The 121,896-nt window shown below is 42.1% G+C and overlaps 4 protein-coding genes, 1 long non-coding RNA gene and 1 other non-coding gene across 9 annotated transcripts; 5 read left to right on the plus strand and 1 right to left on the minus strand.

Moving 5' to 3' along the window:
* The first annotated feature begins 15,692 nt into the window (after positions 1-15,692).
* Positions 15,693-44,527, plus strand: RFX8 (regulatory factor X8). The gene is made up of 15 exons (XM_075057411.1): positions 15,693-15,742; positions 19,188-19,311; positions 22,080-22,141; positions 23,618-23,704; positions 27,651-27,713; positions 29,227-29,290; positions 30,306-30,440; positions 30,526-30,603; positions 31,126-31,239; positions 31,894-32,044; positions 33,486-33,544; positions 37,767-37,923; positions 39,530-39,624; positions 40,808-40,922; positions 44,268-44,527. The coding sequence occupies exons 1-15, from the start codon at positions 15,693-15,695 to the stop codon at positions 44,525-44,527; spliced, it is 1,614 nt and encodes a 537-aa protein (XP_074913512.1).
* A 6,070-nt stretch (positions 44,528-50,597) lies between these two features.
* Positions 50,598-69,932, plus strand: CREG2 (cellular repressor of E1A stimulated genes 2). Of its 2 annotated transcripts, XR_012654380.1 has the most exons (5): positions 50,598-51,038; positions 52,951-53,120; positions 64,197-64,310; positions 66,081-66,649; positions 68,022-69,930. XR_012654380.1 is itself a non-coding variant. In XM_075057292.1 (4 exons), the coding sequence occupies exons 1-4, from the start codon at positions 50,598-50,600 to the stop codon at positions 66,226-66,228; spliced, it is 873 nt and encodes a 290-aa protein (XP_074913393.1). In that variant the 3' UTR covers positions 66,229-69,932. The 2 variants fall into 2 exon arrangements, 1 of the variants encoding a protein (XP_074913393.1); XM_075057292.1 differs by having other exon boundaries at positions 66,081-69,932.
* Positions 69,933-72,401: 2,469 nt separating this feature from the next.
* Positions 72,402-96,368, plus strand: RNF149 (ring finger protein 149). 3 transcript variants are annotated; one of them, XM_075057675.1, is made up of 9 exons: positions 72,402-73,002; positions 80,532-80,782; positions 83,736-83,804; positions 86,725-86,807; positions 87,272-87,368; positions 87,895-87,924; positions 90,064-90,259; positions 90,632-92,740; positions 95,062-96,368. In XM_075057675.1, the coding sequence occupies exons 1-8, from the start codon at positions 72,540-72,542 to the stop codon at positions 90,688-90,690; spliced, it is 1,248 nt and encodes a 415-aa protein (XP_074913776.1). In that variant the 5' UTR covers positions 72,402-72,539; the 3' UTR covers positions 90,691-92,740; positions 95,062-96,368. The 3 variants fall into 3 exon arrangements, with proteins under 3 accessions (XP_074913776.1, XP_074913778.1, XP_074913779.1); XM_075057677.1 differs by having other exon boundaries at positions 95,752-96,368; XM_075057678.1 differs by lacking the exon at positions 87,895-87,924.
* On the plus strand, positions 93,046-93,161 carry LOC142044814 (small nucleolar RNA SNORD89). The gene has a single exon (XR_012654435.1). It is a non-coding gene; the product is annotated as a small nucleolar RNA SNORD89 (small nucleolar RNA).
* A 2,329-nt stretch (positions 96,369-98,697) lies between the features above and the next one.
* On the minus strand, positions 98,698-111,193 carry CNOT11 (CCR4-NOT transcription complex subunit 11). Its single transcript, XM_075057291.1, has 7 exons — positions 110,745-111,193; positions 109,845-110,009; positions 105,362-105,514; positions 104,582-104,784; positions 103,620-103,822; positions 101,689-101,785; positions 98,698-99,045 (listed from the first exon to the last, which is right to left on the minus strand). The coding sequence occupies exons 1-7, from the start codon at positions 111,157-111,159 to the stop codon at positions 98,848-98,850; spliced, it is 1,434 nt and encodes a 477-aa protein (XP_074913392.1). The 5' UTR covers positions 111,160-111,193; the 3' UTR covers positions 98,698-98,847.
* A 285-nt stretch (positions 111,194-111,478) lies between these two features.
* LOC142044633 (uncharacterized) lies at positions 111,479-117,189 on the plus strand. Its single transcript, XR_012654379.1, has 3 exons — positions 111,479-111,581; positions 116,446-116,581; positions 116,926-117,189. It is a non-coding gene; the product is annotated as an uncharacterized LOC142044633 (long non-coding RNA).
* Positions 117,190-121,896: the final 4,707 nt, after the last annotated feature.

Genomic DNA, 121,896 nt, shown 5'->3' on the forward strand with positions numbered 1-121,896 from the left:
AGTGGAAGTTTTGACTTTTGATTGTAGCAACTTTAAACCCCCTTGACAAAGAAGTTACTTCTTTTTTGTTTACAGCAAAACAGTCTGATCACAAAGGTTCCATCCCAGAATCTTTTAGCCAGATTTGATCATGAATTATAGCAGTGCATTTCTTTCAAAACAGAACAAAATTGTAATAGAGTTTTTGTCCTGTGTTTTAATAGTAAATGCTATTTATGATAAGTATCAGAAAAAATAATGTCATTTAATGGTCACAGGACATCACTCAGCATCCTGCAGTGCTGCTATTAGTTGTCATCCCTTTGGGGAAGTAATAACAAGTTGAGACTAAGGTTGAAATCCCAGCCAAAAAAGCTCTCTCTGAAGATGGCTGTGTAGCAGTACCACCATTTGTACCCCTTTGATTACACCCTTGTGTTGTAACCACATGATCATTTGATTCCTTCAGAAAGCACAGCTTAACTAATACATTTTTCTGTATGCCACACAAGTTTTCATTGCTTATCCGTTATATTTCTGATGTGTGGGGAAGGGGAGGGACATGTTTGACAAGTAGTGCCACTTTACTTTATGGGTGCAGTGACAAATCCAGCTTGAAAATGTTCAATATAATGTGTGAATGCATTTTTTCCCTCAAGGATGGCTCCCAGGCACAAGAAGCCTGCTGAAGTTTGCTTTCACTTTGTAGTAGCAGTCATTGTGTGGCTCCTACTGATTTGCTCTCTTTGTGTGACTTCTTTTTAGGACCAGCTTTTCTCTTGCCCTGCTCCTCGGGGTACTGGAGCTACGGGAACCAATTCTGGCCAGCCTTGCACACCACCAGCACCACTGGAAGCAGTTAGTGAAGCCTGGTAGTTTTGCAAAGCTTTGGTCCTCCCTGTCTCTTCTTCCCACGGGTGAAGGAGAACTGACATTACCGACAACCAAGACTGGCAATGCAGTATTGGAGAAGAAATCTTGCCTTTGCCCTTCAAGCACATAGTAATGTAGTCAGCTCTGGGTACATCCTTTCTATCCAGCTAATGCAGAGCATCAAGGGTTTCACACCTGAAAGAATTAAAGAAGTTAGTCAGAAGCCATCTACAGGCTCATCTAATAGAAGTTGGATCCTAACTGTGTCCCAATCTGGATTCAGGACAAGACACAGGATAGAAACAGTTTAGATTTTAAGTCAGCATAACCTAAGAAGCCCCAGCTAGCAGCTTTCCTCCTGCTGAGGAGTCAATTACTCAGCAGCCTTACATCAAAGTCTGTCATATGATAGAGCCCAGCACTGGAACAGTGTCAGGCTGTTCACAAGAGTCACAGGCTGGCCACCACGGCTTAGATACTTCGGTTTCCATCAGTGCCTTTTAGGCAGACATCCATCCCCCTCCTCGAGGAGTCTGTGCTGATACTGTCAGCAATGAGATGCTGTTACTCAGGGAAGCAGCAAGAGTCCTGGTTGCACCAAAATAGTGTAAGCTGTTCCCTGAGAGATGCATCAACTGCGTATTGGTGTGAAACCACACTTCTGTCATTCGGCCCTCCATTTTCTTGCATTCTCCCCAAAGCCAGTGCACTTTACAGCTTTATCCAGCTCCATATGTGGATATTACCAAATTGGACTTGTATGTCAGCAGCGCATTTACATAAAATAATTCTAACTCACTACAACAGTATCATTGCCATCAGCTTATTCCCGAGTCTTGAGAAGAGCAGATGGAGATAGTTACAAGTGAGTCCTACAACAGAAAGATGTTCTGCTATTGTGTGAAGGGAAGAACTCCAGGGACTTGCCCGTAGACTTTGGTTGAAGTTACCAAACCACAACTGGCACACTGGGTCAGCCGCTTGCAAGAGCTCCAGGGGCTCCTGGCAGATGCCAAACTCTCGCTTCCTACCACATCCCACCGATTCCGTTTCCAGGGCACTTCCTCTTCTGACAGATGATGACCTGTTCCTCATTATACAAATTTTTGTCAACTCTTGTCTAAACTAGAGCAATGCCATGTATATGAGTAAGAAGTTATGAGCCCTTAGGAAATTCCAGCAAGTCCAGAAGGCTGTGACACTCCTCACCAGCACAGACCGGGACAAGCACCCTCTTTTAGTGTTTTCATACAATGCTGAGTCCAGCCCAAGTCTCTCATCTCCAAAGCGCTCAGTGGCCTGGGTCCCAAATTCACCTAAAATTCCTGTGTGAAGGCTGTGACAACCAGCTTTGCTCCTCACTTGAAAGAGAACTTCCCATAATGACAAACTTCATCTTAGGGGGAATGAGCTCCCCCAGAAACTATGAACAGTACAAGCCTGCATCATTTGTGCCAAGCACAAGACCTCTGCTTTAAGCTTTACTTTTTCTACTCTACGCAAACAGCAGCACGTGCGTTTAAAACAAAACTTCTGCCAAAACAAAGTAGTGCACTGCAGGTGTAACTCTCACCTTGGGGAAGGGACAGGAGAGAAAGCACGTCGCTCATGGTGCGGTTGTCACGATGTTCGGTGCGTGGCTGGAGACCCCACAACTACCTGTCGAGGTTTAACCCCAGCCGGCAGCTCAGCCCCACGCAGCCGCTTGCCCACTCCCCCCACGATGGGATGGGGGAGAGAGGTGGAAGGGTAAAAGTGAGAAAACTTGTGGATTGAGATAAAGACAGTTTAATAAGTGAAGTAAAGCAGAACAAGGAATTCATTCACCGCTTCCCACGGGCAGGCAGGTGTTCAGCCATCTCCAGGACAGCAGGGCTCCATCACGCCTAACGGTGGCTTGGGAAGACAAATGACATCACTCCAAACATCCCCCCCTTTCTTCTTCTTCCCCAGCTTTATACGCTGAGCATGTCATCATATGGTCTGGAATATCCCTTTGGTCACAGTCCCAGCTGGGTCCCCTCCCAATTTCTTGTGCATCCCCAGGCTACTTACTTGCTGGTGGGGTGGGCTGAGAAGCAGAAAAGGCCTTGACTCTGTGTAAGCACTGCTCAGCAGTGATGAAAACAACACTGTTTCCAGTACAAATCCCAAACACAGCCCCATACCAGCTCCTATGAAGAAAATTAACACTACCCCAGCCAAGACCAGCACACTACCAAACTGCCCTCTCAATAAAACACGCAGGAGAGCACAGCGGGTGCCCATGCAGCCTATGCTTTGCTGTTTATAAGAGCCTAGTTTTTGCTGTTTATAAGCATTCGTGGTTATCACGTTGTCTTTCGTGAGCTTGATATGAGAATGCTTGAAGGTCGAACAATTATTTTGATAAGCCAAGTAGGTCCTCCCTGCCTTCATCTGCTGTAGGTAAACGCACAGCAGCCTTATCTATATGGAAATCTAACCTTAGCAGTGGTCAGTGTTGTTCCAAGCAGGGCTCAGGCAGTCAGAAATCAGCAGACCCCCAGTATCCAGCAGCCTCTCCATGGATTAAAAGCAGATAAGAGCATGGTCTTAACTTCCTTTGTTCATAAGTGGTAGCAACCCTTCTGATTTAGACCCTGGTTATTCTGATCCATACTCAAATACTTGTAACGTTAAAGCGTGGTCACAAAGTTTTTTCGTGCGTGCTCCTGCATATGTCAATGCAGCTATGACCGAAAGGCACAAGCAAAGGTAAGCACTTACAATCTGAAAATTGTTTGCGGCAAGAAAGAGAACCCATTCAGGCATGTTAAAAGAGTTTTAGATTGTTACCTAAAAGGGAAGTGCTCTTTTCTCTTTCTAAAACCATGAATATATGGCCCAGTCCTATGGAGGCTCCCAAAATACATCCTCATATTATCCCTACTATTAAAGGAAGGGGCAGTTCTGAGAATTGATCATGACTCATCAGGGCCTTGTGTTTGCTGAATTAACTTCCCCTAGTCAAAGCTGTAGTATCATGTTCTATCGGTGGATGGGCTTTTAATATGTAGCAAAGGAATAAAGGTCAGCATAATTTTGATCAACGAAAAAAAATACTTCCTGCTCCTTGATTTTGTGTTTGTATTGTGTATTTTTCCTCCACAGTCTCAAAAGACAAACATTGACTGAAGCCGCGAGTGTAGCTGAAAGTACTGTTCTTAGGATGGGGTTCCTCCCTACTACTTACTTTAATCAGCCAATTTGATACATACATGTGTGTGTGAGAGACAAACAGAGCCAAAAAACCATAAATCTTTGCATTTTAAGAGCTTTATAGGCTTGAGCAAGCAAAATGGCAGTCAAGTGTCACTCCCTGCAAATAATCTTTGAACTATGAGCACCATGCAGGAAGATATATTTCATAATATAAAGATAAACAGTGATATAAAAGGCAGATAGGGACATGCAGAAGAGCAGCAGAAATGGCTTTTCCAGGGGTAGGTCTATCCACAAATTGTTATGCTCTCAGCTGTACAACCTGTGCTTCACAACATGATGTAGTATTTCATGACCAAGAGGGGCTAGATTTTATTCAGATCCCTCCCGTACCTCCGCTGAAAAAGAGGCCTTAACAGACAGAAGTTACATTATCCCATAACTAAAGCTGTTTAGTAAAGCTTGAATTCTGTTGATGAAGAAGGATTGGCAGGAAACGTCACCACGTGTCAGGCTCAAGTTTGCCAGTCTTATACCATCGTCGGTGGCTGGGGACAATCTCCTCCAGCACAGCAGGGGTTAACAGGCTCCTTCACTACTTAGCACAGGTTAGGAAAACAACCTAAGACTAAAGAAACCAGTTGACAAATAAATGCCCTGGTGGTAAGATACTGAAGGTCAAATTGTGAGCCTAGTCTACAATACTGATATTGTATTTGGATATCAAAGCAGATAGCTGAAGTATGTGTGAGTATGCTTTCATTCATTAAGAAGGGGTTACTGTAGTACATTTTCTCCTGATTGGTTTTTCTCCTCAGCTCAGTACTTTCACCCATGGCGAGGTTCTGAGAAAAGTTACGCTGATGTAGAATGATAAAGTCACACTTAGATAAGGATGATGAGGCTTTCCAAAGAGCTCAGTTTCCATACGGACTCACACATGAAACAATCCAAATTTTGCTGAGACCTCACCCAGAAACACTGGCTAAACCCAGTCTCTGAGAGTTGCCAAGTTCTGTGTACTAACAAAAGGACAACTAGAAGGGCCTGATTAAAAAAAACTTGGCAAGTCCCAGTTGTTTCAGACTACCAGAAGTTAGTGTAAGGCAACTGTGATTAAAAGCTGCGTAGGCTTTGCAGGATGACTAGCAGCACCACCGATGAGGCAAGCACTGAAACTGGTCACAGCACAGGCATTTTACCCTCTCTGCTTCAGAGGCATATGAACCATTGCTTTTGGGGAAACGCACAGATAGGTTGTTTTTGTCCGAGCTACAAAGCTTGTGGTTAAACCACACTGAGCTGAAAAGGTAAAAACCTCACAAGCCTGCAAAATGCTTTGCACTGTCACATGTAGAATTAGCAAGGGTGTTTATGAGGGGGCTGAACAGACGGAATCTGATGTTGTGTGCACTGGTTATTTCTGCCCTTGAACAAAACTTCCCAGGTCCTTATGCTTCAGGCATCTCTGCTAGAGTTGAGAGCAAGTCTTTTACATCTGAGTTAAGCTGCAGAAAAGTCTTTCTACTTTAAGAGCTCCAGCAGACTTTCCTGTTTTTAACCAAACCTGGATATTGCACCTAATAGGCACCACCACCTGTCTATTTATCCAGCTATTTTTAATTTATTAGAAGCAGCTATCCACATTATTGGGTGTTTTATAATTAAAATACACAAAGGAACAGGATTAACTGGCAGAACACGAGTGGCTACCTACCCAACAAAAACTGACAGGGCAAAATACCACATTTAATAATATTACTAATAATGAAAAATTACTTTAGATTTAACCATGCGCATCTTATTTCCCAACCTTTTATCAAAGGGCTAAGGGTTTTTAGCATGCACTAATAGTTAACAAATTGGGCTTCAGGAGACTGAAAAAGCTTTGTCATGCATACACTCAAATGATCTTCCTTTCTTTCAAACTAGCAGACAGTGAACACTAACCCCTCTGTCATTAATGCGTTCATCCATCCCTTATTTGAGGTTCTTCCTAATTCCTTTGATTTCTCCCTGAAGGTGATAATCCACTCTTTAATTTAAGAGTCCTGCCTTATTGCATTCATTTTTGCATGAGCAAGAAGAAAACTGAATCAATCAATCAAACCCGTGCAAAGCAACACTAAGCACAGTAACTCTGGATTAAACCTCATTTTCAGAGTAGAATTCGGCCCAAAGAAAGTTAGTATTTCAATAATAATTAATCACAGCATTAAAAAAAACAGCTTGTCTTTTTATGTAGCTCTGAGACTGCACTGAAAGGCTCACCTGAAATAAAAGCCGTAGATGTGGCTTTGTTTTTTGCCTGTTAAAATATGACATTACTCCAGCCACCGCTTGTACACTTTTAACCCAGCTAAGGAGGTGACGTACAAGGAATAACACTACAAAACTTTGCCAGTGGCTTCTGGTGTTTTTTGCTGTGATGTTTTAGTGTCTCGAGTGAGACGGGTAGCCCACCATTTATAGGAGTTGCTCAGGAGAACCCTTACTGGAGGTGCTTGGTAATTCCCAGCCAGGCTTCAGCAACCTGCGGGAAAGGAGGCTTCGTCTTGATATGGTTTTGTTGTGTCATACTGCTCGTGTGCTAGGACCTGTTAATGAAGGAGGGCAGCTGAAGGAAGCACCAAGATGGAATGGGAAAGACGGGGGAAAAAAGTCATTTGAATGGCAAAGGGTGGTTGAGGGTTTCAGAGACGAAGAGATTCCTTCAGAAAAAGTGGGCTGGATATCCCCCTTCACCCTGGCCTCCAATCAAAAGTAAAATTAAAGAACTTCCTTCACGTGAGTAAATATTAGCTGCATGGAAAGCAGCGTTTTGGGTATGAAATGGGTGTTGCATAGGCAAGGAATACCACAGTAAGGTTGGCTCTATGTATTGTGGATGTATTTCTACTCGGTCAAGCTACATTTCTACACAGACTGTGGTCATAACCGTGATGGTAACCCACCATTAAGATGCAACCTCTAAAAAGATGACGTTCTGTCCTTTCCAGAATTTGTTAAAAAATCACTGTGCATAGATCAGTACAGTACTTACTGCACTTTGTGCAGAAGTTTCTTAACTACTTGAATGCTTAAATACTCTAATGCGTATAAATGGTGTGAGTGATAAAATAATTCCAGGGTAACATCTACAAAATGTTTGAAATCTGTTTTAAAGCTAAGAAGTATGAAAAATAGAAAAAGACAAGATGAAAGCTGCAGAAACATAAAAAAGAATGCCATAAGATTATCTGAAGCCAGTCATACAGATTACTTGACTGTGATGGCAAATTAAATCATGCTGTTTTCCAAGAGTCACTCATATTAAAATTGTGTATCTTCCAAAACAAAACCTTTGTGCATCACCAACAATATTTTAGCATCTCTTTCAATTAAGAAAACAATTAAAGATTTGATTTAAAAATATTTTTCTCTGTGGCCCCTAAGGCTTCAAATGATGGAAATATTTCTGATTCTAACTTATTGTTGCACAGTTGAAAGGGAAAAAATCCATTGTCTTTTTGATTATTTTCAACACAGCAGTGAAAATCCATTATAAATATTTGAAAATTTCAAAGATATACTAAAACTGAACATTTGAATTTTTAAAATATAACATAGTTTATGAATTTTAATTTAGAGGCTATGCTATGCAATAATAGGAAGCTCTAATGGATGAGTAATTACCCAATTCACTGCATAACATAAAAAAGAACTTAACAGATAAATTATCATTTCATCTTGAAAGTTGTATAGCTGAGGTTTTTCAACTGATTTTCCTCATCTGTCAAAAACATTTTGGAATTACAAGAGAGATTTGATTTTATCATATTTGAAATTGTGAGGCATGTATCCGCAAGATACTGGCCTCTGTAGCTTAAAAGTGAAAAAATCTTTAAACATTGACTAGGTTGGGGTTTTTTTATGTACAGCATATTTGGAAAAAGAAGTTTCTTTTGTACAGCAGGTTAGATTCCCCACTTGAAATCTTAAACTTGTTAAAGGTGACAAATAGGAGGATGACGAAGAGGCATGACTTGCCCTGCACTGTATCCTAAAAGGTTGTTCTAATCAGTTCTAAAAGTTTCGAAACTTAAAAAGTTTCAAATTCAGAACCAAATTCTTTTGTATGGATTGAAGTTTACAACATTTCTTTATTCACAAAAAGGTAAATTATGACAAGTAATGAGAGAAATTATTTGGTCCTAAGTATAGTTGTGTAAAAACTCATTTCAGCAAAACAGAAAAAAAATTCATCAGTGGTACGCTTTTGCTCTTAAATATTTATCTCCACATTTTTATTTCAGCAAACATGATTCAATTATTTTCTCAAAAGAAAAAGGCTGCCTTTGGGGAAAACAGTAAGCATTACTGCAGGTTTTGAAACATGCTGCAAGGCTGAACATCTGTCACTTGCATGAGGAATACTGAAGACCGAGAAGTTCTGAAGAACCATCTCACATTCCCAGAAAGATTTTATTACGATTAATCTGACATCCCACCCTCACATACTAGCTGTTTCCCATTTTCACATCTTCTGGAAGTTACTAAGCCTGGTCTGAACTCGAAAGCAGCAGTAGAACATATATTTTCTTTTATAAGCAAATTTTGGCAAATTGCAGAAACTTGTTAAAAACTGTTTCTGTCAAGACTGAGCTTCAAAGGAAAATGAAGTTCAACTACTACAGGTTAATGATTTTATAATTTTTTATTTTAAAAATTTATAAAAATGTTATTAAAAAATAATCCAATGATATATTGAAAATATTAAAACAGATAACAAAGCACTGTGAATTGTCTATCTGAGGAGTGCATTTGAGAGAAAAATATATGAGGTACATACTCTAAGGTGCCTCTTAAAATGAAGTTTTGCCTATTATTTTTCCCATGGCTCTATCTTCTGGGATAGAAGGATGATCACACTGCCACTGGCTGCAGTTGCAATGAGGCTGCCAGAGCAGAGTGGCCGTTTACTAAATTTGCCTGGTTCCACATTTTAGATATTAACATTCAGCAGTAATGTCGTTGTAAAGGGCAAAACCCCTCTCCATACTCTGAAGTGCAGAGGTACTGTGCTTTCCGGGTGGACTCCTGCTTAGTAATTAAGCAACTACATCCTGCATCTCTAACTCACATGCACTAATCTTACCGGAGGATTTTCTGTGGCAGATTTTACGTTGAATCAGTTGTAGGTCTGCAGTTAATGTCTGGAATATGCTTGTTATAAAATTGTGAAAGAATTACTTCAGTGAATAATTGTAGGTCTGCAGATCATCTCATTTATGAATTTTGTAATCCAGATTGAAATTTTCAACTGGGAATGTATTTTCTGCAATAAATCAAGTAACATTAATTTATGCCCCATACATATTTTGATATATATTGGTACAGTTTTTTAAATTAACAAGTAGAATGTGAATATTAATTGTCCCACTGACTGTAATAATGCCAAGTTTTGCTTTGCTTTATCCGCAAGGTTCGTAACATTTAATTTGAATAAGTAATCAAAACAAAGTCAGTAGAAAATTCTGAACTGCCTTTTGGTGACCCAACACTTGAATTAAATGTTTGTTTCCCATGAGTAAGTCACATGGGAATTCTCACAGACGAGTATTATGCTAGTAATGCTCGCATGATCGCATATTCATAGAAAATAAGTATGAAAGGTTTACAACCAGAGTTAATTAGAAGTTCACTTTTGAATGCAAATTAATATTTAGGGTACGTATTCACTCAACTCTAGTCCTTGCTCGCGCAAAACTCCAACAGTACCAACCAGAGGGCCAGTCCCATGTTACAAACAGCACACAGTCGAAATAAGAAGTTTGCGGTAGTGGAAATGTTTTATGTAAGCCATCTGAGGAACGCTTAGCAATAAAGGAGTGTATTTGTAAGTGTCAGGAATGGTGGAGTGCAGCTCAAGATCAGGATCACGAATCAGGACCATAAATCGAGGACGTCGACCGGTCCAGAGACCCACCACGGCCGCTCGTACCCCCAACGCCCCCAGAGCCCCTTCATGTGGATGCAGAGCTATGGGGCCAGAGTATAAACAGGCAAGCTGCTCCGAGGGGGACTTCATATCAAAAGTTTCACAAAGGTTGATTTTGTAATGTATTCCAATGGAAACAGAGAGTCTAAATTAATATAGAAGACATCTTCTCATGCTCAACCATATCGGTCTAATCTAATTTGCTAAATCGGGAAAAAGAAACACACTCTCATTCTGCCAGAGGAATTGTTCCCAACCTTTATTCAGCTTCGTGTTTGCTGCTTGCTTCAGATCCAACACAATCTGTGTGAGCCCGCAATAGCTATATCTATTCTAGCTGCATCAGCTGGCTTAAGAAAAAGATACTATTACTCTTTATAAAGTTTGTCTTGACTATATCTTTATACTGCTGCAGCGACAGCAATGCTACTGCTAGCAATGTAAATGAATATTCTACTTATCTGAACAAAAGCCAAACATAGACAAGTCACAAATGCTTCAGATGAAATTAAGAAAGAGACCGTGCAGCAATCATGGAATCAATTACGTTGCCAGGGATGTCTGGAGGTTGTCTCGTCCACCTCCCTGCTCAAAGCGGGGTCCTGGTGAATCTGAACAACTCAGATGGGTCCTGGCACTTTCAGGATTTGTTGTTCCTACAGTGGTTATGTGGTCATGCTTATTAAGTCTGTTAGGGTGTTTTCTCTCTCTCTAATTTATTGGGAGTCTCAGATGCAAGTATGAAATGAAAATATCATTTATGTAACTATAAGCAAGGCATAAATCATGCTATCTCCTGCTACATTTTCTAGCCTGGAGGATAAAACAAGATTTGTAAAAGAATAATGGAATATAGGGCTTGCAAATATGAAATTTGGAGAACAGTTATACAACTGTATACAGTTTTAATCATATCACCTCTGACACTACATGCACACAATATTTCTTTGATGTGCCACTTTGGCCTAAGACATTCAAAAGGTGGGAAGATAAAACTACATCACTGATGTGATACATGCCTTACCTTCAAAGAACTATTGAGGCAGGATTTTTATTTGTTATAAAAATCATCATTCTCAGAGGAGATTAACTGTTAACTGCATCGTCATTTAATTATGTTAAACTTGTTATGCTGAAGCTTTCAACAAACACTTTCAAGAAAGTGATTGCTTAATCTAGCTATTTAAGTGAAACACTTTTACCTGTCATTTTTAGTTTAAAAAAAAAAAGAAAGCATCTGTTTTCACAGTGAAGTCTGTGTTTATTCTGGGGGAGGAGGGAGATGTTTTCTCTCTTTTCAAAACTTTTGTAGCTGGACTTTACCTTGAGCATATTTCAAAGCTGCCCTTAATGCCATTCCTTGCATCAAAACTAATTGATTCACTGTGTAAACATTCCTGATGCACAGTCAAGGGTCGTTTGCATGTGGTCTGCAAAGCAGGTACAGGAGCTAATGTCAGAGCTGCTGTTTGATCCACCAGCCTCTGAGACAGATTAAGCTTTTCTGTATGACTCACCACTGCTTTTATTGTAACTAAAAAATATTTTGTTTCTGTTCAAATTACTGTAATGTGCAAAACCAGCATCGCTATTTTGGAGTTTATAGCAGAGTCCTTAATAATAGATTGTCCTATTAAACAGAAAGTGAACGTCAGTATACATCCAGGATGTAGAAAACAAAACAAAAACCACAAAAAGAACGAATGGGGGAAGCACAATAAAATACTACTTAGACTCGGAGGAGCAAACACAGCATCTTCTGCCAAGTAGAAATGAAGCAGTTGCTTTCTCCTGCAAGCATTACCTCAGCCACTTCTGGACAGATAGGCTTTTTTCCATATCTCCATCTTCATGAGTCACCATATAAATTGTTTGGCTGCCCTGAGCGGGTCTAAAGAGGGAGAAATATAAAGAGCAGGTGTCATCAGCACGTCATGGAGACCACAGTCCTCAGGTCCATGGTCACCCTCCTAGAGACACTGCCTGTACAGGGAGCACCAAGGGCGACCGGCAGAGCCCTGTGGGACATGTTCAAGCCGCTCATGGCAGGACCAAAAGCAGTCAAAGAACATGGAGACACGTGGAAATGCTGTCATGGTACCCTCATTCTTCATCCTAGTCAAAAGGAGATCAGTAGCCAACACTGCTCCGGGCAACATCTAGGATTAAAGTTGTACCAGCAGAGACTTAGGTGTTCTACTTACAGTGTGGAAGAGATTTCCCCCCAGTCTCCCCACCAGACACTCCAAAACCAGGTGATTTGAGATGGTGCAAGGACTGGAGCAATTGTCAGTGATTGTCCCCCATCTCAGGTCACCAGACCCTGAGCCTTTCTAATGGCTTCACATCTTCCAGGAGATCTTAATCATGCAATGATTGCATTGTTTGAATCAGTTCATTCTAGTCCCGACACATCCCAATTTACATACTATTTTGTGTTCCCAGCTCTGTCATTAATGTTTAATGCCTTAATTCAGCCATCAATCCCCACTCAGCAAAAAGATTCAGCTAAGCACATATTTAAAGTTAAGCGCATTCTTACATGCTTTCCTGAAATGAAGCGGTCTTACACACATGCCAACATGCTTTGCTGAACTGGGTTTTCATGCACAAGAGAGTTCACTTGCCATAGGCAGTTAGGAGAGGAACCTTCCTCTTCCTCATGTGCATTCATGTTAAAGTGTGTGACTTGTGAAGGACAAAGAGTTTTCTATAAATGGCAAAGCCTTATATTCAAGGAGAAGTTTGTTGCAATCCTGTTTTGGTTTTGCTGCTCTAAATGTCATCACACAACCAAGTATGATCTTCTCTATTTTCTAAAGTATGTCAAGTGATTTATTTTAAACTAAAGTTTGAAAGATAGCTATTACTCTGAAGATCTGTGTTCACAGTAAACTGATCAGATCGAGGTAATGACTGATCATTGGTGTTATTCAAATCTCGAAGGAAGGAAAAATCAGTAAACCTTTGCACAGATGTCATTTCTTCCCTGTTAGGTCAACTAGTAGAGAAAAAAAAAAAAAAACCAACAAAAAAACCCAGACCAACAAAATGTACTGATTGATTTCTCAAAGCAGGACATTCACCTTTGCCCACCAGGACTCTTACTCCAACACTGACCAAATTCTTTTAACTTTTCGTATTGAAAATTTGATAGTGTGTTGCTCCAGGGCCTTGGTTTGGTGGCTGGCAGGGAGACATTTGGTTTTTTGCTTTTACTTTTCAACCTCTTTTACCCATTTCTTTCTACAGGAGTACGAATGAAAGAAATACCACAGAGGCCTTTTCAGCTCTAGGGGAACATACAATATATGACAGTCACATATTTTCATTGCTGCTGGTAGTGGTGGAAGCAGTAGCGGATTCACTTGCTTTCACTTTTATACATACTTTAGCTCAAGTGCTTAAAAATCTTACAAAGCACTTATGTTAAATATTTTAAGTATTTGAGAGATGTTAGCACTTTACTGTTCCTTTACAAGACAGCTGTCACCAGCAAGAGCTCTTACATGGTCTGTTTACCTCAGAAGGTAGACAAATCTCACAAGGTATCCAAATCTTCTCTTGAATGGGGGGGGGGTAAAGGGGAGATGTCTGTTACCTCAAAGTTTGATTTAAATTTGTCCTGCTTATGGGTGAAATTTGGAGGAAAGGAGCTTCTTTAGCATGCCTTTTAATTAGTTCAACCGTACTCCTAATTTTAGGTCAAAATTTTGTTCAGTCAAAGTGCACGTTCAATAAATACTCTTTCATTTTACGCAAGGAGGATGTCCGTGATGGCAATAAAGAGCTTTGCAACTTTCAGCTTATGCAAGACTAAAGACTTACTACAGTTTGACCTAGCATACATCCACCCAGCCCTATCTGACCGGATTAAATTGAAGAAGCAGATTTCAGGTTTTCAATCAAATTCTACTAGCAGCCTGGTGTTTAAAATCAGAATTCCCCTTCCCTCCCAGCCACCCAAAAGTATTAGATTTATTTGAAAGGTTAAAGAGACATTTTCTGAATAACTGGAAAAACCCTAATCAAATACTAGTAGTGTCAAGATTTGAACAGCACACAGATCCATCTATCTTGTTATTGTGATCCAGAAATTGGGCAAGAGAAATTCTGTGACCTACTTCATATCTCTCAAGCCATGGACAGTAACTGGACAGTTTCTTTGTGCAGCATTTGCTTCCTCTCATCAAAACTTTTCTGAGTATCAAGTGCTGTCCAGGGACTTTCTGATCTGTGTGACTCCCCTTGCTCCAGTCTGTTGCCACGGAAATAACCCATTTATCATTTTTCAGTTTTAGATAAGTCGTACATGGGGTTTTTTCCTGCTTTGGAAAAAAAAGTAACTTTTTCCCTTTGGGCCCAGGGAGCTTCACGAACTTTGTGGAGTTTGAGATATAGTCCCCAAAAGACAGTTGTTGGTCATGAACCTTGAGAACTACGACCAGGACTCAGGCAAACATGTAAGCAAGCCAGTTGTGGGCAACTGGAGATGAGGTTTCCTCTTCCTCAGGTACCTTAGTGGAAGGCACTGCTACACCTGCAGTGTGGACAGGCACACCTGAATCAGGAGCGAGCGTGCCAGGCAGCGTCTACCGCAAAACCCACTGCGGAAGCTCTACGAGTACTTACACGGCAAAACCACACAAGTCTTAGGGTTGCCGCAATATCACGGCTGCTGGTTCTTCAACTGCTAAAGTAACTTGAGAAAGTTTTCACTCTACAGTATTTGCAGGAGCATTTGCTGTGTAAGCTGAACGTCCCACAGAGAAGGTCAGGAGACTGCGGAGATGTTACAAAATCAAGACCAAGAACTGTACTGAGGGCAGCTTCCACAATAGGTTATTAAGTACAGTTGCTGATGACAGACTGTATTGGTTACAGCGTGAATATTAACCTGTGTTTTGGGCAGCCATCGTTTTCAGGGCTTTGGTTCGGGGGCCTGGCAGTGAATAGCTTCTTCCCATGGGGTTCTCAACCCAGCACGAGGCTTTACAGATTAAAAGCAACATGTATTATACATGACATCTGTGCGCACTGCTCCTCAAAAGCGAGCTACACCGAGGGACTAGAAAACCAGCAACCTTCCACCATAAATTCCCCTTTCCTGATCCCCTGTCCCCCCACTTTTAATATTGCTGTCTGCTGACAGGTTGGCTTTGGTCACTTCGTTGTAACAAAGCAATCAGGCCAGTCTGTGTCATACGTGGGCTCTGAGCAGCTAATTAACATGAGGCAGCCACGGGAGTTTCTGAGAAGCTGAGCTCTGATGTAACCCAATGCCATCCACTAGGAAGCTTTTAGACGCTCCAGCCATACATAATTTATTTTCACCAGTCACATGGCAGTAAAGCTCATTTTGCATAATGGAAAAGCGCTTACAGGGTTTCGGTGGAGCAGGCGGCCCTTTCATCTCTCTGTATCAAAGAGAAATTAAACAATTAGGGGAGTTGACAGCGTTCTTGCAGAAAAAACCTGAAAACAATGGTTTAAAGGCGTGCAAAACCTCCTCAGCCAGCACTTTTACGCCACCCCCGGGCCAGGAGGGCTCCCGGTTCCTCGGCAGGGCTGCCCGGGGGGGGGGGCAGGGGCCGGGCTGGATTCACCGACCCCCCCGTCCCGGTGACCGGGAACCGTCGCCCGGCGGCCGGTACCCAACGGCCCGGTGCGGTCCGGGATGGCGGAGGGCAGTCCCACCTCCCTCCTGCACCTCTCCGTTCTCCGCTGGTGTGTACTGGGGGGGACGGGACACCACCGAGGCGGCAGGGCAGGTCCTGGGTCGGGGGAGGGGGGGGGCGGTCTGCTCTCGCCCCTTTTTTGCGAGGGGGGGTCGTGGAACCTGCCCGGGGGGCTTGGTATAGGGAGGGCAGGAATCTGACTTGTAACGCTTACGGGCAGTTTCGTAGGAAAAAATCCTGGTTTGCTGTAACAGCCCCGGTGCATAAATGCTGCCATAAAAGCAGGGAAATTTCCCCAAAAGTCCATCTCCTACCACAAGTCTTACTGAGGTGGAGGTGGTTTGAGGTGGGGGAAAAGGGGGGGGTTTGTCTCAGCCTGCCCACTAGGCAGGGGTCTGGCCCCCCCGACTGCCCTCCGCTCCACGTGATGCTGCCGAGCGGCTGGTGAGGACCACCCGGTGAGGACCACCCAGTGAGGACCACCCGGTGAAGACCACCCGGTGATGACCACCCGGTGATGACCACCCGGTGAGGACCACCCGGTGAGGACCACCCCTGACTGGGGCACGCGTGGCTGGTGGGCTTTGGGCTTTCCCGGAGCGTCACGGGAGGCTGCGCGGCCGGTGGTACGCCGGCATTCGGGGGGATGCCGAGTGTTTGACGTTCTCCGAGGTGGCGTTTCCTCGAGGTGAAGCTCGTGGCTGAACTCCTCGGCGAGATGCTTTCTGAGGTGGAGTCAGGTTGTCACCGTCATTTTCTGTTCTTTGCAAAGGCTGTCGTCGTGTGACGGCCGAAGAGAAACCAGGGTTACTTTCCTTCTTTCCCCAAGCACAGATGAGTCCAGCTAGTAAACAGCGGCAAAGCTTTGTGCAAACCAGTAACAAGACGTACAAACTTTTAACCTGACAGCAAGTAACCTTAAATTTTTCCATTCCCCCTCACTACTACCTGAGCAGCAGGAGTTAGTCTGTGCTTTTGCTGTGATATAGATACGACTACTCCCATTTTAGAAGGACTGAAGGAAGACATTCATCCAATGTCATCCAACACGTCTGGGACAATGAATCGTAAATGATCCTTGAAAGGATGAACTGATGATATTTTTCCATCACAACAACCTTCTCAATCACCTTTTCATGTTTCGAAATTTTTAAATATTCAGCTTCATTTTCCAGTTGGTGCACTGACAATAGCAAGCCAGATTTTGGTCCAGAAATGGTTTAACAGCAGACTTGCAAACCTGGATCATGGCCTGGCTGCCAAGGGTTCACGTGTGACAGCTGGCAAACCCCAAACACCTGGCGCCCATGTGAGGTCCTAGAACCGCTCAGATAACAAACCCCACAGAATGTGTGGGTAGAAAGTGGGGGGGAAATGGAGGAGATGTTTCCCCATGTGCTTTATCTTTAACCTCCATCTTCCTCCCTTACCACTCTCTCCTGATTTTGTCATCTTTAGCAATAGTTTTGTTTTGATGCGTGCCATAAACACTCAGGTTTTGAGAACCTCGGGGCTGATAGGCAAGAAGATGAGCACCGTGCTCTTTTCTGTGTGGATTTTTTTTTTTCCTGGTAGACGGTATTTTTGTATTATGTGTCAGCACTAAGAATGTGTTTGACTTGTTATTTGAAAAAGGCTGGCAGTTTAATAGATGATAAATTCACAAAATGAAATTCCCAAATATTTTGTCACTAAATAGTTAATTGCTGTGGCAAAACTATTGCCAGAAACCAGCTACTGAAGCATGAATTAATTTCTGCTGCACTTCCAATGACTCTTGTGGTGTTATACGATGAATTTGGACTTAGGTTTAATCTCCTCTGGGACTGCTCAATTATGAAGGGTTTTGAGACGGTTGCTCTAGAAGAAACAAGCATTTCTGCCTGCTGGGAGGCAGAGCTCAGTCAGGACCCTTATCCAGAATAAATTTCGTTTACCTTTCAGCCCCGTGAGGGGAAATACCCCATTAGCGCAGCAGATCCCCTGTCTTCGGCGCAGGTTCCTGCTCGTGCCTAGCCGTGGAGCGTTTACTTTTGGGTGGTGGGGCTGGAGGTGGTGAGGAGCTGGCAGGGACCCCAGCCCCGGCGCTGGGGTTGGTGGGTGAGAAGGTGGGCTCCGAGAAGGTAAAAGCGAGGTATTTTGGGACCTTGTGCTCCGGAAAGGGAAACCTGGGGCGAGGCAGTCAGCCTTCTTCCCTGCAGAAAGGGGAGGGGGTGTGAATAAAAGGTGAGGTAAGACATCGTCCGTCTTCTTGCTCAGTCCGTTCTAGCAAGCCAGTTTGAAGACGTTACCCAGTATCTACTGCCAATACAGCTAATACGGACAGATAAACACTGGGTCGCCTGAAATCGGGCTACTAATAAAAGAGAGGATGCTGATTTAAAATCCAACTGGCTTATCTCACCTGGTGATTATGAAAGGCCTTGCTTTCTCAGCCAACTCGATTATCAGTAAAGACACAGTGAGTAACTGGCACTGTGCTGCAGTAACATTCAGCTGATAAATTAATTAAATATGCATAAATAATTTGGTATAACGGAAGCGGAGTCAGAGTAAGAAAACACTGTCATACGATCAGTGTGTCATGCTTTGAAAATTAATGTCTCTGCATCTTTGCTCCTGGATTTGTACTGCAGGAGACTGTTATCTTCTGACATCGAAACTGTTGGCACTATCTCCTAATTAAAGGTCTTCTTTTTCTGGTGAAGATAATATCTTAGGCTAATAAGTAACTAAGTTTATGTCTTCCTCACCTTATTCACACTAGTAGTTGCATTTACTTGACTATGGCCATGCTGATAAGCAGGATGAGTAAGGGATTTGGCCAAAAGATAAGTATTTAAAAACCTAAATTAGTTTCAGTCCTGGCAGTTCTGTTACGTAGTAACTGTAAATTAAAATTCTGCTCTCTTACTAAACTTGTGCTAAGATCAGTGAGGTTGTATGAGAACAGAATTTGGTCCTTCTTAGTTTGTGCACTCTCCATCCCAAAACACCATATTGCACATTTTAGATGGAAGAATGCTCATATTATTACCTTTGGTATAGTGGAGACCTTTCTAATTAGATCAACGTTACATCCTTTGATATAACAACAGTTACCATATGAGAGATGCTAATGCTTTCCATGTTGCTGTTATTGTTACAATGATATTACTAAGTTGTATTTTTTAATTAAAAGTGATGAGATGTAGTTAATTTCTTAGCAGAGTCTCACATGACCTCTCTTACACTTTGGAAACAAGGAAAGTGGAACTTTAGAAGTTAAAAACAAACTTAGAATATATATATATATGTATATTTGAAAATGTATAATTTTTTCCCAGAATACAGATTAACATAGAAATAGTAGCTCTCTTTTTGAGTCTACACTTCTATAAAATCAGAGTAACAATTACAGAGTTCGCTGTAAACCTGATGATCTATTAAAATCACAAGCTAACAATTCTTTCTTCTAATTCTGACATATATCAATTGATGTTTTTGTTTTAAAGGATAGCTGATAATTTCTATCTGTGTGAAGGATGCACTGTACCCCGTTGGCTACTATATGAATTGTATATGGAAAGCTGCAGTCCAAATTCCAAGTACCAAGTAAATTCAGCCACCTTTGGAAAGGTACAGAGTAGATAGAATATATAAGATAAGAAGCAGAGATACCTGAACAGAAAATCTGGTGGTCAAATATACACACTGCATATCAAAAGAGATTAAATAACAGAGAAGAATGAATAAGTAATGTATTATGCGTGTGTCTTTTCTAATATGTTTCTGGTAAGCTCTCATGTAGACACCGTTATACTAGAGAAAAGAGTATTGTCTGTGATGGAGTTCATTTTCTTCAGGGAACCAGTGTGTGTTACACTAGCAAAGATTTCTTTTGCCAATATATTTTAGAAAGCTTTACCAGGGTAAACAGCGGAAGGCTAATAAACTCGTCCTGAGGAGCGGGTTCTTCTGTCCTTAAAAGACCCCTTTGGTTGTTACATAATTTATACTATCCTTTTTAAGTATCCTTGGGGAGATTTTGCTCCAAACACACCCTAAAAATGTTGTTACAGAATCATCCAAGCAAAACAAATGCAGATGTAAAACCCAATCTCCTTTAAACAGTTCCACTCGTCTAATACATGGTGGCTGATACAACCCACAGAGCAATTACCACTTAGAAATCCCAATTGCAACAAACACTCATAGCTATTCAAGTTCATTTATCAAATTAAGGAAGATAGAATGCCTTGTGATTATTTGTCGCTCAAGACTTTCTTTTTCAGGATTTCCTATTTTTAGCACCAATATTATTCTGTTAGTGCCCATGGGAAGAGCTACTAAGCATCATTTTAACACAAAGCCAAAATAATATAAGTAAAACTTGTACCTGAAATCAATTTCATTTGTGCGGATAACCTCGTTTTAGGAATGACTTCTCTCAATTCAGTTGAATCTAATTTTTTTACTGGGTAAGTTAAATCACTTTTACTTAAAATTAGGATTTGAGTGAGTGATCCAGTGTGATTTATTACCATAGCTTAATGGATCACCACCCATCAGCCAAGCTCATGGGTAGAATTTGCCTGGCTCAGTGTATATGTCTGCCATGAGACTAGTCACCTTAAAATCTCTTGTTAGCCAACAGAGAGAAATAAGGAGTTACACATGATTCCTCTCACCCCAAATGAGTCGTCTCGGGCAGCTCAGGGGAATTGTGCCTCGGGACTGCCTGTTTTTCTCCATTGGCTACAGAGTTCTGCAGCGACTAGCTTAGACATCTCTACCTTGTAACCACGTAGGTAAGGTTAATCCCATCCTGTCTGTACACTTTCAGGTGCTCCAGCGTGATTGAGTTACCACCTGTAAGCTAAGCCTTCTTGTGGTTTAAGTTAATGCATTTTACTTTTAAGTTGGGACAGGCATGGATGAAGCATGAGTCTGGTCACGCAGAAGAGCTTAGCTGATGAGCCATAGCTGCTATAGGTTGGTGCTTGCAACTGTTTGCTCACAGCCTTAACCGACCCAGTGCGCTGCGGTGCAAGTTAACACCTCCCGAGCAAGCAAACCGGGGTGCAGCTCCCCAAAGGCTTGAAATGGTCCGTCCTTCTGCAGCAGGAGGTGGGACCGTGCAGCAAGAGGCTGAGGAGGGCAGGAACGGCAGCAGCCCTGGTTTAAACTAAAGATGCACATGTAATCAGTTACCACTGCCTAGCTAATGGGCTGAGCTATTAATAATTCATCAAGCTGTAGTAACCTGACTGCATTACACGCGTGTGGAGTGTAAAGGATTTTGCAGTCAAGCCCCGTCTGAATCAAACTGTGATGATTTAAGACACAACTAATCTCATCTGCCCTATCCCTCTGCCCAAATACACTGCCATCTCTGTAGAAGAGGCGGTGGGAAGAAGTATGTGCCTCATGCCACAGAAACCCTGGGTTCACAGGCTGTCCTTTTAGGAGAATGGGGTTATGCTAAAACACCAGCTTGGGAAAGGGATCAGCTGGGGTGGGTGCACACAGAGACGTGCAAAGAACAGGACCACTCCAACACCATTAAAACCAGCAGTGCACGTTAGTGTGAGTTGGGGCAATTTGTCCTTTAGCAGACCTTTGGACCAGCAAAGTGCACCTTGCACAAAGTCCAAGCTTTGTGCTGCTGAGTGGAGGCTCCTCTCGCTCCTCGCTAACGTTGAGTACTCGATCCTCTGTCCCTGCTACATAGGGAATGCTAGCTCCAGCTGTCCTGGGTTAGTCTCTGCCTTCACAGAACAGCTCATGCAGAATAATCATAGTGAAGTGGATTATTACCCTGACAGTATCTTATTACTCTGTAGGGCCTAACCTTGACAGATGCCGCCTGACCTCAGTTCACATTTACCACTGCGGTGGTCAAAGGTTGCTTTGCAGCTTGATGATTCAGGTCCTTTTAAAGCAGATAAGCCAGGCCCTATCCTGCGAGTGCTCCTGGCGAGAGCGAGTAGGTAGGTGAAGTGCCTTGAGTGAGTAAGTCCTACTCGAATGAGTAAGACTTGGAGGACTGGCAGAGTACTGGAGAATCACGGCACCTTCCAGTTCCTGTAGCTGATATACCCCTCCTGACTGTGGGTGGTCTCCTGGTGTGTGCGCTGACTGCGTTTCAGTGCAAGGTAAAACAGACTAGTCTAAAAAAGTGCCTACCTGAGGGAGGTAATCCCTTAAATTACTCAGCTTTTGATCCGCAAAAGCCTGATTGAGTTCAGTTTAACAGTTACCATTTGAGAGGTAAGAACAGGTATTAGCCTGCAAATGGTGGAAAGCAAAAGAAGTGATTAAGGAGAAAAAAATGTGGCAGATACATTTTTGCTTTTTAGAATGAATTTGCCAAGTATCTCTAATTTTCTGTTTGTTTTTTTCAGCTTATTCGGTTAGTTTTCCCAGGTCTGGGGACAAGAAGGCTGGGCACAAGAGGGAGTACCAGGTATTGGTTTTGCTCCCTTTGTTTAAATAAGTTATTTACAACTGTTGTAATAACATTTAAAATGGCTGAATGTTCAGCTCCAGCACTGTAATACAGCAGCTGAACTGTTGGTTGCAAGTCTGTAGTACATGGCAAGCTCCAGATTGGTTTCTGATGTCACCAAGTACATTAAAATAGAGTTAATTCCATGAAGATCTCTGCATCAGAACTGCTTTGGTAGGGCATGAATTCCAGATCAGGCTGATTTTTAAAAAATGAGTGCTCCAGTTTGTACTGGCTATTACAGCATGGCTTGCATGAGGCATCTGCAAGACATCACAACCTTAGTCAGAGCTCTTGAGACACCAGGTCAGGAAAGCCTGGCTCCGGGAAGCACAGGAGTGGCATCTGTGATAAATGTCTGTGTTGTTCTTTTCATCCTTGCACATATCTGTGGAGTGACCCAGCATGTACTGGTGGTCAATGGAAATGCTGTGAACAGTTTAAAACCATTTAAGTCAGACCACCTCAGATCCTCCTCCTCCATTCCTTTCTTCCCATCCCTCTCTTCTTCTAGAGCACAGCGAGTTCGATACTCTTCCATTGATTCAATGTCCAAACTTATGATCATATTCTGAACATCCAGAAAAGGGATGTTTTAAGGGCATTGAGACACAATAATTTCACAAGCATTTTGAGTAGCTGTCAAATACTGGGTTTGAGACTGGCATGCCCTTACTTGATCTGCGACTTTTCTCCACTAGTCTGGACTTGCTATCAGCTTGATCCAGCGAGGTCCTTTATTTTGGGAGTGCCTCACCACAGACACTCCCAGGCTTCTCCTCATAGCTGGCAGGATTTGGGATGGTGCGTGATAGCCCCCATCCTCTGTGCTCTCTCTTCCCAGAGCAGAAGGCTGGTGGCCCAAACCCCACCGCACTGCTCCCCTGGCTTCCCAGTGACCCAGCTGGCAGCACCTCGGTAGCAGGGATGGCAACTCCGCTGCTCACCAAGGTCGGGATAAACCTTAGAGAAGGTCTGGTGGGCTTCTTGGGTTTTTGCTTGCCATAAACACTGATGGAAGATCCAGTCCCTAAGTTACTGTGAATGGCTGCGGAACAACTGCACTAAATCCTTCCACTTCCATGGGGATATGGGGAAATTCCGTCAGCTGAGACTCTGGTCCCTGACTTCACTAACTGTCCTGTACAAATCTGTTGCACCCCATTCACTGGCTTAAGTTTTCTCGTTCAGAAGAAGGTACCATTCCAGGGCAAAAGCTGTTAAAAAGAGTTTGTAAAGAGTTTGTGTAATTATCTTCTGTTGGGAAAATAAATTTTCAACAGAATTTAAAAAACAAATGTAGCTTTTTTTTACTTGGTCTTTTCTTGTTTAAATGGAACAATCATCTGCTTTCAAAGGAGGAATATAAATTATTTGCTGACTTGTTGAATATCATATGGTTGTCAGTTCATCCTTTTTTTTTTGATTTTCTAGGTATCATTATGATGGAATAGCTATCAAGAAGAACTCTTCCTTTTATGCACGTTATTGCTCTCTTCTGTCTGAAAAAAATTATCACAGGTTTGTTTTTTTAAATTGTTTTAATCATAAAATGTCACATGACAGTCTCTATATTGGCTGTACATGAAAGTCTGTAAATCATGTGTTGAACATTGACAACAGTATTACATTTTTCTTATTATTATACACACTATAAAAGTTCTGTGCCATTAAGTGCTGCACCCTAGTAGAGAAGATCCATTTTGAAAACATGACCTACCTAATCAGACTTCCTTGAACTGGACATTTTAGCCACATAGATCTTAAGAGCAGGAACTCGTGCCAAACCTAAAAGAAGACCTTAATATACTGAGACTCTAAAAGGGAGCTCAGATAAACATATTAAAATCGTTTCATGACATTCTGTCACCTTCCTTATGAAACAGGCTGAAGAGACATGTATTAAAGTATAAATGACTGGACTGTTTTAAAAAGTCCTACATCCAATCATGTTATCTGGGTTTTTTTACTACTTGAAACAATGAGGCATATTACTTTGAAAATACTTCCTTTGTTTTAAAATTTCAGATTTAAAAATCACCTCTTGTCAGGGAACAACAATGAGAAAATGTATAAGATAAGTACAAATTCATTGCAAAAATTAAAAGTCTAAAAATAATTGATGAACATAAGATACTTTGGCAGACTAAAGTGTAGACATGAGCATGGGCCAGCTGTGGGCAGGAGAGGAAGAGTTCTCATGGTTAAGCTCATGGTTGAGATAAACAAACCACAGGCTTGCCTTTCTCCCCAGAAAAAAGGAAGGGAAATGCTGCCATTCCGTAAGAGTTTTATACTCCTTTTAAATGCACAGAATAAGAAAAATAGGTGCGGTCTATGCCTTGGACTTTGGAGACCAGGTTGCTATCCTCACTGCCTTACAGCCTTGTACATTACTTTAACATGTATATGGATAAACTCTCTGCTTTGATTTCCATTCTTTAATATGGAGGTACAGTATTTTTCTATAGCATGAATGTTAGAGGGATACAAGTCAGCCTATTAAGCACCCAGATAGTCTGGTGATGATGAAACTGTTTCAGTGTCTGTGATATTTTATATTATAGTTACTTAATTGAGTGCACGCTCTGCAAGAGCATGGAAAAATTATACCCATAGGTTTGTTGCATTTCTCCACGGGTTTTATAGCAGAGTGACATTGCAGAAGTCCATAGTGACAATGGTAAAGAATGGGACAGGGCAGAGGATCAGGTTCTGCAGATGATCAAGTGGCAGTCGGTTGTTGTGAGACCAAACAAATTATTCATAGGGAACTCGAGGCTCATTTCCCATGAGACCCTTACTGAGGTGATAACCTTCGCTACCCGTACACCCAGTGTAACCAGAACAGGACCAAGATTTGACATCCGAAACAAGGAAAGGTCTCGGCCGCCGTTCAAGGAATCCTGCATGTCTCTGGCTGAGTCTCTGCTGGTCTGTTTTCTTCAGGGAAGGAAAGGTGTTTCCCTGCAGCGTCACTTGAAAACAGCAATCTTGCTGGGCATAGGAGGAGAGCTGCTAGTTCTGGTCGTGGAAGAGATGAGAGAGGGAACAGAACAATTTGAATTGTTGCTCTTTTTCCTCCCAGCATAGAAACATGAAGAAAAATTACAAAAGGTAGGAGGAACCAAAGAAGCAATGTTGACTAAGTCCAGGCCAGGTGCAGAAACAAGGACTTCAGCCACTGCTGGGAACCAGAAGCACCACGTATGCCAGCACAGCTGCTGGCCTTGGCCCTCCTCATGGAAATGAGCCATGTTCTCTGATGGGCCAGGGAACATGCTATAGCCCATGCATGACTGCAGGACAGCCATAGCACTGGCTGCCAGCCTCCTCTTCCTCCTCCACCAGCTGCCAGAGGTGCCCACCCAGACACCTACTCCTAAAAAACTGTATTTAATTTGGTCAAACCAAGGAAAAGGAGGTGTATTCCAGGGAAAGGGCTGACATCAACCAGCCATCTAGTGATCTTGGTATAGTTTCTTGGGATAACTTTTCAGATTTAAGAAAAAAAATCAAAATGTAAAGATCGTATTCAGACAGAGATCATCTTTCTATTTGCAATAGAAAAGTCTCTTAACTAAGGAATTACCTTCCTTCATTTAAGACAGTTATAAGAAGTCACTAAGCTGTTGTGTGAAGCCAGACAACTGAAATTAGAACAGCTTCCACTCTAAATGCAGCCACACATCCCTGTCCCCAGCCAACATGCAGACCCGCAACACCTGGGCAGCCGGGTGTCACAATTACTTCTTAGTGTCTGATAAAGGACAGCAGGAAAAAACAGGCTGAAAGCAGTAAAAAAGCACAAAACACAGCCAGAGAAGCACAAGTAGCACAACTCTGAAAGAAATAATTAGGTCACATACAAAATAAGCAGCAGTTTCAACCAAATAAGTGAGTTTGTTTCCATCTGTATTGAGTTTTGTATGTTCTTTGCAAGAACACATCAAGGAAATACCTCATCTTTACTGTCCTCTCAGTAGGTTTCAGTACTTTTTGAAATCAGAATGAATTTTTCATGATCCAGTGAAGTTGATAAAACCAGCGATGGCAAATTCTAGATTTTTTTTAATTAGAAAATTGAAATTTAGAAAAAAATTAATGAAAACTTGAAGACTTTTCTATCCACGAGAACAAATTTTATTCTTGTGAAGGTAATCATATAATTGCAGCAGGAGTATTTGACCCATAACATCTCCATTTTTGAGAGTGTGTTGGTGTGGAAATTTCCAAATTACAGTGAAGAAGATTTTTAATATACCATTTCAGTGCAGTCCAAATGATGGTCTGTGGACCAGACCCTGCTGATGGGATATACTTCTCTGGCTTGTTGCCATTTCCCTCTGGCAGAGACAGGGGATGTGTTTGAGTAGTGAACATGTCCTAAATAATTATTGCTCCTTCCCATGCCTGAATAGAGTCCAACATGCACCTGGGGGGAAGGTGGAACGAGGAACCCAGTTGAGAGACCAAGGCATCCACCCAGCCTGTGGGCTGGTGAAGAAAGGGATAGTTTCAAAACTATGATCCACTCCCTCTAATTACTGAAAAGAATATTTCTTGACCATATCGAGATAGTCGGCAATTGACATGGTGCTGGTAGTGAGGAACTAGACCTGTGAAGGATCTGGCAGGTTGGGAGCTGTGCTTGTTGCTGTCATGGAAATGGCAGTATGATTAGAATGGTTTGCCTTCGACTACAAAGAAGGCATTTGCCTTTTGATAGTCAGGAGGGCCTCACGTGTTGGCTGGGTTGGAACATGTTCAAACGAGGAGTGATAAGGATGCTCTTATACAGCACCTGTGAATTGGTTTGTTTAGAAATCTTGGATTTTTTGAAGACATGTCTACCACAGCTCTGATGATGATGTTATGAAAGTGGTGTGAATAAACACAACTGTAATCGATGAGATGTCCAAACGTACTACGGAGATGTAAGGGAATATGGTATTTACTGATTTGCATCACAATAGGGTGCCCTCTAGGAATGGGAGCTTTGAGGACAAGCTCTCCCTAAAATGGTACTTGCTCTGGCTCGGAGTACAGCAGTGTTAAAAAAATGCTGGCAAATTTTGGTTTCGTAAGAGTTACTTTATGATTCTAGTAGTAGGGAAGGTTTGGGCTTCTGACTTTCTAGTGAAGCAAACCCATGATTTTTTAATAAAAAAAATCTGATATGATTCTAGCAAATTAGCTTTTCTAATCTCAGTGTGATCTGACAGTCAAGAGCATGCACATTCACCACCCTCCCTCCTTTCATTTTCCCTTTGTCCTTCCCGTTCGCCCCCTCTGTTAGTCTTTTTGTCATCCCCGCCATCGTGTTTCCCATTTTAGCTCTAGCTCCCAACCCATAGCATCATCCAAACTCTGCAAGAGACACGGCGAAACTCCTCGTGGTTTTGCTGTCACCCATTTTCCCCTTCTCCCACCCACCTCCTCTTTCGTGTGTCCTGCCTTTACCCAGGCACCGCTCTCCAGGGGAATCGAGCAGCTCCGCCTGGCAGCCGAGCACCTCCGCGGGCACCCGGTGCGTCCGAACCCCCTTCGCTAACAGCGGGGAGCGCATAGATGTTAGCTTTCCGTAGATATTTGCACTTAATTGCCACCGAGCTCCCAGCTGGCTGCTGGGGTGCAGGAGGACCCACGCAGCACCCCTTCTCGCATCCCCGTGTAGGGGGGAGCCAGCCCACTGGAGGAGAGCGATGCTGATACGTGTTGCCATAGTAGCGGCAGCAGAAGATACAGCTGGCCGCCTTCTCGGGGAGAGCAGGAGCTGGAAAATATTAATTAATTTTGTTTCGGAGGCTTTGGAAATCTGCAGGAAGGACCCGTTTGAAAGAAGCGTTATGAAACATCTCTACTGACACATTCTTCCCTTTGTCAGCCGCCAACTCTAAAATGTCTGGCAGAAAGAGTCCATAATGTTGCCAAACGTACCCAACGTGAATGTCGTGCCTTGTCTTGGGCAGCCAGTTTGGTTGTTTCGCTGGAGCACCGCCTTCATGGCAGAGAACAGTGGCAGAGGGAAAAGTAATTTTTCAGGTGGCAAGGGTCAGTCCCGTGGACAGCGGAGAAGCGAAAGGAGGCATTTTCAGTGGCTTGAGTTTCCAAGCAGACAAGCTCTTACATTTTGTCCTCTGTCCCTTCAGGACGTGTGGTGGGACCCTGGTTTATAATACATCACAGCGGTGACACCCAGCAGCCAGATCTGATTAGATAGCCCGAGTGTTGGCAGTCACCAGTGGAAGCACATTTTCTACAAAGCCCCTGCCTGTCACCCTCCAAAATAGCCGAGCCCAAAAGGATCCCGGAGTTTGAAATGCCTCCACAGACAGTGAGCAGGTGTCAGCAGCAGATGGGGGCTTGACTGGAGGAATCCAACTCTCGCAGCACGTCCCTTTTACTAGCAACATTGCCTCTCCTTCCCGCAGGAATAGCCTCAGCAGAACAGGCAGGGAGAAAGGCAGGAGATGATAAAGCAAGAAAGCAGCCTATTGTGCCTCCATCCCTGGCTTTTCAGCCAAAAAACAGCGGTCAAGCCTTTGCAGGTCCAGGTGGATTCTGACCGTGTGGAACCTCACGGCAGGCTTGCAAATGGGGGAAAGTCAGAAACAAAATGCCATGTAACTGATACAGGGTGCAGAAAATGTAACGACTGCGAAATCAAAGCACAAGGATGACTATACTTTCATTATTTGCATGTTTGTAATTATTATTATCATTCGAAACAAACTGCAACTACAAATACAAGCCCACAGCTTTGGTGCAAGGAATTGGAAGACATTGCACTGTTAAATGGCTAATACCTTGCAGTCTTTATAATGAATGGTTCAGTTTTATCTTAAAATTAAGAAATTGGTCTTCAGAATCATTAGAAAATCATGGGGCTGCTGAATGACAGCAAAGATAGCAGGGTTTGTTTCCCAAACGCAGTGCTTCAACCTAGTCCGCTGTACCCAGTTTGAGCTCATTTTCTTACTAAATGCAGAATAAATTGGTGGGTTTTTTAAAGGGTATTTCTGTTGTATATTTTACCACAGTGGAAACGTCTGCAGTTCTGGAGGTGCACCTGGTTACAAGAGCAATAGCCCAAAAAAAAGAACAGTGAGTTTCAGAGACATCAGGCTTATAACAAAATGTCGATCTGTGTGTTTAATTAGAACTGCTATATACTATGTTCTGATAAAATACAGCTAACGCATCATCTTCTTCAAAATAATATTTGTCTGCATGATCCTACTAAACGCTTACTTCCCCCACTCCTCTTTCACCTGGTAGCTAAATATTTTTCTTGTCTTAACATCGGCTCAAATAATTTTATCTGTGCTGAGAGCGGAAATTGTGGCTGACAGCCCAGGTTTTGAATATTAGGGGAGTTAGTGGGGCACAGCCTTCCTTGCCTGAGGCCCGCGGTAACAGACCCTCATGCTGCTGAGCCGGTGTCTTTTCAGTGTTCTCAGAGTTTATTGTCACGATAGGTATTTAAATACTAGGAAACGATTAAGAAAAAAGAGTGCAAGCCCTGCTCACTGAAAAGGGCAGATGCGAGGCTAACCTGTGGCTGTTCTCCCCTAAGCCTGCTGTCATGGGACGGCTGGATACCAGGGTTTTTGGAAGTCAGCCCACAGAGCATGAGCAAGAAACCTGTGTGGACCAAAGCGAGGAAAAATAGGAGAGGCTGGGTGTCTGTCTTATTTTTCCGGAGCACTCGGGTGCAGTAATGAGTGCTCTGAAGTGGATGTAATGGCAGCTGATGAGAAATGTGCTGTCACCCCAACAGCAGAGCCAACTATCTGCAGCCTTATTTAGAAGGTTACAACTGTGACATGAGTGCTGTAGAAAAAATATGTGGAAGATATGTATGGCATTAAATATTCACCGGTTTTGAAAAGAAATTCATGTACTGTTTAGGATTTAAATATTTAGTCAGCCATGCTTGTTTCTTTCATGCAACCCTCTATTCTAAAAAAAAAAGGACAAGCATTCCCCTGAAGAAATACATCTTATTAAAAAATCATGTTATACAATTTCAAGAAAGTACTTAATACCTTTAACAGAACTGACAAGATAATTGTGATTTTTTTTTTTTATTGTTCAAAATAAATTCTGATGCATTGAGAGCAAGAATTTGCACTGTTCTCCATCTGTCATTTATGTGAAGACTGAACAAGAGAGATTTCAGTACCCTTGGCCTGAATTCAACAGATTCTATCTTTTGGAGCAAGAGCTAAGCAAGAAATACCCCTATGAAATGGTACGTTCAAGTATTCGGTCAGCAAGCGAGTTAGCTCTTTGCCTGCGTGCTCTTTTTGTACCCTCTTTTTGGTTACCTTCTCCAGGTTGTACTGCTTGCCAATGAGTACTACAGCCATTGTCAAGATATTTTACATATGGTGAGAAGGAGCGAGCTTGACAAGGTATGCCTTTGCTTTTATAACACTCATTCTGATGACAGCAAACACCTCTAAGGATAAAATTGTTTCCGTGTAGCTTATTTATGTGATGGTTTGATCTAAGGTAGATAACAATTTCTAGACAAAAGGGGCATTCAGTCAAATTATTTGGGAATTCTTAATTAACACAACATGCTCCAAGAATCTGAGTTTGTAGGCATATCCTGAGCACTGCTGGCACGTCAACAGGTCTGAGCCCAGCACAAAACACAAGGCCACGGACACATATCTTTCATTATATCCGCATATCCACAGCACAATTCTTTGTTTCTCTCCTCTTTCTTACGCTGCCTTGCGAGGATCAGCTTGTTGCCCCAGGATGCTTCCACTTACCCTGGAGCCCGGCCAGGATGGGGCCAGGCAAAGACCCCCAGCTCCACGGTCGTTCTTTTGCTTCTGTGCTTACATGTGTTGTTTTACTGAATTACGCTTCACGTTTTGCAAGTGTAAAATCTGTCTTAATTCATGAAGGACTTTGTGCGACAGGTGGAAGACTGTATCATGTCATTCTGGAGGTCTCTGCAGCCTGAAAGAATAGCACTGATGTCCTTGCCAGATGTATGCCAGCTGTTCAAAAGCTATGATAGGCAGCTCTTCAAGGTACTGTAGACACACTTGTTTGTTGTAATGATGTTATTATGTGTCTGTGTCTTTCTGGTAGTTCTACCTGAGGAGAAGGGCCAGCTGTTCGTTCTGTGCTGTACAATGGGATTTTCATTCCTACTTCAAGTCTGTTCTTTGGCTTCTTCTGAGACAGCACAGTATGGATTTTGAAAGGAGCCAGTGGAATTTGAGATAACTTCCATTTTGCTGCTACATATTCCTTTGAAAGTCCCTAATGCCAATGGAGTATGCTGTTATAAATGTGGTCTGTGGTTCTGGCATGAGGTTATGTGACTGAAATTTCAACTGATAGCTGTTCTCCAAATTACAAGAGTTGTTTTTTCCATTGAGAACACTACTGCATTTCTCTGTGACATTCCACATAGAAATATGCAGTTTTCTGATCAAAATAATCTGCTCCTTATTTAAAGCAGCTCATTAAGTAGTGTCTAGTAATTAATTCAGGAAATGACATTTTATTGTCAGGATCTTTTTCCTTCTGCTGACAAATGTAGCTTAGTTACTGCTTAATTGGAAGAAAAAAACAGGCTGCTTTACATTTACACTTAAACCATTAACACAATTTTGTTTCATGCTGCTGTAAATATCTGTAGTACACCAATCGTGTAGCTCCATGCATTTGTATTCTAGGAGATGGAGAACATCCTACTTTATGATTTCCTGGAGGAGATGCCTGTGCAACACATGAAGTCAATCAGATTGTTCAGTAAAAATGTTGAACTTTGGCTGCTTAACGCTTTGGGAGAGTTTCCATTACCACTCCAAACATCCAAATCTAAAGGTATGTTTGAGTAATAGAGAGATTTTCGTAAAATAATCTTTGCTTAAACTGCAGAGAAGATTGTGTTACAAGACTCTTACAAAAAGTATTTTAAAAACTTTGTTAGCTGATGTAACTTCAGTAGTAGTGAGGACTAGAGTTAGTTGGAATACAGTTAAAAATAGTCTCAGATAACGTGTGAGAACAAATTTAAGCCAAAATTATTCCCAATTCATGGTAAATTAAACTGCACCTGAATCTTTTTAAAGATCTGTCTCTTGTCATGACCACTTTGGTTGTGTAGATGATTGAATAATATGCAGTCTGCCCTCTGAAATTTAGGTATTGTTCTGTCTCTTCACCTTGCAAGTGGGTTTATGTAGATAAATTAATTAATGGCTATAGCATGGTTCAATATAAAGGGAAAAAAGCCATAGTCCCATAGGGAAACTATGACTTTGTCATTTGAGGAGGATTTGAAAAAAATCTGTACTATGCAAAGGTGTGTGTGTTTCTTAATATGTACGTATATATGTACATATATATGATGCTGAAGATTCTGGCTAAAACATAGCATTGCTCAGTTGCTCATTAAGTGAAAACCAGCTCCTCAGTGGCAAAGCAGTGCTTCTGTGTAGACAAAAGATTGTATTAGCATTCATGTGCTCAAGGAATACTTGCAGAAAGTCTTAATTCTGGCATTTCTTCCATTTGAATGCTTGACACAACAAACTTAGTAGTGTGTTTTTAATACGTGTGTGCATGGAAGTATATGTAATTAATCAGTTGAGACCCTTTGTGTATACATCCTGGTCTTTCTGGTTTGTACAAACTTCAGGGAAACAGGAATTTTCACTTGAAAACCATTGCCTGTCTAGGGAAGTTTGTAAGTTGCTTTATACTCGGTTTTCCTGTAACTAAGAATGAGTTACTGTATATTTTATTCTTAAAAAGGATATTCTTGGACCATGCTTGTCATCATTACAACTCATTATAAACAGGAGAAAATAAAACTAAAGAAACCAACTCCTATTAACAGTGCTGCAGAATTATAGATGCATGAAGGCGGAAATGTAAACCCTCTGAACAAAATATAGGACAGAATTAACATTGTTTTCATTCACCTTAAACCATACATGTAGAAGAGTATTAGTCTTGATTAAGAAGTACTTAATGTAAAAGAATATTGGAAGTATTTTTCCTATGTGTCAGGGGCTAACAGATGTGCAGCAAAGGAAGAACGGTGACCTGGGCAGCTTCTGCTTGCCAGCTTTAAACTGCAAGGGTCCCCAGCCCAGCGCAGCCCATAATACTGGCTCAGTGCCCCCGCTGTGCCCTCCATTAGCCTCCATACCTCCCCTAGGGATCTACTTTTAACTTAAAAGTTCTGCCTTCATTAACATCTTTTAGACTGTAAAATATTAATGATATGAAACATCTGCTGCTTCTTCTTCTTTAACAGAAGTTACAGTGTTTGTAAGAAGACTTAGGAGAAAGACAGACCTTTCTAACATGGCCAAGGTATGTTCCAGAACCCGTGTAACAAAAAAGCTGGGCATCCCATCCACTCAAGCAGTTTGGACTATTTATGAGATGCTCCACCGTAGGACAACAGCAGCAGCGGAGGTGTTCTTAGCTGTACACCGACCATGGTGCACACCATGCTCACCCTCCTCCCCATCTCTTCCCACACCATAAGTAGGCTGAGGGGGCCTTTTGCTCCTTCTGGATTCTGTGAAAGCCTCTGAGACATGGTCAGTGGTCCCCCAAGGAGAGAAGGACACAGTAGCTGGAAGGGTCAGATGCCAGTTTCCAGTATCTTTGCCCAACCATGCCAAAGCCAGTCAGATAGCACATGCTGGAGTTACTCTAAAATTGGTTTTACACAGCATCCTGACCACCCTCTCTGACACGTGCCGCAGCAGCCTGCGCAAGGGAAATCACTAATACTCTGGCTGCAGTGAGGCTGCGTGATCGAGGAGCAAGCCATGAAGTCTTGAAGGGCCCGAGACCCTCACCTTTTTCATGGATCCCAGGGATCAGCTGGCAAAATCTTCTCCATCCTCTGACCAGACAGTGTTGGAAGGAGCTCTGCAGGGTAACGTCTTCTGAACTTTTGTCCTCAGGGTCATCCCTCAGACTGGGTTTTTTCCTTGGGAAGAAAGAGACAAAAATCTCTCTAAAAATTAGTATCTCTGCTTTTTTTGCTCTACAGTATCATTCTTCTCAGCTACAGAGGTGCCTCCAGGAGCTGCATTTTTAACCCTTTGAACACTGCAAAGTAAATTGTTTCATTCAGTGCTGCATTATTATGAGGGGCTGTACCCTCCCTGCAGCGTTCCTTCCATCGGTGTCCATGGATACTTCCAAAACCTTGGGCTTTGAGGTGGTCCGGGCCACAGCAGAAGAGATAGGTCATGAATGGGAAAGAAAGCAGAATAGAACAGGTGGTATATTCTTTCCTCTCCTTCAAGCAGCAAGTACAAGATTTTCCCAACATGCTGCCTGGCTTAAATCACTACACTGTGTCCCCACAATAAAGGGGAGGAAGGGAGGGACTGTGGCTTCTTGGACTGCACAGCAGTGCCATGTTCTTCCTTAATAAACATAGCTTTTCTTTATGGGAAAGCTTCATCACCAGCAGCATACAAAACACATACCCCACTTACTGTAAAAATGTTTATAAAAACAGAAAATAATGCACAAACATGCATAGGTGTGCTACCACAGGCAAAAGGTTGACTTCTGTAAAGTGCTGAGCACTCACAGCTCCCATTTACTGCAGCAGCCCTTGGAGATACTAAATAGTTGAAAAGCTCAGCTTCATGTGCTTCTAAACGGTGCTTCTTATGCATTCGAGAACGTGATCCAGCAAGACCACAAGTGCCAACTATTCCCAGTTTGCGTTTGATTTGTGTACTCAGACTTTACATCATCCTTCTTGCTCTCGAGCCATGATGTCAAGGGGCTGGTTGTACCTCCTTCCCTGCCTATTCCTAATGTGCAGAAAAGCTGCAGGGAGTCAAAATTGGATTTACACCCTCAAGATGTAGGGCAAGAGAATTGCAGCCTAGCTGGGGGGAGCCTCTGGCTGCTCTCCATCCCCTTTACACTGTTTGACCGGCACAAAGTGAACTTGGCAGACCTGAGTATCGGGGTCAGATCTACACTTAGAGCTGAGCACATTCTGAGCCTGGTTCTTGTTCATGCTAATGAGCTCTTGGCACCGTTCTCACAAGTAGATGACGTTTGCACCTTCTCTAGAGCCTCTTTAAAATACAAGGGAAGGGCAAAGGAGTTCCAGTGTACCTGATGATTAGTCCCATCGGCAATTTAAAACCAATAGTTTCAATAAGTGAAATTATGTAAGTCTTGTAAATGAGCATCCCCATAGCCTTTCAGCGGTCACATAGCCTCTATTACAACTTCTGTTAGAGATCTTGCTAAAGCCATGGATACTGGGCTCCAGCAAAACAGGGTAGGAAACAAATATCAGCTAAACCTTCTCCTGCAAATGCATCCCCCTGTCCAACGCACACCAGAAGATGGTTAGCTGAACACCGCAGGTGTTTAAAATTTTCAGCTTGTGAGAAACATGCAGATGCTTCATGGGGAGGTGGAGGTCCCTCAGAAAGGACTGCGGAGTGCTTTAGTCAGTCAGACCTGATCCCAGGCTTGTGGGGACTTGTATTCCATTTCCCCTGGTGACCCTCCTCAGATGCTCACGTGAAGCGGGTATGAGTAGAGCAAGTGATACCTCACTCCTCCTCCACTGTACTCCCCTGCCTTCTAGCAATCCGAGATGAAGGTTATACCCACATCTTGGCATCTAATAGCTTGATTTTGGCATCCACAACATCTTGGGGTAGTGAGTTCCCAGGTTTGATAATTTGTTGTGTGAAAAAATACTTTCTTTTAATATTTTAAAAATTCTACCCTTCTTCATGCAATTCTCCCTGCAAACCTCCATCACATCCTTCCTCAGCCATTTCTATCCAAAGCTGAAGTTTATCTCATTTTCTCACATAGGAGTCATTTGATATTTCTAATCATCCTTCTCCGTTTTCTCTGTCTAAAAACGCACCTGGAATTTCAGCTAGAGACTGATGGTCAAAGCAGGGAGAGTGCTCCTAATGAGAAGAAGTACTACGGAGGAGCTCTGCAGCTGCAGCCTCTGAACGGTGTAACCACACCGGCCCTTGTAGAGTACTTTGCAATACTTTAGCCACCTGGTGAGAAAAAAGGAACAATTTTGGCAGGGTCAGCATTCAAAAGAAAAAAAAAAAAGTAACTTTCCCATCATGTGTAGATAAAGCAGGCTGACAGCTGCTACTACCTGGACATGCAGAAGTAATTAGAGCATAAAAAGGTGCAAATTCCCTGCGAGAAAGGAATGTGAATATGATGCTTATCATTTCCTGGGGCTGATTCCTGCCTCTGGTAAGCTGTATTTAAGTGTTGTCAGAGCTGGCTCTCAGTCATTTAGAGAATTATATTTAGTATAGTGAAGTGCAATGGCTAAAGGGACCACTCTAAAACACTGGGGCACGGAGCCAGGTGCTAGCAGCGTATTGAAGATACCGACCCTGGTAGTTCCCAGCCTTTGGGTCGTGTGTTCGTGTTGCAAGCAGCAGGTCTTCTTCTGACGCTGGAAACTCCAAGTAAAATAAGAAAAAATACTTTAACTTACCTGAAGGGAATTACCGAGTGAGAATGAGAGTGCTTTTGGTATTTCAGTAAAGCTAGCAGAGTGATGAAAAAGAAAAATGGCCAGACTGGGGATTATGTTTGCAAACAAATGGGCAGCTGCATTCACTGTTGTTTGTGGGGTCACGGTAAGCACCTGGTGAATGGGATTTGCTACAGTGTTTATGATTCCTGAAGTTTTTCTGAATTTTACAAAAATTACTTTTTCCTCTGGAAGGCCAAACTGGACACGGATTATTCATATAAAAGCCCGAAATTCAACAACGGCTTTAGGATCTTGCTAATTTCAGTATAGAAGTGAGAGGCTAAATGTATGGATTAACAAATTTTAACAGATTCAGGTTTAATTTCCTTCACTGTTTTCATCATTGCATCAAGAATCTGAAGCAATACTGTGTGATATTAGCAATTAATTAAAAAAAAAGTGAAGAGATGAGGATCAAATGTTGGGCTGAAAATTGTTTGCAAAATCTATGTGAGTAATACTTTTGGGGACAATATGAAGCCAGGTTCATTCACAAATGACTCACAATCAGATAAATGGGATAAAATCCCAACTAATATTATTTTAACTAATACCATATTTCTAATGTTATTTTTACATTCCTAAAACTTTGGGCAACTTGAGAAAACTTGCCTTTGAATTTAATGGAAACAGGTACTAAGGATAGGTAACACTGAGGGAAAGTTGGCCCTGATACACCATTCCACGTTTTAGACAAAATACCATTACTTGGCGTAACTAAATAACTCTAGGCAAAACCCAGTGCCCAGGCAATTGCCCAGATACTTCAAGCATGTTAGCCATGTCTGTTCCATCACAGACAACGACACAGTGTCATTGAGAAGAATATCTCCAGAACACAAAACTCTTGAAGACAACTTAAGATTCATCTCCTTTGATTTTTTTTTTTTTTTTTTTTCCCCAGTTCGGAGGCTGGTTATATAAAGTCTAGTATTGAATAAGGGAAGCTGTTTGACCGAGCTAAGGCCTTGAGAAAATGAAAGGCATTAACTGTTTTCTTATTATGTATAGACAATGAGAACAGTCTTGACCAGCAACAGCAAAGTCACTGTTCTGCGATCAGACTTGCATGCTGTCATCGATCAGGGATTTCTGGATATGCCTGGAAACCTCTTTCAAAAGAAGTTTAGGAGTCTGGAGGAGCTGCAGAGCGACATAGAACTCAAATGTAATATTTTTTTTTTGCTTTATTTTGTCTATCCGCTTAAGCCCTTGCTTGCCATTGTTAAAGCTCCAGTGTTTCCTCTTGTTTATTCATGGCATCTGCCCTAATGGGAATTACAGTCTTGCTGTAACCCGAAGTGCTGGAAAAGAGCCAATAAAATTGAGAATGGAGCATGTAATATTATCCTTCTAACTTTAAAGGTTAAGAATGAAAGGCTTTCCATTCCGACTCTCTCTTAAAGCTTTCTGTGGCAGCAGGAGTGGGGTTTGTGTTACTAAATTATATATCTTCTGGAAAAAGTTTGACAAACAAGGATATTAATTTTTTTATTGTTTTCTTTGACAAAAAAAGAAGTTTTCAAGCATCGCATTTCACTTTTTCCTCTGTTATTAATCAAAGTACACAAAATCCTTTCTTGTGGCCAGATTTTAACACATTGTATGCTGACCTGGATGACGACTCAGCCTTTCAGCTTTTGTGTTCTTTCGCTGTATTGCAGCTTGTGGGATCGATGCTATGCTGTAAACAATAAAATACACAGTTTGTATGCAGCCATGACATAATGCATTTGCCAACTTAATGAAAAGGGATGGGACATAATAGCAAGTTAATTTTTAGATTAATGGGCTTCCATTTAAATTATTAGCAAGAGACGGGCAAGTTGGACCAGGCTGTGCACAGAACTGATGGGGGAGAACCTCAGCTTTTTGTTCCCCGCCCATCACCGACTCACTTGCTGACAAGGGATGTGCCACGGCCTTTCTGTGACTGCTTTCAGTGGGAATAATAATTTGCCTTCTTCACAGAACCATCAGGAGAACCATTTAAATAATATTCATATATATCTTAAAAATCAAAACCACTGCGCAGAATGCTCTTATTACATTTGCTCATTATATTAATATATATTCATGTTATATTAATATAATGATATAACTCTTTCCAAGGTGGATTTATTCCATTCTCTGTTTTCATTGCTTTTCCAAACTGTTATTTATAATAAGCAAGGTTTCACAGACCCTATCCATGTGCCTTCTTGAAGGAAGATGTCTCAGTTAGAAGGGTATAAATTCAGAGAGGTGTCATAGTGATGATGTACCTTTTGGCACTGGGTGGTAAGTTCCAATCTTTTGGGGGAACAGCTGCACTGATATGTGGCAATATTATCTATATCTCTATTGGTCTACAGAATATTCTGCGTTTTCTGTTATTGTTTTAAGACTGCTTTTTCCCCCTCAACAGGTAAACCAAGATTTATTTTCTTTTTTCTCAACCGCATAAAATCTCAGAGAAGTAAATTGGTATTGCATATAACCAAATTCCAGCTTTCACATTAGAAATGTTTATTCTTGACACCTTTGCCATGATGACTAGGTCAGTGCAGGTATGGTGGAAATGGACAGAAACATGAATTCTGACTGATTTCGAAGTACGGCACTATTCCTCACTAAAGGAATAGTATAATTATATTAATCAAAATGCTATAAACAGATGTCTTAATATATTTTAAGCTAAAGAGATAAGAAAAAAAACCAGCTAAGAACTGCAGAAACAAACCAAAAAGCATGCCAATCACTTCAAGTAATGATGTCCTTTCTATATTTCATAGGTTTGAACGACTTAATGTCTTTGCTGGCACCTTCCACAGATATTCGGGTTCTCCTGAACTGTGTGTCTTCAAATCTTCAAGCTTTTATCATTCAGGTATAAAATTAATTTAATAATTTCAGAAAAGAAAGAGTGATCATATCATTTATCCTGCTACATGCTGACTGTCACTAGTCTGCAGGAGCTATATTGAACACTAGCAACCTGACCAGACTGCAGATTTGCTTAAATACAATTTATGCATACTGCAGAAAAAGGGAGAATTAATTGGCATACAAAAATTCCATCTGTGCAAACAACTATGAGCATATTTCTCTGCCTATATCCACTCGGGTGGTTTCAGTATCTCTTCTCATTTCATAGAGACATAACAGTTCCTAATAAAGCAAAATTCAGAAGAAAAATGTTAGTAAAAATGAAGAGAACACTTCATGATTCCTGAAATCATTGATTCATGAAACTGTTGAGTTTTAGCAGGTGGGAGGAGAGTGATAATTTCTAGTAAAATGTCTTCAGCTCTGTGAAAGATTCAAGTATGATCATCCTCGCATATGAACCTTTCCATAGGTTACCAGCTCTACCACCCCTGTTCCATCACTGATTCAGAATTAGGCGTAGCTTCATGGTACTGCTGCATTCGGTTGGTTGCCAGACCAATTAACTCGGGTCTGGGCAATGGTTAAAGTTTTTTTGTTTTTTTCCCCCCTTTCTGAAGAAGTAGGGTAAACTGTACTTCTTTAGCTCGATTATTTCCTTTTCAGTTTTGGTTTTGGGGGGTTTTTTGTTTGTTTGTTTTAAATTAAGAATAGGACTTTGCAGTTCTCTGCTGCCTTCATCTCATAGAACCCTCAGCTACCTCATGGGATGGCAGAGAGAAGATGGAGCAGGACTTTTCCTGGGGGTTCACAGTTATAGGGCATAAGGCAATAGACACAAGTTGCAGCAAAGAAAATTTCCAATAGATAAAAAGAAAAAAAAATTACCATGAGAGTAGTTAAGCACAGGAAGAGGTTACCCAGAAAGGCTGTGGAATCTCCATCGTGGAGGTATTCAGAACTTGGCTGGACAAGTCCTGAACTGAGCTGGCCATGCTTTGGACAAGGGGTTGGATTAGATGATGTCCAAAGATCCCTTTCAACCTAAGTTATTTTAGAATTCGAACAAAAAACCCTGTTTGTTCTACCTTTGTATGCAGTCTGTACAGGGAAATAGTCTGCAACACAATAAGGAATTCTTTTAACTGACTTTATCATAAAGCAATTTTTTTCTCTACCTGCAGCCAAGCAGGAGTAAAGAGGAGTTTAGAAAACTGGCATCAGATTTCCAGCTGAGATGGAGCTTCCTCCTGAGCGCAGTAAGCAAGGCTATGACCCTCAACTACGCGGACAGTTTTGGTAAGTAGGATCTTTGTGACTCTCATCTGATACGCCTCTCCGTGTCCCGAGGTGGCAGAGGCACCAGATCATTTCAACTGACAAAAATTCACGCTACAGTCCATAAGGGCTTCACTTCTTCCTACTCCCTTCCTTGCATCAAGCAGCACCATTCACCTGGGGATGTGGCTAGGCAGGTCAGGGAAATGAAAGGGTTAGTTTTCAGCCAGATCTGTTTTCTGATCCAAACTCTTAGGATGAGCAGAAGGGAGAAAGCAGGAGCCTGCAGCTGGAGATGGAGGGAAGGGCAGGACTCCCTCTTTCGGCAGAAGCCATCATTTGTCTGTGCAAATATGGGGAACAGCAGCCCGAGGTGTGAGCCTCCCTGTGTGATGGAGAGCTGGGGCCACTAGTTTCCCAAACCATAAAAATTCCAGATCTCTCAAGCGATAGCTCCCAGTCCCTCGGGTTCTTCCCGTATCATATAGCCAGAGCAGAGCCACTGCGCTAACTACTTGCCGAAAAGGCAGTTAGTTCTGACAACAGCTATATGCTCCTTCTTTTTCCTTATGCCTTACGCTGACATAAGTGCTTGCCTAGCCAGAAGCAAGCCTGTTTAAGGTGTTCAACTGACTGAAAACTAGTTACTGCTTTAGCTGGGTTAGTTTTCTCTCCATTTTAGGGCTCTGAGCTGTCAAGCATCAAATCCGTCATACACCAGTGCAAGGCAGAAGCAAAGGGACTGTGCAGTCACATTCACACAAAGTGGCTTGAAGTGGTACAACCACAGCTTGAATCAGTTCAATCTCTTCCCTTTCTATATTGCATCAACCCTACCTGCATTTCTCTTCATTTGTAAAACCTTTCAGAGGGTCGCTCTCTATTATTCATTCTGCAGAAATGCACCATCTCCTGTGAGTAGCATCTGATCCCAAACTGTATAACCCGCTTTTTAAATTTTCAAAGAAGCACCTTCATATTTTTTCCTCTTCCTTTGGATAGGGCTTCACACAAATAGCCAAAGAAAACCTCATTATCTTCTTTGAAATTCCCCTTCAAAACCGTACTTTCATGTGTTTCCTACAAAGACATAACAAGGGGGTGTGTTAGGGTTGTTGCCTTTTGTATTCTTCAGTATTTTACTCCTGCTAATGTCTGTGTTTGTGCACGTATGTGAGCACCCCTTTTCTGCATCTAGCTGCTCCATTTTGCCTTATATTTAGATTGAAAACTGTCTGGAGCGGGATCACAGTTTTGTTCTGTGTCTGCGAGGAACACAGCACAGCAGGATCCCTTGTCCATCAGCTGCTGCATTACAGTGATAATAAAATAATCGTTCCTTTCTCTCTCTCCAGAGGAGTTCTGCACAAAACTCTCCAATGTTACATGCAGTATTTTGGGCAATGAGGAAATTAAGAATGAATTCCAAGAACAGCACTGGAAGCATAATGTTTATTGAAATTCCCCACAATGATGAAATCCTCTTCCCTCTTTCCACCACAAGAAGAGTTTCATGAATTGCCTCCCTGTTCTGCAGCTGTCGGTGACTGGGGACACAACTGATGGAGAGCATCCCCTCCTCTGCTGAGCCGTCCTTAAACTAGTTACAAATGATATTTGCATCCCACTTATGACAGTCTTCCTACTATACTTCAGTAGCACTGAGATTGAACTTATTCTCACATATGAGAGAGTTAAAAAATGTCTTTAAATCTTTCTCTGTGATGCTCCAATTAATTTGATCAGTATTATCTTCTTTCTTAATACCTTTGGTTCTTCAAGACGTTGGGCAATATGACCTAACAATGTCAACCCTTCTTTCCCGTGCTTCTGTTCCGGTAGGATATTGAGTTTTAGAGGCCAAAGCTGAAGCCTTTTTGTTAACAAGCCATCTGGTGTAAAAGTTCTGTACTCAGGGTCATTGCTTTTCAGAAATTTTTTAAATCTCAGCATTTCTTGCAGGAATGGTGGGCAGCCTGTAGGTCGAAATATGTAGCATCCACACTGAGGAAACAAAATTACTCAGGGAAATGTGTGAGTGTCATGTTAATGCAGTGTGCCTGCCCCCCAAAATAAACCACACACCAGTAACCAGACCCAACCTTACTCCTGTCTGGTGCACCTTGCCTTGGAGCTCGGCATATCTGGCACACATAATATGCTGGCATACTCACACCTCTGAATTTAGGATTGACTTGTACCCTTTTCCAGCCCAGCCTCCACATGGGTGATGCCCAAGTGTGGTCGGAGGAACCATGCAGTTACCCCCCTGTAAGGCACGTCAGCCTGTCCACCTCCATTTCCTTTACTGGTCTCCCTTTGGAGGCATTCAGGGATGTAAAGCTGAGCTGCCCTGGCTGGACAGTGACCTGCGAGTTCCTCTTTTGAAAGCAAGCTGCTTCAACCTACTACCTCTTCACAACTGTGTCCCTCTCTATTATCCCAAGGGACAACTGGAGTTGTAGCTTTTGTTTCATGCTTAGTCTTATTGAACATATTGAAAACACCTGTAAAACTGTTAGAAACACTCATGGACTACTAGTGTCAGGTCTTTATAGTTTGAACTCCAAGTATAAAAGTCTCTTTCCTTGTCCTGTAGATAAACAAGTACTTCCACTTACTTTGCTAGAATTTGAAGATTCGCAAAAGGAGAAACGGCAGAAGCAGCAGCTTCTCAGACACATATAACATCAAAAGAGGCAGTAATTTTCATTTTTAAAGCTCTGTAAACCTTGGTCATTCATGTAAAGTTTGGTATCTCCTTGTTGATGTCCATGTAAACACGTTTGTGGGATGCAGAGGTTATGAATTGCTTGATGAATTCCTATGCAGATTTATGGCATGGAAGAAGACTGACTTTTTACTGGAAGGGCTTTCAACTAAGGTATGATTCAAAAGTCAATGGCCCCAGTGATTCTCTCCTGGCTTTTAGCAGTTACGCCCCCAAGCTGCAAGGTAGGCCATTTAATGTCATGGACACAAGACATACAGACATCTGTAGGAGGGTTTGCTTGGGAAGAGGTGGAATGATTTCTCTGTCCAAGGGGAGAATGGGGATGATATGTGGTTGTTGATAAGCTTTGTAGTAGCAGTGAACGTGGGGAAGAACTTGAACAGGAAAGTGAATAAACACAAGGAGACTTTCCTCACTAGCTAAAATAAGGGGAAAAGGCTTTTGCTTATGTTTAAAATCTGCAGTTGGTGCCTATTTTGCTGTGATATTTGGAAGTATGTAATTTGATGAGTGCTGGTCTGCTACTTTGTCTAGCCCATTACAGTAATAAAACCCTTCAAAAGAAGAACACATCATGGAGATAAGCAAATGAAGAGGTTGTTAAAATTGTGGGTTTTTTTCTTTAAACCTAGGGTCCTGGCATTTGTTTCATTTGCTACTCATGGACTTTGTGGGTCACATTTTCCTGTCCTATATAGAGGAGGATGGAGACGAAAGTTTCTGGGTCGCAAAGCAAAATGAGTCCCCTGTTCTGTGGGTTTATGACCCCAGCCATGTCTGGGGCTATTTTGAAGAGGAGCAACCTCAAGCCACTGCTCCACAGACAGCTCTCGTAACTTTGATGCAGAGCCAGAGTAACTTCGGATTAAGCAACGTTCTTCCAGAGTTCTGAGTTGTTTGGTGGACACAGCCACAGCGAGCAAGGTGAAATAAACATTAACTTTAAAGAAAATTATCAAAAGTTATAAATTGGGTTAATTGGGAGGGATCAGAAGGGGTGTGGTTGTTTGCGGGGTTTTATGTGTGTAAAGTAGAACTAATGAAATCCAGGTTTGCATGGAGCTGTGTCCAGTGTCACCTAAACCTGAAGCCACAAAGCACCTTCCACAGCCCCCACCTGCCCAGCAATCCTATCGAGGGATGGTCATCTCCATACCACCCACCTCCCCATCGCCACAGGTCCCCGAGTCTTTCCTTAGGTTTCCAGCAGACCTTGGGTGCTCCTCCAGATTCCCCAAGCACTATCTGAGCACAAGCAGTGCTGTTCTGGTGGGTTGGGAGCAGCTTGTGGATTTGCTGACCAAAGAGACTGCATGTATTTATTGATCGGAAGAGAGAGCGCATGGCGTGGTCTTTTCTCGCTGTTGGAAGCACCGAGAGGCTCGCTTTCCTCCACCTACCTGTTAGTTTTATCAAAAGATGCAGAAGTATGAAAACCTTGAGACATTTCTGCTCCACCAGACTTTCTCGCAGTCAGGCCACTGGTTCAAACTTACCAGCATAAGGGAAAGAAAACAAGATCGACTCCAAGTCTTCCTAGGCTGCAAGGCTAAATATAAGGACATATGGGAACATGGATCAAGCCTCTGTGCTTGAATTAGCCAAATTAGACATTCAGCTGTTTTCAGATTTCTCTTCCATGCAATAACAGCACTTGTCTTAAATCTTAGAGAACATTGTGTTTTCTGGAAAACAGTGCTGGACAAAAGTTAATGGCACCAAGACTCACAAAGAAAATTACATTTTGAGAGTCATCCTGCGATGGTTATTTTACTGTTTATCCAGCACATCCCAAGATGTATTCAGCTTCCATAAACTAGGACCAGGACTGGAAACAGACCATTTTAAAAAAAACTTTATTAGTTACAAGGACCCTTGGAGGACCCCTGTTTTTAAATGTAAGATCTGCTAAAACTAGCTCAACAATGAAAATTGGAGGGGAGAAAGAAGGCACAAAGGGGACAAATCAAGAATGATTTATACATGTGATAGGCATGTTTGGCAGTTGTTGTTATTTTTCAAATGTAATCTAATGACCCATCCTGCCATACCACCTTAACCTCAAAAACCAAACTGAGCTGGGTGCAGGTTATGAGCAAGGAATCTCTAAACCACCAATGGTCAGAAATTGGAAGATAAATGAATAGAAAACTTAATCAGTACCTGCCCAGCTTCCTATGCTCTTTCACTGCGCTGCCTGTATGTGTTTTTGTATGGGCCACTACGACCAACGAACGCTCCTATGTGGGTGTCAGCAGACAAGGGTTTGACCCAGGTTTTGTCTGTATACGTGATGTGCCTGTAATTCTGACTATCAGTTTTGCATATTTTGTACATGATCTCAAGAACTGAGCAAGGCTGACTACGGTGAGGGATGAGGGATGTCAGAGTAAGAGAAGAAGGGTATAAAACATGAAATGGGGAGTATGACGACTTGAGAGAAGGTATGGAGGAGGGAAGGAGACAGTGAAGGAGTGGGAGAGTGTAGGAAGAGCTTAGAGATTAACGATCCCAACAGCTGATGAATTCTACCAGTCCATGTGCAAGCTGCTGATAATGGTGGGATGAAAAAGAGATTCTAGTAAGAGCCTGCTGATGCTGTGGTTCAAGTGTTTGCAGTTTGTGAGGGAGCTGAAAAACTTGAACCTGCAGCTCTAAAGGGTTTCAGGAGCTGTGACAGAGTGAGCACTTCTGCCTACTTGTGTCCTTCAAACAGGTGGTAGCTCCCACCTCAACCGTTGCAGGCTCCTTCTTTTTGGGTGTCAATACTAATTCCACAGGTTGCTGAAAAACACAGCTGCCACAAGCATCTCCATCACACACCGCTTTGTATCGCCATCTCTGTAGGTCACCTGAATAGATTCCCATTGCCTGAGGATTTGTGTTCTGTGACTTCTGATCACCAAAAATCATCATCATGCTCCCAAGCAACCATCTGTCCCTGCTCCTGACTAAACCCCCTTCGGCCACAACTCGTTCTGGGGGGTATCTAAACCCTCAGCAGCCTTAGCAGCGTCCACCAGCCACGCTGCTGTTTCCTGGACCGCATTTCTGACATATCTCCCTGTGCATCACGGGTATATTTCATAATTTTTCCTTTTAACTCCTTTACCTCACGCAGCCTCTGCAGCCCTCTGCAACCCAATGTCTTTCGTCAGCTCCCATCCTCCACTCCGTCCTATGCCAACACCACCAACCTCCGTATCTTTTTAATCTTGTCCCACAAGGTATTTCTATGCCTTCTCTACAGCCTGTTATGCTTGGGAAAAAAATCTGTTCATCGCACCTCCACCCTCATCTCATTGAAATTAGTGCTAAAAACTCAGTTTTGCTATGAAACCCTGGAAAAACGAGAGGGAGGACTGGTTACAGAAATCAGAAAAGAATCTCCCAACCTTGCCCTGATATCAGCAGCATCAATATGTGTCTGTGGCTTAGCAGATCCCTTCATGATCTTTTAGTTGCCACCTTCATTCTTCCTCTTCCTTCCCCATCTGTTTTTGGTCCTCCAGTCCTAATTCATGCTGAATACAAATTACACTCCTCGGCAGAGAGAGCATGTTTTTCCATTTATTTTGAACAGAACAGCACATTTCTCAATCTTTTTTTTAAATATAATTCGAAGCATGAAAATAATTGTTAATACTCTTGAAAACAGAATACATTCCAAGTTGGTGACATCTCCCGAGCAAAACATTATTTTTATATGAAAAAAATGTAGAAGGCGGGGAGTGAAACAATCCAAGATTTGAACACAGTGCCTTAACGGGGAGCGTGGCAGATGAAATGCTATATAGCCAAATGCACGTGGTATGAACTAAGAATTGTTGAAACCGGTGGCAGTAACGAAGGTGCTCTGAGTGAGCCGTAATCTATAACAGTGCAGCTCAGAGAGCATTGGCCCGATCTTTATTTCTTATCACAGAGCTTGCAGTTGCTTTCTCTCAGCACAAATAGCATTTTTTCATCTAGAAAATCCCATTCTAGGCTTCCTCTCTTTGTTCACTCGTTACCAAATTAAAATCCTATTAAACTGCACACCTGCAGTGGGTTTATCTGCAGAGCACTGTGCTGTAGCTTTTAATCCAATTCCACACCTCCGTAACACACAATATACTGCAAATCAGGGCGCGGAGAGACTGAGGTTACGCTGTTCGTAGCTCTGTTGGCAGAGAGCAAATCAAACACTTTGATTTGTTAAAAAGGGAGAAAAAATAAGGACATAGTTAACTACTTCACTTAAAGGAACGATAAGTGTTCATCTGAGTGGTCTGTATAATCCAGGTTACAGAGATCAAGTGAAATCATTAACTAAAGTGATCAAAAAATGAGAGTAAAATCTTGACCCTGCTTAAATTCAGTGGCAAAATTTCTGCTGATTTTAAGAAAGCCAGGATTTCAGGATGAAAAGCGGTCCCCATCAGGGAGAGAGACAGGCTGAGACTATTTGTTTTGAAAAAGAATAGGAGGCCTTAGAGCAGACATATAAAGTGTGAATGATGTATTAAAAAGTCGATGTGATCTCCTATCAGACCTTTGCCACGCTATGAGGAAACCCAATGTGTATCTCCTCTTGTTGGGTTAATTGATGTAAAATAAGATTGGGTATCTGTAAAATAGCTCAGGTTCAGCAGAAAAGAACAGAGATGACTTTCTTATTCAATGAAGGGAGAAACAAATTATTTACAGTTCCTACAGTCAAAACATTTTCATGTTTCTTTTCTAATTTACAGCTCATCCAGGTCATTTTGGAAGAAAGAATTACTAAAACTTTTACTGAGTTGGGTCTTTGATTTGGAAGGGAAGTAATTCTTACTCAAAAATATGGACAGACACTTTTTTGCCTCTGATGAACAGCAAATCTTCAGAGAAAACCAGCATCACTTGACAATTCTTTGTGCTAGACCATTCATACTATTTGATACAACTTTAAGAAATACTGTTTTCATCCTCTTAAATTTAAGATCTTGTTCTGGAAATACTAAATGCAAAACTGTGCTAACGACACAGTTATTTTGAGTTGTCACGTGATTTGGTTGTTTGACTTTATTTGAACAAATCTTCAGAAGAAAAAGGTGAAATATTTGTGGTTTGGTTTTATCTATTTCTTGTATTTTTTGTCGCCAGTAAAGCTGAAGGCCTACCTGAAGTCATTGTGGTAAATTTATCTGGAAGCTACAGAACAGATGACTGACTCTGTGTCAATGCTGCTTTGCGTCTACCGTGCGTAATTGAAAAGTTATATTTATTGCATGCAGAACTTAGCACTAATTCCTATGTCTTGAGAAATTCCTGCCTTGTTGCGCATTTCTGCAGGATACAAGAGTCAGTATCTCACATATAATTCTATTAACTGAAATAAAATACATTGTATATAATGTTATTGATTTGTTTATGTTTGAAACTAGGTTGTTTGAACTTGTTCTATAAGCAGAGTACAAGCAAAGACTCTTATAAGGAGAAACCCTGGAATAAGTTTGTACGAAACAGTAAATACAGAGTATGAAATTTGTATCTTGCGTGCATCAAATTGCATGAGGAAATTCCCTGAAACACCAGGGAGATTGGGTTTTTAAATATTTTTGAAGAGCACGTCTGCAGGGAGTTGACAGGGCCTGGTTGTTATTTCAAGAAGGGACAACTGCTTTGTTATTTTAAGAAGGGAGATTTGCTGAACTAGAGAAAAGCACGTGTCAGGAGCTTAGCAAGCTTTCATTCATTTGGATTTTGGAGATCTGCATTTATTTTCCACTTGCATCTACGTTCTTCTGTCTCAGCTCAAGCACTGAAGTGGGAATCAATATTCGAAAGGGTGGTATTACAGCAGATGTAGACAGGGCCATGTGCTAAAGGAAAAGGTAGTCATGTATTCAATCTTGCTGGTAAGATTACGAGTTTGGTGGAGGGATTACATACTCCGGGGAAGTATCTTCCCAGTCAGAAGAATTCATTTGGGCCTTAAGGCCCATTGTACCCGTTTTCACTGTCCTTCAGGTTTTTATGGTGAAGATAAAAACCAAAGCAGGGGGTCTAGGAAAAAGATATGCTAAAAATACTCAATATTTTCCAGTCCACTTTTATTTATAAGAGTTTACATTCTAGATTAGATATGCAGCGTATTCTCACAGAGCAATTAAGCAGAAGTTGCAACAGCAGACGACCTTGTAATCTGTTCTTCACAGCTAGGGAAGGGTGAGGTCTGTCAGATGTAGCTGAGAACCTTGTGAAAGGCAAAGGCTCCTGTGAGATGCATTCCTCCCCGTCTCCTATTGAACCTGTACTCCTTAAATAATTTGCACGACTGCAATGGAAGTTTACAAGCATGTATTTTAAAGAATTACAAGTTTGCGTGGCCTTCCCGAAGGGGTCTACTGCCAAGAACAGAAAAGGAGCGGGATGCAAAAGCGCCTTCACTAAACAGGGCCGCTGATGGAAAGTCAGATCTAGACATTCAGTCAAACCTTTGCCTAATTAAAACCTTGCCTGGGAAACGCAGAATTTAAGAGAAGCTCCACGTCCTTACATATGAAAACAAATCGCAGGAGCGCGGGCATGGACAATGTCTGCCTTCCTTCTGGGGCTGGGGGTCTCGCCGGGGTCTGAACGAAGCTTTCCCTCACGGATTCTCCGGTTTTTTTCCCTAACAAACGCAGAGCTCTCTCCGCCTCTGCCTCGACGGTTTGGCGTGTGCCTGCTTTGGCAGGCCTCGCGGCGAAGCAATTTCGTGAAAAAAACAAAAAACCCCAAAACCCTCCCCGAGCCGGCGCAGCGGGCCCCGCGGCCCCCTCAGCAGACGAGACGCCATCCCGCTCCTCCCCTCCTCTCCGGTGGCCGGCCGTCCCGCGGGGGGGTGTCCCGGGTGGGTGGGTGTCACGGGGGGGGAGCTGAGGGGGAGGCTGCGGGGGCGGGCGGCGGCCGCCGGAGGGTGCTGCGGGGCGCGGCGGGAGGAGCTGCGGCAGAAGATGTCGGCGGGGCGGCGGCCGGCGCTGTGGCGGCGGCCGGCGCTGTGGTGGTGGCGGTGGGGGGGGCTGGCGGCGTTGCTGTGGGGAGGCGCGGGGGGGTACGTGGTGGTCAGCTCGGTGTCCTGGCCGCTGCCCGAGGGGGAGGAGGCGGCGGCGGAGGATGAGCTCCATAGCTCTTCCACCGAGGAAGCGCTGCCCGCGCTGCTGGAAGAGGCGGGAGGCCTCTGGAAACAAAGCTACCCGGCCTCGGCTTACCGGGAGGACTCGGCCCTGGGCTCCGGGCCGGGGGGGGGGAGGCGGTCGGGGCAGGGGGCTGCCCCTTCCAGGATGTTCTCCTACCGACGGGAGGGCGGCGGGGCGCCGGGCCGAGCCGGGACCGCCCGCTTCCTCGCCCGCTACAACACCTGGGGCTTCGTGGCTACGCGGGCCGCGCACGGAAAGGTACGGGGCGTGTGTGTGTGGGGGTGTGTGTGTGTGGAAAAACCAGTACGAACTCCTCCGGGGAGGGGAAATCCCGTTCGGGGTGCTGTGAGAGGGGAGGGACGCTGGCAAACCACGCCGGAGAGGAAGGGGAGAAGTAAAATCTTTGAGCCGGAACCAGAGCGTCGAGGTCGGGTGCGGGGAGGAGAGGGATTTCCCTCCCTTGCGGCACCCTCGGGTCGGTCCGAGCCCCCTCTGCCTCCCCTGGGCTCTGGCTGTCACCCGGCGAGAGGGAGGAGGAGGAGGAGGAGGAAGAGGAGGAGGAGGAAGAGCCTGCTGGGCTACCACTAAATCTGTCCGTCCCGCCGCGGGCCAGCTACACCAGCCTCCGGGATGGTTTCTCTGTCAGAGGCATTAAGTAAAATAGCTGGGCTGTGCTGGAGAATAGGGGTCATTGGTTTTGGTTTTTTTTTTTCCAGCTTTAAAATATTTGACTTTTTATAATGAAAGGTTGGAATGAGACACAGCATTCAATACCACCCGGACAAAAGAAAAAAAAAAGACAGCTTTAACTTTCTCTTGAAAATATTTTCAGATTAATTAACTTACAATTTAAAAAACAAAGTTGGAAGCACATTCATCTTCAGAAAGCTTGGTTGAGTTAGCAGCAGTTTATGTTGTTGTGAAACACAAAGTAACAGGATAAAAAAAGATGCCATTAAATAAATATATACGTACGCACAAGAGGCCTGTAATTCTACATCAGATTGTCAGAAATCCTGTTAAATCATATGATCTTAACTCTTCTGGTTTATGCTCTCGCCAGAAACCCTCGGTGGACTTACAGCCATAATATAGTCTGCAGTTAGCTGTCTCTAGTTACAGCGCAGAAGTAATACAGAAAAACCTGATTCATAATAAAATTTGGAACTGATGAGGGGGGTGTTGCTGCTCTGAATGCTGAGTTATGCTGCTTGCGATCCCAGTTCTTTTTGAGAATCCACTGTAACGTTAACCATGCATGACAGACTGAGCATTTGAGGCAATGGAAACATGTCCTGCAATATTGCTGACAGCTACTATTTTTTTTTTCATTGTAACTCTTAATAATAAACAAGTATTTTTAGCTTCTACGTTATGTAGCTTCATTAAAGCATTCCTTCTAAGGAATGTTAACAAGGACCATTTATAAGCACTATAAGCACTATATTACAATTTTAAAGGCATATAAACATTAAAAATCAGAAAGCATGCAATCCAGGTAATAACATCATCCAGGGTTTCTTATTAACTGTTCATACTTAATTTGATTTTGCTGGAAAGCATTTACCAGTTACATTGGATTAATGTATTGACTGATAATTTTACTATTTAACTTCTAATTGACCATGAGGAAAGAAAGATCTGAAGACATGAAAAAACAGTAATTCATTAAGTATCTGTCATTGTGATTTATAATGGGATGAAAAGCATAGTAGGAGTATAAATCGTTATGGAGAACATTAATGTGTGTCACCACTGGGCAAGGACATATTTGCATGCGTTACATCCACTGTGTGTACACAGGTCAGTGTATGGGAGAAAACTTTTTGAAACTTGGCTCCTTGCTGTCCCTCTGACAGCATTGATAGCATTGATTTTAATGCACTTAAACATTTTTAATTTGGTAGTTCATTTAAGCTCAGTGGAAGAGAAAATGTGCTCTATAGTGTCATGGCCAGGACTGGAAAGAAGAAATAGAGGAGAGATCTGTTTTCATAGAAGAATGATAGATCTAATTTAGAAGAAGGTCTGTCTCACGATGACAACTGAAAGTGGGAGACTGAGCAGTTGGGGGTTACTGTCCTCTCTGCTAGTGCCCTTGAGGGAATCCCCGACATTGTAAACCCTCTATCTGTAAAGATGTAACCAGTTGCTTATTTCCATTTTGCAGATCCAAGGTATGCCCTATGGGAACTGCTTACTTCTCAGCGACGGTCCCGTCAATAACAGCACTGGAATCCCTTTCTTCTACGTGACGCCAAAGGATAACACTGTGGCAGATCTCCTGAAGAATCCTGTGGCTTCTCTGACCCTGCCAGAGGCAGACGGAAATTTCTGCAGGTAACGAGAGGTTTATCCGCCTACTACCACCTTCAGTGGGAACAGAGTCATCAGAACAAAATGCTGGGTCCCCACCTTCAGTATCCTGCATTTATTTTTGGCTCTCACCATCAGCTACAAGCTCCTCCTTAGGTTTGTTTTGCAGTAAGTTGCCCCAGTAAAGCATGGTAAAGAAAAGCAGAAGCGTCACTGAAGTATATTGTAACACCAACAGCTGCAGTGGCTTTCAGCTCGCACATTAACATACCTAAATTTTAATCTCTTCTTGGCGGCGCCAGATAAAATCTAGGTGTTCAAGATCCCATTATAGGCCATGGTGATCTAGTCAATAAAGTCCATAGAGTTTCGAGGGCTATCCAAGTCAGGGTAAAGCAGACACCCTTGCTCTGCTGAGCAGCTCTGGAGGTCCTGCTGGTTGCGTTGACAGGGCTCTAGCTCTCCAGGGTCTGTAAGGGGATCTCAGGCTCCCAGTTCACAAATTACATGCTCAGGACCATGCCACTCAATCTAATTTCTACGTCTTCAGAGGGTACAATTGAGTATGATATCACAAATTTTTGGCACCTTGTAGATCATAAACAGTCGGTAAACGATTCCCACATAAAGGAAGCCGGGTCTGAGATTTACTGATCTACAGCCGGCCCCAGGTTCATCTCTCCAGAGATAGCAGTGAGTTGACTTCTTCCTAATCATACATACAATGAATAAGTCCCAAAGCTTTACGTGTGTAAAATGTATGTATGTAAACTCAAAGATGATTCAATTTTCCCCTCCGTGCTCATCTCCTTGAAAAAGACGTATCTCTGCCATATGTTTGTTTGCAGTCAAACATGTGGCAAACTTGGCTGGGTCACCCTTGTGTGAAGTCTTATTTCCAAAGGCCTCTTTACGTGACGAGGTGCATGACACCGAAATTGTGTCAGACAGGACTCTGTTACCAAAGCAGATCTTAGCTGATGTTCCAAAGAGAGAGAGAGAGAGAAGAACTGGAAATTACAGGCTGCTTCAGAAAGAAATGGCATTGGAAGTTTTTACCCCAACTTAAGGTCCTCTTTGGGGGAGGAGAGGTTTATCTTAAGAACTGGATACCAGATTTCCCCAGCTGGGGATTGCCCTGGTTATCGTCCCGCCTCTCAAGCCCGCTAGTTGAGAGCAACACTGGAAAAAGCAGTGAATGGCAAATACCAAGCACATTAGTGTTACACTTGTCGGTATTTGTCTCCAGAATATACTGTTTTCTTAAGAGCTACATGGTGGCAAAATAACATGTTTCCTAGTTCTAAGCAGTGTGAGTGATTTCAGGCTGACATCCCATTCCCAAGGAATGGAAATCATGGCTTCCCCTTGCAACATCAAACATCTAATAGGAACCTTCCATTGCAACATTTGTTAAGGTAATTCAGCTTTGAGTGGTTGAGAAGGTCAACAGAGTGGTGAAGTTAACAATGGTTCTGCTTGTTCCTTAAAATGATTTCATTAAATATTTTCAATTAATCATTTAATAAATAAATGTATCAGTTCTTTTGTAACAAGCTAACAGAGCTTATTCCTGCTTTCTAAGCTTTTTCATTCAATCAAATAGTGAGCTGAATATCTAGACCAAGTGCTTAAAAATGTATGTTAAGTACTGTGTCCCAGCACCTACCCAATGCCCTATTTTCAGAGGCTCAAGGCTCAGAGCAGCTTCCATTGATGATAACTGCTGGTGTTGAGCACTTCTGAAAACTACACACCCATTTAGGCACTTAAGTGTGGCCTTTCATCCCTGACTTGAAACAGCCACTCTTGAAAGTCTTTGCCTTTTATGTTTCAGCAAGGTCGCTGCCTGATTTACCTGTTTGGGAAGTGCCAATTCACCAACAAAAGAGAAATGCTGCATGATTTATAGAAATACAAAATTCATATTCATCACAAGCCTTCGAGAATATTTATTCGCTGTTTTTCTATTAAGTAACTATTAATTTCCAAACCAAACCACTACCCTTTTGTTCCATGTGCCAGAAGGTGCTGCTGTTTGTCTTGCAGCCAGGGCAACCTGGATTCTGCCACCCGACTCTCTAGTCCCCTCCTGAGACTGTGCTCTCTGGCGAGAAGAGCTCTCTGGGCACCGCCAAGTTGCTAAACTTGGATTTCCAAGACAGCTTAGGCCAAACTAATTACCAGTTGCCACATCCCTACTCTCCCTCCCCACCACCAGTCGCGTGGTGTCCCCCCATCCCTCTCTCCCACATCAGCTCTGGGCTTTGCCTGACCCTGAGTTGAAACATAAACATGAAGAAAATTAACCTGATGATGAGAATAAGGTTTTCTGCCAGTCCTCCTTTTCTTTCCATGGCCGCTGCTGCTCCTGGCCATGCAGTCACCCCCCTCCCTTCAGCTGACCATATGGTGGGCCTATTTTAGCTCAGTAACACAGCAGAAACCTCTTCATTTTTTAATTTTTTTCCTGGGTGAGATTTCTACTGGGTTAGTAACTTGAGTCAGCTCCCCAAGAGCCAGAGGAGTGCAAAGGAGAGGGGAAAGGGGAAGGTGGAAAGAAAATAGGACATCCTCATTTTAGCACGTAACCGTACTCTAAATGTTGAGCTTACTACTGAATTGAGTACATGGATTGAGAGTCTGATCAGTGCTCCTTGCATTATTTATTTTCTTCTTACATCCAGTTTGCTTTTCATTATTTCTGGAGTTCTCATCTGGAACAGATGTTGGCTGGCATTAGTGCAAAGAACAAGCAATACGGAGAATGAAAAGCTGGGACATTTGTTGAGCTGCAGTTTGTGTTTTTGATGATAACTGGGAAAATGTGAGCAAGCTTTGGGGCCGTCTCGTAGCCAGGAAGCCTGTGGGCACTGGGACTTTAACTTCCTTCTTTCCCTTCCCCCTGTAACCAAGGTCAGAAATTAATTTACATTTAAAACTACCCGTGAGTGATTTTTACATTTTAAACTAGCAACATCTTAAACTGCAGCCCTGCATACTATTCTACCGTTACCCCACAGAAAGGGCTTCTGTGGGCAACGCGACAGTAAATAAAACAATAAGCGTGTCCGGGTCCTGCTGCCAGTGCTTGGGGTGACCTGTCCCAGCACTGCCTGCAGCACTGGATCCACCGCTGGATGCAAACAGCACGCAGCATCCTTAGTGCAGAGCTTTACATGGTGGCTCAGGTTTTGTATAGCAGGTTTCTTCTTCCTCTTCTTTACTCTCACTATATGAGAGGCAAGACCTTTTACTCTGAGAGACCTCAGATCCTGCTAGCATTAAAATGGTGTCTGTGAGGTTTTCTTTGCAAAGGAAAGTATCATTTATAGATGGTTTTAATACCAGAAGTTCTCTTGGTCAAGAGCATCATGAATTGTTTTGGCTTCAAAATAATTATACAAAATAGCTAAATGAATAACATTCTCCGTGAGAAAGTTCATGTCCTTGTATGCCAGTGATGTATTTTTAGCTTGTTTTCATGTGGAATTTTATTAGAAATTCATTATTAACCTACTCTGAGTTGCAAGAATTAAAATAAATGTGAAAGCTGGTCGATCCCTGTAGTCAATGCTCCTGGGAGTGTTTGGCACTCTCCTGAAAAATGCTTCTGACCTATTGCACGCAAAAGAAATCTTTGGCCTTTAGAAAGAAAACATAGCTGACATTTCAATAGTTTTCTTGTATCTAATGAGTATCAAGTGACTTGTGTGCATGTGCATCAGTTTGATATTAAATTTATTTAGTAGTGAATTTCATTTGGTTTGTTTCAGAACAGACTCAAGTTCCAAACTTTGACAATAAATATTTTCACTTTCAGGGATGTGAGGAATAGAGAGTGGCCTTTTTGGTGCTCGAGCCTTAATATTTAATCAGCTGGAGAGAAAATTTGAAAAGCCTGAACTAATAAGAGAAATAACATTTAATAATGAAAGAGAGCTGCGATGCATCTGAATAGGCACTAATTGCAAGACATTATAATGTTGCAGTTACAGTCTGGAGTCCTCCTCTCTGACCTAGAGATTGCCATTTCCCGGAGGAGACGGGCTGCACTGCTCTGAGAAGGCTCGCTGATGGCCACGCTACAGAAAGCGTTCGTTAGTAACTACACTGCATCCTATCTGAAGGCTGATAAATGGGCAATAGAGGCAAGAGAAATTAAATGGTTCAGGGCTATAAATAGACTAAGCTGGCATGTCTATGCCACAGACAAGCTGAAAAGATTGAGTCCCATTCTTATAGCTTTCAGAGGGAGCGAGACCGAGCCTGACATTAAAGAATAGAGCAGCTATTGTTCTAAACGCATTTCCCAACACACAGGCGGTTCAGAGGATCTCCCTTTCCAAGTAAGCTCCTGGGCCTGCCTCATTACAGCTGCAGTCTGGAAAACAGGCAATTAATTTTAAACGTGTGTCGCCTCCTTGACATCAGGTTCAGCACATTCATAGGGACCAACTGCAGCTTTGTTAGAGAAGGAGCAGTTACACGGCTGCCGTGAACTGGTTTTCACACAAGGGAAAAAGAAAGAAAGAAAAGCAATGGACTTTGGGGTCAGTCCATGTGTTTGTTTTCCTTTGCTATTAGTTTGGAGGATGGTTTCCTAAAGTCTGCATTGAAAAGGCTGACGGGGAGCGTTGAGCATCTCCAGCTCTTCTGGATACCACCAGGCCATGGGAAGAGGAGAGTGATTCGGTGGGTTGAGGTCCCTGCTGCGTGGTGGATCGGCAGCGTGCATAAACTGCCAACTTCATTCCAGGGCAATCCTGAGAGACAATAAGCCTGCCATGGGTGGCAGACACAACTTTTGAGGTGTTATTTGGCCATCCAACATATAGCTGCCTCCGGGTTTGTAGAGTCACCATCTGTTAATATGAGGAGGAATATAACAAAGGAATTTGGCAGTGCACCTTCACATGAAGAGAAATGACGCATGCAGAAGACAAAGGCTGAATCCAGACATCCCTCACTTTTTGAGATCCACCTCCTGGTTCTGTTGCACAGACACATTTCTCGTTCTGGTATTTATATTGGCTCTTTTTAGTCATATGCAAATAATTATGTCAGTAGCTGTTCCTGAAAAATCTGTATTTAAAAAATCAGGAAGATACCAAATTAGAAAGCCAAATATGAAACCTACTATCATCATGACCCAATGCACACAATATAGCGCTAAATTACTATTTTTTTTCCTGTATTCTTAAATAACCAACTTCCCAAAATCCCTGTCTAGCAAACTAGTATATGTTTCTCTGACTCTGTTTACAGAAATAGTTGATGCTCTGATTCATTTTTTTCCCCTGTGAATTGTCTGTGGTGAAACTATATAAAAATTTCCTGTCTGAAACACAGAGTTCAGCTAAAGAAATGAGTTGATTGTCAATGAAGATAGACTGACTTCACTTAACAAATTCTAATTAAAACATTCTAGGAAGGATCATCATCTAGGAGAGTGAAACGATTTAAAACATGAAAACAGGTATACTATGGATACAGGCTCACTTGGATGCAGGAGAGCCATTATACCAATATTCTTTAGCTCCCAGGCCTGACTTCAGACTCGGAACAGAAGACTGCTTTTCCAAAAGCAAAAGCAAAGATGTCTTTTAACTATCCTTACTGGCTTTCAAACACGGCTGATAAAGAAATTGTTGTCAAAATCAGAGCAGGGCAGGGCAAAACTGCCCAGCCGTATCCAGCTGAAGGCCAGCAACAGCTTTTCAGATTATGAAATTGCTTTCAGCAGAGATTTTGTTTGACGTTCATGCCACGCAGATTAGCAGCACCAATACATTCTTTCTGCTTCAGAGACTCTGGTAGTTAGTGGTGAGCAAATGAAAGGTAGGAGGAGGATAACTTGCTTTTCAAAATTAATCACATTTATGAATCAAAATGATAAGCACTTTACAATAATTCTCTGAGGACATACCATTTCCTCCCTTCCTTTCTGTAGATTTCAGGGGACAAAAAATCCTATGATGTATATACTAGAAAATAACTCTGAGTCTTCACCTCGTGCCCAGTTTGGGGCTAGGCAAAAAGGAGCCCTGCGCAGGGTGACAGGGTGCCTACCTGGTGTCCGTGGGAGGTGACAGGGATGAGCTGCTCCAGCAGCCAGTCCCCACGTCCTAATTACATGGCTTTGTACGGCTGCTGCTGCCGCTAGAGCCGAGGTCAGGATGTGTGGAGACAGTCATTGCCCCTATGCCACACCTGAGCTGCATGCTCTAAAGGAGAAACAAAATGTAGGAAAACTGTTCTCTGGGGCTTTCTTCTTGGCTCGCTGGCTTATCCTTTTCTGCAACAGGAGAAAGCTCTTTTCCCAACTTCTTTTCTTTTCCATTCTGCTCAAGAAGTAGAGGGGCAGAAGCAGTGCTTTCTCACAGGGCAGGGAGAACAGTGTTCAGGGGAGATGGGAAGGATTTATGGATCCTGACAGGGAGGATGGAGGGTCCTGTTTCCTCAGGGGGCTGGAGGAGAAGATGGCAGCTCCTCTGTGGGAAAAGGAGGCTGGGGAAAAAGAAGAAGAAGAGAGAGACTGCCCTCCACAGACCCCTGCTTCCTCCCCCAGGCCCTGGAGCATTACTGAACCCTCCTGCCTTCCTCCTACCAATTCCTTCTTGGAGACATCTGGCTTTCCTTCCCAAGTGCCTCCCAAACTCCTATTTTTGCCTTTACTGCTGATCTGTGCCAGATCTGTTTCACCTCACTAACGGACTGTAGAGGCTGAGAATGAACATAATACTCAGGGATACTTTTGGTCAGAAACCAGGAGATAGAGCATCGTCAGTCAAAGGAGAGATCTCAACTGCAAAAGAGAGTCCTAACAAAGTCCCAACACCATCATCTTGTGTGCCAATATAACCACATCAGCCTGAACTATGAGTTCATCAGATCTGGACTTGGCTAGTTGTTGTATAGGAACCTTCTAATTAAAATCCAAGAGATGGCTAATGTAGTAAACAATTTAATGAGTCGGTGGCACTCCTTACCCTGAACCACACTTGAACCATGACCCAGAAAGTGCAGAAGTGGTATGCAGTAAAATAAGTGGGACGTGTTCATCAGCAGTGCACTCCACAGCGTTGCATCGCTGTTGGGAAACGTATTTCACTTGGACAGAGACTTCTCCTTAAGCTCAGTAAAGCTGGCACCTTTGTACATGAATGCAGCACATGCTCTCATCTCACGTGCTTGGAAGAGACAACTGCCTGGACTGGGTCAAACTTTGCATACCTAGTTTGCTCACTCTAAGCAGAGGAACAGAGACAATCAATTCTTCTCTCTTCACAAATCAGATGAATAATTAAGATGATCTCTCTTAATGCACTGTGTTCTTAGAAAATGCATAAACTGAATCTTCTTCCATTTTAATCTGGCTTCCCTCAATTTCTGCAACAAGGTGTATGTATTTTAAATAAGCACAAAAAAAACCCCAAAACGTGTTCCCTATTGCTTGGTCTCCTTCACAGTTCCCTGCTTTCTCTTCCCCTCAGTTCGTATTTTATCCTAGCCTTCATGAAATCCTCTCCAGGGAGACAGAGGACCTGATTCTGGTAAAGACAGGGCCTGAGAAGCCACCTCAGGTTTCCTTGATGGAGGGACAGTGTCACCGGCATGCTGTCTCTCCCCCGGCTCTGCCTCCCCCTCGCCCCCAGTCAGCAGCACACAAATGTTATATAAAGCTGCTCCGCCGCACCTCCTTGTTCTTGTGCCAACAAAGATAAAAGGAACCCAAGGACTGAGAGCTGAGTATGTGTTTATTTATACAGAAGGCAAGAAGTGACTAGTGAATGCGTGACTAGACATCTACAGATGTGAGGGAGGAATATTTTAGTAAATATACGTATTTATCCCTGGTATCTCTTTATTATCTTTAGATTATTATCTTTATTATCTTTAAAATATGAGATATATCCCTGGCTATATCCCTTTCCTCCTGGGAAGCAAAGCTTGCATTTACATTAGTTGCAGTGGTCACACCACTGAAAATTCAAGACCTGTTCACAGTGGAGTTAGAGGTGGTAGCTCTAAGTTTAGTGATTTTTTGATGGTTTAAAGAGTATAAAAGTAATCACACATTATTAGGGAAATACTATGCCAAAACCGATGCAGAAACAGATTTACTTCAGCATATGAAGGGCTCCTTTGATAAAGAAAATACCAATGCTAATGTAAGATTAGAATACAAGGTTTCTATTCTGAAACAGAAAACCTACGGTAAGAGGCAGTGCTAAAAGCAAAGCCAACAAGGCAGTAACACAGCGTACTGAACTCAAATGTATCATTGTCCTGTTCAGCTCTTCCAAAACTCCATCTAACGTAATCTCAACAAATAATTTGTCTGCCTCATTTCCCAGAAAAACAAGCTGACCCTCCAGTATATTATTCCAATGTGCAAAATTCAGTTTGAAAACCTTTTACTGGGAAGATAGTATTGTGTGTGTCAGTGTAACACTGTGACTCACAAGAACATACATAAAACTGCAAACAGAAGAAGGATCCAGGGAAAAAAAATGAAATAAAACTATTCCAGATATGGATGTACAGTGTGTGGGTTTTGTTGTCAGGCAAATATGTGGAGAGCAGTTTTTCCTGTAAATCGGGGAAGAGTCACATCTGACACTAGTCCTATCAGGCAAAACCATCTCAGCAAAGGCAGGCAGGATTCACTGCTTAACCACAGCAACGTCAGGTCTATTGCCTACTCAAAATCGGTGAGTATGCTTTTAGAATAAACATATACTTGCACAAAAAGATCAAATAATTGTAATTTGAGAAGGTGTCGGACCAAAATCTCTCACTGCTCCTGATCACGCCCAAATCTATCACCTTGATCCACTCTGTGAAATGCAGACATCCTTTAGTAACAATCCCTTTCTAATTCATCTCTGAAAGTATTTAACAACGTCTTACCTAGGAGCTATACCCAAGAAAGGCTCTTGCAAATATGCCTGCTCTTCCTGGCTCTTCAGTTGTTTCATGATACTGTTCGGCCATAGAGGAAATGGTTTCATACGCACAGATACACAGTTGTTAGTTTAAAGCAATATTCTGAACTGAAATTTTGCTAGTGAGAAGTCCCTTCCCTTCTGTATTTTTAAGAATCATCAAGTTAATTATATAAACATAGGTAGAGGGTGTTGATACAGTATTGAGATGAAGCACAAAAGATAACAATAGATCAGGAGATCACTTCAAATGGACTTCAGGACTCTGCTACCCAGGGCCAACACTTGGAGAAGTGTGAATCCGCACTGCCCCGGCTGCTGGACATGCAGGTCCTCAGCTGAGACCCTTTGTCTGTGAGATTCATCTCCTCTCTCTGCAGCTATATACACTGTATTCACTTACATTTATTCGTGTTTTGGTGGGTGAGCTTCTCCTTGGGCCATGGGCGCTGAACAGCCACACAACACCCGAAGCCTTCACAAAAGAAATGCCAGGAACTACGGGTGTCCCCGGGGCATGGAGCTGTGCTGCTTAGGGATAGGACGCTCTCAGGGCACTGTAGGCCAGCTGGGAAACACCATCTTCAGCATGCAGCAGGAGTTAGCGTTGAGGACCTACAGCATGCCAAGGTGACCAGATAGACAAGTTTATATGCTGAATATACACTGATAGAAAGAAACCCAGTGCCAGGGCAGGGAATGCAGATTTTCAGGTGCTCAGAACACCACTCATTTATTACTTCAAAATTTAAAAAAAAAAGTACTAGAGAAAATTAGACCATTATTTATTGATGTGAACAATAAATCTGATCTTTGGCAGCTGTCCTTCCTCCCATGCAGAAAGTGTGGTGGAGGAAAAAGAGGAGTGGAGTTTGTCCAGAGGTCATTAAGCTGAATACCCCCTTCAGACAACTGCTGCTCCAGACCGAACAGGATGCTGGAAAAAACATCCCAGAGATGATGTGACTGCAAATGGCTCTTTGGAGCTCAGGCTACAGACGGTGCCAAGTGCTTACTGGGCATAGCTGAATATCAATCAGCCCACTACACTTCCTTACATATCTCCGTTCATGGCCCTATCTATAAAAGCAGATACTTTATCCAGTGAGCTACACAGTCTTTCATAACCATCTGTGGGGAATCTGCAGGTGTTAAATTAGCTGCAGGAGGATGCCCATATGTTTCCTGCATGCAATAGACACATATTGAGAATTAGAACCAAAAAAAAAAAAAAGCCATTGCAGATTGCACACAGTTAAGGCTAAAGGGCTCAAGCCAAGAACTTTAAGTAAAATCGCACACAGATGAGATGTAATTTACTGTGATTTGCTGCTTCCGATTAAAACACAGAGAAAAAGAAATACAGTCTTCATTTCCTGATGTAGTTTTTCAGGCTTATGTTCTTATGTGGGGAGACAGTCCTGTGAGATGCTGAGCAGACTCAAACTGCTGGCAATGGGACTTGGGGCTGCTCAGCACTTGCCAGGATCCGGCCTTTGCAGTCATTTCACACAGCTTTTTTTTGCGACTGGTCAATTGACTTATGATTTATATCGTTGTACTGTATATGTCAGGGTCAGCAATTGCCCCACAGCTACTAATGGGAGTTATTTATTATTACTGTATAGAAAGAGCCAAAAAGCAACAAGTACCTTCCCTGTCTCAGTCTGAGGGATGAAGGCAGTGGGAGAATTTTTTTTAATAGATCTTACTTGTCTCTTTGATGTCAAGCAGTTGAAAAATGGGTAAAAATTAACAAGGACTGAGTTTCTAGGATAGGCAGAAGGAAAAGACCTTAGGTTTTACGCACAACTACACGTATGCATGCTTATTTTGTAGGCATAGGCACAGACTAACCATCTTGCTAGTTCTTTTCAGAATCCTGAATTTAGGTCTGTACATATATCTGGGAAAACTGCCATTTTCACATTTTTTACAATCTAAGATGCATTCATCCAGTTTTTGAGAGCGTAAATTGAGATTAAGCAAGTATCTACAGCAGAGATCTGTTTCAGGTGAATATTCCTTCAAGAGCCCCCCCAAATGTTATAGCTGGGTGCAGAAAAGACCTGCAAGGAATTCGTATTTCTCCAAAACCCTTAACAAAGAAACCAAGCTATTACACATGAGCATTTTCTTCTGTGCACAGAAAAAATGTAATCGATCCGGAGGATCCAAGGTGCACCAGGCTGACTCTCACGGGACAGATGGTCACGGTCCCTCCGGAGGAAGTGGAATTTGCCAAGCAAGCAATGTTTTCCAGGTCTGTATGTAACAGGGACGTAGTAGAGTGCAACCCGCAGGTTTGAGACAAATATACGGATGTGGCTGTTTGGTATGGAAAATCCAAGAAGTAACAAGCCTGATCTTTACTTTGGGCAAAGCTGTGCGACCTCCTTTTGACTCTTGAGGTAATGAAATATGGAAATGCAATTAGTCAATATTGGACTCCGGTAAAGCACATGGTTTATAATCGGGGGATTATAAAAATATTTCACCTGGCTCTGAGGAGAGATTCCATAAATCCAGGGTGTATTTGTTACCTTTAATGGTTCCTCCCCACCTTAGGACAGGTAATGCTCTTCAGCCACAGCCCCCAACTCAGAGACAGAGCAGAGAGCTCTGCTGCCTTTGGGCTTACACCTATTTGCAAGGTGGAGCTTACAGGTTCTATTACCTCTCCTGACGTACCAAGACAACTGCTACCAAAGCTGTAATACTTACCAAACAGTCTCCTTTGAACAGATGCGAGCACAACCCAGACACATACACCCCCCCAGCAGTGCCCCCATGCCCTCCTGTGGGTCTTCAGAATAACAGGCGTGAAAAGCCCAAACCTTAGCTGGGGCACACGGCTCCCACACAGGCTGCTGGGGATTGTCCTCCAGGCATACCCTGCCTGGTCGATCCAATACTGCTGGGAAACTGGAATGAGCTGGGATCCAAAACAGCCCACAGGCGATATTTCTCTGGCCTGCTGGAAGGGGTTAGGGTGGGACCCTGTCAGCGGGTGTCCCATCAATAGCAAAAATGGGACCAGGGATAGATGGGTGCTATATTGGCATACAAGCCTTTTTTACAAACTTTACAGAAATCAGATTCCTACGCCAGCCAGAGTCCACCAGCACCTTGGCAGCGGCTGCTCCGCCACCAGGGAGCAAGACCCAGACTGACATGGTGAGGGCTGCTGGGGCTCACCCCGTCCAACACCGGCAGCAGCTGGAGCCACTTCCCAATGCCACAGTCATGGGTGCTCAAAGGGACAACTCAGAAAATGGTGGGAAACCCCAGCTCAACCCAGCCAACCACCTCCTCTGCAGGGTCTTCTGCAGGGGCAGAGGGGGACCGGCCAACCCTGTCCCCACCTGCACCGCTTCCCCCCGTGCTCCCGTGAACGCTGACGCTCGAGCTGTCGTATCCGCTCCGTCCGCTGCTGCCGAGCATCCCACGGCATCCTCCGCAGAGGCACCCGCGGGGGCTTGGGGACAAGACGTCACTACCCAATATTGCTGGCAGGGAGGGTCTCTTTGAGCTAGCTGTAAAGGCAAGCCCAAGAAACGAGACAGAAATAGAGGACGAGAAGGCTCTAGCAGGCAACAGCTCAAGGAGGCTGTGCTCTGCCTGCTAGCCAGGTTTATCAGCTCTCCTGCCGTACCGCAACAACTGCTACCAAGGACGTAGTAGTTTCAGAACAGCGTTTCCCTTGAAAAGATGCAAGCACAACCCTGACACACCTTCAGAGAATCTCCTCTAGCTGTTTTTGACTTACTTGCAGACCAAACAGCATCTGCCTTTAGAGATGGGGTTCTGCAGCAGGGGAAGGTGGTGTTCGCTGGCTGCTTTCGCTGCAGTTCTCGCCAGACTGGGGTGTAGAAGATCATAAAACTTACTGCAAGGGAGGGCAAAAAAGACAAACGGTGGTGGTTCTCAGATCTCAGGTTTCACTCTGGCCGAGCACACTAGGCTGAAGAAAAAAGCAGATGATGCATATGCTTTGGCACATCTTTTAAATTTTTTTTCTTTGTCCTTCCAGGCACCCGGTGGTAAGAAAGTGGCCTCGTAGCTATGAGTGGTTCTTCATGAAAATGAACATTGAGCACATCTGGCTTCAAAGCTGGTATGGAGAAGTGTCTGCCATTGCAGTAGAAGAGTATTTAAAAGCAGTTCCAAGTAAAGGATGATTGAATGGGCTTCCAGATAGAGATCTTCTGAGTTTCCTTTCCAAACACTTTAAAAATTTCATGCTGGATGGTTATTTTACAGTGATTTTTTTTTTCCCCCCAGAGGCTTCAAAATAGCCCTGTCTCACATGGAGCAGAGTGAAAATAAACCAACACAGACTTTCAAATTACAAAGGAGAGGAGGATACTAGCCCTAACCTGCAATGTACAAACTTGTCATTTCAAACAGGCAATGCATCATCTTAAATGCTGCTTAAAAATGCTTTGTATTTGTTTGTTTTGACTTTTATTGCTGTGCACCCACAGGGAAACTACTGTATGTGCTAAATATAATGTTCTGATTTACAGAAAAAGCAAATTGCCTACTCAGAACCTTCTATGCATTGTGGAGGTATTACTGCTGCTTGGTCTCCCTTGATTTGTAAGTACTCTAAGAGAAACTTAATAGCTGCAAATTTAGATATTTAAGTTTAAAAAAAATATTTTGCTAAAGCTGTCCTCGTTTGCTAACTTGTATATTCTACATGTGCTTTTCCCTAATTAGATAATTTGATATTTCACTTGGAAATTGAGTAGAAATTCTCTCTTTTAGTATAAAAAAATGCAAGCAGCTCAAACAACACGGCTCCAATATAACTTGTCTCTCACTGACACAAAGCTGGTTAAACACCTTAAGGGCCAAAACCAAATCAGCCCCCCAAGGATTATCCTAATACAAGTATAAACATTCTCATAAGAAGAATTTAAGTAAATGTTCTCAGCTAGCCAGTTCCTGTTATGAGACAGGAAAAGTATTTTTAATAGCCTGTAGTCCTGATTTTTTTGCATCTCTTCTCCAGCCACCACTTTATTTTTAACTCATTTGTGCAACTGATGTTTGTAAACCATCACTAACTCATCTAGGGGTGGAGCCAGTCCCTTAACTCTGTTCCCTCACCAAGTTTTAAAGGGCTTGTTCATGCATTTATTTTTTAAAAAAATCCTAAAGATAGGTAGATATTTCAGGCCATGAAAAACTCATTTTCTTGGTGTGGAAAGTGCAAACTTTGTTGCAAACACATTATGAATAGGCATCTCGTGATAATACCAAAGGAATTCAAAGGTATTTTATTCACCTTCAGCCCTTTCTTTAGAGGTCCTGGTAAACTTATTCCACAGTTCCTAAGGGTATCACAGGAAAAAAGGTCCCATGGCTAACCAGCCAAGTCATTACACAGTTTGCAAATTATACGGCTGTTCTCCCTGTTACATTAAGAAAGAGACACATTGAGATGGGGTTTCTGTGCCTGTGGGGAAGGTCTTCCAGCAGCCCTGGGAGGGCACCGGAGCTCTGGACGCCAGCCCGTACCACGGCTGAGCTGAGGAGGAGCCTGGGTCCCTGGGCAAGTGACCTGAGCTTGTACAGGTTAATCCCCGGGCAGAGCTCAGACGCAGCTGCGTGAGCTGTGACCAGCTGGAAGCCAATTAAGTGTAGCTGAGCTTATTTTGGTTCAGGCAGGGCAAGAGGGAGTCATTCCTGGAGCAGAGCTGGGCACTGTGCTGGTTTAACTACCTGGGGCCACTTAGCCCTTGGGTGAGTTCAAGGCTCTGGGCATCACTACTGTTCCTGATATTCTGTAAGAATTGAAGACAAGTTCAGGGAAAAACTTTGTTTAGACACTCGCTAAGCATTTTTTTGTTGTTGTTTCATTGCCAGAGACTCTGTCAGCAGTGCAGATCTTTTGCAGAGGTAATTACGGAAAAGGAGGAAGTGTCCTGCTTGAATCTATTTCCTTTTTTTTTTTTCTTGGCAGGTGAGCAGCATTTTCCCATTTGAGTTTGCCCCCAAATCTTGCACTGTGTAGTACTGAAGCAAAACAGTCCATCCTGGACAGATTCATAGAATACCATCAAGTGAAATCCTCCTCGATTCATATCGTTTTGCCATGGAGGTCTTTGTCCACTGTGGATTTGATACTTTGCCCGTTAGGATTAATGGGACGTTTAAAACTGAGTTCAACAGGCAGAGTACTAGACCCTGTAAGGGACTCTCCACAGATCTAACGTTTCTGTGCAACTTTAATTACATGTTTCATTATCCCAGTTCACTACTATTCACAGAGAAACCTGAACTGCCTATTCTCTCCCCTGCCCTTAAACACACACACACACACACACAGATTAAGCACATGTAGTGTACCAGCTTAATGTTTAAACAAGCTGAAGAAGAGAGGAAGAATTTTAGAAATGCTGCTGTTATTATACTTTCAATTTCACTTACATCCTTAGACAGCCTGGTAACAGTGACATGGTCCTATGTCCTATCCGTTAACTTATTAACACTCTTGCCTTAAAGCAGTAAGGGATTGTATCAACCATGTTCAGTAGAGCTTTAACTGTTTAAGAAGTTAGTGTGCACTAAGAAAGGGTTTGACTTTACAATACCTTACTTGCCATAGGCCGTCTCCCTGCACACCTAGATTAATTGGAGTAGCTTCTGTGTTGTAAATTGACACATTCATCAAGAAGCTTTGCTGTATGGCCCTGCCGTGAGGCTCTTGACAGAACCTCAAAACATGAAAAGGTGAGGGCATGTAAAGTGACAAAAGGGGCTTCATGAAGAAATGCAGTCTTAAATCACCTGTTCTCATTTCATGCTTCCTTCACCCAAGGAACAGCTACCATAGAAGTCCTTGAAAGTCTGTAGAAATTCATCAAAAATATGACCTGCAGGTTTTGAATGGAATTTTCTGGAGCGAAAGAAGGGGAGGCGGTAGTAGTTTGCTTAATTGGTCTTTAAATTATTAATTATATACTACTTCCAATTTTTCTTTAAATTGACAAATGTCTCAAGTGGTATTGTTCATCACGTGGTAAGTGATGTTTGTTAAAAGCTTTTAACCCAAAGAGTGTTATTGAGATAGCACAATAAAATCGTAGTTCCCTGAGACTGTAAACATTCCGATCTTGCTTCAGTTCAAGTCAACAGCAAAAATCCTATTTATTTGTTGTGCTTTAAGTATTAGATCAAATAAACATTTTTATAAAAGGTCGTGATAAGCACTTAGGAATTTATGAAGCATTTCCACTAGCTGATGTGTAATTTATTTCCATGTGTTCTGTATTTATTTCTGTAGCTTCCTCCAAAAAGCTTGTTGTGCAACATGTATTATTTAAAACTTTGACTGTGGTTTTGCAATATTTAAGAGATGCATTTAGTCATGTCTGTATACTTGCTGAAAAAAGGAAGACAAAGTTCTAAACTGGGGTTCTCACTTTTTGCTAATTTGTGCAAATGTAATGCATGTACAGGATTTAAGCACAGCTAGTTTGGACTGCTGTTCTTATTTAACCAAAGAATGCTCCGTCCCTGATGAAATTTTCATCACTTCAGTGGATGAAATGCAACCTGTCTCATTTCTGGATGTGTATTGCAATTTGCAATGTATTTTGATTCCTAAAGATACTGAATGTTGTTAACAAAATGCCTATCAAGAAGAAACGCAAATAAAACAAATTGCAAAGTAGAAACTGCAGTTAGAATATTCTTGAGTCTGCAGTACAGCATTAGCCAGAGTAACTGACCTTTTGCTGACAGCCATTATAATTTCTATCTGATCCGAACATCTGCTCTTTTTTCCAGCTTTCCTGAACCAAGCTAATTTCTCTCAAAATATTTCTGGGAATTGAGACTCAGATCTGCCTTGGTACAGCCTTGTTTTTCTCTGGGGAGAAAAGTCTAGCCAAGCACCTTTTATCTTTCCTTTGTCTTCTCATTACTGTAAGCTTTGCTTTCACTGTGGCAGCTAAATGTCACTCTTAACGACATTTGCTGTTCTTTTCTGCACGTGGGGACTGAGCACTCACCTCTCAGGTGTGCATTAATGGCATTTTGGAAGTTTCCTCAGTGCTGTTTCTTCCCTTGCTAGCCTTGCTCTTACAAGTTCTTGGTACAGCTTGTTCTGCGCTGTCCACTTTCCTCCAGCACGTTTTCTTAAGCCAAGGCTGACAATTTACCTTTTCATCTTGCTTTCCCGCACCATCTCCTTTCAACAAAATTCAAGCTCTCCCACTAAAATTCTCACTTTGTATCCAATAAAGGTTGTAGGAAAGAGCCCGTGTTTCCTATTTACACCTTACAGTCTTTGTCTTGCCACTGGTCGAACTGCATTCGCTGTGAGGACTGTGACAACAGTTTCCTAACCTCTACAAATCACAGTTGGCATCAGTTTCCTATTTCCAGTGACTCCATATTCTTAAAAGAACATTTCCTGCAGCTGTTCTTCTCCTTTGTACTGACTCTTTTTACTTTTATCCTGTTTCCGGAGTGATGTCTGTTCTGATTACACTAAGTGTCTTTCACTTTTTTACAAAAAAATTCTCATTTGAAGAACATTTTTGGACTCACTGAAGTACTGTCACTTTTTTTGATCTGCTTTTTGCCAAACACTGAATTTGTGCTCCTTCTGAATTGTCTGTCACCTGCTGTCCTTCAACAAGGCTCACCCTATACCTGCCTCTGCTCTGCCACCACCTCCACGCACCTTCTCCCATCTAACATACTCCTGCTCCTCTGTTGCCTTACCCTCTTTTTCCTAATTTTTTCTTCATTAACTCTAGTTTTGCCATGTTCTTCCCTCAACTTCCAATTCCTTCTCCACCGCCTCTTCCACGTTATTTTGTCTGCTCAGTCTTCGCTGTCTTCTTGATTTTGCTACTTTAATATTGTTCTCACAATGCTCAGTGCCTTTGGAGAGAGTCCTAACACTGCCAAGTATTTTGAGAGAGTGCTAAAGAGTTACTTTAAAAAAATACTTTGGGTTTGAAGTTATTTATTTGTTTGTTTATTTAATCACTGACTCTGGAACAGAATTGGGAACATACTGGCCTTGGTGCTGACACAGAGTAGGGCAGTTCACTGAGCTCATGGCTATCGTCCCATGACACCTTAGGCACAAACTATTCCAGGCTCTACGAGACCCCGTCTGTGTCAGCAGTCGCAACATGCAATCATGATTAGGAAGGACATTACCTAGGTTTGACAACGTTGTTTGATGACATAGGTAGCAACATATGATCACACAGCTGTTGACTTCTGAAGGAAAAATGGGCATATGAGACCATTCAAAAAAAGACGGGTAGCTGGTGAAAACACACGATCCATTTCAGAGGCTGGAAAAAGGTACAGACGTTTTGTGTGAAAAAATAGGTAAGACTTTATACGTGTTTATTTAAGAGGAGGTATGTATCAGATATTTGTATTTAATGGAAAATGAATCCATAAACCAATCATGTTTCTTCAGTCCCTTTATCTATTTATTTCAGCACGTTTTTCTCCATTTTTTTCTTCACGTGGTACTGACCCTCTCACCATTTTTTCATCCTTCTGGACCGAGCTCCCCTCAGCACAACACACGGGCGCCTTCTCTACCCGAACCCCAGCGGCTCTGCTCCCTTTCCCCAGCGCTGCCGTACCCCCACACCATCCCCGGCTGGCTCCCGACCCCCCCTCCTCCCGGCCTGGCCTTGCTCCTGGCACCCCAGCCGCCTTCCACTCGGGAGGAGACCGAGCTGTGCCCGGGGAGGGGTGGTGAAGCACTGACCAATTTAACTTCACCCCCCGTGTCCGTGGCCGAGCTGAAGGACTCAGAACCGCCACCCACCGCCAGGGCTGAAGGCCCAAGCAACGCCCGAGGCCTCCTGTTGTAGGGGGAGGCCGGTGCGCGGAAGGCCGCAGCGGACACTCTCCGCGAAGGAGGCGCTTTACGTTCATCCCCCCGCCGGAACCGGTTGCGGCCGGGGGTGGGCGGCCTCCTCCCCTCCCCTCAGCTTGTTCTCCCCCCCGGCAAGGCCCGGCCCGGTGGGGTTCCGCGGCCCGCAGCCGCCCCGACCCCTCCCCGCCGAGGCGGAGGCTGACAGGAGCCCCACGCTGGGCGGGGCCAGCGGCGAACGAGGGGCGGGGCTACCCTCGCGGGCGCGGCAACGGCCGCTCCCCCCCTCCCTCCCAGCATCCCCCGGGGAGGGAGGAGAAACCCCCCTCCCCTCCGCCGGGGGTGGGGCGGCGCATGCGCGGCCGGCCGCTGTGGGCGGGGCCGGGCCGGCCTCCGCCTCGCCATTAGCCGCGGCGGCGGGCGGGCTCCGCCCGGGGCGGGCGGCGGCGGCGGCTGTGGTGGCGGGGGGGGGGGGGTGTTACCTGGCGCGGTTAGACGGCCGCGGCGGCAGAGCAGAGCCGAGGCGCGGTAGAGGACGGCGGAGCGGCCTCGTCCTCCTCCTCGTCCTCCTCCCGTTCACGGCGGAACCGAGCCGTGAGCCGCGTTGGCGGCGGCCGGGCCATGGTGCGTCGCGCCCGGCTGGCGCTGGTGGCGGCGGCGGCGCTGGTGGCGTTGGGAGCTCCGGTGGGTCAGGGCGCGAGGGCCCTGGAGTGGTACACGGCGTGGGTGAGCACGGCCTACGTGGAGCCGCTCAGCAACCGCACGGTGCGGGGTAACACGGAGAGCGGCCGTTACGGGGACAGCTCGCCGAAGGAGAGCGCCCAGGGCCTGGTGGGCATCCCCCGCGGCGCCTCGCCCCGCCACATGGAAGGCTGCGCCGCCGACACCGACTACGACGTGCCGCTGCCCCCCGGCGGCCGCGGGACCCCCGAGGGCGACCCGCCGCCCTGGATCGCTTTGGTGGCCCGCGGCGGTTGCACCTTCAAGGACAAGGTCACCAACGCGGCGAGGAAACGGGCGGCCGCCGTGGTCATCTACAACGAGGCCCGCTTCGGGAACAGCACCGTCTCCATGTCCCACCTGGGTGAGCGGGGGCGGCGGGGGCTGGGCGATCCCCGCAGTCCCGGAGGGGTGCGGGGGGCTCGGGGGGGTGGCTTTGTCTAACGCCGGTCCGCCTCGGTGGCGAGGGATGGGGGGGGAGGCAGACATCCCCGTAAAAATGGTACACAGAGCCGGGTTTTTGTTTCCTCTTCCTCTAAACCGCGCTGGGGAAACACCGGCACCGGCCTTCTGTCTTCCAAGTTACAGCCCGGGTGTCGGGGGCGGGGGGAAGATGCGGAGAAGCCATCCGAAGCGGGCAGCACTGTGACAGGCTGCGGGCAGGGGGGGGGGGTCACGGTTTCATTTAGGGCTCCCTCTTTGCTTCGTACCCTCTGGCAGAAGGGCTGCAGCAGTGACAGGCAGCTTTCCGCAGGCTGGGCCAGGTATCCTGAAGATGCCTTCTGGTGCCTGTGAAGGCATGGCCGTAGCTATCTGAAGACAGCTTTTGGTACAGGCTTTATTGTAATAGCTCCGTCGTCCTCTCCTGCGCAGGTCTGTAAAGGACGGGGGAGAGGTAGAAGCATCAGGTAATTCTTAAACGCTCGCGAATGCGGTGGGAGAGCTGCAGCCTAGAGATGGATGTTGACTTGGCTTGTCTGAGCGTGCTGGTGATCTGTAGCCTACAGAAGGGATGTGCGATTTTTGCCCAGATAAGAACCCAGGTGTTCCGTCGCTGCAGTCTCTGCTTGGGCTATGACACTAAAGTCTTGCTGCATTTTTATGAGCACGACGACATCAAATGCTTAAATCAAAGGGGAAAAAACTTCAAAACTCTGCTATAAAATCTGTTTGCATTTGTAGATTTCCAAGGAACTGGCAGGTCTTCAGAGGAGGATGCAAAGACAAAGCAAACCAAGTAAAAATTGCTGCAAATGTGTGTTTCACATGGTCCTGGTACAATGAGTTTGTTAATGCCCACGCTGTCATTCTTGGTCGTGAGGAAGGGCAAGACAACGGACTTGGTTGAAGTAGAACCATAATGTGTTTCTGAAGAAAACAAACATACTTTCTTTATTATAGTGAGCTGAAAATCTCAGTTAGGGAGCTGTTGCTTCATAGCATGTATGATATATCAGGCAGAAAACAAGTCTCTCTTCTTGGAATGCCAAGTGGCACCAACTTGGGGGTTGGAAGCGTGATTATCGTTCCTCTTAGCCTGCTGCTTGCTTGGGTAGATCGGCCTGGCCCATCTCTTGTGTTCTTAATCCACCGTGAAAGTGGAGGTGGGACGCTAGTTAAGATGTACCTTTGATCCCATGTGGTGATTAAGGTACTTTGGATAGTAATTCTTTCGTCTTTACCAGCTGTCAGTTTCTTTTTCTTGTTGTCACTCTGTATTGGCCAGTCAGTACAAAATTTTTTTTTGTTCCCTGTGGGAATTTTTCCAGGTTCTTCTCCATGCCCCTGTCGTAGCCTCTCATAAATATTATTTGCTCTTATGTGGAATTTCTTCCTCCTTTTCTCATCTTGCTTATTTTATCAAATTTTTACAATTTTCTCTTTTCTGCTATCATCTCTGTGCTGCGGAAGACCTTCCTGGGCTTACGCTCAGGTTTGGACTTGCTAGTATAGTTACATCTATCAATAGTATGAAGACCAGTGCTCCCTAACTGCTGGTTGGTTTCTTCTTCTTAAACTGGCAGAAAGTTGCTGATAAAACCTCTACCTATGTAAAGAGTGTGATTTAGTATGTATACAAGAATACATTTGTACTTATTTATACTGAGTTTGCAAATGCAGGCTGGACCTCAGGATGGTTTGGTTGGGGCAGGAATATAATAATATATCACAATATAATTACTAGCTCTGCTGGAGTCACAAATCTTTGTTTCATGATCAAAACTTTCAAACATGTAAATGTTCAAATTTTTCAGTGCACTTTGGGAATATAGGGAAGAATTACTGTTAGTGTTTTCAATATTGGTTTTTTCGAAAGGGGAAAAAAAGTTTGTGGAAGACAGGCAAGGAAGCATGTAGAAGGTAACACTGTATTTTACAGGATCCAAGTTTGCCACTCCTGTGAAGGGATTTGTGAACTGACACATGAGGAAACAAACCCTGCTTCGGGGAGGAGCGCTGAGAATAAATACTCTGGGAAATCTGCAGTGCTGTAACTAAGGAGTGAAGTTAGATGCATAAGGAACATCCACTTAACGGATTTGCAGTTAGTGGCACTGAAAATGATGAGAGATGGAACAATGGTTATGGCTGATAGAGGCGCAGCCTCAGTTGCCTGAGGGTGATAAATGAGTAACTCTTCTGATCTCAAAGTTTCATCTTTTCATTCTTCTGAAAAACCTGGCCTTTGAACTTTCTGGTGTGTGTGATGCATGTGTGCTGTTGCTGGTGGGGGTTTTGTGTTTTTAGACATACTCCAACTTGAGTAAAAAGAGAGATTCTTGATTAGGCAAAGAAGTGATTGGCTGTAGCTGGTGTCAAAGCATTTGATCAAGGACTTACATTTCAAATACTCTGCAGTTTAGTTATTTTTCATGGGTACCTTGTGAGCTTCGTGAGTGCAGTGAGTAGGGATTTTAATTAAAGTTTTGGAACAGCAGAGTCAAGAGTTTGAATATCTAGCCTTGCAATCCTGTCCCTCCTTCCAAAAGAAGGTTCTTCAAATATGACTCCACTGATGTCTCATGTTTTTCAGGCCTGTGCTCTCTGTTCAAACTGCTGCATTACTTCCCTCCTCGGGGGAAGTAATAGTGAAACAGCTTCACATGTGGCTGAGGAGGTTTTTTCCTGTGGAAGATACTCATTTTACCCAAATGACTCAAGGAGTTGTACTTCTGTTATTGAATCTGAATAGTATAAACTCAAACTTAAGTTTTACAGGAATACAGACTTTGCAGGCAGTCTTAACTCTGTTTATTTTGGTGGTGGTGGTATATAATACAGAGGCTTCAAATTCCTTTCCAAAACCAAAATAAGTATTGTGTGTAAATATTAGCTGGGAGTGGGTTGGAGAGGCAAGGTGTGGAGTATTGTGGAGAGCAGACTAAGGAGAGTTAGAGGCTCAATGCTGGTCGAGAAATTAGGGGGAGGCAGAGGTATATTGCAGTGGAAAGAAAAAAGGGTCTTCTGGTTCTATAGTTTTCCTGTTATACTTCATGCTGGGCATCCAGCTACCTCTGAATCCCCTCTCAAGCTAGGATTTGGTGATGCTGATCAGAACATACGTTTGATACCTTGAAGACTACGGAATAAAACATGATTGTGCTTGACGCGCAGGGGGAAGGGAGGAAGGAGGACTGGCTATAATAGTTTTAGATAGGTCTGGAGTGGAGCTTTGGTGCATGGCTTGTGGATTTAAGGGAGGCTTGGGACTTAACTTGAGTGTGTGACTTTGGCTATGTAAAGAAAATGGTCTTTGATTTGGTGCAGCTTTGCCAAAATACACCCAACTAGTTCTTTCCTTCATTGTCATATTTTTTTTTTAATGCAGGTATATTGAACAAAACAGATGCGAACGACTTTGTAGTCGTGATTCTATAAGCTCTTGCCAGCTTCAAAGCGGCGGAGTTAGGGTTATTTTGGCACGTAGTTCAACTCTTTGCTACATTGCTTTTAGCACTACTCAGGATTCTCAAGTGGTGCGTGACTTCTGTATTACTGCTGCTTTCTACCAAAAGCTTCTTGTACTCTACTACTGAAAGGACAGAACTGAAATCAGTGGCTTGCTTAACTCAGTGACTGCAAGATGTTGAGCTGCTACGTTGTTCTGAAGAAGCAGGAGTAACTTCAAAATGCTTATACCTGTTTTATGCATAAGAATGTGTATGTGTTGGAAACCTATGTGGAAAGAGGAATATTGATTGCTTGACTACTTGACTCTTCTCGTTATGCATCCTCCTTCTTGAGCAGGTGAAAACAACATGCACCAGGGATTTGATGAGATGAGATTGGGGTAGATGGTTGAGACAAAGCCTGTCATCAGATTGTTAGTGTACTGTTATGCGTTTGGTAAAGATCAGGCATGTTTGTTTGGACCAGGAGCTAAAGAGAATATTCGGTGTTAATTGTGGCAATATTAGTAGGGTGCCTATGCTTAAATAGATCTAAGGACTGACCTCAAACTTTTTACCAAGGTGCTCAAACTCTGGAAGCTTTCTGGTGTTTCTTGTGAGGACAAAAACTACAGTATGTCTGCAGTTGGTTTCTGGATGATAGAAAATTATCTTTGTTATCTGTAGGGGTGGATGGGAATAAATGTGATAGTTTGGGATGTCTGGAATCAAGATCTGTATCTGTACTACTTTTTCCTCATCAAGAGAGTGCTGGCTTTCTTTTGCAAGAGCAGACTAGCAATGCTAGCAGTAAAACTGACCTTGGCGTGCTGGGAGGAAACATACCTTCATCTTCAGAGTTCCAAATTTGCCCTCCTTTCCAGGTTTCCTAAGGATCTGCCAGCTCTCACTGCTTTATTTGGATGATAATGTTAAAAAAAAAGCACATACCAGATTTCAAATCTACCTGATTCCAATGAAGCATCAATCAAACCTAGAAAAGAAGACAAGTTTACTCTAGCAGAATAAACATGTGGTTATTTACTGCGAAATTAGAAAGTTATAGAAAGGCAAAGCCAACAAAACATGCTCTCAGTAGATACATGTATGTGACACTTGGAGTTCTTTTATAAATGTGATCTGAGGTCTCTGAGTTGTGTTGCAGTTGAAGAAGCTGATGGAATGACTCAACAGCATTTCAGTCTTTGAATAATGTGTTTCAGAACAGAAGTCTAAAATTAGTGAGGAATGAGTTAAGGCCTTAGTCTTGCAGGCTGCTCAGGGCAACTGCTTCTCTGAGACTGCTCTTGTTCCTTTTGTAATAGTGGATCGCAGTTATGTTTTTTTCTTCTCTTTCTGTCTTATGACCTTCAAGGCCGTCATGTTTAGTTGCATGTATTTTTAATGGCAGGTTCATCACCAAGTCTTTAAAACTGTTAAAATGCTTTCAATGGGCATTTATTTAAAAATGTACGGCAGACTCGTGTTTGTTCTAAAACTAGAAGGTGTCACAGTGTCTAGCAGCCATTGCACAAAAGTATCCTGGCTTCCATTTCAAGGAAATAACTGGCTGATAGTTGGACATGCTAGTGACAAAACAGGGAAAGGCATTACTGATTATTATGGGGTTTTTAAATACTTCTTTGTTAGAAGTTATGCAGAGAACTAGATAGCAGGATTAAACCGACTCAAGATTTCAGGATTGAGGAGGAAACCTTTATTGATTGAAAAATCCAGGCTGCCTCTAATCTTGAAACTTTCTTTTCTTCCCCAAGCCTGAATGAAATCACATAAATCTTTCCAGCACTCCCATACCATTCACTAGCCATCCTTAGGCACCCCTCCTGTTACTTGTAAGTCTTACACTTGATTAGGGACATAGGACTGAATCTTCTGATTTAGGTATGTGGATAACAGTTCTCAGCAATGTGAGATAAATTTCTACCTTCATACGTTCTTTTCCTGTTAACTCCCTGTGGGGTTGTGCAGGGTCAGAAAGCAAGGAGTGTTTCACACATTCTTCTCTACAAGATTCATGAGTCTCTCTGGTAATGCTTTCATACTGGTTCAGAGCGGAGAATAATATTAATTAGCCAATTCCTAGTACGCTTGGACTTGTGGTATCATGTGGACTGGCACATTGTTGGTGAGTAGACCTAATTAGTGGAGCCTAGTTGCTTGTGGATTTGTCTCGTTTGCCTACAGCTTCCCTGCTGGTGAGCCAAATGGGGTGCCTGAGGGGAGCCACAAGTTGGGCCTTCCCCCAGTAGCACCTTTTTCTCTGTCTCCCCGCACCATCCTCAAAACCTCCAGAAACTTAGCCCTATTTGGAAAATCTGCTCTTTCGCTGGGTCTGGATCTGGCAGATGGGTATAATGGTTCTTACAGTAGGTGACCAAAAGTGGGATGGTTGTGTAAGGTGAAGCTGAAAAAGGGTAACTAGCATCGAGGTAGGAGGGTTATTCAACTAGTAACTGGAACCTTTAGTGTTTCATCCACAGCAGACCGTCTGCACCTTACAGAGGGAGGAACTGCTGTGTACAGAATTGAAACTTCTGTAAATTCCCCTTGGCATGGTAGCAGAATGGCTGGGTTAACGAGGTGTCACAGCCAGAACAGTCTCAAGTAAAGGAGTTTGTTTTAAATATTTCAGGCAAACAACTCTTTGTTTTAGTAGGCAGAGAGGTGGGTGAGTCCGGAATGCTGCTCTGAGTTTTGAAAATCCCCACTTGATGTAATGTTACAAGTTAGGCAACCATTTCTTTTGACATAGCTTCTCAGTAGTGAATCTAACACAGCAGGAGGGGAAAAAGGCTTTAAGTCTTCAGTGGGAGGTCTTGTCGCAGGTAGGTAATCTTGAGAATCTGAAAAGGTAACTGTGACATTACAGCTTTAGCTTTCTGGATAGGAAAACCCCTCTTTTCTTTCTTCTTCCTCTACTTTCTCTCTGAATCAAGCTTAGTTTCACTTTTTCTCAGAGGTAGGAGTGCAAAGTAAGCTATAAAGCCATGGCTTTACCAAGGGTGTGTAGCAGTGTTAGTACACACAAAGTAAGAACTATTCAAATAAATATAGCACAGACCAGTGTGAAAAGGTGACATTTTTAACAGGTACATTTGTTTGTAGTTTGTTTTGTAATACTTAGGGTTGATGTTTCTGAGACAATACCAGAGATGCTTCCAGACAAAATGGAGTAAAACTCTAGTCACAGAGGATCTTTGGTTTCTGCTAGTTGGTCTTGACACTATCTTACCGGTTTTGGTGGCAATGTGGTGCTTAAAGGGTTTTTTTGGAATTAGGTGCTTTTTCATATGGATTGAGTGCTTTCGACTTCTAATATAATAGAGAAATCCTTTGGTTCCATGGTCCCAGAAGAGTCTCAAAGTATTTCTTGGCAAGTCCTTGTTGTTAAGTCTCATTACATTTTAAATATTTAGTATTGAAGAATCTTTAAGTTTTTCAGTGTTTAGTGTAATTTAATATTAAATAGCTGAATCTTTTTTTCTCTTTTTGTTCACATATCCAGTGTAATTGTGCTATGGATTCAGATTCAAACTTAATTGAACGTATGTCTCTTCATGGTATTCACCTACTGTCTCCATCTGCAGCTAAAATTCCCACACTGACAAATAAAAGACCAGCTGTTCCTGAGTTGCACGTTAGAACTTCAGCAGCTTCAAGATGAGATGTGTATAACTTGCCTGGTTTGTTTGCATGGCATCCACATCCCACCTCACTGTGTAGAATGAGGAGTATAGGGCCTTGAACAGTAAAGATGCATCTGTTGAAGTTTATCTTGTGTTTGAGAGTTTCATAAAGTAGATAAAGGGTTCTTTACTAGTAAGCTTTATATCAAGTCTGCTATGCCTGAAAAAAAAGTTAGAGGTTTTCCTGTAACTTTGCTCACTGATCTTAACTGGAGAGGCCCAAATGACCATCAAGCTAGCATGCCTAAATTTTTGCTGTGATGACTGACTTTTTTCTTTTTTTTCCCCTCCAACAGGAACAGGAAATACAGTGGTGATAATGGTTGGCTATCCAAAAGGGATAGAGATACTGGAACCAGTACGAAGAGGGATTCCAGTAAAAATGACTATTATTGTTGGCACACGACATGTGCAGGAATATATTAGTGGCCAGTCGGTTGTGTTTGTAGCCATCGCCTTCATCACCATGATGATTATATCGCTCGCTTGGCTCATATTTTACTATATACAACGTTTCCTGTATACAGGATCACAGTTTGGAAACCAGGTAATTGGAGATGATGATGCTTTAGAGTATTTACTGTCTTCTCATGTCAAATCAGTTGCCTAACTTTGCTTGTTTATTGAAGCATTCTTGAAGATCTGTGCCTTCTTGCTACTTTACTATCTGTGAATGCTAGTCAGTAATGGTTCTTGAGGCTAATAAGCAGTGTGCTAATTGGCATTGCAAGTTTGGCCAGTTATAATTATTAGATACTCATATGAAGTCGTGGGAAATACATTTAGCCACTTGTCAACAACTGAGTAAAGGCAGCTTCTTGTGTGATTTGTCACCTAACTTAACTTCCTTCCTTTTGAAATTAAATTTATTTTCATTCTTCAGTAATTTTCATACTGAAAGTACTAACTTCACTAACCAGACTTATTTTTAATGGAAAGAGACCACGGTAAATTTTTTCTAATAAGACCCACAAGTAGTTAGGGCTAGAATTTTTGGTTCTAAAGCTTAATGAAAACTACCTTTGATACTTGTAATCCTACCATTCCACTGTAGAGTACCAAATTGCAGCAGGCTAAAAGGAGCATGTGTGGTGAGGTTCAGCTCTCTCGGACTACCCAAAGTGCTGAGAGCGGTAGGAGTACTGGGAAGATCAGGAAGGAATAACTTTGCTCCTTATTTGCCCCTTCCACATTCCTGTTCTTCGATAGGTTAAAAAAAAAAACAAAACAGCTTTACTTTTTTCCCCTGAGGGAAGTACTTCATCATAGAATAATTTAGGTTGGAAAGGACCTCTGGAGGCTATCTGGTTCAAACCCCTGCACTCGAGAGCAACTGGAGTTGCTGGAGTCAGCTGGAGACCTAGTCCAGCTGAGTTTTGAAAATATCTTGGGATGGCACTTCCTTGTGGTTTTCAACTTTTGCACATAGGTTAAGTTCCTTCCATGGTCATCAGCTGCTCTACCATAGTTCTCTAGTAACAGTGAAAATGAAAGTTGCACTTGTTTTTCTTTGCAAGCAGTTCTCTTTGTTTTGTTTTGTTTTGTTTTTGTTTAATCCTCAGTTCAGAACAAAAAAAAAAATTGTTTCAAATGACTGCATATCACATGGACTTCCCCTGCCTTCTGCTTGAACATGTAGATTCTAGCCTTGGGGGAAGAGGGAAGGGAATTTTTGTTTGCCTTCAGGAGTCTGAGCAGTGCCTAGGACTTACAGGAGTCATCTGGGGAAATACTTAATTTCTCTTTTCAGTAACTGAGGGTAACACATGGGTCTTCTGTATTGGTGAAACTTGCAGTCCCCTTGAAATGTTGGTTCCCTAGACTCTTTTTTACCATGCTTTAAGTCTTAGAACTTAAATTCTGAGAATACTTTCAAGAAAACAAAATTTTTGAGAAGTATTTATAGAAGAAGGGGAGTGGTTTTGTGTTGCAACAGTTGTTTGGTGAAGAAAGGTGCTTCTTCCTGTTGGCTTTAGGATAGTTCATGCTAAGGGAAGTTCACATGCTTTATGAAAAGTTTTAAGAGCATTTTTTAGGATGAATGTGATGTTTCCCACAAAAGTGGACCACAGACTCTTAATAGATTTTTGCCATTGGGCTTGTCATCTAAATGCTTCTTAATTAAATTGTCTAACGTTAGAAGGTTATACCACTTTCTCAGTTCTCCCTCTTTTAAAATGGCCATTGAAAACAAAACCTTATAAAACTATGGGAAGTTTGAAAATGTTTTGAAAATCTTGGTCAAGATACTTCATTAGGAGTCTTAAAAGAATTTTGGAAGTGAAATGCCACTTTTCTAACCCAAATCTTATTTTGCTTGGCTTACTGACTCTAGTGTAATTAAAACTTGGGAGTTAAGTATGCCATGCTTTAAAGCAAGCTACTGTGTAGCTGCTGAGTGAAGGTGAAGACAGGTATCTTAAGATTTATTCTAACATTGGTTTAGCAGTAAAACTTTGGAAGACCTCCCTGCTACTGAAGGTGAAACAGGACTGTGCTGAAAACCCTGAGCTGATACAGAAGGTGGAATAGACCGCTGCTGCTGGTTGTCTGTCCATTTCTGAGAGAACTTTCAGACTGATTCTTTTTAACACCATAAAAAATAATAATAAAAAAAAATCCCAATTTTCAATAGTATAAGTTTGTAAAGTGATATAAGTCATTGTAATTATTACAGAGAAAAGCTACCATTACGTGTGGTTTATTCCTTTATGGTATTTCCTCAGTGAGGGTTGCTGCTAGACAGATCAACATCTGTTAATTGGGAGTGTTTAGTTTCTCAATTTCTAGCAGTAGCTAGCACTTTGTCTTGGAATACAGTACTGCTTTCTTCTCTTGCTTCCCCTCTAAGCACAATCAGGACTGTTACTGTATAGAAGTCCAGTGTGGTGTTTCATGTCTGTTAAGCCTTTCTTGTCATCTCCTTTGCATAATGTGTCCTTTCAGTGCAAAGCTTTGTATAATGTGTGAGACAGTGTTTGACGGAGGGGAAGTATTAATAGCTACAAGCAGCTTTTTGACCTGGTGGCCAGCTGTAGGCTGCCCGGCAGGATTCCACCTTCTCTCAAGCTGGTGCAAAACTTAATGTGTGCTTGCTCATGGGCTTGCCTAACTAGAAGGTCTGGTTATATGGCTGTTGTTTCAGCTCGAAAGCCTACATTAGTTTCAATTTTCCTTTGCGGGAAGGCCCTTAGTGCATGCAATCACGATACAAGGCTACGTACGTCAGCTTGGTCTGCATAGTTCTGCACTGGTTGAGTTCATTGTAAGAGCAGTACGCTTATAGATAATGTTTGCTGCTGTGCCCGAGAATGCAAAACTTGCAGTTGTTCAACATCTGCTGGCTGGGAGTACTTTGTAAACAAATTAGTTAGCCAGAGATTAATTTTTTTTTAGATGCATTCAAAAGACTTGGTAACCCACATGGAAAGTATGTAAAAGCTTTGAAATGTAACTCTTAAAACTAACTTGTGTACTAATACTTCAAATCTTTATTCAAGGGACATAGGAAAGAAACCAAGAAAGCAATCAGCCAGCTTCAGCTGCATACTGTGAAACGTGGAGAAAAGGTAATTCAGTGGCTCTGGTTATTGCTGTATGATTTAAAAACTGTTGTAATGTCTTTATAGAATTTGAACTGAAATTCTCACAACATAATTGCAGTGTGACTTACAATTTCAGGCTCATTTTAGGTCCTTTGCTTAGAAGGCAGGATTTAAAATTGAAGAGTCAAATTCAAACTACTCAAGAAATGTAAGGCTGTTTTGTTGGAAATAGTATCTGGTTATAAAGAATTCTGCAGGAGACTACAGGGCTGATACCGTAAAGATGAGGAAACACTATAGTCTTTCCAGCACTTGAAAACATCAACAAGTGGATTACAAAATACTTCCTAGGACCTATTGATTACACAGTTCTTACAGCTGATGTAATCTTTTGTTTTCTTAAAAGAACATCCATCTTTTTATTGATCAGAAGGCCTTAGAAATCTAAAAAGCTTTGAAGAATGAAACATTTGTTTCATCTTTTGACATACAATACATTAAGGAGCTGTATAGACTTACTAGAAGCATAAATTTTTTAGAAGTACATTTCTATGTATTAAAATACAACTATTCTAAAAAATAACAGCTTTCAGAAAGTTAGCTTTGACAGCATACAGCCTAAACCTCAAAGCTGTATTAGAATAACTGAAGTAGAAAAAGCCATGGTTTTGAAAGAAAATATTATTTTAGTCGGAGTTTCAGGCAGCTCTGATCCTAGATGCCAAATTAGCTTCTGACTAGACTTCTGCTACTACATAGGCTTTTTTTTTTCCCCAACCCTTGTCTTATTTGATTAGTTTTTACTTAAAGGACTGATTTGCTCAGAGATGAAAAACAAGGATTAGGGTTTTTAATCTATGAATAAAATTGAGGTGAGAAAGGACATTTATGTGTAAGACTTTAAAAGCTGTGGTTCAACAGAAGCTGTTCAGCTCAGGTCACGTGCTACAGAGAATATGTCCGTCATTTAATACATCATTTTTGAAATTTAAAAAAAACGAAAACTGTCTTTGAACTTGCCTTTTTTCATCTTATGCATTCAGTGTGTTTAAGTAGCATTTTACAAGTATTTATTACTTTTAATTGTGTTCTAAATTCCATCAAAAGTAGTCTATTTCAAGCTGTGAACAGAGGGATAGTCATACTTCTGTTCATACAATGGTGAGATCAGAGATCAAGAAGGATGGAATTGAACCAAAACTTGTGTAAAGCAGTACCAAAGCATAACATCAACACTGGAAGAAATGGATGTAAAAGGGTCATGATGAAACCTATGGTGAGAACCACAAGGAAGATGTTAACAGCTTTTCAGTTGATGTTCAGTAAACCTCCAAAAAGGATTTGTATTGTGAGATTTTTGCAGTGTACTAGGTAGTTCCTTCCCATCGATATACCCTTGACTAAAATAAATAAAATGGGGTAATTTAAGCTGTTATACAGTGTACTGGTTGTAACTATGAATGCCGTGTTAGTTAAGCAGAGTAGAATGAGATAAGGTTAAAATCTCTCTGCTAAAATAGAGTTTTTCTGCTTGGTAACTCATGTCATCTGATTTGATTTGAATCAGCCTACTATCAGTAAGTTTATGTAACTTACTGATTTCATGAACTAATGAAAATTTATCTGGAAATACAGTCCTGTCTACTCTGTAAATGTACTTTTTTTAGATATTTCGTTTCAGCCATTTAAAAGAGAATATGTCTTTTATTGTGACACAGTACAGTCTTTCGTTATCACTTCACTTGGGGTTGAGGTATTTAACTAAAAATAGGTCAATATTTTAAAAGTGTATTTGCTATCATGTTAGATCCTTCCTGAGAAGCTTATGGGATTATTGTAAAATGGACACTCATTTGAGTATGTGCTACATATGGTGTGCTTGGATTTTGCCTCTTGTGCAGAATAAAAAAAAATTTGTTATAGAATAAGTACTTCCCTTAACTTTGCTTCGTAAAGCAAACTGTAATGCTTTGTAAAAAAGCAGTCTTAATTTGATTTACTTGGGAATTTAAGCATTGATTATGTAAATTGATACCATGCAAAGGAGGGAAAAACTTGCCTTGAAGTTGAAAGTTTGCTTGCAGTACTAATTCATTTGAGTGTTTCTGGTAATGGAATTGAAGTGCTTCAGTAAGCAGTAAACAAAAAATACTTATGTTGTGGGGGATGAAAGGGAAGAAGTTGGCTCACTGTCTGTTCTTCTAATACTTATGTTTTACACAACCCAATTAACATTGAATTATTTCTCTTGCACATGGAGATAACCATCATATTTGCACTGCAGCTATAAGCAGGCTTCAAGAAGACAGTAAGACCTGTTAGGAAAGATATTTAACCCTTAGAAAGAAACAAATTGAGGTGGGGAAATACTGCATTTTGACTGTCTCTCTGGTTTGAGCTTGGAGAGAAGTTTCCAAAACCACCCCAAATTGCATATTTCAGTTCTCATAGCTACCAGAGGATATCTGCTAGGATGTGGTAGAAAAAAAGAGAAAAAAGTGGGGAAGAAGGGCTTTCCAGTATTTAACCCCAAGAATCTCTTCCTACTTAAGCACTTAGAAGTCTTTGGGACCATCAGTTAAGAATTAGATGGTGCGCTTTTATCTGTACTGACCTCTTTTAAAATTTCTTCATTTTGTAGTTATTTTAAACTGAAATTTTACTGTGTTCCCATGAGTAAAGCCACTGTTTGAGACTTAACAGATTACTTAAGGTACCATGTATAGCTATTTAAATTAGAAAATCCAGGTTTGGCTGCTTTCAGTATCCGGTATCACTTGATCAAGTCACCTCTTGATGGAATCTTGAGTTAAACGAGAGAGCGATTTTTATTTGCTAAACCATTTTACACATTTTACATTCTGTGAAGCTAGCTATTATTACACAAAGCCTGTTCTGTAATGAAATATGGATGTAATGCATTTAAATGTGTTGTCATATTTAGGGTTTAGATGTTGACGTGGAAAACTGTGCTGTATGCATTGAGAACTATAAACTGAAAGACACTGTCCGAATTCTGCCATGCAAGTAAGTTGCCATAATTATTCTTTCCTCTTTAGCATGTTTTCCCTAAGAAATATTTGTTGAGCGTTCTGGAAACTCTTCTGAAACTCTGGGGGCAGAGCTGAAGCTGTGCCATTTTTATGGGCTGTTACATGTTGAAGGGCACTGGAGACCATGTAGCACTTTGTGCAGGAAAAAGGAGCAATTGGGAGAAGGGTAGGAGTGAAGTAGAGCTTTCTTAAGTTAGAACTGTACACAGTTGAACTGGTAACTCTGTGGTGTCCTTGTGGTTAGTAACATCTCTTATTTCAGAAAGCTAGCATGAAAAAGGATGCTTCCAGAACTATGTCTGTCTTAAGAAATTAAGCAGTACCTAACTGTCAAGGTTATAAAGGAATGGGTTTATTTTTTAATCTAGTAACTTGCACATTGTTTGAAGTAGTGTGTGGCTTTTGCGATAAATTCTAAAGGGCATTTCTTTTGTTTAGGCACATCTTCCATAGAACGTGCATTGACCCTTGGCTTTTGGACCACCGAACCTGTCCAATGTGTAAACTAGATGTTATCAAAGCTTTAGGATACTGGGTATGTTGCGCATTTACTTTAATCTTCAAGGTAGAAGTACAGTGCAGGAGGCAAGACTTCATGTAACTGTTCAGAATGAGAACAGTTGTTACTTGACGATACTGAAGAAGCTGGGCAAAGATGCAAGAGTAATTGAGTGAGAACCAGAAAAATAAGGGAGTTTTATGGGTAAGATCTTAAACGGTGTATCGAGCAGCTTATGAATCCTGTGTGTACTCTCTGTGATAACCAATTTTTTCTGTCTCCAGCTGATGATAGTAAGGAAGTTGAAGCAGAGGTGAGGCAATTTGCCCAAGCTGCAAAAATATAACCTAATTCAATAGATCTAGAGCATATATTTGATTTTGTTGAGAACTGCGATTCAAAGGAAGAAATTATAGTTTTTCTATCTTGAGTGTTTGTGTACTTCCACATATGCCCAGTGTTTTATCCCTGTAAATGAGCCAGTACTTAGAACCTTCCTGAAGACATTCACCAGAAATTGGTTAAGTAGAGAAAATGATGTGCTCTCATTTCTTTCTGACAGCACCAGAAAAGAGAGATGAAGACACATGCGGTAGGTTACTTGGTCACTGTTGATAAATAGTCTTGAGTTCCACTAAAATGCCATAGGCATGAATGTACCTCTTTTCTCTTCTACTGATCTACAGAGATCTTCAGAAAACAGGGGTGTTCCTTGGTTTCAGGGACCTTCCTTTCATAGATTAGGTCTGCGTTTTGACTAGCTTTTCTCTTATTTCATTGCAGAAACTTAGTAGATCTATGGAGGACTTATGAATTGCTCTTTTGTTTCGTCAAATGTGACAATACTCTTGCTATTTAATATGTATACCAGATTGTGGTGCTTCTGTGTATTAAGTCAGACTTGACTCAAGAGTTGCAATCTTTTTGTTACGTGAAATCACTATTATTACTTTACACTTCCAGTTCTTGGAGTTGATGTAACTTGTGTTACATACAGAAGGATATATCCTTTTGTATACAGGCTGAAAACTGAAATATTAGAACCTTCAGAACACTTCTATTCCCTGAATTCATGCTGTTGCAGAGGATACTGATAGCAAGCCTAACCAGGAGGAGTAATGCCTCCTCTGCTTGTTATGCGAAATGAATGTTGGAAAGCAGGTTGAATGGGATTATATTAAATACAGAAGCCCAGTTGTTTTATCTAATGGAATGGGGGAAATGTGTACTGCTTATGCATCAATCATTCAAGTCCCACTGAAGCTAATAATGTGGGAAATCATTCAGTATTTATTTTCTAGCTCAGTTTTCAGCCTGATACAGGTTGCCCAATCTAGTTTGTAGAGTGATTGTGTGAATTTTTCACTGATGTGAGGGAAGAAAAGTGCGAAGAGCAAGGCAGCTTCTTTCAGCAATGTGCTCGCTGAGTGACGTAACTGCAAACAGGAATGTGCAGCCTTATTATAGAAATCTACTAAACGTTCTGCAAAGAGGCTGAAGGCTCAATTCAGTTTTATGGAGAGCAAATACTTTAGATGCTTAAAAATTTTTCAAGGCTCAAAGCAGAGAGAAGGCACTAGGTCCTATTACCTGGCGTTTGTTTTGTAGGGAGCAGCCTTCAGTGGTCTAGTTCTGCATTATGCTATTTCGTACGAGAAAAAGAACTGCAGTTCAGCATGTCTGACTGATTTAGTAGAGCATTATTGAATCTTGTAGTTTCAGTGCTTATTTAACTGCATAAGTTTTGGAAACCAAAATTATTAATGCCCCCCTGCCCACACATGTAGAGATTAGTATCACATGTGTCTTAACTTGTGTTCAATTGTAGCAGTTCTATAGCTTATTAAAATTCAGTACATTTTAAAATATGCTGCTTTGGTGCTAAAGAAAGAATCAGCCTGGAATTTCTTAAATCTTAAGATGGGCCTTTGCTAATTGTTTGAGGAGGGGAAAAACACTCATCATGAAGCCCACAGAATAGCTACCTGTACTGCAGTATACTTGCTTTTGTATAAATAATGTCAATATATCAATGGCAGTGGCTTAGTGAAGGTAGTCTGTTTAATTTTATGAACAGAATTGTGCATGTAGTAGGACTTCAAATTAACTTTCAGAATGGATCAGACATAGCTCACGCTATATACAATCGGTGAAATAAATTCCTTTGCCTGTGCTGCAGATATTTTGTTCCTGCAAAGCGAGAAGCCAGCATATTTGCATTTTTGGAATAGACTTAAGGTTTAGGCTGGAGGTAGAGGAGGAGGGAAGTTTGTTCTGATGTCAAATGTTTGCTCATCCCAGTAAAAAAAAAAAAATCTAAGCTTGCCCAACTACTATTGTGAAAAACAGAGGCTTCTACAAACTCAAAGGATCAATAGGTTTGCTCAGTGAAGACTTTGTATGTGCTGAGCCTTCTGCGAACTGCAGCAATACTGTTCCTACAGTGTTGAAATATTCCATCCAGAAGGCTGGCTGGGTTGACTCCTGTTGCTGCTCTTGGCTTTGGGGTGGCTTGGAAAAAGTGGCTTTTCTTTTGCTTGGCTTTGTTTCTTTGTACTCAGACAGTAACACTGAAAGTAGACACTATTCAACACTACCCATGAGCACATAGATAATAGGCAAACAAAATGGTCTTTTTTCCAATAAGGTGAGGTTACAAAGTGGTAACATGGAGGAATGTTGATGCCTAATGGTAGACAAAAGTGTCAGTTAAATGTATTTAATTTTGAAGGGGGACCCTGAAGATGTCCTTGAAGTTCAAATACCTGAATCAATAAGTGGCAGTGTTTCAGTCGGAAGTCTGAGTATTGCTTTACAAGATGATGACAGAAATGAAGTAAGCGAATTGTCAGCTTCCTCCACTAATGAATCTGTATTGCAGTGTACCAGTTTAAAAGAGGATGCAGGTGAAACCACAGCATTACTTGGTAAGTAATAATTTAGTTTGTCACTTGACAATCCTTAATGCCATTCATTGCATTGGAAGAAGCTATTCTCTAACTGATGTTAGTAGTGTTAGTATTGCAGTGCAGACTAGACTGAGTGGTGTCACTTACTGCTGATACTCAAAAAGTAAAAGCAGGTAGATTTTGAGAGAATTCTATCGAGCTGAAGGAAGCTGGTCGGGGCAAGGGAGATCTATACAGTGTCTTAGGAGGATTACTTATCCAGAGAATCCTGTGAACCTTGGGTATAGATGAATATGAAATTTTTTGCCAGAGTTTGGATTAATGTAACAGATAAAATGTATTAAAGTGGTAAATCAACAAACAATTTTTCTTCTAATTCCTGACTTCTAGATGTGGATGTCAGTAATAACCGGCATGGAGAACATCTATCTAATGGAAATTCCCATTGAACTGCTTCATGGAAGATATCTTGAATAGACTGTTGAAGAACTATTATTTTTTATTTAATTAGTATGGACTTTTGTCTAGTTAATGGGAAAAAATAACAATGTAAATTATTTTACCTTTCAAACTTTTCTAGCTGGTGTTCCAAAAGGGCTAATAACTAAGAATTTTGTACACAGGAGGATTTTATAAAATCTCCTCTGGATGTCTCATCCTAAAAAAAAAAAAAAAAAAAAAAAGATGCAATAACCCTTTTTCTGTAAGCATTGTTACAATGTCATTGTGTTCCAGAGGGCTGTAACAAAGATGAAGACTAGGCAGTGAAAACAATGTAGAATGTCTAATGGATAAAAATATTTTGGATGCACTATTTACATTCAGTATGTACACATGGAGGACACTTACAAGACTACAACTCTTAAAATGTTCTGAAAGTTCTGATCCGTTGTAATTGGAGGTGGATATTCTTAGGAAAGAAATAATCTAATGTTGAAGGAGTCAAATAACTTCATGGATATGTTGCATATCCTTGTTTGTGATAAAAAAATTGCTAGTTGCAACTTTCCTTACATGTAACAAATACTAATTTGATCTTGTAATGTGTTCTACTCGAACTGGATGCTGAGAGAAAAGGAGACTTTCTCCATCTTGCTAGCTTTTTATACTGAATTTGGCAGTAACAGTTTGTGCTAGGTGGTCTTCACGTGCTGAGCATGTAGACTTATTTAGGTATATGCACACTGGTTACCTCTTTCAATCTTAAACTCAGTAGAACAGAGGTAAAGGGCTAATTATGGCTAAAATGTATTTATTAGTCTATTTATAAGAATTTACTTAATTCCTTCTTACTCCTATTCCCATCCATTCCCACTTCGTTATGTACAAATTGAAACTGTTTCTTAGGATCTGCAAAGTTTGGGTTTGTTTTGGTTTTTCTTTTTTTTTCCTTTTCCTTTGTATAGAGATGCTGGAATTCTTCTCTTGGATATTCCACATTAGGAGTTTTGACTGGGTTTGCCATTAGCGTTTATTCCTTTCTTTTAGATTAGCAGTATTGTGCCTTATAGTAAAACACTTAAGAAACCTGAAGCATCTGAGAGTAAATATAAACCCTGGCATCTCCCATTATGACCTCTTACTCAAATATTTATGTACTGTAAGTGGTATAAGGAATTGCTAAACTGTTTTGTAAAGAAATGTGTATATTTAAAACACTACTTACTAAGAGTGTTAAGTGAATTGTTTAGGATTTTAGCGTTGTCATGTTATAAATAATATGCTACATTCCTCAATTTTCTTTTGTAAAGCTGTTACTCCAGGTTGTTTAAAACAGTGTCTTTTGCTAGACATTTGTTTTAGAGTGCATTTTGTTTTTAAAATGTATATTTGGGATGTTTTTAAGAAAATATGCAATTCTTTTTCTAACTTATATTGAGCTTCAATAGAAGCAATAACTTTTTTTAATTTTAGAATGAATGTTCCAGAAATGACAGAGGTTTCAGCTGGGGAAGTATAATCTGAACTTCTACTTTGCAGAGCAGATGTTTCACCCTAAATTTCCTTCAAAAAATTCCTATTAATGCCTACTTAAAAAAAATCTGCCTCTTCCCTGTAGGAGTGTAACTTTTAGGTTTACTGGAAAATTGTCAGGTTGTAGTTCTGATGTCACCAGCAGGTGCAAGTTTTTGTGATGCCTTTATCTTACAAGAAGCACATGAGAATGGAATATGACTGACCAACCATCTCCAAAACTGAACAAATTAAAAAACCAACCCACAACTAAACCAAACAATGTATAGGGACATTTATGTCTCCAAAAGAAGCTTATCAACATTTCCAGAACTGCCTTTTTAACTGTCTCTTCAATATTAAAAACTAAGTCTTCTCCCTCTTCCTTAACACAAAACTGAACATTGATGTAGTAAATGTTGAGAGGGTTTAAACTCTAGCTCAAGGAGGAACCAAAAGGCGTTATCAAGAGAAGTCTTGTCAGTCTGTGGATTGTGTCTTGCTGATACCTGCAGCGCAATATTCATACTGGAGAGGAGAAATGTGGTGAGTACTTCAGCTTTTATGTAATACCTATAAAACCAAAAGCTTTCTTAAGAATCAAAGCTGAGATCTGGCAGTATGCTGGAAGAAAAGCTTAAAGGGACCTGCAGGCTGAAAAGTGTGCTTATAAAATCTGACTGTACTGACTTAGAAAGATATCCAAGTGTGAAGATTCCTGGGGTATGTTTCTAATGCTGGCACTATACCTGTTTCATTTCAGCCTTTCACAAGAGTAGTTGTTTTCAGTCGAGTTGGTTTGTGCGTAGTTCGTCTTTGATATAGTTAGGTCTCATAAGGCCAGCTGTGCTGCTGAGGAATGATGACAATAAAAGGCCGAATTGCAGTGCCTCCAGCAAGCAGTTTGCTCTCCTTGGAAGCTCGATGACAAAAATCTTCCGAAGCGAATCATTAGTCTGACCTCAGTCAAAAAGCTGACATGCATTAGCAAAAAGTGGTAGGATAAAAAGTACAGGACAGGAAAGAAACAATCTAGGGAACTTAAAACAGTTGAAAGAGAAGATTAGAAACTTGGAGCATATGACTTACTGTTAGAGCTCATCTAATACGTAACTTTTAGAGTAAACGGGTGTAGGCAGCTATAGGTAAATACAGGTTCCCAGACTTTGCTGATCTGGACCTACTATGTTGGATCAAACTGGTATTTCTAGTTTCTGGCACTTTACCTACGAAAAGCTTATGTCAAGGTCAGAACTAATGAGTCTTTTTCCCCCCCATGAATGTTTTTGCAGGATAGGTGCCTTGTGACTCCCTTCCCTACCATTTGGAGGAGCTTTAATCTGCCTCTTCTGCTTAGCCTATGTCCTGCCTAATGTGGGAACTCTTGCTGTATGTGTTGTGGGTTTCTTCTGCCCCCACCCTCCCACCCTGATTCTCTTCCTAGCTGCACATTTTTCATAAAGCATGCAGGAACTTGTCTCGGAGACCTTTGTCCCTTTGTCAGATTTTGCTGTCATCAGGCAGAGGGTTTCTTGTTAGAGGCATTCATGTGGGATGGCTATACAAAGCTGAAGCACAGTGCCCACGTGAAGTGGACAGCCCCCCAATGGTGAAGTTGAATATATCAGTGGGGGAAAATCCCCAGCAGGACTAGGGGTTGTTATTGTTGTAGAATAAGTTTTGTTAGTATTGTGTTCATTGGTGTGACTTCGTTAGTTCTGGTGTTACTGTTAGGGAGAAAATTTGTAAAGTTCAAGTGATTTTAAAAGGAGCTATGAACATGTCAAAGTGGACTGGTGTTTAAAGTGAAAACTAGAGGTCCCTCTTTGTTCAGAAATTTTAGTTTATTAATAATATTCTACAAATGCCAAACTGGAAATTTGATAGTAAATAACTGTTTAAACCAGCTTCAGCTTTCAGACTTCATAGCAAGCAAAAATGAACTGTAGACATTTCAGATATAAATGCGTGTTAATAGTGAGTTTAATTACCTGCAGTACCAATTTAACTAGAAAATTTGGATTTTCTCTTACTAATGACCCATAGACTGGATTCTTCTTTGGCTCTAAGCAGTCCTTGGAGGAGATCTTTTGCATGTACTGGAGGAGTTTGATTAGATAGCAGTAACTCCTTCCCCTCGCACCTCCCCTGCCCCCTGAGTATGTGAATGTAGACCAGTAACCTGTTGCCAGTAATTAGTGCTAGATTCTGGAGGTATGCCAGAGGAGTTGTAGGATAATTTAACTACAGTGAGAATGCTTTTAATCCGTGCCAACTTAATAAATTGGGCACCAGTATATTCCTGCCGCAGCTGGGTTGTGCAGAGGAGCTCAGCAAGTGTGTAGCAGTGGTTACCCCTGTGGTTCAGAGGATGTCTGAGGCAGTGTCTATACTTGCAAGTTTTGATGAGCTCGATCAGAAGCAAAAGGTATTGGTTTTACATGATGATGGCAACAGATAGGACACAACAGTTTGGGCTGATGATTTAGCTGCCCCATAAAAGCAGACTTCTGACTAGACATGCAACTACTGTTGGCATTACCAACTGTACTTTGAAGTATACACCAGTAGGTTAAGAATGGCATTCTGAATTTGTGGAATATTTTTTCAGTTTTTGCCACAATGTGTAATACAAACACGTTTTTGTTACACATCAACATCCCAAGTGTTGGTAAAACTGGGAATTCTTGCTCAACAGAGCCTTTAGCACCCTGAATGAAGCCAGTAATGATATTGTGGTGATGGCTAGGTGGGTGTTTGGGGGGTTTGTTTGCTTTGGGGGTGGGTTTTTGGTGGTGCTTTTTTGGTTTGGTGGGGTCGTTTTGTGGAGAGGTTGCATGTGTAGTTTTCATTGGTTTGATTTTCAGCACTTGGCACTGAATGCAGTTTTTCTGTGCTGGACGAAGATACTGAGATCAATAAGAACATACTGACTCTGCAGCTCTACAAAGAGAGGTGGAACTGAAATCTAGTAGAGGAGTCAGCTGACAATATCTCATCGGGTTAACCTGGAGGGAGTGGAGTTCTTGGTGTTGGCTGCTGAGTGAATGAAATTTTGGCAGCTTCACAAGAGACGTTCTCTTCTGTTTGTCTCCCTGCAGCCACCAGGCTGGGCGAGACTTTGCACAATGGCTTGGACTGATTTAATAGCTTGCTGTTACAAGAAGAGAGTGGTCCTTTCTGGTTTTCCTTTTCTGCTCTATTTACTTTGCTCTGCCTCCCATTCAGATTAAGAGTATGTGATGAACTAGTTCAGCTTAAGTGGCAGAAAATTAAATCTATCAAAGTTGTATTTTAACAAGCCAGGAAGCTGAATATCCCTACTGTGCAATTAACTGAGTTTGAGCTGGGCTAAGGGGATGAGGAGTTGGGGTGGAGGAGGAAAGAGCAAGACTCTCCCCTTGATGCAGTTTTAAAATAGTGCCATGGTGAATTACAATTCCTGAAATGGAAGATGGCAGCAGCATATTATTTTTAACCAGAATGGCCGTAAAAATTGTAACATGTCTTCTCTCCTTGAGACTGATCTTTACTAGATGTGTTCTTTTCTCTCATAGGTGATGTGTGAAGATTTGGTAATTGGAATTGTAGATTAAACATGCACAAATCAAGCTGAAGGCTTTTGGTTTTGTTCAGTATGGGTCCTGATCTCTCTCCTCAGATATCCTGCTGTATTGCAAAACTTAATTTGAGAAAGTTTTAAAAGTAGAATGTCTCTATAATTGCATGTGTTTGTGTGAAGAATGCATTGCCTGGAAACTGTCCATTGTACTTCCATTGGATCTGAAGCTACTTTTCACCATCTGAAACATGGTAATGATACTGCATTTTTAAATGAGCATATCCTTCTTAATTCAGAAGAGCAAAATAATTTGAGTTCCCATCATTTTGTTAGTCTGAAGCTTAAGTCCAAAACTTTGAAGCCAGTTACTTCTACTATAAAAATAACTGCAGAGAACCATTTGAACTTGCCAGTCTGTCAGCAGCTATTCACAATTGACTGTCTTTTATGGTAACCTTGTACTAACTTGGTTGCATTGTTTGGATTAAGCACTGGGCTATGTCTTTTCCATTGTGTATGTACAACTGTAAGAATGTCAAGTTATGCATTGTTGTTGTAACTTAATGGTTAAAAGCTCAAATTCCATAATAAATTATACAGACCTTTTAAAAAGCAATGTCTGAGAAGCTTGAGGGGTTTTGTTTTCTTTGCTACACTTCTGTAAATGGATCTGAGCTACTCAGCACTAGCACAGCACAAAACAAGTTCATGCTGGGTAGCTAGGGGGGAGATCCTTTCAGCATGTTGTGGAGTTTTCCCCATGTAGGTTGGTTGCTAGATGCCCACCCAGCTGCTCTCACTTTCCCCCTGTCCTATTGAGGAGGGGGAAAATAAGATGGAAAAAGTCATGGGTCATAATAAGAAACAGTTACTGGCAAAACAGATGTGACTTGATGAAAACTAATTTATTGCTGTTTAAAAATAGAGTAGGATAGTGAGAAACAAAGACAAAACTGAAACTACCCTTCTTCCTAGGCTCAGCTTCATTCCTTTCCTCCTGACTCTTCTCCCTCTCCCCCTTCCCTGTGAGGGGTGGCAGGGGAAGGAAGGTTGTGGTCAGTCCATAACATTTGGTCTCTGCTCTTCCCTCCTCACCCTTTTCCCCTGCCCCCTTGTGAGCTCCCTCCCTGGGGCTGCAGCTCTCCAAGCACTGCTCCAGTGTGGATCCTCTCCATGGGGTTCAGACTGCTCCAGGGTTATTGCAGAGGTGCCAAGGGCCTCAGCTGGCCACCCTGCAGGCCCCCCCCCCCCCCCCCATGTAAACCCAATACAAATTTGGGAAAGCAGGGCTCGCCTTTCCCTAACAAGCAAACAATGCAGAAGTATACAGCAAATTCAGTAACAAGTTTGAATGTTTTCATCAATGCACAGGGCTCTGAAATTAATATATTACAGAAGTACTCATGATAAAATCATAGACCTTTTTTATAGTTAGAGGACAAATCTAGGGACTGGGGATTTATGGATGTCAGTATAACTCAAGCAAATACTGTGAAGAGGCAGAACAGCTAGGCTTTTTCTGTAGTATCATAGCAACCTTTTTTTTTTCTGCAAAGCTTAAATTCTTTTAAAATAATTCTGTAAATCATAAGGTAGATTGCAATGCCTTGAAGCAGTGGTCATCAGTTTCCTGATGGAGCCTATTACTTAGTACTACAGCATATGACAAAGTTCCAAACAAAAGCCTAAAAATCTATATAAAGTGGGCTTTTAGCCATGTTTTTGAAGAGTGGTACTAGTACATAGAAGATAGTCAAGTTTACATCTACTACAGTTGAAGTACAAGCATTAAGGTACAAATTTAGAGCACAAAGCTAGGTTAACTGTTGCTGCTAACAATTACTTACAGCAACTATCTTGAGTTTTACAAGGAATGTCTAGCATTAGAACAGACCTTAAATAAATGCTACTTTAGTTGGCCTAATGCCTCTTAACTCTGGGAAGCTATACAAGTCTAACCCCTAATGATTAGAGAACACTTCTCACAGGACTTCGTAGCAAAAGACTATGCTGCACAAGATGAGAGATCAATGGGATTTTTCAATCCAAGCAATTTAGCAACTTAAATTACTTGGAAGGAGAAAGCCAAAAAGACAGTCCTGACCTTGCATTATTGATCTTGTACTTCATAAAAATTTGAGAAGCAGATGCAGATTTAAAACAGCTTTCATTTATCAAGCAGCATTAAATGAGAACAAGCTAGCTTTTCAAGTTATTGTCCTTTTCAGTCTCCAGGCTTAAATAACAGCAGCTATTCTATGATCAGCTTAAAATAATATTTTAGCAGACTCCCTCCCCAGTTTCCCCAACACCTGAATGGTACTCTAAATATATGCTTTAGAAGAGGCTATTTTAATTTTGGTAGCCACAGAGCAACTGCCTATGCAAGTTTTGAAGTGAGAAGATGCTCATGACTTGGGGTTTTTATGGAAGAAATGAGACCATCTTTCCTCAGTGAAACATTCTTACAAGCACAAAGCAGGTGTGGTACTTTACTTAACTACTGATGGTGTGAGGCCAGTGATTTTGAAAAGAGTACCACTCTGAGCCTACAGCACCCAACACTTCATTTCTGCCATGTAAAGATAAGCCTTTAGCTTTTTCTAAACATCAAGACAGACTTTCCCTTACTCACCAAAACCAGCATGCATCATTATAAGTTGTATCCAGCTCCTAGAAGTTCTCACACAGTAAAGAAAGGGCAAACAGGAACTGAAATTACTTACCTTGACACAAGTTGACTTTAGTTTTTCACAGTTTTGGACACACAATGAGTGCCAGAATAATACTTAAATTTGCTGTGAAACAGCAAGCATCATTTACATTCTCTCTGGAATTAGAGCCTGTAGTTCAGGACTTGCATATGACATACAGAGTTTAACCCATAGTCAAAACCAGCATAAGTGTAAGGTCTAACACGTTTCACAAACTCAAGCATGTGTATCAGAAAAAACATTATTTATTGTTTAAATGCATAAAATGCTATTTATAATGTATTACATCATTAATCCAGTGATTTAAGTTTAAAATATACAATTAATTGGCATAGAACAGTGGCAGGGTTGGTTTTTTTGCCAGTAACACAGTGATTTTATTTTGATGTTTTTGTCTCTGATGGATTTTCCCCAGTGTCTAGTGTCTTCAGCAATCTGAAAAGGCCAGCTGCTTCTCGTATCCGACTGAACTCAATACAGAATGCTTGCACTTCTATAAACAAGTCCTGTACATTAATAATTTTGTTTCTGATTAAAGACTGAAGAAAGACACAAACAAGACGTACCAGGCGGTTCTGAAACAGAAGAGATATGGTTTCATAATCCAAATAAATATTTGCAAGCAAGCCAGCTGAAGGACTGTTGGCCCTCAGCAGTACAACCAAGGCATTTCTGGAGCAATTCAGCTTCAGCAATTAACTTGTTCCCAAGCTCTTTATGTGCTGCCCCTACTCTTCCATCTCCCATACTACTTTATTTAAAAAGTGGATTCCTCTGCTTTATGGTACTGTACTTCTGGATACAGGAGCTTTCCCAAGATTGATCCCATGCACAAATTAAGCTCCAGGTCTACCTACATGCTGTACTTTTAATTTCTTTATTACATAATCTCTGAATAAAGTCAGAGAGATGGGATCATAGCTTAAGATCATGTCATCACTAGGGTCTTGCTTAGTCTTATTTTCTACAGTAAGACCATAAAGAAAAATGAACAAGCTTCACATCTCGAAATTCCCCAGTCACCACATGATTAAGGCACTCCAGATGGGAAGCAACAGCAACAGAACTGATCCCAAACTTGCTTTGTGAGAAGTGAATTAGCACATGACTCTCTTGCTCTCTTAGAAGGAAAGACAGTAGTACCAGGGACACTTAATCCAAGAACATGCCTCAGAGCTCATGGCTCATTTCCCACCTGATCCAGTGAAAAGATGGGATTGCAGAAGTGTTCTTCCTTACTAAGGGCTGCTTAGGTAACACCTTGAAGAGCACGCTGGGAGTTGGGAAGCAGAGACCTAGGAACTGGCACCTATGATTTATCACATGCAGATCCAGTCACTAATCATTCACTTTATACGGAGTACATTTTTCAAGGACAAAAGCAGACCTTACTTTACCATTGAAGTGGTCTCGTACTTCACATTGTGAGAAAGAGTTGAACCCAAACCTTTCTTTAAAAGCAACTATATACTTGAATGATGTTTATCAGACAGAACTGAGGGGACTTGATAGATTAAGCATCCAAGTATTTTAGATTATTTGACACTGAAAATAAGCTATTAACTATTTTTACAGGAACTGAGCCTACTACTGCAAAATTTGCTACCTATACCAACAGAACTCAGAAATTGAACAAGTTATTTCCTTCACTGCAATTAAAAGGCATCACATTTTCTCTGCAACACACATTAGTTACAGGAGTAGCTATAATAACTGAGGAACATGAAACTCAGAACAAAAGTACAAATGCAAGATACTGGCTGAATCCCAATCTCTGAGGATCATGCCTCTTTCACTTCCAATAGGAGTGGTTTTGTACCATGCTTTTCAGACAAAACATCTTATGTCTCAGATGCTGTGAGGCCTCATACACAGTATTAACAAATGTTAGATCTCACATTTTTCACGCTACTTGGTAATCAGTATGTGTTCCTTGACCCTCTGTTCTTTTTTTGTCCCATGTGCCTGAAGCACAGCTGCTATATGCCCTCAGCAGCCCCTCTGAGCACAGCATCCCACCCTGTAGGCATATTTGCAGCTGCAGCCCAGGTATGGTGTTATTTTCCTATTCTGCTACCAAATGTAACAGGCATGGGTATTCAGCAGGTCACAGATCAAGCCACGCATATGTATCTGGCAGAGTCCCAAAGCAAAGAAGCATCAGCAGCCACCAAAAGATAACAAATGGTTAGTCATCATCTGGAAGGGTACTGAGAACAAGACAGGGGGATTTTTGCTGCTATCTAAAACCACATTGCACCCATATCCTGTGTACTGCACGCAATTTTTGTCTCTGCAGCTTAAGGATATAGTAGAGCTAGAGAAGGACACCAAAAAAGCTTAAGGGAAAGGAACAGCTGCCTTGTTGCAAGAGACTAAAGAAGTTGCAGTCCTTCAGTATTGAGAGGAAAAAGCTGAAGCAGGACTTGGTCAAGATTCACAAAGCCTTGGGTAAACTGAACACGGAACTCCTTTTTACCAATGACGTACCCAAGAAAGCAAGTTCTACAGGGCACTTGATGAAACCAACAGATTGGTTTAGGATAGAAGGAAGTACCTTACACAGCATGTAGACAACCTGGCATGCCAAAGGTGTGGAAACCTCCCCAGGGGGTAAAGATCCTTGAAGTGGCTACAACTTGCATGCTGATACTGAGGAATTACGACAGGCTTGGGAAGCAGAGAGTATGGTGTTAGGAAGACAGAAAACAGAAGGTTTTTAGTTCTTTGAGGATATCTGCAAGCTGTTGTAGGTCACGATGGAAGGGCAAGACTTCCACTTGAGTTTTGTAACACCACCTCAAAGGTCTGGAAGTGGTGGGCATGCTTGTACAGAAAAGAAACTTGAAGCTTAAAACTAAGCAGAAAGCAAACAATACTGGGGTGAAGAAAAGTCAAAGTGAGTGACAGATAAACCTTTTGCATATAACGACCCGAGCCACATAAAATTGCAGTTTTGCCAGGGAGAAGTGTATTATGTCTACAGAAAAACAGGGAACAGTAATTACCTGTGAAGTCTCATAAAAAGGTGAAGAAACATCTGTTAAACACTATGAAGAACTGCATAGTGTGTTAGGAAAAAAAATACCCATGCCTTTGAAATAAAGAAGCAGTAAGACAGGATTAAATTATTCTATCAGGCTTATAAAACCTCAGCATATGGTACACAGAGCAATATATGGGACCCTTTTTCCTAACCAATTTACTAAAGTACTCACCTGCATATATTTGTCTTTAATCTGTTCACAGGTGGAGATACAATTGGAGATATAAAGATGAATAAATTCAGGTGGGAGATCAACTGCAGTAGTAAGCCTGTTCAAATTAAAAATATCCAGTGGTTTATGAAGCTATGAATCTAGTGATTCCACTGCAAAACAGATGAGTTAGACCTGTGATACTAGTTTATTCCCAGTCATGTCATAGAGAGCTGACTCCTGACAGCTTCCACAGAAATATTTCTAATAATTTTAATTTCTTCATTAAGAGTCCAAAACTTTTTTAAACTCTGACACAGTACAGAAGCTGAGTTAGATTGGGTTTCTAGTATATTTGACACACCTACAAACATCTGCTATATATTACACAAATGAATCAATGATACTAGTTTCCAATTTATGGATGAAGCACCAAAGCTGTCCAAGTACCATGATGCTTCTGCAATAAGCATTGCAATACAATTTTGCTTATTCATATTTGAATTTCAGGTACTGAATCTAGATGCTGAACTCTTTCCTTAAGCATACAACCAGAATAACTCCTTTATTACAGCAAAAGATCAGTTTCCTTAGTTCCTTCAGATCCAAATTTTAGTCCTAGGGACTGAAACAATATGAATATCTACAGCTCAAATAAAAGAGACCCTGACTAAATTAAAATGTTAACTGGAGATTAATGATGCATGATAATCTCAGAAGCTTCTTACTACAGAAGAATTAGAGAACTATTGCATCAAAGAATGATATTCTTCAGAGGGAGTGACAGTCACTACAGTGACAAAACCATACACATTCAGTAAGTGGTCATTTTGGAAGTCAGTAACTAAACTTGCGGCTTCCTGGGACATAGGACACATACTTGCTAGTGAAATTTATATAGTAACCAGGAACCTGATGTCTGAATAAAAGTTTAGACATATTAGAGATTGCAGTGACACTCCCTTAAGTAATAACCATTTTAAATACTGTTTTGAGCTGAACATATCAAACAGTTTGATAAAATGATTTTCTAGTAATTATCAACTCCAGTTGAAGTTATCCACAACGCAATCTGTATTTCCCCATTCTTTTCAAAGTAGAAACACTTTGCTAACATTAAAGAGTAACACTGTTTTCTTTGAATAAGCCTCTCCATTCCTGGAGCAGGGACTGAAAGATTAACCAGCATAGCACCTGTGCAAGAGAAGTGTGCTTTTTACCACACCTAATATGGTAGGTTATAAATAGTTAATATAAAATATTATTAATGTCCATTAAACCAAAATATTTTATTATATAAAATGATAAATAATTAATATAATATGTATGCCTCCACCATCACATCTTTCTGCTGGGCAATTGTGCGGTTTTTTCCTATTAAGTTGCAGTTTTGCTACTGCTAATAGGAAGCTGTTAACATTACAGTAATTTTTTAAATGGCACTGCTGTAAAAAGGAACTTAAAAATTGGCAGTGTTCTCTGAACTTAGCATTGAAGATGTTTGGGAGGTTCAATTATTTATTACCAACCCAAAGCTAACTTTGCAAACTTCATCTGGACTAAAATAAGAGGTTTTTTTTCTTTAACGACAGGCATCGTCCATAAGGAACTACACAAAAAAGCAAGTAAAGCCTTAGGCAGTCCAGTAGTCATAGAAAGTGACAAATCCACAGCACTCTTCCTCTGCAGGATTAATCAAAGCACACTAAGTTTTATTAAAAGAGTATTAAAAAACACCACAAAAAGCACTGAGAAATTGAAAAGGGAATGACAATTTGATACTCTTTTCCTTCACTGTAATCTGACTAGTCATTTCTTCAATTCCTGTTACTTTTGGCAGTCTTTGGAATGCATCCAAATACAGCCCTATGGCCAGCCTCACAATGACTTAATAACTGTTCAGTTATTTTACATACTTAAGGAAACCTTCTTAGATGTGAGATGGAACTCACCGATTTACAACTTCCATTGAATGTAAGGACATGTCCATGTTGACCAAGACAGAAAAATACTCTGTTATCTGACTAGACTGCATCAGTTTCAGCAACATTTCTATAGCTACTAAAGGATTGTTTTCAACCAGGTCTGGCAATTTGGCAGGAGTGAGACCAATATGGTAAACAAGCTTGGGGTCCTTTTCCAGTTCTCCAAGGAGCTGCAAAGAAAAAAAAGACTCAGTTGGGTTTTTTTTTCCTTAACTATTCACCTTAGTGCTTGAAGAAACTGCTATAATACATCTAAGCTACAGGAGAATGATAACTCTTTAGATCAGGGTCTATTGAAAGACATTGGAGGTATACTTTAAAATGTCTACGTAAAGGCAACTGTGCCCATAAAACCCTTAATAAGGCATTTAGTAGTCTTTCATCAGTGGGTGGGAAGGGAGGGAGGAAAAAAAACCATGAAAAGTTTCAGCCTTCTTTAGTTTCCTGTCCAGCAGAAAGAAATCTCAATTTTGAGTTCACTGTTGTTAGAAAAAGTTCTTCAAATAAAGGATATTCTATAGTGCTAGCATAATGATTATCAGAAGAGCCCACTGAAATCAGGGGTAATACTATCAAACTGAGAAAAAAAAAAACATATTCAGTGTTGGCATTTCTGAAATAATTACTTATCAAAAGCTTCCACAGAAGCATGAACAACTTCGTTATAAGAAGATTTTTCCATGCAGAAGAATATTGGTGCCACTTATTGATCAACTGTAACTATCTCCAGTCGATGCTACGAAGTTTAAAGATTTCTTCCTTATTCATGCAAACCCAAGTCAAAACTCTTGGGTTTTTACAATTTAAAGTCCTTGGAGTTTCCTGAATCCAAACACAGATCAATGAAAGTGATCCAAGTTTTCAAAAAATACATGAGTTAGACAGCTTGTTAGAAAATAATTTTCAACAGAAAAGTGCACAATAGTTACCTGTGTTTGCTGTGGGGAAGTCAAGGGACTTTTAAAAGCTTTTGCCATGATTCTTTTTATCTCAACTCCAGTGCTGTTCTTAACACACATTGACTTATCCCACTGAATTGTGTGATCTGGCTCTATTGGATTTAACCATGCCAATTCATCCTCACATATATGGAGCGGAGGCGGTGGTCGAATAAACTCTGGTCGAAAGTGACCTGAAATGGCAACAACATGAAACATTTTTTAAGCTTCAGGTATTCCGTTTTACATCAGTACAAAAAGACAACCCCCAAAGCCCCCATTTCTTTAAGCTATTATAACACTGAGAACAGCATTACAATCTTATTTGCCTCCCAGAAAAACATTTATTTCCAATTTTTAGTGATGCTGTTACATCAGCCTGTTTTTCCCTCTTCATTCAGATCACTAAGTTACTGATTCTATGGTCTTTTTTCCTTCCACAGTAACTGCTTCTTTGGAAGGTGTTAACAGTCAATGCAGATCTTAGTGTAGGGGACTAAGACCTGAGGGGCATCAGACACAGTGTTTTAGCCAACAGATGACACAGGTAATGGCTTGAAGACAGGCTCCAGATTTTTAAAAGTCTGGAAACGTGAACACTATGGAGTCTGATCTGGAGAGAGCCTGACACAGTTTTGCACTGCTTCATTCATCTTCATTCCCATTTCATACCTTGGAAATACTTCTGAATTACATTACATTTCATCTGGAAAAGTATAACGACATAGCACATCATAAGTTACAGAAACAAAGATGTGAAAATGCACATACTTTCTATAGGAGGTTTTGGTCCACTCACTAAGGCTTCCGTGATCTGGGAGGCAACGGAGCTGTCAAAACCGGAGTTGGAAGAATCTGGGTCAGGATCGCTGAGAATACTGGGGAAGCTGGCCTTGCTCTGTGTTGGCAACTCAGACTGACGTTCTGAAAGAAGGCCAGTCCATAATATTAAAGCATAAAATTGAAACAGAGGTGCCTGGAATACTAAAAGTAGTGAGAAACAAGCAGCTTTAGAGAAGAATTGGCTTTAAAAAAACAAAAAAGATATAACATCAACATGAAATTTAGTACTGTGTCAGGCAGCTAGTACTCACGGTGCCAGCTGACAGGCAAGGGACAGAGGTATGCAGCAAGGATAAAGAAGAAATAGAAACGAATCTGAAATGTAGTCTTGGCTTTAGAAAAGGTAAGTAACTGATGTAATCTGCATCTAAAAGCACATTAGTAGGTTCACATGGTACTCCTGAAAGAGTTCACATGCTGTATCTAGTTTTGCAATCATTTCTTCTCAGAGAAGGGAAGTGAAAGATCTACACAGATATATTTACAGACTCTGCAATGATAATGGTCATACTAGACCTGAATTCAGCTATTCAAATTTGTCCAACACATTTCACTGGCATCGCATAAGCTACTTTTGCATTCACTGTCAAGCTGTAAGTGCTTGGTGAAAAAAAGATGGGAGTTTAATGATTATGTGATTCTACATACATCGTCATTAACACAAACCTGAGAGCAGCTGAAAGTGTCCCTTTAAAGGCCAAATTACAGACCATAAACAAGTTACATAAAAATAATATTAAGGTTAGTATATACAGCTGACGACTTGAAGAAACTGGCCAGAAAGAAACTATGGGGCTCAATATTCACACTGTTAGATTTTTCTGTCTTGTTGTTCTCTCATAATCTACAACTCTTCTGTACCTGAAGACTTAATGGCTGATCTTCTATATTCCCTGTACTATTTTGAGATGTTTTCCATTGCTTTGGCAAAAAAAAAACAACAGGAAAAAAACAGAAAAAACCACTACAGACCATCACCTGACACTCCTACCCGCCCCCCCCCCCCGCCAGTCCTTTAACATAGAAGAGCAAGGAGCAGATTAAGCCTTAAGTAATCTGAAGTCCATAATTGTTGGTACCACGCAAGGAATCCCTTGAAAAAGTTCCACGTGAAACTAACCACCACTCCTTTTCCTGACTAATTAAGTGTAGTGCTCTCAGATTTAGTGTACTGTCCCTATCACTTCTAAGCAAAGTGTGCTTGCTCCTTTTCGTGGAACCACGTTGACCCTTCCCAGCTTCTCACGCCTATGAACTATTTCATATGACTCCAACCAAATCCATGAGAGACACTGAAACTGTGAGTGACAAAAGGATCATCAAAACAAAGCACCACCCACTGCTAATTTCTTTTTTGGCTTTCTGGCCTACTTGATCCAATTATTTCAGATCATGCAAACATTTGCATATATGCTCACTGAAGCAGCACAGCAGGGTATGTTTTTCTGTTAAAGGTAACAACTAGCATACTCTTTTTATTTTCAAAAAAAAATAATTTAAAGTCAAAGTCCAAATAAGCTGGTTTATAAAATGTGTCTTCTACTTTATAAACTGTTTGAAACTCCATCTTGTGAATACTTTCATTTAGCCACTGAACAGAAGGGTTGATTTAACACATGAAGTTCGGGGGGGGGGAGGAGGTACTGGGCATCATTTTTAAGTCTTTTCATTTATAGCCTAGAACTTAAATCCATCAGTCGGTAAGTCACCGATTTGTTTGTATCCTCATAATCTCAAATGATTAATGATGCTTAATTAGAAATATAAGAGTTTACGATACAGTCCCTCAATTCACTGATTTTAGCAGTCTGCATGAGCCCCTATACACATTGAAGCTCAAAAGCTCACCCTCACAGCTTCAAGAATTAGGGCTGGATCAACAGTTTCAGGTAAGCAGAAGCAAGAATTAGAACATGGCAATTTAACAGGAAAGAATATAGCATCCTGAACCAAGACATTTAAATTTAAAAAAACTAATCTGAAAACAGCACTTAGATTCCCTTATGGAGCTATTCTTTCTTCTTTTTACAGGTAAAAAGAAACTTTCTTTGATTCTTAAAGGAAAGCTCTACAATCTATTACCAACTTAACTTTAATGCAGGTCAATTACTCTTAGATCAAATAAGGTTTAGCAGACAAAAAGTTAGGAGCACTTTGCCAGAAGACCCATCTCTGCAACTACGAGAAAATTACATTTTTAATACGGTAACACACCAGATCAACAAAGCCAAGTTATAGGGAGAGACCAATGCTTGAATGAACTTCCTGTAGACCAAAGGGAGAAGAGAACAAAGCAAGTTTTAATACTCATTCCCAAAATGCTCTATTCTGACATTCTAGGTTGAGTTTGGTTTTTTTTTGTTTTGGTTTGGGGTTTTTTTTTGGGGGGGGGGTGGGGACGGGACGGAACGACCCTAAAAACAAAAAAAGAAAACCAAAACTAGAAAAAACACCATACAGCTGCAAGCGAATTGTCACAATGAGCTCAAGTTCAGAAGACAAGCCAAGTATTTTTTTCCTCCCTTCACACAAAAAGGATTGGTATAGATACACTGACTGAAAAAAAAAATTAATGCTTTCTAAAGTATTTAAGTTGATTTTGCAGGTATATTCTAAAGCAAGTCAAAATCATTCTGCTCTAAATAGCCCTGAATTCATCTCAGGGACCACAATTTTGAAGGGTCACCAAGTCTTACACCTGTTCTGTGAAATATGGGGGGAAAGGGAAGAAACGCAACACTGCAAATGCATTATCTAAGCACCGTCATCCTGCACCAGCTTTAACCTGCACATTGAATCATTTGGAGAAATATACTGAAGACTTGTCAAAAACCTCACAGACCTTCCAAAACATGACAAACAGGCTGTCAAGAAGCATCACAATATTAAAAAGAGCAAAAGACTTATCTTCTTAAGTGACTAGAAAGCAGACATTTATTCTAGGGAGCTACAGCAAGAAGTCTGAGAATGACAGCAGAAAGCTTTTTCAGAGGCAGCTTGTTTTGTTACATAACTCCTACAAGTGCTCATAAGCAATTAATTATGTATGTTTACTGGATTATGTAAATAATGATACAAGCACATCTTACAGGGCTTAATTTTGCAAAGCACCATTAATGACTTTGTATTGTAGTTCAAGCCATCGGTGTCTTCCATTTTAAAAAAGGACAAATTAAAATGCGTGGCCTAGAATACGCATCCATACAACTACCATTTTGAGGTTCCCTACATGTTTCATTTTTAACGGGAACAAATTGTTCAGAAGGAAAACATAGTACCAAGCGGAAAACAAATGAAAACAAATGAAAAAAACTCCAGCCCTCTTTAAGGCATTACACATGCCTTATGGTAAAAACCACAAGTTACCTGAAGTTTCACAAAACCTGAATTCACCGAAGTGCTCTAGTAAACACAGACAGGATGAACAGAACAAGAACCAGAAGGGTTTGTCTCGCCCGTGACGGTATGTTAGGGTATTCAATTTGCATTTTCAAAAGATGCCACAGTCTGGAAATAGTAGCTAAGAAGGACACCAGAGGACATCTGTACACTGTGAATGAAGGACAGTATACCACAGCATAACAAGTCGATGTCAGATTCCACAGAAAAAAATGACAATACCAAGATAGAACCGCAGGACAGAGAAAGCCTAGTTAGTGCCTGATGACCTCAGAGCAATAAACCACATTGTACAGATATAGAAGTGGGACGGTCAGTTTTCAAGCAAGCAGGTCCATTTGCACATACCTAAGAAAAAAACACTATGTTTTAGTGTTCAAATTGGCTCCTTGTTCCCAAGAGTATTTTCTATTTCAGATTAGCTCCAGCTGTGACTCATCAGTCAACGTGACCAGAACAATCATGTTCCTGCTCCTTTTCTCCTGTTAAACGATAAGCATCACATTGCTTTTCTTTTCAATCTAGTAGAAGTAGACCACCTTCCCACTCTTGAGCTAACGCTGTAAGATTCAACTTTATTTTATAAAACTGAAGATATAATTGTCATAGCCAATTTGCCAGGTACAGCTGCAGTACTGGTACATGGCAGCATGACAGCTATGCCTGTTCTCTCACACTAGAAATACTGCAAAGAGTGAAGAGGGATAAAAATACATACACACAAAGTCACCCACAAAGCTTTAGATGAAAATCTTCCTATACTTGCAAAACGTTCTCATGTTTAAGGCAGTAACAGATATGCTTAAAAAGCTGCTTGTTAAGTAGGATAAAACAGTTAGGACATAATCTCTGCTTAAAGTTTCTCTATGTGCTTGAACAGGGGCTTGAAGACCCTAAAGCACAGTTCGACCTTCTTCGTACTTAGGATAGACAAGAGCGTTTCTCAGGCGACGGCCACATTACAGTTAGCATTTCCGTTCATAAGCGGACCACAGCCGCAAATCTTCCTTACCTGCTAATGCCAGCTGAAGCCCACTTATATCCACTGACTGAGCCATGTTGCCCACGTCCATTGAAGCAATCTGCCGAGGAGTCTTCTTGAACAGTTCTCTAGGGGGGGCCAACATCAGTTGAGAAAGAAAGAATTTTTCTGGAGGAGTTATGGGAGGTAAGAAGCCTGTGGAGACACAATGAAAAACAACCCTCGATTTTTAAGGCAGTAGCATTAATGGTTGCCATATGCCTCACGTAGATCAAGCAAAACTAAACCACACGCGTTACTTAAGGCAAGATCAGTGCAGCTGAAGAGTCTTTGTGAGTACATACAAAATTGTTACCTACTCAGCTCCTGCAGTGATGTAGAATGCGGGGGGTTGGACTAGACGATCTTTAGAGGTCCCTTCCAACCCAAACCATTCTGTGACAATACAGCGTTACACTGATGGGCATCACGCGTCTCGACACGCCACATCAGACGCTCAGTCAGTCACAGGGGTGAGCTTTCCCACTTAGACAACCGGTGAGCTATTAAGTATGACCAGACACGGCAATTCGTACCGCAAGTGACAAAAGCAAATTTTTTTCGGAAACTGGTTTACCCATCGCCGTCACGCTTGTATTTACCGACGCGGGGCAAAGCGTTTCAGGTATTTAAGAGGTTTGTTTCACAGCCTTAAAGCTGTCGGAGGCTTCCGACGACCTGTGGGTGTTCGGAACGGCTTTCACCCGCCTCGGGCCAAGCGGGACATCAAGCCCAGGGACGCTTCCCATGAAAGAGTCCCACGGCTTTTATCCCCAAGGCGGGAAGCCGGGACGGGGCAGCGCTAACGGAGCCGCCCAAGCGCTGCCCCCGCCGGGAGGGCTCCTCCGTTGTCCGTGTGTCCCGTCCCCCCCTCCCCGGGGCGGGACGCACCTGAGAGCGGCGTGCGCTCCGCCTCGTCGCCTCCGCGCTCGGGCGCGGGGTTGAGGAGGTGGGCGAAGACGGCGGCGAAGGGGTTGGCGGCGAGGGGCTCGGTGCGGTACATCTCCCAGAGGAGGTAGAGGGCGGTGAGGCGCTGCGCCGGGCTGGGCAGCAGGTCGGGCTGCTGCAGCAGGAGGACGAGGACGGAGCCCAGGCGGAAGTGCTCGGCCTTGCCGAAGTAGTGGTGGAAGGCGCTGGAGAGGCCCTCGAAGGTGCTGCCCCCCGCCTCCTCCGACACGATGCTCAGCAGGCTCGACAGCTCCTTCGGCGACAGGCTCATCCTGCCGCCCGCCGGCCCGCCGCCCGCCTCGCCCGCCTCCGCTCCCCCCTGAGTGCCGGGCGCCGGGCTCCCGCCGCCGCCGGGCATCCGCCCGCCTCGCCCGCTGCCGTAACGCCGCACTCGCGCCGTCGCGCCGGCCCCCTTTTACGACGCGGCCGTAAGCCGACGGCGGCGGAGAAGGGCGGGGGGGGGGGGGGGGAGCCGTTCCGCCTCGGCACCGGGGCGACGAGGAGGCGCGCACGCTATTGGCCGGGGCGGGCGGGGAGGAGCGCGGGGGATTGGCTGACGCCGGGCGGGGGCGGGGCGGCCGCGCGGCGGCCGGTGGGGCCGGTAGGGGGAGCCCGGCGGCGCGCGGCGGCGGCGGGCCCGCCTCCCCGCGCGCAGCGGGGCGGGGCGGGGCGGGGGCGGAGCTCATCCCCTCTCCGCGCTGTGAGGGACGGGCCCGCTCCGGCGGGGCCCGGTCGCGGGGGCAAGGCCGCACCGGCAAGCGGGACCCAGCGAGAGAGCTGGTGGGTGTCGGCCGCAGCGGGGGTGTCGGCCCCGCGTGGGGAGCTGGAAAAACGCGATTCCCTCTGGCGGGCAGGAGGGGGCCGAAGCGGAGCCCCGCCTGCCGGTGCCGCCATCGGTGCCCCAGCTCCCTGCCCACGTGTGGGTCCCGCGGTTCTCTTCTGGCCGAGGAACGCCTCGTCGCCGTTTCGGTTAACGACGGAACGGCGACGCGTTTGGTGACGTCTCGCTGTGAGGTCATCCTGTCGCTTTCTGAACGAAGGGGAGCCCCCAGCCCCCGGCACCTCCTTCCCCGTCACTACCCCGAAGGGGAGTGAGGGCACGTTCCGTGCCCCGCGAGGGGTTGTGCGTCCCCCCGAGAGTGACAGAACCGAGGGGGACACCAAGGCCGCGCGTCAGTCAGCGGCGGTGACAGCCTCGCCGTGCCGCCAGTGATGAAGGGAAGGGTGGTGGTCACCTGCTCTTGCTGCCCCGGCCTAAAGTGTCCCGGAGGGCAGCACTCGCCCGGTTCTTCCATGATCCGGTTCAGCGGAGAGCTACTGGCTTTGCCGGTGGGGTTCTCGGCAACGGTGAGCTGCGGTGATGTGCAGCTGGGAGCCAGGGGTGGAAGAACATCCCTTTTGAGTGCGATGGTCTCTTTCACCAGCTTATCTTGTGGAAGGGCATCTTGAGGGACGGCACGTCGGGCATAGCCTGAGGAAGAGCTGAGGTCATGGCCTGGAGGAAGAGCTTTCTGTGGTGTGTGCTGAGAGGAGAAGGGCTTGGAGGGTCCTGACAGCAGATGCTGCTTCTGCCGTCTGATTCGTCTAGTATCAGTACTCCTCTCAGGTCACCCAGCCCGGAAGACCTTGGCTTTCTAGTTAGCCGTGCTGGTGTGAGAGGTGGGATCCAGTTTCTAATACTAATTGCAAGCTAGCGTTCTGCACATAGACCAAGTAATAGATGCGTTCCTTAATTCACATTATTGGTGGGAAAGAAACCAAGATCTGAGAGATGTACAGGCTTCACGTACATACACAGATGTTAAAAAATGATGCCTTTGGGAAAAAACAGGGTCTGCAGCCATGTGAGGTGTGATCCGGAAGCCTTGTTGATAGAGCAGCTGCTCACCAGCCGACTAGATCACAGTGAGAGGTCTGCTTGCAAGTCAACTCAGCTGGAACAGCGAAGCAGATGGAAGAGGATGCCAGTGAGCTTCCTGCCATGGCCAGCTCGGTATTCAAGGAAATGAAGGAGGTCTTGGAATTTTGGGCCAATTTAGAATTTACTAACAACTGCAGCAAGGACTTTAATTGTAAGACTTAGGAAGAAGATCAAAGGATTGCAAATTGCTGAGGAAGTAATCCGTGTAGGTGTGCGGTAGGGCTAGCTGGAGAACTTGGGAAGGCATGGACATGAACAAGAGCTTTCCACCCTTACCTGTGATGAAGTGAGAAAAGAAGTTGAATATCTTCAGTCAAACAATGTGAAAGCTCAGTAGTTTAGAGAGGAAGAGTCTGTGGGAGAATGTTCCTCACAACTCATATGGATTTCTGTATAAATAGGTAGAAAGATGAACTTTGGCAGCTGACTCGAATGCTCAGTCTATGAGAAGACATTTCAGTTTACAGAGGGGCTGAGGATATACAGAACAGGCCAGCTTTGTCTTCCCCTCTGTCTTGCTGACGTGCAGAGAAGTTGTGGTTCTCTGTTCCTGCCAGAGAGAGATTTGGTTCTGCGGGGTCAAAGAGCCCTTGCAATAGATTGGGGAGGTGAAACTGTGTCAGTGGTCTGCAGAGTGGAAGAGGCCCAAGGGGCTGTTTCTGGGTCTCTTTTAAACCTGCTAGAGAGACTAGGAGTTACGGTTTGATACAAGGGTGTAAAAGACTTGAGAGAGTGATAGCTAATTAAAGCAAAACTAAGTTTTCCTGATAGGAGTGACTGAAAGAAACTCGTGTGGGTAGCTCTGGCTATAAACGTCCGTAACTGTACACAAAAACATAGGATAATGTTCACCTAGCTCAGCGTCTTGTCCATGACTGCTAGCAGAAGCATCCAGCCGGGAAAGCACAGAGTGATGCTTTCCCCTGTGTACACCTGGCTTCTGGCCATCTGCTGTTCAGGCACTTCCTGAGTCGAAGGTCAAATGCTCATCACTACGATTCCCAGCCCCAAGGAAATTTTTTTTCTTGAGCTCTTCTTACGTGCTCTATGAACCCATTTTTATTTTTGGCGTGCATAAAGCCCTGTGGCAATGGGTTCTGCAGTTTAAAAACTGTTGCTGTGCAAACCAGTACTTCCTTCTCCCCTCTGCTCATTGCTCATCATTCTGTGCATCTCTTGCCATGCCTTACCTCGGTTGTTCCTCCCTAAGGACATGTCCCCTTCTCTGCCATCCTCATTCTGCCATCCTTGTTGCCCTTCTCTCTTTTCTACTTCTGCCGTATCCTTTTTGAGAAGGGGGGACCAAACTTGCATCCAGTGTTCAAGCTGTGAGTGTCCCACAGATTTATACACTTTTATGAGTCCTGTTTACTTCTCTTTTCCTTTTTCATGTTTGCTCTTTTGAGCCATGAACCTGACACTATAAAAGAACTGTCCTCAATGACCTCCTCAGCAGGAATAGATAGGTAGCACCCACCACTACAAAAGGGGAGGATTCCTTCCTTTTCCACCCCACTCTCATTGCAGTATTTTACTTTGTATTTATCAAATACTTGATATCGCTGCCATTTAATGCAGTCATGCAATATTACAAAAATCCTCTGCAGCACCTTCCTGCCAGTTTTAGTTTTTACAGTCCTGAATGATTTTTGCTCACCAGGAAGCTTAGCACGTACCCGAGAAGAGTGCATCATCCGTCCCTTTACGCACACACGGAGGGGTTACTCCTCAGTCTCACCTTTGTACACGCAAGTTCTGGTCATTGCTGTAGTTTCATGCAATTTTCTCAGCACAGAAATTGGACTTGGTGGTTTATAGTTTGTTGGATTATCTCCATGGCCTTGTTAAAAATTGGTATCAGACTTGCCACCCTTATTTCTTTGGTACTGAGACCATTTTGATGAGCAGCTTGCGCATCGCAGTCCATAGTTTAGCATCTTCATCCTTCAGCTGATAAAAATCTCTTGGGTGAATCCCATCTGGTCCTGGTGACTCATTTTATGAATTTCATTTCACATCTTTTACTGATGCTTCACTGTGAGACAGTTCTTTTCACTTGTACCCCATCAGTAAAGGTTCTTGTCTGGGAACACCTCCAAGATCCCATATAGAGATGCAAAGAATTAATATAGCTTTTCTCCTAATCCTTCCTTGAGGATTTTGTATGTTGCTCTCATCTGTTGACCTCAGACTGGCAAGCAGATTTTCTGTTTCTGGCGTGCTGGCAAAAGTTGTATTTGTTCATTTTGGGGATTAAGTTTATGGTTAGAAATGATCACACCTAAAATTGTGCCTTAAATTGGGGGACAGTTTGCTGCATGCTAATCCACAGTCAAAGAGACCTGTGATGCTTCTGTCCAGGTGGTCTTTTTTGTACAGCCTGCTCCTAATAACAAATTCTGCTGAAGACAACAGAACAAAAAGACGAAATATCTTTAGAAAGAGAAAGCTGCCTCTTCTTTTCCTATAAATTTCAGAAATGTAAGCCACTCTTGGATAATGTACTTACTGGAATAATGGATGTAGAATTGCAGAAATGGACTTCAGAGCAATAAAAAGTTTCCCCAATGACTGAGAGAGCAAAAAAATTGTGACTCATATGTGGCTAATGCAGCCATCTGAAATTATTCTACCCAAATTAAAAGGTTTCTGGGCAGAGCAGGAAAGCTAGCAGTTTAGAAGGTGGAATACTTTATAGGAAGTGGGATGGGCATAAGCACCAGTTGACAAAAGGAATTTTGAAGCCACAGTGATTTTAAAACAGATTGCCATTTCAGGGTAGCAAAAATCTTAATCTAAGAAAAAGATGGGGGTAAAATACCCTTGGGGCAGAAAGGGTAGTAAATGTTCTGCAAAAGAGTGTTTCTGTAACTGCACAGGGTGCTCTATTTTGTGAGCACATGAGTGTGTTGGATATTCTTGGGCTCAAAACTTGTGTAATGAAGAAGAGAGAGTATGTGATACTAGTGCAGACTCAAATAAAATGAGTTCTCACCCAGATTTGATTTCTGAAATGGATCACATTACACTCGAGGAGGAAGGTTGGGGCCCCAGCTACCCCAGTGGGTCGGGGGGGGGGGGGGGGCAGATTCCACAGGAGATGCATCACTGCAGCACAGTCTCATGGTGTAAAGGGAAGAATTCAGTTTTCTGCCTTTGCAGAACAGCTCCTCTGGGAGCAGGCTGAGCATATTCCATTTCTTTTAGATGGCTTATAGAATAGCTATTAAATGGTCAATAAAAGCATAAAATATACCTGTCATTCTTTATATTTGGGTTTGAGTAAGAACCTCAGTAAAAATCATGCTTTGAGTTCCTAAAGAGGGATAAAGTGATTTATGCTATACTTAAATTACTGACTCTCAGTCTCGCTGTCTGACTCTGTCCTATTGGCTCATAAATGCTAATACAGATACAGAGATTCCAGACTAAAAGTGACACAGACAATCTAGTCTGGCAGGTAACCCTTTGCAAATACAAATAAACCTTTACAAATTATTTGAGCATTAGTATGCAATTGTTTTAGTATTTAAATGAAACCCAGCCTTTGACAAATTGTCATTGTTACTGGAAAATTAGATCCGCAACCAAAGAAGCACATTCAGTTTGATTTGATTTGATTTCCTGAGCTAAGGGAAAGGCTGTGTAATTTAACTGTAGAAGTTGTTTTTCCTTCTTTCCTTATTAAAATTGATTATGTTATTGTTTGGTATTGTATTTTAGATGACAGCCAAGGAACACGAACTGCATTGTGGGCACTAGGCAAAAACTGCTAATGAAGGATCAATAGAAAAAGACAGCATTTGAAAGGAGAAAGAAAAAGTGGCAAAGAAGATGTATTAAATCAACTTGCTCTGCAGTAAGTATTTGAGTTTCTTCTAACAAAGAGGCTGAATACTTAGGAAACAACTCCCACCAGCCTATCTTTTATCCCACATTTCATTTGGGAAGGACACAGTGGGAAGGAATTAAATCACACCTTAAAGTCAAAGGGTAGATTAAAGCACTTCCAGATTGTTCTGTTTATTCTCATGAGAATTCTCTCTTGTACACAAATTCCTTTCTATAATAGTTTAAGTGACCCATCCCATCTACAGTGTGTTTTAAATAGCAACATATCAGAAAGAGGAAGGAGTAGGTGCATTTTGTATGCATCTCTTCATGTGCATCTTTCTAGCGACCTTTGCATGTTTTTCTTCCTAGTTCATCTCTTCAATTCAAAACACAAGACAGGACCACCAATGCAGAAACAGATTTTGTTATTCCTGGAGCAATCAACAGTATTGGCATGCTAACAATGCCTAAAAGCCTTCCTGAGTAACTGTATGAGAACACATCTTCGCTTGTTAGTCAGACCTCAAAGGTGCCAAGGGTTCTTGCATCAGTTTGAAGAGCGCTTAAGAAACACCAAAAATATCATCGCATGAGTGCTGAACACTGGGTGGCTTAGAAATAAACATGTTTGTTGCTGAAATCTTTTAACTGCTGTGAATTTTAGTGATACCTCTGCATTTTGAGCCAGTTTTCAAATGGTGGATGCTCACACATGTAAATTAATGTTAGTCCACTCACTTGGTTTCTTGAGTGTTAGACACTTCCAGAAGAAATGGCGCTTTGGCCCCATTTAAAATCAATGGTGAAACTCCAGCAGGGTCATATTGGCACATAAAAGCAGCATACAGTGTGGCTATTTGCATATACATCTTTGCGTAGGCCCTTCTTCTGACTAGGAAACCCTTCCCTGATAACTCAGAAACATTTTTTTTCCTCAAAAAATTATTTGAAGCAAAATGATATTTTCATTTGTCCTTTCTACTTACTGTTTAATCAGACAGGGATTTTTTTAAATCCATCTGTAATTCTAAAATAGCTGAGCATGTGTTTTGTGTAAAAACATTCAGTATATTCATTGCTCGGGAACTCTTTACTGTGAACTTTAATCTGAGCACTCAGCATTTTTAATTTGAGCTATGCAATTGCACATCTGACTCAAATGGGACTATTTCCGTTCCGTGGCTTGATGATTTATGCTTTATGTTTCTGTTTTCATCTAAAATCAATTTCAGTTGAATCTTTACCTATGCAGATAAAATTGCAGGAGGAAGGACTTTATGCTTAAGCTACAAATTTGAAGTCCACCTTCTGGAAGAGTATTCGATAATTCAGAGCTGATTAGAGAGCTTTTGTCCAGGAAGTGGGAGATTCAGGTTCTCCTTCTTCCTCTGCCCACAGGGTTTTAAACTGCAGCCCAGGCTATGCCTGTTAGGAGCAGAGGGGAGTGTTCATCTCCTCTGGCTGAGGTTACTTTGATTTTTTTACAGGGATTAAAGATTCTCTGGGAGGGAAAGGGAGCAAAAGCAGAGTCTGATGGGTTTAGTGGGAGTGTGGTTGGTGAGACGCAGGATGGTGGTCTGTGTTCTAGTCCTGTTCCAGGAGCAAGGCAAACATGCTCCATAGCAATCGGGTATAAAAGCATAAAAATACATGTGTGTAGGGACTGGAAATCTGTTGTCCCTCTTGCCCATTTCAACTCCTAGCCATTGGGAGAGTCACTTCTTCCCATTCTTTCCCTTTAGAAAGAAAATTTCAGAAATTTAGTAAAGAAAATTTTTTTTCTTTCTATCTCCCATGTATATAATTGTATGTGTACATACTTATTCATGTATAAACATACACACTCATATTGAAATATTAAACCAAAAGTTTCTCATTAGAAATCTGTTTCAGACAGGGAAGAAGTAGGTTAGAGTATCTGATGATGTGACACTTTTCCACATGACATTTGACCAGAAAGATGCTTGGAAAAGCTAATTTATAAATGTGCTTTTAGGACCTAATACAATCCTTTTGTGCAAGAAGGCAAAATGTCAGTAGTATTTTTAGGAGCATCACTGAACATTGTGGTACAGTGGTATATAGAGACCAGGCAAAGAGAGAATCTCAAACTGCAAAGACGCATTTAGGAAAGTATCTTTAAAAATATTTGATGATTTTGTTTGCCTCCAGCAGTGGTGCAGCTCCGCTTATTTGTCTGTATCCCGAGTTCTGCGTCATTCGTTTTCTCACATTCCCATATGTTTCAAACACCCAGTGAGCTCTTTGCAGCTTTCTTTCCAAGTGCCTACAAAGTTTCTCTTGTGCCTGACTCTTTATTGCCTTCTAAGTATGCTGCACATCCTCAAAGCGTCTTGTTATTCATCTCATCTCCTGTTCTATGCTGAAAGCTTTTAAATACATTTTAATGATGCATAACAGCAATATAATGAGCCTAATAGCATGCTATTGATTTTCATTTGAAACACCAACATTTTAACATTTCAATAGCCTTTTAACAGTGTGTATATTTAATGTGATTCAAAGACAAGGCAAATGCAACACAATATCTCTCTACCAAAAAAAAATCCACAATCTCTATCTACTGAAGGTCTCCCCACCTCACCCGCAATCTGTTTGTTGCAATCAACTGCATTAGAAGTATATAATTTCCAGTGTCTTAAAACAAGCAAGCCCTAATCCTTGTTACAAGGAAATAAAAGGGAAAAACACAAAATTACTGTATCCAGACACAGCTTTGCTTATCTGCTCTGGTCATGGTGAAGATACTTATGATCCACATCCAGTCAGTGCTGTCAGAGAATGCAATGCATTAGCTCCGTAGCAAAGTAAACTGCCCAAGGATGCCCTCTGTACAGGAGATAGCTGAGTTATGGGACGCCCTAACTCAGGCTAAGTGGGTGGGCTAAGAAACACAAAAAGAAAAATGAAATGAGCAAACATACACATCAACGTAAGATAAGATAGCAGTTCCCTTTTGATGAACAACTCAGTAGTTACATCCTAGGGAGAGTTTTGTTTTCAGGAGAGGTTTTTGAGAAGTCAATGAGCAAGATGTGAAGCAGCCAGACAGTGCCCTGACTAGCCTGAGTGTGTGGCTACTTGGACATAAAACTAAGAGAAGCATTGCCAGGCTGCACCAGCCATGTATTTTCCTTGTGTTATAACTAAAGACCTTCTTTTTCCAGTGCTGTGACATGGTTTGTCAGGGAGTGTTTATAACAAACAAATAACAGTCAAGTTTGCATCAAGTATCAACCTTACCCTTCTGGCTTTTCACAGCATCACTCATATTCTTTACATACCAATTATCTGTACAGCAACATAAATGTGCGTGACACAATCAAGATGTTAGGAAATGCAGTTTCTGCCCTGTAGGTTGATTGAACCCATGTAAGGTAATGGAGAGAGAGAAAAGCAAAGGACCAGGGAAACAAGGAAGACTTATGCTTTTGCAAGGTCTTCGTTTTGCTTGCTTTCCCAATGTGCAGCTGTTGGTTTGTAACCACATCAACCAAGAGGATCATCTGACAAGTCATGACTCAGACTTTATTGCAGTTGAGTATAATTAGACAGGGGGTTTGCTATTGAGCTTAAAAAAAAAAAAAAAAGAATCAGCTGCTTTGATTACCATTTTGTTCAGATGTTTTTCCAATCTTTGTGCTTTTCTTTCAAGATCATGATGCAAGTGAGGTCAGGAGCAAAGTTTCTGAGAACATGTAAGTGATTTTGGAGTCTAAGATGCTCTTTGAATTAGTAATACTTCCCAGTGTGCAAGTTAGTCTGAAATTAAGATACACCATTCTCAGAGGTTACCTAAAAAATTCAAAACTTTTTAGCAAATAAGGTGCCCAAGACAGGCATAGGCACATGTTTTGTGATTAAAATGTAAGTAAAGTTCTATTTCTGCCCATACCAGAGACACTGACTTCTAACTAGTGACAGAGGTGATCAAGAAGGCCATCTTTATTTGGTTGACAAATTTGGAAATGGGAAAAATAGTCTATCTTGAATAGATGGTGGTAGTAATGAGTAACTGCTGAAAGCAGTAGAGCAGAGCATGGGTTTTAAACTGGTCTGAGAAGAAATCTCAAATACATATAACTGAAGACAGACAAAAAGGCTGTTACCTTTTTATTTAAGATAGGTCACATGAACGGTCTCCTGGAAGTACCTAATTCTCTTGGCTGGTGGCGGAGGGATTGTAGAATGGTTAGCTCAGGTGTCACATATTTGACCTCTAAGTTAGGACAGATCAGTCCCATCCTCTGGAGAAGCAAGGTCAAGTTGGAAGCTGAGTGGAGGCTAACTCCTGGTAAGAGCCCCAGTTATACCTGCAGGCAAGATATATGTTCCTTTTCTTATCTTCCAATGGTGTGTTGCATCCCTTTTTCCCAGACTGTGCTGGTCTTTCCTGTTTTAAACATAAATTCTTCAGGACAAGGACTGCCTCTAGTGACAGTCCTCAGTACAGCATTTGCTGTGACTGCACAGTATCCCTGTAATGGAAATTCTAGCATGACTCAGAAAGAAGGGGCTTCCATGCATAGGCCATTGAAGCAAAAACTAAAAGGTAGTGCAAAAGCAAAGGAGATGATAGACAATACAAGTGCATCTGTTCTGCCAACCCGCCATGAGGGAAGTCACCCTCGGCTCCTGCTGTACGAACCATTCTCTTTTTTTGATGTTATGTCAGCACTCGTGTCTCGCAACAATCAGAAGTTTCTAGAGGATGTGGAACTGCTTTGTTCCCTGTCTGTTAAGTGTGACTATAAAAGCCCAAGTCCACAATGCTGCCAGTTCAATGAAACCGAAAGGTAGTAAATTCAAATCTTGTAAACAAAAAGCAGTTTACATACAGCATGCATAAAAAGAACTTACTGCCACAGATTATCACTGAGGCCGAGGTTATAAGGAGGCATACAACATTTTCAAAGATAACAAAATATCTAGAGTTCATGCAGGAAAGGAGAAATTTAGAAGGCATATAAGTGCTTCTTCAGCTTACACAATCTGTTAATGATGAATGAGATCTTCTTGGGGAGTATTTCCTCTGAAGTAGCTAGTCTTGATCACCGTCAGACAGGAATCTCTAGACCATAAATCTGATCAAATATAGCAATTTCCATGTCGCTCACTTACACCTGAGAGAGTCTGCTGACTTCAAAGTGCATGAAGGTTTGATCTTAAGCACGTCATCCATCATTGGTGCCGAAAAAGTACATTCATTCTATGGTGGTGTGAAAAATTGCCCAACAGGCATTTAGTTTGCAGGCGAATGATGTATACACATGGGTAATGTGGTGTCACTGTACAAGACCCTGCATGCGTTGCTGTGCT

The sequence above is a fragment of the Buteo buteo genome, chromosome 25, assembly GCF_964188355.1.
Source record: "Buteo buteo chromosome 25, bButBut1.hap1.1, whole genome shotgun sequence".
In the NCBI taxonomy this organism is placed as follows: Eukaryota; Metazoa; Chordata; class Aves; order Accipitriformes; family Accipitridae; genus Buteo; species Buteo buteo.

Excerpts from the sequence above, each read along its gene's own strand:
- RNF149 (XM_075057675.1), top strand. The coding sequence starts at position 72,540 with ATGGTGCGTCGCGCCCGGCTGGCGCTGGTGGCGGCGGCGGCGCTGGTG. Across the intron at positions 83,805-86,724 it reads CTGTGAAACGTGGAGAAAAG|GGTTTAGATGTTGACGTGGA; the intron begins GTAATTCAGTGG and ends TGTCATATTTAG. Across the intron at positions 87,925-90,063 it reads GAGAGATGAAGACACATGCG|GGGGACCCTGAAGATGTCCT; the intron begins GTAGGTTACTTG and ends TTAATTTTGAAG.
- RFX8 (XM_075057411.1), top strand. The coding sequence starts at position 15,693 with ATGGCGGAGGGCAGTCCCACCTCCCTCCTGCACCTCTCCGTTCTCCGC. Across the intron at positions 30,604-31,125 it reads GAAGGAGCGAGCTTGACAAG|GTGGAAGACTGTATCATGTC; the intron begins GTATGCCTTTGC and ends TTTGTGCGACAG. Across the intron at positions 37,924-39,529 it reads GAGCGACATAGAACTCAAAT|GTTTGAACGACTTAATGTCT; the intron begins GTAATATTTTTT and ends TATATTTCATAG.
- CNOT11 (XM_075057291.1), bottom strand. The coding sequence starts at position 111,159 with ATGCCCGGCGGCGGCGGGAGCCCGGCGCCCGGCACTCAGGGGGGAGCG. Across the intron at positions 105,515-109,844 it reads GCTTCAGCTGGCATTAGCAG|AACGTCAGTCTGAGTTGCCA; the intron begins GTAAGGAAGATT and ends GCCTTCTTTCAG. Across the intron at positions 103,823-104,581 it reads CTTCCCCACAGCAAACACAG|CTCCTTGGAGAACTGGAAAA; the intron begins GTAACTATTGTG and ends TTTTCTTTGCAG.
- CREG2 (XM_075057292.1), top strand. The coding sequence starts at position 50,598 with ATGTCGGCGGGGCGGCGGCCGGCGCTGTGGCGGCGGCCGGCGCTGTGG. Across the intron at positions 51,039-52,950 it reads CGCGGGCCGCGCACGGAAAG|ATCCAAGGTATGCCCTATGG; the intron begins GTACGGGGCGTG and ends TCCATTTTGCAG. Across the intron at positions 53,121-64,196 it reads GCAGACGGAAATTTCTGCAG|AAAAAATGTAATCGATCCGG; the intron begins GTAACGAGAGGT and ends TTCTGTGCACAG.